Raw genomic sequence first — 144,179 nt, 5'->3', positions numbered from 1 at the left:
TGTCGGCGCGTTTCGTCTGGCACGGCCTTCGACGAAACATCCGCGACTGGGCCAACGCCTGCACGGCCTGCCAGCGAGCCAAGGTCCACCGCCACACCCAGGCCCCGCTGGCACCTTTCGCCGTGCCTGAACGGCGTTTCGACCACGTCCACGTGGACCTGGTGGGTCCCCTGCCCCCCTCGCGGGGGTTCACCCACCTGCTCACCATGGTGGACAGGACCACCAGGTGGCCGGAGGCCGTGCCCCTCACCTCCACCACCACCGCCGACATGGCGCAGGCGTTCATCGCCACCTGGGTCGCGCGCTTCGGCGCACCAGCGGACATCTCGTCCGACCGCGGCCCACAGTTCACGTCTGAGCTTTGGGGCGCGGTCGCCCGTTCGTTGGGGGTCACGCTGCACCGCACCACGGCCTACCACCCCCAAGCCAATGGGTTGTGCGAGCGGTTTCACCGCTCCATGAAGGCCGCACTCATGGCCGGCCTTCAGGACGACGGTTGGGCCGACCGGCTGCCGTGGGTCCTTTTGGGCCTTCGCACGGCCCCCAAGGAAGACCTCCAGGCGTCCGCCGCCGAGCTCGTCTACGGCCAGCCACTCCGTGTCCCGGGCGAATTCGTGCCTGACGCTACCAGTCCCTGGTCCGCCGCTCGCCAGCGCTCGGACCTCCAGGAGGCCGCCCGACGATTTGCCCCCGTGCCGACGTCCCGCCACGGTGGCCCCCAGTCCTACGTCCCCCCGGCGCTTCGCACAGCGGAGTACGTCTTTGTGCGTCATGACGCGCACCGGGGGCCACTCCGGCCGCCGTACGACGGGCCCTTCCGGGTCCTGCAACGGGGCGACAAGTCTTTCATCATCGACTTCGGCGGCCGGCCGGACCGGATTTCTGTGGACCGCCTCAAACCGGCGCACATGGACGTCGACCGACCACCACGGTTGGCCCTTCCTCCGCGGCGAGGCCGCCCCCCGTCCACAGTTCCCCCCGCTCGACCACCCACCACCACGTCAGACCCCTCCCCACGACCCTCCAGGGGTCGCTTCGGCCGGGTCATCCGGACCCCCCTTAAATTGACCCTGCCGGTGCAGGTCGATTCTGGAGGGGCGTGTGTAGCGGTTACCGCTGGATGTACATAATCGCCTTGCACCGGCCAGAACACGGCCAGACGTGCCTCTCCCGGGCATGCCCGGACTCACTGTTCCCGGGCACGCCCGAACCTCCCGGGCATGCCCGGTCTCGTCTTTCCCGGGCATGCCCGCTCTCGCCTTTCCAGGGCTCGCCCAGAGCGTCCGGGCATGCCCGCTATCGCCTTTCCAGGGCTCGCCCAGAGCGTCCGGGCATGCCCGCTATCGCCTTTCCAGGGCACGCCCAGAGCGTCCGGGCATGCCCGCTATCGCCTTTCCAGGGCTCGCCCAGAGCGTCCGGGCATGCCCGCTATCGCCTTTCCAGTGCTCGCCCAGAGCGCCCGGGCACGCCCAGCCTCGACTTGCCAGGCCGCAGCCAAACACGCCCGGGCAGGTCCAGACTCGCCTTTCCAAGGCTCGCCCTTGATACCCGGGCATGCCCGGTATAGCTTTTGCCGGGCAAACTTCCCGACATAAATGTGTATATATATTGTTGCCCGAAAAACGGGCTTGTCAGAATACCTGAGCTGTTTGGTTTCAATAAAGCAACTCGGACGAATTCCGTCTTTGGTCGCGTCAATTCTTTCGACTCGCGTTGGAGCGCAGTTCTTTCAATAGGTCGGTCGGACAGACAGTCGGTTGGAAAGTTTATTGGTCGGTCTGTCGGACTGTCAATCGGTTGGACATTCGATCGGTTGGACGGTCGATCGGTTGGACGGTCGATCGGTTGGACGGTCGATCGTTTGGACATTCGATCGGTTGGACGGTCGATCGGTTGGACGGTCGATCGGTTGGACGGTCGATCGTTTGGACGGTCGATCGTTTGGACGGTCGATCGGTTGGACGGTCGATCGGTTGGACGGTCGATCGGTTGGACGGTCGATCGGTTGGACGGTCGATGGGTTGGACGGTCGATGGGTTGGACGGTCGATGGGTTGGACGGTCGATGGGTTGGACGGTCGATGGGTTGGACGGTCGATGGGTTGGACGGTCGATGGGTTGGACGGTCGATGGGTTGGACGGTCGATGGGTTGGACGGTCGATGGGTTGGACGGTCGATGGGTTGGACGGTCGATGGGTTGGACGGTCGATGGGTTGGACGGTCGATGGGTTGGACGGTCGATGGGTTGGACGGTCGATGGGTTGGACGGTCGATGGGTTGGACGGTCGATGGGTTGGACGGTCGATGGGTTGGACGGTCGATGGGTTGGACGGTCGATGGGTTGGACGGTCGATCGGTTGGACTTTGAACGGTCGATCGGCCAGACTATCGATTGATTGGACGGTCAGTTGTTCAGACGGTTGGATGATCGATTGTCCAACCACACGTGTCCCTAAACTTTAAAATGGTGTATCTTCCCTGAAAATGTCTGCTGCTCTTCTTCTGCTCCAATCGGCTCATCTGATCATGTGCTTGTAAAAGTGGACATCTCTCTGACCATTCTCAGAGAGCCTCCTCAGCATCGACGAGTCTGGCATTTCACTCAGGCCAACTGGCACGGTCTTCAAGCAGCCATCAATCATCTGGACTGGTCTCCCATCTCTACCACCTCTGACAACAACTCATCCTGGGAATTCTTTCAAAGTAAATTGCTCTCTCTCATGCACAGATTTATCCCATCTCGTCTTCAGTTGTCATACCCTTCCTCCCGTCCATGGTACACAGAATCTTGTGGTGAGGCTGTTGCCCTGAAACAACTTGCTTTCGTCTCCTGGAAAGCAAATCCAACGGAAGGAAATCTCATTTCCTTTCACAAAGCCCGAAACAAGTGTGTGTCCACCCTCAGGAGAGCCAGGAAAGAATATCTCACCGTTCTCAAGACCGAACTCTCTTATCTGTCTCCCTCTTCCAAATCCTGGTGGCGTCTGGTCAAATCTGTTTCTGGTGTTTGTTCCCCCTCCATCCCCTCCCTCACCTCAAACGGCTTAACGGCTGACTCCGCACGTGAAAAAGCTGAATGCCTCAACTCTGTGTTTGCCTCTAGATCTTGTGTCCCAAACCCATCCCTCTCTGTACCCACCGTACCCAGTCGTACCCAGCTGCTCCTGGACTCTGTGTCCTTTCCTCCTGACAAGGTGGAAAAGTTTCTGTCAACCCTCGACTCTGATTCTGCAACTGGTCCTGACGGCATCAGCCCACGGGTCCTAAAATCATGTTCTTCCGCTCTTTCACTCCCTCTTTCTGTTCTCTTCACCCTCTCTTTTGCTCAAGGTCATCTGCCATCTGCTTGGAAATCAGCCAACATCACCACTTTGCACAAAAAAGGTGCAAAAACAGATCCCAGCAACTACAGACCAATCAGCCTTCTCCCAATTATCAGCAAAGTCATGGAATCCATCATTGCTTCAGATATGAAATCTTTCCTCTTCTCCAATGGCTTGATCTCTGATCATCAATTTGGTTTCAGACCTGGTCACTCTACTCTGGACATGCTGCTTCTGCTTTCTCAACAATGGATGGAGGTCCTCAATGCCAAACAGGAAATTAGAGCTGTCTCCCTTGACATTTCACATGCCTTCGATACGGTCTGGCACCCCGCTCTGCTCACCAAACTCTCCTCCTTTGGTATCCATGGAAATCTCCACGCATGGCTGGCGGACTTCCTCTCTGGTCGTATTCAACGTGTGGCCCTGAATGGGTTTCTCTCATCTCCTCTTCCTGTTCAGGCTGGAATTCCCCAAGGTAGTGTTCTGGGCCCTGTGCTTTTTCTGGTCTTCATCAATGATCTCTCTGACTCTCTTGAAAATTCTCTCTATCTCTTTGCTGACGACTCTACTCTCTGTCGCTCCATTCCTCATCCCTCAGATCGGCAGTCTGCAGCCTCCTCACTCTCTGCAGACCTGGACAAAATCACAGACTGGGCAAACAAATGGAACATGTCTTTCGATCCTGATAAATCTCTCACTCTTACGATGTCTCTCCGAAAAGACCGACTGGAAAACCCTCCCATCCACTTTCTGAATAATCCTCTCCAAGAAGTTCTGTCACTCAAGCTTTTGGGTCTCACTATTTGCCATGATCTTTCCTGGGAAAACCACATTTCAAATCTGGCCTCCAAAGCCAGTCGCCGACTGGGCATCCTCCGTCGTGCAAAGTCCTTCCTTGGCACAGCTGAGCTCCTCACCACATACAAGGCTTTCATCCGCAGCTCTATGGAATACTGCTCTCCCCTCTGGGCTGGTGCTCCTGCCTCACACCTAGCTAGTCTTCACGCTGTTGAAACCAAAGCGTTCAGAATCATTGGAATCTCCCACGATGAAGCTAACTCCAAGGGCCTTTCACTCACTCACCGCAGGCAGGTTGGTGGTCTTTCCGTCTTCTACCGACTCCTCTCTGGCCTTGCCCCCCCAGCTCTCTCTGGGCTCTGTCCCCCAAATATTCCTACAGGTCGCACAAGATCTGCCTGCTTAATAGGCTGGGCCAAATCGGAGGTGATTTTCCTAATTCAATGTAATTTACCTAAAAGTTGAGTGAGTATCAGGAACAAAATCATGAAAAAAAAATTCAAAAATATTGACGTTTTACGGTCAGACAGCCCGTTACCATAGCAACAGTTACAGACGACTCAAAAAATGCCTAAATTGACGATTTCTCAAGCTGTGTTTGACCCCCAGAGTTGATTCTGGTACCAAAAGATGCAGAATTGAAAGCCAAGGATGATTGGATAGCTTAACAATGTCTGTGACACAATTCAATACCACTTTTATCCAAAAAAACTGATTTTTGTCTGAAATTTCAAGCATATTTATGGAAAAAAATTGAAAATTTTGCTTTTTAATCATAGTGTAGGGGAAGTATTGGGGGAGACTCAAGATTCCAATGACCGGACACAGGTTTTACAAAAGGTCTGGTTTATTAACTGGTTATTCACTTCATTCCAATTACCAAATAATACCGCTTAATTCAATGGACCAGGTTAACTCTTTTCGCATGGTCCTTCTCGTTCGGCCGATGTTCCTCCGCCACTCCCGTCGGGCAGAGGGTCTGATGATGAGGAGTGCTCGTCCGTTCCGTCGGTCAGAGCTCCTGGTGACAAGTTCTCTCGACTCAACGTTTGCTCTCGTTTATATGGACAAACTGGACTTAATCCCCTGTCCGCTGAACGTTAATCCTTTCTCCGCTAATGCCCCGAGGTCATGCATGCACCAAGTCCTGGCATCAGCTCGCTCCCCTCCTGCTGTGAGTTCCATTTACCAAACGATAGGGGGGTGCTCCAGCCAGGGGCTGTGACCAGGTGGACAAGAGATTATCATGTTCGGGCACATTCCTGACACTCATTTACGAACTCGTCTTTCACAGAGTTTGCAGGTAAAATGTATCTGCTTCGTTACCAGTGTTAATTAATAAGTTACCAGTGCCAAGAGATAAGTTACACTGAGTTACACTTCCACAATTCCCTCATCTTTTTGTTTTTGTTTATATTAACCATTAATCTAAACATCAATATAAGTAAACAATCAATCACTACAAGTAAACATCATTACAAGTATAAGTAAATAATCAATCACTTTGGTAATCAAATTCCCTTGGGCATACACCGTCATCCTGCAAGAATCACAAAACATTTCGTTGGTCATTGACTCCTTCCATATCGTTCAATCTATTGCATTTGCATCACAAATATATTTTCAAAACAACACTTCACCATCACCAAGATACAACAATTTCACTTCATTTTCAAGTTTTGTAAAGCATCTACACCATCTGGCAAAAACGTTTGCCTCCACACAAATGTTGACTTTGTTTGAAAGGAAGGGCTGGTTCACTTGTGTTTGAATCCTGGTATGAAACATTTTCTCCTAATGTCTTCATAGCTCCTGCACTACTTCGTGTAGGATTTCGCTGTTGTGGTAACATTGCGGAGTCATAGACTGACCCTGCTCTCCTTGTAGCATTCTTGCCACTTTTTGCTGTAAACCATAGTAATTCCTGAACAAGGCCTTCACCCAGTTGTAGTCGACTTGCCTCCTCCCTCATTGTGAGTGGGCAGCAAGTATTGGTGTGACGTTGATTGGCCAGCAAGATGTGGAACAGGGATGCCGGATGCATCCACAATGATGTTGGGACCATGGTGTTCAGGTCATTCATGGTCCTTACCAGGAGCAACCAGCAGAATCGTGCACAGCTGTTGTGACAAGGGCACAGCCGTTTTTTGCAGCTCCATGCTGGTTCCCCGGACGTTGGTGAAGTAATAACATATGTCCCCGCATTTCACAGAGGTTGCAGGTAAAATGTCGTTATCCTGCAACTTCTGATGTGGTGAATGTTCGAAGCCTTCGAACAAGAGTAAGTGATCGCCTTTCTTTCATATGTTGCAGTGTGATCCAGGCAAATGGTCACATAAATTTCCTTGGTGAAGGTAAGCATTCATCTCCAAGTTACACGGGAGAATGTCTTCATCATTCTTTGAGAAAGAGGGTGTATGCCATGATTAACTTCATTTTTTAGCCACAATTTTCTTTCTCGAACTTCTTCCCAATTCCGTTAGCAATCCCTCCAAAATGTGATCTCGTCTTATCCTTATGCTCAGTCACATCTGAATCTGCTTTCCACACACACTGAATCAGATAGGGTACATCTTACCATGAAATCAGCATAATCATGTATATCTTCCGACAGTTTCACATTCAACAATTTGTTGTTTTTCCTTAACACAAAAGTTATATTCATTTATATGCGTCACACAAATAATATTCAATCAGGTATGTATTTTATTACTAAACTAAGAATAGCATTGTATATGATTACAATCACAAACGGGAATACCTAATTCCCAACAACAATTTTCCCAAACCAACAAATTAAACATAATGTATTATTACCATAATTCCTCTCCACTTTTTCTTTTCCCTCTTTTTTTTCCTAACAGTGTGTCACTCGTGGTGATATGAGTTCACTGATATTGTAATTGACACAACTCATAACATTGTCGTTATGCCATTATCTTAATTCTACTGTATTCACTATTCATTTGCAACATCACTTGATTCATTCTTTTAATCTCAGTATTATTCATATCATCATAACAATCTTTCTATTTTAGGTCCATATTTGTTTCTATTCTTATCAACCTCCTGCGGTTTATCAATTTGTTCCAAAACACTGCAACCAAAGGTTTTAACCAAAGCTCTACCAAACTATTTCCAATTTGAACTCAAAATGCTAATTAAACAACAATTCAAAGAATTAACTTCAATGGGTCAACAAACTCATTTTATAAACAGGTCTAATTTTCCCATCCAATAATTTTCCTTGCCAAATGTCATATTGCAACACTTTAATAAACCTTCGAAAAATGTCTCCCAAATCAATAAATTCCCTTTTTACTTCCCAAATACTCATCTGTAAATTACATATTCAATTACAGTTTTTTCCTATTTGTTCGGCCTAAATGGCCACCGAAGTGGCTGCCAACATGCAGTACCGTTTTTATCTACCAAGCAAGTATTCGTCCACATAAGATCTCTACCAAAATGTTGTTTGTAAAAAACAAATCTGGGATTTCTGATTACATGGATGCACACTCTCAGGACATTTCAGGCTGCTTGTTAACAATCCACTACGATAAATTAATTCCTTTACCCACAATCAAATAATTAGTACAAATTGAGGATATTATCCCTATCACATTCATTTATAGATTCATTATGTTGGATCTAAATTTTCTCCCACTGCTGCAAGGAAGAACAATAGCTCTAATAAGTCTTTGTAATATCTCACTTCATTTACCCAGCATCGAAGAATTTATTTACTATCCATTCCCATCTGTTAACCAGTGACTTTGTTTGAACTCCAAAACTTAATTTGATGAATCCCATGTGTACAGCTACCACTTATTGAAACCCATACTTTTGTAGAAAATATCCAAGTAAGTGTTTTTATTTTAAACCCCCTTAACTGTTGCTCATCCATTTCTATGCACCCAGTGAGTACTACTGACACCAGTATGCCAATATAGGTGTGCGAGTTTAACAAATATGTTGCAGGTACACGTGACATCGCGTTCTGAGTATAAATAACGTAACAGCGCGTTCATGTCTGCCCCTTGGTTTAAGATTCACAATGCATTCCGTTTTAAAACTCACAATAGTTCCAACCAGCAAGATATTCTTTACTATTTTCCCATATCATCTATGCCTAATACACAACCATACATGCAGCACAATTTATATGCTGATAAAATTCAAGTTTATATATATATATATATATATATATATATATATATATATATATATATATATATATATATATATATATATATATATATATATAAATCCGTGAGCAGAGTATTCTGGGAAGTCAGTGTAAGACCTCTCCCAAATTTGGCTAATTTTGTACTCCCTCATTTCTTTTTATGAAGCTCATATCCATAAATAGCTGTTATTCTCATATAAATTCTATCAAAAATGGAATCCCCAAATTACTCACAATTTTACTATTAATTAATGGCTGCTCATAACCCAGCACATCAAATCTTTATATTCCATCTCCCTTGACAAAAGAGATAATGTTCATAATCAAATTATATTTCTATTTTATTTTACGGATTCTCTGCATATTCAATCCCATCCACATAAAACTATCCATTTCCAGACAGGCACACTGTCGGTGTCAACAATCTTGTAAGATTGATACACAAAACAATAAAAAACATTAACATTGACACACAAAAATACACACACACATGCATTATGCATATTTGTTTGCGTTGGAACTATTATTTACAGATCAAGATGGGTGTCAATTTTATTTCAATTTCATAAAATTTGTCCTTCAATTTTAGAAATGCTAATACACAAATGGACCAAAAAGTTTATTCTTAGAAAACCCCTATGATGTCACATTGAAATTACCCTTTCAGTTCCCACAATAATTTATCCAAATTTGACTACACACCCATTTATATGTCAGTCGACCACTGACCTATCAATCATGCGAAACAATAGTCCGAAATTCCCACCTGATCATCATGTGACCCTTGTCCCTTGGTTTAAAATTTGCAAAGCAATTGTTCCAACTTTGTAAATTTAAAATTGTGTACCCAACATAAAAGATCCAATTTCGGCATGTGATCAATTAATTACTAATTTGCTTACAAGCAAAAGAAAAAATGAATAATTCTTGCTCCGAAAACTTTTCAGACCCAAGAATCATCGACAGTTATTCATGTTTGTCCAGTAATCTAATTTGTTGAGGCCAATCGTTATTTGGGATTTGTCGCAATGAAGGCCTAATCATTGTCTGAGGTATCGGTCAGCACTGGTACCCTTGATCTTGGTTTACCCTATTAACTTGTCTTCCTTTTGGTATACGGACATCCTCTTTTCCAATGTCCCATCCGTCCACACTTGAAACACCGGTTTCTGTCATTGCCTGGTCTGTGCACCTGTGCACTTGTATTGCTGGGCTGCATCTCTACATCCCTGAGTTGCCACTGCAATCTCTCGTTATCTCCCGAAACACGAAAAAATTCTCTGTACCGTCCTTTTTGGGGAGACAACTGGAAATCAGATGGGACAACTGTCACTTTCATTCCTAATTTCGAGGGCAGTTGTGCATTTGTCTCCTCCACTGTATCCTGTATCCTTTTTATTTTAAGTTCTAGATCCGTTATCCGTTCTTGCTGTTCCCGTTGTCTGGATTCACCATCCCAAAGATGGAATGCAAGCCAGTCTACCGTTAGATTCTGTCTCTTCCTGGCTTTCAATCTTTGTTCCAATCTTTCCAATCGACTTCGCTCAAATGTACCATCTCTTGGAAACTCCTCATCATGTCCCTTTGTCCACAAATACCAATTCTCGACCTGCCTTATAGCTTCGGCACCATAACGGTCGTACATATGATGTGTACAAGTACCTTTTTGTGGAATCTCTGGTTGTCCTTGTGTATTCTTGCAGGCTCCATTTCCCATTCTGCCTTTTATCAAAGTAGCGTTGGATGTGTTGTAGCTTGTTCCAGGTTCCTCTAAAGCTTCACTCGTACCTCCAGGAAGGATCTCTCCACCTGTTCACACGGTGATTTCCAGAGAGTCTCCCTCAGTTGTGGCTTTTGCACAATCCAATCTGACAGATCAGTATTTGCAGATGAGCCGGAGGGTCAGTATGAAATGGGTGAATCCTCAGGTGTCCGCTCTGTTGACGGGGAAATCACACAATGGTAACCGCACATATATATCTGTAGATAAACTCACCACCTTGCTCAATTTTCCCAGGTTGTCTCCACATTGATAATATCTCGCAAAGATATCAAAGCTTCTTTCTTGAGACCGCATTTTCATCAATCAAACAATCAATATATTCAATTCAATTTATTCAGTTCAATTTATTCAGTTAAATTTATTCAATTAAATTCAATCAATTAGATTCAATCAATCAAGAATATCCAATCATATCATTCAACTTCTTCCATGATTGTCAAGAATATCCAATCATATCATTCAACTTCTTCCTGAGTGTGAAGAATATCCAATCATATCATTCAACCTCTTCCTGAGTGTGAAGAATATCCAATCATATCATTCAACTTGTTCCTGAGTGTGAAGAATATCCAATCATATCATTCAACTTCTTCCATAAGTGTGAAGAATATCCAATCATATCATTCAACCTCTTCGTGAGTGTGAAGAATATCCAATCATATCATTCAACTTCTTCCATAAGTGTGAAGAATATCCAATCATATCATTCAACTTCTTCCATAAGTGTGAAGAATATCCAATCATATCATTCAACTTCTTCCTGAGTGTGAAGAATATCCAATCATATCCTTCAACCTCTTCCATAAGTGTGAAGAATATCCAATCATATCATTCAACTTCTTCCTGAGTGTGAAGAATATCCAATCATATCATTCAACTTCTTCCATAAGTGTGAAGAATATCCAATCATATCATTCAACTTCTTCCTGAGTGTGAAGAATATCCAATCATATCATTCAACCTCTTCCTGAGTGTGAAGAATATCCAATCATATCATTCAACTTCTTCCTGAGTGTGAAGAATATCCAATCATATCATTCAACTTCTTCCTGAGTGTGAAGAATATCCAATCATATCATTCAACTTCTTCCTGAGTGTGAAGAATATCCAATCATATCATTCAACTTCTTCCTGAGTGTGAAGAATATCCAATCATATCATTCAACTTCTTCCTGAGTGTGAAGAATATCTAATCATATCATCTATGTACAGATCGCTAGAGAAAAAAAACACGAATAATAGATAAAACCGTGTGTAAGACCTCTCCCAAATTTTGTCCGCTCATTCACTTTTCCTGATTCGCATCAAGGATCTCCATCATCAGACAGCGTACTTAATTCCGCATTTTAATGAGAATTCAACAGGATTTTACGACTCAAAGGAAAAAGAACGAGCAGACCTTTTGCAGGACGATCGTTACAAAATCGTTACATATATTAAAGTATTTATAATGTCGACAAATCATATCTTAATTCTTACAAAATTTGGTTCTTTGAATAAATCACAGCACCGGGAGAACCAGCTCCAAAAATGGATCTTTGTGTTTATTCAGCACCCTAGTAATTGGTTCTTTGTGTACTAATTACACAGCACCCAGGCCCCGCTCATATGGATCTTTGTGCAGCGCTGCACAGCACCTGAGCAAAAGGGGTTTCATCTACATTTTCCTTATCCGGTGTACCATCCGTGATATTTGTTTGCTCATTCACTATTCCTGATTCGTCATCAAGGATCTCCATCATCACACAGCGTACTTAATTCCGCATTTTAATGAGAATTCAACAGGAATTTACGACTCAAAGGAAAAGAACGAGCAGACATTTTGCAGGACGATAACTGGAATTAGTCGTGAAAATATATCCCAAATACACAAGAATACACACCCACACAAATAAACAACATTTATTCCGTTTAACAGAACAAACATTTCCTCTATCATGACATGCATGTCTTCAAAATTATATGACCAAGAGAAAAAGTAAAATTAATTAAAAACTGCGGGCAGTGATGATCCGGGGACCATACCGCTCCATCCTGATTGGACGAGTGCGTGCTAGAGTCGTTAATAACGACAGTCCAGATCCGATTGTTCAAAATTTCAACTCAATCGATCGAAAAATGAATGCAGGGATGCATTTTAAAGGTGCAGTGGCACTAACTGAGTTGCCACGAATATGGCCACGAAATTGCCAATATGGCCAATATGACAGCCACAAAATATTTTCCTTAATCAATTGGCTCATAGCATAACCAATCTGCAAGTATTTCATCCGAAGATGTATCTCTGAGGACTTTTAATTAAATAAGTCATTTATAAATCAACGAGTTAATTTATTAAATGAGTAATCAATAAATCAAAATTTTCCTTGACAGCCACATCACTTGGTCAGTGTCATGTCCAAATATCAGCTTCCTTACTCAAAAGGTGCCTGAGTTAATGTAATGTAATTACTGTAATAAGATTACTGCAATTACTGTAATGATTACTGTAATTACTGTAATTACCGGAACTGTAATTACTGTAATTACCTCAGGTAATAACTGTAATGTAATTACTGTAATTTAATAAGAAATGTAATTAATTAAATAAGTACTTCATTAATCGTTAATAATGAAATAATTCCTGAATTTTCATTCGATTTACTTGACATTCGAATGGGATTTATATATCCGTCAACTAGTTCAATCAACACCTATTTTATTCAACATAGGCCAAAAGTCAACAACAATTTGAAAAATCCTTAATTTTCATTCGATTCACTTGACATTCGAATGGGATTTATATATCCCTCAACTAGTTCAATCAACAACTATTTTATTCAACATAGGCCAAAAGTCAACAACAATTTGAAAAATCCTTAATTTTCATTCGATTCACTTGACATTCGAATGGGATTTATATATCCGTCAACTAGTTCAATCAACAACTATTTTATTCAACATAGGCCAAAAGTCAACAACAATTTGAAAAATCCTTAATTTTCATTCGATTCACTTGACATTCGAATGGGATTTATATATCCGTCAACTAGTTCAATCAACAACTATTTTATTCAACATAGGCCAAAAGTCCACAACAATTTGAAAAATCCTTAATTTTCATTCGATTCACTTGACATTCGAATGGGATTTATATATCCGTCAACTAGTTCAATCAACAACTATTTTATTTAACATAGGCCAAAAGTCCACAACAATTTGAAAAATCCTTAATTTTCATTCGATTCACTTGACATTCGAATGGGATTTATATATCCGTCAACTAGTTCAATCAACAACTATTTTATTCAACATAGGCCAAAAGTCAACAACAATTTGAAAAATCCTTAATTTTCATTCGATTCACTTGACATTCGAATGGGATTTATATATCCGTCAACTAGTTCAATCAACAACTATTTTATTCAACATAGGCCAAAAGTCCACAACAATTTGAAAAATCCTTAATTTTCATTCGATTCACTTGACATTCGAATGGGATTTATATATCCGTCAACTAGTTCAATCAACAACTATTTTATTCAACATAGGCCAAAAGTCCACAACAATTTGAAAAATCCTTAATTTTCATTCGATTCACTTGACATTCGAATGGGATTTATATATCCGTCAACTAGTTCAATCAACAACTATTTTATTCAACATAGGCCAAAAGTCAACAACAATTTGAAAAATCCTTAATTTTCATTCGATTCACTTGACATTCGAATGGGATTTATATATCCGTCAACTAGTTCAATCAACAACTATTTTATTCAACATAGGCCAAAAGTCAACAACAATTTGAAAAATCCTTAATTTTCATTCGATTCACTTGACATTCGAATGGGATTTATATATCCGTCAACTAGTTCAATCAACAACTATTTTATTCAACATAGGCCAAAAGTCCACAACAATTTGAAAAATCCTTAATTTTCATTCGATTCACTTGACATTCGAATGGGATTTATATATCCGTCAACTAGTTCAATCAACAACTATTTTATTCAACATAGGCCAAAAGTCAACAACAATTTGAAAAATCCTTAATTTTCATTCGATTCACTTGACATTCGAATGGGATTTATATATCCGTCAACTAGTTCAATCAACAACTATTTTATTCAACATAGGCCAAAAGTCCACAACAATTTGAAAAATCCTTAATTTTCATTCGATTCACTTGACATTCGAATGGGATTTATATATCCGTCAACTAGTTCAATCAACAACTATTTTATTCAACATAGGCCAAAAGTCCACAACAATTTGAAAAATCCTTAATTTTCATTCGATTCACTTGACATTCGAATGGGATTTATATATCCGTCAACTAGTTCAATCAACAACTATTTTATTCAACATAGGCCAAAAGTCAACAACAATTTGAAAAATCCTTAATTTTCATTCGATTCACTTGACATTCGAATGGGATTTATATATCCGTCAACTAGTTCAATCAACAACTATTTTATTCAACATAGGCCAAAAGTCCACAACAATTTAAAAAATCCTTAATTTTCATTCGATTCACTTGACATTCGAATGGGATTTATATATCCGTCAACTAATTCAATCAACAACTATTTTATTCAACATAGGCCAAAAGTCAACAACAATTTGAAAAATCCTTAATTTTCATTCGATTCACTTGACATTCGAATGGGATTTATATATCCGTCAACTAGTTCAATCAACAACTATTTTATTCAACATAGGCCAAAAGTCCACAACAATTTGAAAAATCCTTAATTTTCATTCGATTCACTTGACATTCGAATGGGATTTATATATCCGTCAACTAGTTCAATCAACAACTATTTTATTCAACATAGGCCAAAAGTCCACAACAATTTGAAAAATCCTTAATTTTCATTCGATTCACTTGACATTCGAATGGGATTTATATATCCGTCAACTAGTTCAATCAACAACTATTTTATTCAACATAGGCCAAAAGTCAACAACAATTTGAAAAATCCTTAATTTTCATTCGATTCACTTGACATTCGAATGGGATTTATATATCCGTCAACTAGTTCAATCAACAACTATTTTATTCAACATAGGCCAAAAGTCCACAACAATTTGAAAAATCCTTAATTTTCATTCGATTCACTTGACATTCGAATGGGATTTATATATCCGTAGTAGGACTAAAATTACCAGGACCATTATCAAACATTTATCAAAATATTAGGACCATCATCACACCAATGAATGACTCAATCCTTTAATGACTACATCCAAACCCAGACATTTTGAGTTCCGTAACTTTAATACTTCAAATTTTCCATTCCTTCCCTTCCTGATCCTTCGATGTAGGGATGGGTTCTTTTTAGGATCATGTTGCATCGAGCATTATTTTCCAAAACAGTGTGAACATTAAACCACACCAAAACCTCTGACATCCCACCATTAACACCTATTGTAAGCGTGCCGAATCAGTAAGCATCACCCCTCCTATGAGCCTCGACCAGAGGGTGGTTGTTACTCACAAACACTCGTCGCTAGCTGTTCCATTGTCTGCCGATTCCCACTCTGCTGCCGATTTCCACTAGCTGTTTTATTTCTCTGAGCTCATGAAAGTGGTGACAATGGGTGGTCTGCCATTGCTCTTCCACAAAAGAGTCGTTCCAAAGATATAAGCCGTTTTGTCGCAATACCATAAATTGGAATGAGGTAAAAATATATATATATAAATATAATTCCATTTCCCGGTTCCCTGTCGCACGCCGAGCAAGTCACGTGCTTTGAACAAGTGCAAAAAAAAAACTACTTTACACGTGTACGGGTGCGTAAACGAGTGTACCGGCCTTACACGTCTTGGAAGCAAATGGTCGCATGGTGCACGCATGCTCCGTTTGCTCCCAGGTCACAGTAAGGCCTTTAATGACCAGCGCCGACCTTGTGCATTTTATTTAGACAGCGCAAAAAATACGTATTTACAGAAATCATTTAGGAAAACACGAATAATAGCTACAGTCGTTTATCGAAGTACCATTCGTGATGGGTCACGCCACCTATCACGGCATCCGTGCGCACGGAACCCCCAGAACCACCTTCTCCCCCATGTATGTACAAAACTATTTCCAAGTTCGTAAATCATATTGGACAAAAACAAGCCACACTCACCTTTTAAAGACTTGTTTGTACAATTGATGTCAGCGGTGCCTCCAAATTGTAGGGGAAGTATTGGGGGAGACTCAAGACTCCAATGACCGGACACAGGTTTTACAAAAGGTCTGGTTTATTAACTGGTTATTCACTTCATTCCAATTACCAAATAATACCGCTTAATTCAATGGACCAGGTTAACTCTTTTTGCATGGTCCTTCTCGTTCGGCCGATGTTCCTCCGCCACTCCCGTCGGGCAGAGGGTCTGATGATGAGGAGTGCTCGTCCGTTCCGTCGGTCAGAGCTCCTGGTGACAAGTTCTCTCGACTCAACGTTTGCTCTCGTTTATATGGACAAACTGGACTTAATCCCCTGTCCGCTGAACGTTAATCCTTTCTCCGCTAATGCCCCGAGGTCATGCATGCACCAAGTCCTGGCATCAGCTCGCTCCCCTCCTGCTGTGAGTTCCATTTACCAAACGATAGGGGGGTGCTCCAGCCAGGGGCTGTGACCAGGTGGACAAGAGATTATCATGTTCGGGCACATTCCTGACACTCATTTACGAACTCGGCTTTCACAGAGTTTGCAGGTAAAATGTATCTGCTTCGTTACCAGTGTTAATTAATAAGTTACCAGTGCCAAGAGATAAGTTACACTGAGTTACACTTCCACAATAGGATAACCATTAATCAAATTAAATTTACTTTAAATTGTCTTTTACAACCTTGTATTGTCCAGTTTTTATAACTGTTATAACGTTGTTTAAATTTGGCCATCTTAATTTCAATAAAAAAAAGTTAACAAAAGCAGCTTACAATCATTAATTTTAATGCCTTCTTTCGGTTGTTACTGTAACCATTCATCAGGCAAGTATGCTGTTTTTGTTTACTTTTCTCATTCAAACATTATATGAATAATTGTTTTTTTATTGCAGTGCATCACAGGCAATTAGGCATGGATACAAAAGCCAAGACCGTGTTGTGGCTCTTCGAAAAGTGTCCCCCCATCTTCAATCTACCAGGAAACCAGGGATTCACTGGCCCTTATCCACCAACAGGGGAACTGGTTGTTCTCCAGTACCATGGGTATCACAGACATCTGCAGGAAACCAGCCACCTTCAGTCTAGCAAAAAGGATGCAGTCAAGCTTGTAGTGAAGGACTTGCAGGACCGTCGGCAGCTGGGAGATATCTACACACCCGAAGAGCTGGAAGACATAACCAGTCTCGCTGCATTCATGTCAGTCTTCTACACTAAAGCGTGGTTGACATGTACCAGTGCTGTAGATGCACCATCTAACGACCTGTACCTGATGAAGAACCTCCTCAAGGCTGAGGCCAGTATCGCAAAGAATCCAACAAAGTGGCCTGCCAAATTTCTGTCCTTTGTGACTGTGGCCCGAGAGAAGCTACAAAACCATTTGTGGTACCTCTCAGAGAGATTGGTCTCTTTGGCACTCTTCTCGGACAGAACGTCATCTGACAAGCAGACTATGAGAAGGGCTATGCTCAGGTACCATGGGACTGCACATAACATGATACAGGAGATGCCAGCCTCACAGCAATTGGGGAGTAAAGCCCTCAAAGACTTTATTGGTTACGACTCTTGGAGCATGTTTGAACTCTTGGGTATTGACTCCAGTTTTGTCAAGCTCCCCGTTGCACAGTGGCCCACCGCAGACAGCTATCGTCATGGCAAGGAAGTTGTGGCCAAACTCCCAGTTGTCAATGACGCAGCAGAGCGGACACTTGGACTCGCCACAGATTTGAACACTAACAAGGCCCCCAAATCTGAGGCGCAGCTCCAGGCTCTATACAGGGTTGTGAAGGGCGTCAGGGAGAAGCTGCATGGACTGGCAACATCCATTGAGGTTGTGACTAAGAAGTCATTGGCCTCCATTGATTACAATTGGGACTAGGTTTTTTATTTTGTTATCAATGTTCAATGTCAGACCTTAAATTTGAGACAAAAAAGCTTAATCAATGACAAAAGTTAATTTAAAGTACATTTAATTTGACTATAGCTCTGATTAATGATTATCCTATGATTAAAAAGCAAAATTTTCTTTTTTTTTTCAAACAAATGCCTTAAATTTGAGATGAAAATGAGTTTTTGGGATAAAGGTTGTATTGAATTGTGTCACAGACATTGTTAAGCTATCCAATCATCCTTGGCTTTCAATTCTGAATCTTTTGGTACCAGAATCAACTCTGGGGGTCACACACAGCCTGAGAAATCATCGATTTTAAGAATTTTTTGAGTCGTCTGTAACGGTTGCTATGGTAACGGGCTGTTTTACCGTAAGACGTCAATATTTTTGAAAAAACATTTCATGGTTTTGTTTCTGTTACCAGCCACAACTTTTAGGTAAATTACAACCTTGTAGTATGAAAAATTGAGAATCACCCCTGATTTGGCCCAGCCTAGCCTGCAACCCTCTTGTGGTTAAACTGCCAAAATCAAGACTTTCTGCTCACCTTCACTCCTTCATTCCTCTTTTCTCCCGCCTCTGGAACAAACTCCCTCACTCTCTTCAATCCCACTCCACCCTCCAGGTCTTTAAAACAGCTGTTCACCACCATCTCTTATCCTCCCCCATCCAAAACCTTGATCTTTTCTACCCCCGCTAATTTCGGTCCCCTTGTGTTTTATACCTTTCCCCCCCCCCTTCCCACGCCTCCTGCCCCCAAGCCCTCTCCGTCCCACACTTCTCCCTGCTCTCAAATGTTGTGGTTGTGTGCTTCCCCTTCTCTCCCCATCTTGTCTTCCGCTCCCTCTTTTTGTATATTTTGTTTGTCTGGTTGATTTGTTTGTGAAATAAATGTTAGCTCTTTCACGAGCCTTGATTCAGTATCCAAAAAAAAAAAAAAAATCTCCGATATTTTCCTCCAATTTTAGATTACCTTATGTTTGTACATTGGCAGACATTGTAGCTAATTCTGGATTTGAGCTTTTGTCGTTTCCATAATTTTCCTTATTATAGAAACGATATTTGTTGATAAGAAAAACTTGTATTTGTCATCATGCATACTCTTGAATTTCAATTGATTTTTTAAGAATACAATAGAGCTGACATATTCATACTGGGAGAACAACTAAATGTCGAAGCAAATTCTGGTGGGATATTATTTTTGTGTAATGTCAGTACCTGTGATATGGGACATACAGTATGTGTCCCCTTGTGGTATGAGACCCTTATATTAGAAGGGGCTATCCGACATGTTACAACCACTACCTGCTCAATCACATCCGATGTTTATTTGAAAGTTTGTAAAAATAAAACTTTGGTGTTTAATCGTAAACTTTGAACCTGCTTTGAACTGCCTGTACTTTCAACCTTATATGGAGATCGGAAGGTGGCATGACATCTTTTAGCTGGCCCGCAGCATCCATCTTCTATTTGTTAGGCTTCATTTTTAAGCACCATGTTGTGATATTTTTGAGCTTAAGCAGATGAGCTTTTTCATGTGTTTGAAATTTCATTTTTTTCACTTTTTTCTTTCTTTTTGTTTCATTTTTTTTTCATTTTTTTTTTTTCAATTTTTTTCATTTTTTTTCATTTTCATTTTCATTTTCATTTTCATTTCATCATTTTCATTTCATTCATTTTCATTCATTTTTCATTTCATTTTTCATTCATTTTCATTTCATTTTTCTTTTCACTTTTCACTTCATTTCTCACTTTTCAAATTTCAAATTTCACTCCTCTTTTATAAGGATTCTTGCTAAACCACAAACAGATTCATGCATGTGGTTTGTTGTTATATACCGTTGTTACATCTGCCACCAAAGGTAGTCAGAGGTTGTGTTTGCACCCCTCTTTGTCTGTCTCTGAGCAAGATATCTCAAAGTTACGAACTGATTCAAACAAAACCTGGTGGACATGTTGAGCGTGTGACAAGGGTGAATTGATTTGCTTTTGGAGAAGATATGGATCTGGATCCGGATGCTATAATTTTTGAAGTGATTCTTAATCAATGAGCGATAGGACCAAAAACGATGCATAGTATGATATCTCAAAACGTTATGGACGAGTTATGGCAAAACTAGGTGGATGAGTTGGTCAGGGGACAAGAACAAGCCGATTAAATTTTGGTTATGTCAGTAGATACAAGATATTGAGTACCAGTTCACTGGTAATTCCCTGTTTGTCGTTAAAGGCGGCAAAAAGGGTTGGCGTCAGGAAGGGCATCCGGCCGTAAAACATTGCTTCAAAAAGGGGACCAAAAAACAACAACAACCACGGTTCCCGAAAAAGGCCAACCCCTGCTTGCAGGGAAAAATGGCCTCTAAAGGTGGTTATTTTTTTTATTATAGTAGATACAAAACGTAGACTATTTCGTCTGACAGAGGTATGCGCCCTACCGAGTGCTGTTCTAGTTTACTGTATGATGTAGGACTACAAAGGACGCAAGCAAAAAAACATGCTTCACACACCAGGGATATTGACAGAGACAAACAATGCAAGTGTAGAAGAAATCAGGTTGATAACAAACAACAAATCAAGAGGAAATTTTAAAAAATATTTGTAAGAGACTACCTGGAGTACCCGGGACTGCCTGGGAAAAAAAGCACCCAGTACTTGAAGGTATTTATTTTAAGGTGAGGATTTCAGGACCTGTTGGTTGTGAACATTGAAAAACCATGGAGTTTTTGGCCTTATGGTGGTTACCTTTTTGCCTGTGGGCTGGCACCAGCACTACCAGACCTACATCCCGATATGCACTTTATAGCGGCCTTCAAGGCCAACGTGCGGTAGCTTAAACCCTTCCCCAGATTCTGAACACCAACACCCAAAATGTGGGACCTGTATGTGCTGCGGTTCACCTGTGAAAGGGTAACAAACAAAGGCACAAACATACAAACACTTGAAAATATTTACATGATTTCAACGTTTTCAATGCACGACATGTGCCCGAACCCTTACGTAGTTTTTCCCCATGCAGCGCCTGGTGCCCTACCCAAGCTGGGTCACCCAATCATGATTGGGTCATTTGGACTTTAGGAAACAATGAAGAAGATTGATGTTCAAAGCTGTAGCAAAAATAACCCAAGGGTGCACAACGCCAACGATTGGCCAATCGGCTTCATTTCCTTGTTTTAGGTCATTTTCTTGAGTTTCCAATGTACAAACATGCATACATAGAGACAATTGCCTTGCGGAGGTGTGGGGGGTTGTGCCCATGACCTGACCCTGGGCACATGCAGCATGTATGCAATATTTCGTGGAGATTGGCACAGCGATTTTTTAAAATGATCTTCAGACCTACACAAATATACATCTTACTATAATTCAGCAAATGTCCGTCCGTCTGTTCGAAGGTACCGTAAAAACTGCTGAACCGATCGCAAAGATATTTTCGGTGGGTAATCCTGGGACCCCTGTGAGTAAAATAGGCTATTTAGTTTTCCCAATTTCAGCTTTGGCCTCCAGCATTCTCAGGTTTGGACTCCCGCATAACATTCGCGTTCGCATAACGTCCATTGTTCTCATTGTGACGACGCACAAACGGCTGCACCCGGGAAAGCAAGATGTCTCCATCGATCGCTAACAGATCGCTGTCTTCATCGATCTTGCCAAGGCCGTAACACCTATCGGCTCAAAATCCTTTTAACTGTTGATTTGGTACGGTTACACGTATTGGTAATTTGGTACACGTATCGGGAGTACATACGGCATAGCGATTGTGAACACGATTATCGATCACGATTATCGATCACGATTCACGATCACGATCATCATGATCATAGTGTATCAATCACGATTTGAAACACGATGGAATAATATTTACCGATATGAACAGTGATGTGGCTTTTATTGAAATTCTAAAGATACTGTTTAGATTTTGATGATTTGCGTGTGATATGATTCAACGGATGTTTATATGAATCGTTTAAAATAAAAAAAGCCTTCAATTTCTGATATTTTCCCATCGCCATATGCAGATTCGACACGGACCCACGATCGATGTTTCTGTACGTGAACGTACCCGTTTGTTTGTGAACGGGTACGTTTTTCATGGAAGTCCTTCACGAACTTGCTCTCCATGTCTGACGTGCGACTGAAGGTGCTACAGGAATGTGGAATTTATTGGTTTCATACATTAGTATTCACCGTATCTGCATTGCCTGTTTGCTTCTGGCCTCCCACCCATGCGTAGCACGGGTATTTCTCTAGTACAGATAATTTCCTTATGGGTGAATGGGGGTTTATGGGGGATGGGTATCTTAAAATCATGACCAGATTCTGAAGTAACTTACTTACCCCCCAAAATGGGCCCTCTTCAAGTGATATGGTTCAGCCATGAAAGATTAACGTACAAATGTACGATTCCGTATCCAAATGACTGAGTTTGACACACTGAACATGAAGGGGCTTTTTATAAAGGGTCATTGCTCATGGAAGAGCAAAGTTTTGTCACATTTTCATTCCAGACAGCTACGGAAGACATTAACCTTCTAAAGACGTTTTATGACCCAAGAATAAGTCTGCCTGCTGCACCATGGCAGCATTATTCAGGTTTATATTTGATGGGAATCTGGGAGGACGGGAGAAGGGCGATGAAAGGGAAGATAAGGAGGTGTTGAAAGGAAGGAGGGAGAAAAAGAAAAATCTAACAATACAATAATATATTTAAACTAGAACAATGCGACTGTGTCGTCAATATGCCTCCGCAGTCCGCATAGTCCCACAACGGGTAGATGCCATCACTCTGCATTTGTATGGGTAGGGGATCACGTTTGCCAAGTTTTGTGTTGATCGGATGAGGTCCGTTTTTCTATCCAAGATGGCTGACAAAAACCACGTGACCGATGACATCATCATTTTCAAACTATATGCAACGGTGCTGTTAGATGATATTTGTAAAATTATTTGTAAAACACTTGAATCTTCTTCTCCGAAACCATTGATGGGATTGCGATCAAATTTGGCACAAATGTTGTTTGTTGTGTTGTGACGAAAGTTTGTTGACGGCATTAAAAAGATCTGGGTCTGTGGGGGTTTACGGGGGGGTCAAGGTGGATCCAGGTTTGACCCCCCAAAATTAGATATTTGCTTTCTTCTCTGAAACTCCACGCACTATTCCGAAGAAACTTCACCACACCCTTCATCACCCGTGATGTACCAAAGTTTGTTCACGGCAGTAAAAAAAATCTGCCCCTTTAGGGATATACGGGGGGGTTTCCCCCCCAAAATCGGTGTTTAATTTCTTCTCAGAATCTACGTATACAATTCTGATGAAACTTAACCACTTAGAGGTCAATTTGCACTGATGCAGGTTTAACAACCTTCATCATCCGTGATGTACCAACGTTTGTTCCTGGCATTTAAAAAATCGGGGTCTAAGGTGGTCTATGCCCCCCCCCCCCAAATAGGTATTTTTAGTTTTTTCTCGGAACCTACACACACAATTTTGATGAAACTTCACCACAACCTTCATCATCCATGATGTACCAAAGTTTGTTCCTGGCATTTAAAAAATCGAGGTCTAAGGTGGTCTATGGGGGGGGGGGGGGGGGCTTGCCCCCCAAAACAGGTATTTTTACTTTTTTCTCAGAACCTACACACACAACTTTGATGAAACTTCACCACAAGCTTCATCACCCGTGATGTACAAATGTTTGATCAAGGTATTGGAAAAATTAGGGTCTGAGGAGGTGCACGGGGTGGGAGTGGGAGGGTGGGGGGAGTGCCCCCAAAATATGTATTTTCTTTGTTTGTTTATTTGAAGTCTTATGATTATGTTAGTATGATTCTACATGCTGCCCTGTCTTCTAGAAACCATTGAAATTGGTTTAAAATACCTTTCGTCAGTGGAGTTTACTGTTTAGTCTACCAGGTGAGTGCCAGGGGTATTACTCCTATGTTTAATTATTATATTATTATTTTTATTTTTATTCATTTTTACATACAATTATGTATTTCTAAAAAAGAAATTTCACTTTGACATTGTGGGTTATTCTGTGTAGATCAGTGACAAGATCAATGCGAGATCGATCGGCCTTCTCCGTGCCACGGCCTTTTCAAGAGAACTGTCAGGGGTGAAACAACAACAACAACAACAACAACAGAAACTGTCGTACTTTGGACACATGATGTGTACCGAAAGCCAAAGTCTGGGGTAATCAACCATGCTGGGTATGGTTTAGGGCAGGGGAGGGAAAGGTAAACCATGTATGTGTCGAATTGATGGGGCAAAGGCTCCGATCAAGAAGTCTCTGCCAGAGGTTTGGAAAGCAATGCAGGACAAGGATGTTTGGAGAAATCTCATCATAAATGTCACCAGAAGTCGGAGACAACTTGATGGAACGATGCTACACCTGGCCTCTCCTACATCTAAGCTGGAGAGAAATACGCAGCCAGCACATGTGACTAAAATGTTAACGATGAATCTTTCGCAAATGTTATTGCAGTGCAGTGTTTTAAATATAAAATACCTGTGTAGTTCATTCAGACATGCTCACCTTTACGAACACAAAGCAACCTTGTGATGCCAACCATAGAATGCCATGATTGCTTGCATGAATTATTGATTAAATAGATTGACAGCTCTCAAAACAGGGTCCAGCACATCAACAATAGGTGTTATAAACACCGCACTGATATCCACAGCAAGTCCTTCATGACCCGATGGCCTATTAACATCCCAAAATGGATTATTCACTCTGCTTATGTGCTCATCAGCCTGTCTCAGACTCATAATCAAACTGTCCTTGAAAAAAAATCCGCACCATTTTGCTTGATAAACACGTCTGTATCTCACTGTTAGGATTTTCTCAGTATCGGTTTTAATGTGTTAACGAATGATCTTTAATAGTAGAGCCAAGGTGATGGTGCGCCATCGCAAAACCGAACGCTTTCCCACCTTAAGCAGAATTGAAAGATGGCAAAAAGTCGATTCAGAAATGACCCGATATCAATTTTTCTTTTGACTTACAAATTTCCTCCCGTTTTGACCCCTGTGACCTGAGGTCCCCACCCCCTGGGCCATGAATTTGGGTCAAATAGAAAAAATTGTTACATATTTCATGCGTATTTTACGTTGCATGTGTGTCTATATATATATATATATATATGTATACTGTATAGTGTTACATTTATGTGAAGGGGAGAGGGTTAGAGATTACCTTAGAAGAGATAGAGCTGTATAGAGTAGTATGGTCCATGTGTGAGTAGGACGCCAATGTCGATGTAAAAAGTAGGGACACGTCAGCTTAAGGATTGTCTGTTTGAATGTGCACCGTATGGAGGGTGGTGCTTTGTAATAAATAGCTCGGGATTAAGTTGATAAAATGTGTGTTCCTCCAAACTTCCCTGTAAACCTCTGCCGGGTCACAGCTTCGTGGAGCAGAGAACGGAGCAGATAGCAATGGGACTCTGCCAGGCAATGAGGTGGGTGCAGCTGTGATAGTCTCCTGGAGTGGGTGGAGCCCAACGCCTGGAGGGGAGGAGGCTTGTCGAGGGAGGAGCCAGTAGCTCAGTTCTGTGTGCTGAGAGAAGCGGGAACAGTTCTCAGAAGATTGTGAGAGTTCTGAGGAGAAGGAGGACGAGCCTGGATCAGGCAGGTTGAGAGCACTGAAGAACATGCTGTTTGTGAGGAAAACTGGGAGAGGTCTGAGGAGTATTGAAAGTGAGTAAAGCTAAAAGGAGGTCATTCTGCCTGTCTGCATAGGCCCTGTGCCTGTGTTCGTCTGCCTGCTGCCTGTTCATCGTCTTGCTCATCTCCTCATCACTTCTTCGTCATCCTGCTGTCACCTCACCACCCTGCCCATCATCTCCTCATCGCCTGCTCTGCGCCCAACCTCCCCCCCCCCCCCCCCCACTACCACCAGGGATAAGTTACCAGGTTTTGTCCCTCTCCCCATCTGTGTTTGTGACCGGAGTGAGGCTCCTTAGTTGTATAGGATTTATTTTACCATTGTTTACCTCATTGCAAATAGTTATTATTGAATTAATCTTCTCCAGTTTTGTTGTTCAGAAATAAACCTGTTTGGGTTTATAAAATCTATAAAGTTCTCGTGATTCTCCTCAGTCCTGTGCACGAGCATAATATCGCTATTAATTGAACAAACCCTCTGAGGGAGTTGGCCTGTTCGGCCCATCTGTTCGGAGGCAGTGTTAACCGGCCCGTGAACACGACAATATGTATGTATAAATAAAGGTGAGCACTGGAGTTCAAAATTTGCACTGGAAGCAAAATATGGTTACAGTATGTCCCAAAATTATTTTCAGGTTCAAAGTGAGTTCCAGAAGAAAGTATCACTTTGTGGAAATACCATCGGTTTAAATTGTCCACCCGAGATGGGCTGAGATGGGCACGCCTGCCGGAGTACCTGAAGAAGTTAGACCCTGTAAACCTTATGGTGGTTATAAGAAGTTAGAATGTGCATTAGAATCACTGATGTTGAAACAGAAATGGACTCCCGGTGCACCCCCGGAAGGCGGGAGTGTCAATGCTGGTGAAAGCAATGTTGATGTGGTGATGCAACACGGTCACCGTGGATCAAATGACCTCATGTAGGTAAATCTTCTCCCAAACCACTGAATTGATCGACTCAAAACTTTACATGTGTCATTGACAAGGCATGGCGATTAAAAGTTGATCACGAAAACATAATCGGTCACATGGTGTGGCAGCCATATTGGATTGAGGGAAAATATTAAATAATTATATCTCTAAAAACGCTTACCCTATTGATGCGCAATTTTACAAATGTCATCTAACACCATTGTTGCATATAGTTTGAAAATGATGATGTGATAGGTCACGTGGTTTGGCAGCCATCTTGTATAGAAAAACGAACCTTATCAGATCAACAAGAAACTTCACAAACCTGATCCCCGACCCATACATATGTAGAGTCTACATTTTGATGTCATATATCACGTGGTTTGGCAGCCATATTAGCTTGAAAGCCAATATTTTAAAAAAACTCCTTCTCCGAAACCACTTCACCGATCAATGTGAATCCTGTCATGTCTGGTAAAAATGTGATACTTGAGAACAGCTGAAGGGATTTAAATCAAACTTGTTTATTTTTATGATGGTCAATAAGGGCATCCACTCATCTTCATGGGCAGGGACTATGCGGAGTCATATTGGCGACACAGTCACATTGCTCTTGTTATTTCTACCTTATTGTTCAATATTTTAATTGTCCCCCGACGCACCACGGAGCGAAAGGGGGACTATGGTTTTCCCCTCCGTCCGTGTGTGCGTCCGTCCATCCGTGCGTGCGTGCGTCCGCTCGTCCGTGCGTGCGGGCGTACGTGCATGCATGCGTAAGCGAAGGACCGAATTTTAATTTGGTGTGTGGGTGCAACCCATGTGAAAATCCAAGATGGCCGCCGCCATGTATGTCTGAGTCTTGTGAGCGGAATATCTTGAAAAATAAGCGAAGTACCAACTTCTAATCTGGCGTGTGGGTGTATCTCGGCATAAGGAAGAACACTATTGAAAATTTGGTCGCCACGTCAAAATCCAAGATGGCCGCCTTGCATCTTCCACTTTGTCAACTCACATCACTTCACCGACGGGGGACCTAGGCGTAACGCTTGTTATATTAGACTAGTACCCGACTGCAAAGCCGCAATGAGCCGGCGAAGCCAAAGCCTCTTGCCACTATTTTACCCATCACTATGGCATCAGCAGTTTAGGTAGTTGGTAGTAGGTAGGTGTAGTAGGTACCGTACCTCGTTCAAAATGACACCATTTGCATTCTGGATGAGATTAAAATTTATAAAATTTCCTTGATTAATTCGGTGAATTCCGTCTCAACTTCGGATATTTCCGGCCGTGAAAAACTATCCCATATGGCCGCGAGATTTCTAAAAAATAATTCTTCGTCAATTTTAGAATATTTGACGCCGTTTTCAGCCTCCGAAATGTGGTAAAAAGCTTTTTAGAAATATTTTTTCAAATGATCGAATCTCATTGGTTCCGGTAATTGGTGACGATTTTCGTTGAAGATAACCAGGGCCCGTGTGGGCCCGGGGAACGAGGTTGGTCTTAAAGTATTTTAATTACAAATTAGAGGTGCATAAGATCGTGAATCAAACAAAGACGAGTGAAACAAACTCCTATTGAACTTTTTCGCAATTTTTTAATGCAAACTTCCACATCCGGAAGATGGCGGCCTCCATTGAGTGATTTGGTTTTTGAAATATTTTTTCAAATGCTCGAATCTCATTGGTTCCGGTGTTTGGCGACTATTTTCACTGAAGATAACCAGGCCCGTGCGGCCCGAGGTTGGTCTTAAAGTATTTTAATTACAATTTAGAGGTGCATAAGATTGTGAATCAAAACAAGATGGGTGAAACAAACTCCTATTGAACTTTTTTCAATTTGTTATGCATACTTCCGCATCCGCAAGATGGCGGCCTCCATTGAGCGATTTGGTGCGTCAAAGCTTCGAAATTCTCAAGGGATCCAGCAAAATCTGGCTTTTCAACATAATACGTACGCGTTCATTCACGACACCGGCTTCGCCGGCTATAAATGGCTACATTGACGTTGTGTGGATAAAGCAACAGGCACGATGGGCCAAATGCCCCCCTCCTGTGTCCAAATTCCTTGTAGCTATTCCCCTGTATCCTAACATAAAACCCATATAAGTAAACACCCCATAGCACTGAAATTCAATGCAAAGTGAGTTGATAAAATAAAGCTTTACTGGAAAACAAGCAAACAAGTTCAAAAGCAATCTGTGCGAGTCATCCATGTACAAGCAAAGAAGAATACTTTTGGATTCAGATGCAGGAAAGTAATCATAATAATCAATACACAGTATTTTCATTTAAAATGTCAATGGTGACTTTCTTTAAAAAAAGAAACATCTTCATTTAATTTGTCATTCATTAATTCAATAATTCTCTGCATTGCGGTATCCGGTCAAATAAAGTAAAACGTAGACATGAAATGTTTAGCTTTTTGTCCTTACAATCATTTACCTGTGTCCATCTCATCAAACAAAAGTTGACTTTTTAAATCAAGCCTTTCGCTCCATGTCTGAATGATAAAGATTTTTTAAAAAGAATATAAATAACATCAATACATTCTTTCGTGCTCATTGGACAAATTGCAAGACATCAGGCCCCCATCTGTGGGTTCAACCTTTGCTTACACATGGTTGCTTTTTTTGGTTTGAGTTCTGCAGCAAAAGGTCAAGATACACGTGTCCTACGTATGTCTAGATACCTGTCTTCGCAGAAGCTGTGCATGGCCACATACGTTGCAGACATCAATCATGTCCCCCAAAAGCCCGCCCGTCTCATTGCTTGGAGACCTCATCGTTTTCCAAGTATGGACCCAACTTCCCTATGACGTGTAATTTGTGTTACCTCGCGCGCAAAGCAAAAAGCGGAGTTAAGTAATTCGTTCACTTCGTCTATCTGTGTACAGACATCAATCAGTCTATCATCGACGAACTACTTAATTTAAATTGAATTTTCAATCTTAAACACTGCAGAACATGATTCGGAACACGAATCTGCAGTTCAGCAGTACTTTGGCTCTGAATTTGGCAAATTGTGTGGAATCTTGTCCCGAGCGAGCACGCGCAGAGAGGAGTAAGGTAATTGTTTCAGTATCCCTGTCTGGCAATCAAATAAAATTGAAAACAATTCCAAATGGGAAACTTACTGTTTTTAACGAGATCAAAAAGACACAAACAACACATAAATTAATAACTAATGTAACATGTTAAATAAGGCGTATAAGACGCTGCATCAACGGCGTTAAACCACTGAATTTTTTTTTCTACAACCTTCAAAATCTTGATTTTATTTCAATTGATTTATATATTTGAACACTGGAGAACAAATCACCAGGTTATCATTTCCAAAAACATTCAATTTAGCAGTTCTTGGCCAAAATATTACGCCATTTTACGCCATCTCGACCAATCAAATGTGCCGCTCGTGCTCTCAATATCGGAGAATATCGATATTCAGATAAAACGGCAGCTCATGGGAAATGTAGATAGTGCTCGGCAATGCAAAGCAAGAGTTTAAAAGACCCATCCCATGTCCTTTCTCTCCGGGTTGAGTGGGGTAAGGTGTTCTATGAACTCTCACCTTTTACATCATCATTTGGTGTTTAACGTAGCCATGGTAGATGACGGTTTACCACTCCAAATTGCTGAGTTATGTTCCGTGCAGTCCATACAACTGGCATGTATAGAAGTTTTGTTACAAAAGGCCTTTGCATCTCGCGTTTGGCCTGTGCTATCAAGCATCCAAAATACCTTGATTCGTCCTTCGTTTCCTATACCATGTTCAACCTTTATGATGTAAACTGATAAACCTATAACCCAATGCTTCGCCATCAATGAAACAAAGTGTTTTCAGTGATCTACGTTTCACAATTATCAGTGCAAAATATATTCAAAAAAGCCGATAACAAACATAAAATGAGGGAAGAAGAATACAATCATTGCACCATCATCATAACAAGAATGGCCGCACTGTGGTCACAACCTGCGACATTAAATATAGATGTTTTTGCCTCCTTTGTCCTCTCAATTCCCTCATCCTTGCTGTTGAAGGTTTTATACAATTAATCCCCAAGGGTTTTCACGGTTTGGTTCAATATAAATTAAGAGCCTGACTGAGAGCGCGGTCTGGTTTCAGGCAACTAGTGCACCAGCTCCGAACAGGGGCGGCAGGAAGGGTTATGTCATTATCCTCTGTGGGGTATATAGATTACAGTAGATCTAGGCTCGTGCCTCAAGAACGTCAGAGGTGTATTCAGTTACCAGGTTTCCGCCCTCCCGCTTTATCTGTGGTCATAAACCTTTTGGTCATAAAAAACCTGAACGTGGTCATTCGAGGTACGGTGCGGGACTTTACCATTAAGCACCACCGAATTGGCTTTAAAAATCTGGTTACAGTCGACTGGGAAGCACGCATTTAACAAGCATATGGAGCCATTCAAAATTATGTAATGCTAGTTTTTCTTCGGGAGGCATGTTGTTAGGGTTAGGGTTAGGGGTAGGGTTAGGGTTCGCTTGATTAAACCTTATTAATAATTTAACCCTCGACCCTAACAAAGCCAATGGAAATCTTACTCAACAAATCTGGACTGTGTATAGTCAGCAGAGGCCTATACAGGCCTAATGGTTGGCCCACCAGGAAACAAGATGGCGGCCATATCAATTTGTCTCGGCATTACGGTGGGTGGAGTCAAGCGCCAGATGTGGGTGTGGTCCGACAGCTGTCCGACCAATGGGTGCACAGTTCAGAAGAACCCCAACGTCGTCCCACAACAACCCCAACAACAACAACGGCAACATCAAGGCTAAGCTCTTTTAGACCAAAAACATATATCATTAGTAAAAATGTCATGCTTGCAGATGTCGACGAAGATACATATTTTGCATAAAAAATTGCATGTTTTTTAATAAACAAAGATATTATCATCAGTTTTTTTTGGAGATTTCAAATAAAGCACTTGTTTATGAATAATACGTAATTGCAATAAGCTCAGTGTACGTCTTATTAGGAATTGGAAATTAATCTGATTTACTTTATCCAAAAGTGGGGAGAAAAAGCACCTCCAAGGAAACAATCGTCCATGGTAAGGCAGAGTGTATTCAGAATGTCCTATACAGGTACCACACAGGTACAGTGTTTACTTCCTTTAAAAAATCTTTACCTGCTGAACATTACTGTCTTTGTTGCTCTCACACCTGTTTCACCAAAATGAAGGATTGCTCATGTGAAACAATCAGCAAACATTGAGATATAAAACCATGGTCTTGATAGGTAAGCGTGGTGTTGGCTAAGCGGTTAGGGTGCGGCTTGGGATCCTAGGATCCTGAGTTCGCATCCCGGTCGATTGCTGAATTAACGCCAGGGGGGTTGACTCAGCCTGTCATCCTTCCGAGGTCGGCAAATTGAGTACCAGTTCACTGGTAATTCCCTGTGTGTGGCAAGAGGCGACTAACAAAATTGGCGGTTGGAAGGGCATCCGGCCATAAATCATTGCTTCAAAAAGAGGACCAAGGTGCCCAAAAATAGACCAACCCCTGCTTTGCAGGAAAAAATGTGCTCTAAAGGTGGTTCATCGTCTTGATAGGTCATGACAAGTGAATAAACGTTTCAAGAACTGATACTAGATGGGTCGCCACTCCATCCGTCGCAGGATACTCAACTGAAGATTATTTGGACAGGAATTTGTAATTGTTCAGGGTGCCAGAAATAACTAGATTTCTTTTTGTGTATTATTTTGTGGGGAAGACAACATTGTATGCTGTAAGTCCAGCAATGACCAGTGCTGGCAGATAGGTCTTGCGGCCTGCTGTCCGTCCGACATCGATGCTTCGGTCTGCATGCGAAACTCCATGGTAGCAATTTATAGCTGGGTCAAGATTCGATATCCAGGATGAACAGCTCAAAACCAAAACAAACCTAAAGTAAATCTTCTTTTTTCATCATATCTGCAACTTGACTCACCATTTGAGTTCCACGTAAATGAGGATGATAAATTTGCAGTTCAGAATTTTGTCATCTATGTTATCCAATAACATGAAACGGTGTGTATGAACCATTTAACGGGAAATGAAATAGCACAACAAGGCCTTTGGACCAAACTAAATAAAATTTACAAATCTAGTCTTTACAAAAATTATCTGGCTCGCCTATTTAAAAATAAGGTTGTATCATAAATAGTTTTTTTGTTTTTGTTTTTTTTTGTATACTGAATCGAGGCTCGTGAAAGAGCTAAAAACACTGCATTTTTGCTAAATTTTCACATTAAGAAACTAGAATGGCGTGAATGGTGGAGCGCATACCTCCGCCATGCTGAACAGTTTATGGTTTCGATCCCACTGATAGTTCAAATCTGGATTCGGACCTGAACCAAAATCTTACAGACTTGGTCTTGTCACCTAACCAACTAATTCCCAAAATTTAGTCATAACTCGTCCACAACCTTTTAAAATATCATGTTATATATCGCTTTTCACCCGATCTCTCAATGGTGAAGAACCACTGGAAAAATTAAATAAATCTCATATCCGAATCCATATTCAGATCTTCACCAAAATCGAATCGATTTGTCCTTGTCACACACACAACATGTCCACCAAGTTTAGTCATTACTTTTCCATAACTTTTTTTAATATCATGTTATATATCGTTTTTCGCCCGATCTCTCAATGGTGGAGAATCACTTAAAAAATAAATAAATCTCATATCCGAATCCATATTCAGATCTTCACCAAAATCGAAATGATTAGTCCGTTTCACACACACAACCTCTGCACCAAGTTTTGTCCAAATCTGTCCACAACTTTTTGAGATATCCTGCTATGTATCGTTTTTGGCCCTATCTCCCAATGGTGAAAAATCATTTAAAATGTTCTACTAGCCGGATCCGAATCCGGATCTTCACCAAAATCTAATCTTTTCTTCCTTGTCACAAATGCTACCTCACTGGCAAATTTGGTCCGAATCCGTCCACAACGTTTTGAAATATCTTGTTCACAGACAGACAGACAGACAAACAAACAGACACAGACAGACAGTGGTGAAAACATTCGGTGGCGGAGGTAATAAACACTGTTCATTGCAAAATGTTAGTGAAATACCAAATACTGTGGTGGGAAAATTAGCATAAACATTAATACACATATCGATTAAAAAACCAAGAATGTTTTGGGTTCAGTGAGCTCGGATCTGAATAATCTGCAATTCCTCAAGATTAAACATCCGTTTCCGCCTGTCGGTCGACAAAGTTGTTGTTGCTGGGCTCACAGTTGTTGCTGCATGACTTCTGCAGGGACAGAGACCTACTACTCCTGGTGTCATCAAACTTCTCTTGGTTGGAAAGGTTCTGCAACTGGCTTTGCTCCCCAGTCTGGCTGGTACAGCTCGGGATGTGCAGGTACTGGGCCTGCTCATCGGCATCTGCTTCACGGTGGTAGAAGTAATTGAAGTTAGACACGATGACCGGAACCGGAAGTGCGATGGTAAGAACTCCGGAAATTGCGCACAGCGAGCCAACGATCTTTCCCCCGACGGTGATTGGCCACATGTCACCATAGCCCACCGTCGTCATTGTGACCACGGCCCACCAGAAAGCATCGGGGATGCTTTTGAACATGGATTTGGGCTCATCGGCCTCGGCAAAGTATACAGCGCTGGAGAAGAGAATGATTCCAATGAAAAGGAAGAAGATCAGGAGGCCCAACTCCCGCAAGCTGGCCTTGAGTGTCTGCCCGAGTATCTGCAAACCCTTGGAATGGCGGGAGAGCTTGAAGATGCGGAATACCCGGACGAGGCGGATGACTCGGAGGATAGCAAGCGACATTGTCTGTTGCCCACTACCTTGCTGTTTGGCTAGCTCAGTGCCAAGTGTCACAAAGTAAGGCAAGATTGCTACAAAATCAATGATGTTCATGATGTTGTAAAAAAATCCCATTTTGCTCGGGCACGAATGGAATCTCATGAGGAGCTCGAATGAGAACCAGACGATGCACACGGTCTCGATGATAAAGAACGGGTCTGAGAATGAATTTGACAAAGGCAGTTTTGTTCCGTTGAGTTGCTCAATCCAGGGTGCATTTTCCATTCGGAACTCCGGCAAAGTCTCCAGGCAGAAAATGATGATAGACACGAGAATGACCAACACCGAAACAATGGCAATGGCTCTTGCAGGACTCGAGCTTTCAGGGTATTCAAACAAGAGCCAAATCTGCCTTTGGAATTCACGTTCAGGCAATGGCTTCTCCTCTTCCTGGATGAAGCCCTCATCTTCCAGTAACCTTGCCAAAGCAGCATTGCCAAGGTCATAGAACTTAATTTCCTCACTGAAAACATCAGTGGAGACATTGACTGGCCTTCTCAAGCGTCCACCTGACTGGTAATAGTACAAGATTGCATCAAAGCTTAGCCGGTTACGGTCAAAGAAATATTCATTTCTGAGGGCATCAAAGTAGTGCACGCGGCGTAGTGGATTTCCAAGAAGGGTGTTTGGAAACTGGGCAAGGGTCTTGAGCTGAGTTTCAAAGTGCAAACCCGAAACATTGATGATGACGCGGTCCTGAGAATCAGACATAACCACGTCTCTTTCGGTCTCTTCTGATAAAAGAGCTGCTTCGTCCATGATGTCTAGTGGCAATAACCTGTGGTAGGTCTTTTGGTCCACTCCGACGTGGCCCGGTTGTTCGGCGTCAAACCAGCCTCTTGTATGGGTCCGACATCATGCATCCCTTGATGAAACGCTCCGGCACAGCCTCCCGGGGGAATAGGATGATACACACGACAATAAAACTCCCCTGATAAAACAAAGACGCACAAACGTTAGACAGCATAGCGTGTGGTCTTTTAAATATCTTGTATATAAACAACCAAATGAAAATAGAAAACTTGATTGACATGAAAAAATTAAGTCCTATTAATGTGTTCCTTGAGGGTGTGTAAAGCATTATCTAAAAACTATAACGGCACTCAGTAGAGAGAGCCTGGTTGGCCATATCTCCCAATGGTGAAGATTCACTTTTAAAATTCTACTCGCTGGATCCGGATCTTCACCAAAATTGAATCGATTCTTCCTTGTCACAAACACAACCTGTACAACAAGTTTTGTCGAAATCCATCCGTAAGTTTTTGAGATATCCCGCTATGTATCGTTTTTGGCCCGATCTCCCAATGGTGAAGAATCACTTAATAATTAAATAATTGTCATATCCGAATCCATATTCGGATCTTCACCAAAATCGAATCGATTCTACCTTGTCAGACACCCAACCGGTCCACCAAGTTTCGCCCAATCCGTCCACAAATTTTTGAGATATCCTGCTATGTATTGTTTTTGGCCCTATCTCCCAATGGTGAAGAACCACTTAAAAAATTATAGTAGCCGGATCTGAGTCCGGATCTTCACCAAAATCTAATAATTTTGTCCTTGTCACATATACTACATCTCTGCCAAATTTCGTCCCAATCCGTGCACTACGTTTTGAGATATTTTGTTCACAGACAAACGGATAGACAGACAAACAGATATGGGTGAAAACATAACCTCCATACAACTTTGGTGGTGGAGGTAATGAAATGAGTAACCTTGAATTGTAATATATCAAAAGTGTGTTAAACAGGTGGAATCTATAGAAAGTCACCTAAAAACAAATTTTAAAACGTTGTCAATGTGGATTACACAATGAATGAAAACTTTCAGTGGGTTATGGAATAACCATTTTAAAGTAATGCTCCAATGAGTAGTAATATGGAAACTTGGACATTTGAATCCCAATAAATCTATGCCTATAATAAAATATAATTTACACGGAGTTGAGAGTGATCTTTGTTTGATTTCATGATATTTCACTTTGGGTACAGGGAATGATGTGTATGAGCATTAACTGTTGATTAATAATGCATTGACAGACATAGTTCCCCAAGGTAACGGAATGTTGAAATTAGGAAAATCCTTACAGGTCCAAATTACACCAATGTACCGACCACACAGGTACTTATTTAAGTGATGGCAAATCAATGAAGGAAATAAAAAGAAATCAAATAGCATGTTCAAGGCAAATGGAATTAACCAGATTCAGTGGCGTTGCGGTTAGAGCATATATCGAGTCTGAGAGGTCGGCGGTGTGATACTGACCTTGGCCTAGTCACACCAAAGGCTTCAGAAATGGCAACTGCTGCTTCATTGCATGACACTCATCATAGAAGAAGGGTGACCACACTGTAGTTACAACCTGCGACAAAATCTAGTAACGCAGGTTCTCATCCGCAGCTCAATGGAATACTGCTCTCCCCTGTGGGATGGTGCACCTGCCTCGCACCGAGCTCAGCATCACGCGGTTGGAAACAAAGCTTTCAGAATCATTGGAATCTCCTGCGATGAAGCTGATTCTGAGGGCGTTTCTCTCTTTCACCGAAGGCAGGTTGGTGGACTTTCTGTCTTCGACTGACTCCTCTCCGGCCTTGCTCACCCTGCTCTGCCTGTGCTCTGTTCCCCAAATATTCCTTCAGGACACACAACATCTGCCTGCAGCCCTCTTCTGGTGAAACTGCCAAAATCAAGACTCTCTGTTCACCTTCCATCTTTTTTCCCACCTCTGGAACAAACTCCCACACTCTCTTCAATCCCTCTCCCCCCTCCAGGTCTTTAAAACAGCTGTTCACCACCAACCCTTATCTTCCACCATCCAAAACCTTGATCTTTTCTACCCCCATTAAAACACCCCAAATCCGCCTCTTTCAAGCCCCAACTTCTTTCCTGAAATTCCTCGTCGCCTAGCCCACAGTCCTCCCCCTTCCACAGATCGACCGGCGTCCTTGTTCTCTTCTGTTGTTGTGCTTGTGTGTTTCCCTCTCTCTCCCTCTTGTCTCCCGCTCACTTAATTGCATGTTTTGTGTGTCTGTGCATGTTTTCGTATTCAGTGTTAGCTCTTACACGAGCCTCGATTCTGTATACACACAAAAAAAAAAAAAATGGGCTGATTGGGAAACGTTCATTTAAAGCACGTAAAAGATGAACATCACGATTGGGAAACAGTTAATGTGCTATTAATAAATTAACTTGACACCTCATTGTGTGCTAGTTCTGATGTACCGTGAGTTATGATGGGCTTTATTAAACCTTACGACATATGATTAGATTAATTCAACATATGATTAGATTAATTCGACATATGATTAGATTAATTCGACAAATGATTAGATCAATTCGACAACTGATTAGATCAATTCGACATATGATTAGATCAATTCGACAAATGATTAGATCAATTCGACAACTGATTAGATTAATTCGACATATGATTAGATTAATTCGACATATGATTAGATTAATTCGACATATGATTAGATTAATTCGACATATGATTAGATTAATTCGACATATGATTAGATCAATTCGACAACTGATTAGATCAATTCGACAAATGATTAGATCAATTCGACATATGATTAGATTAACTCGACATATGATGAGATTAATTCGACATATGATTAGATTAATTCGACATATGATTAGACTAATTCAACAACTGATTAGATCAATTCGACATATGATTAGATTAATTCGACATTTCATTAGATGAATTCGACATATGATTAGATTAATTCGACATATGATTAGATTAACTCGACATATGATTAGATTAATTCGACATATGATTAGATTAATTCGACAAATGATTAGATCAATTCGACATATGATTAGATCAATTCGACATATGATTAGATTAACTCGACATATGATGAGATTAATTCGACATATGATTAGATTAATTCGACATTTGATTAGATTAATTCGACATATGATTAGATTAACTCGACATATGATTAGATTAATTCGACATATGATTAGATTCATTCGACATATGATTAGATTAATTCGACAAATGATTAGATTAATTCGACATATGATTAGATTAATTCGACACATGATTAGATTAACTTGACACATGATAACATTAATTCGACATATGATTAGATTAACTCGACATATGATTAGATTAATTCGACAAATGATTAGATTAATTCGAGATATGATTAGATTAATTCGACATATGATTAGATTAATTCGACATATGATTAGATTAATTCGACATATGATTAGATTAATTCGACATATGATTAGATTAATTCGACATATGATTAGATTAATTCGACATATGATTAGATTAACTCGACATATGATGAGATTAACTCGACATATGATGAGATTAATTCGACATATGATTAGATTAATTCGACAACTGATTACATCAATTCGACATATGAATCGATCAAATCGACATATGATTAGATTAATTCGACATTTCATTAGATTAATTCGACATATGATTAGATTAATTCGACATATGATTAGATCAAATCGACATATGATTAGATTAATTCGACATTTCATTAGATTAATTCGACATATGATTAGATTAATTCGACATATGATTAGATTAACTCGACATATGATTAGATTAATTCGACATATGATTAGATTAATTCGACAAATGATTAGATCAATTCGACATATGATTAGATCAATTCGACATATGATTAGATTAACTCGACATATGATGAGATTAATTCGACATATGATTAGATTAATTCGACATTTGATTAGATTAATTCGACATATGATTAGATTAACTCGACATATGATTAGATTAATTCGACATATGATTAGATTAATTCGACATATGATTAGATTAATTCGACAAATGATTAGATTAATTCGACATATGATTAGATTAATTCGACACATGATTAGATTAACTCGACACATGATTACATTAATTCGACATATGATTAGATTAACTCGACATATGATTAGATTAATTCGACAAATGATTAGATTAATTCGAGATATGATTAGATTAATTCGACATATGATTCGATTAATTTGACATATGATTAGATTAATTCGACATATGATTAGATTAATTCGACATATGATTAGATTAATTCGACATATGATTAGATTAATTCGACATATGATGAGATTAACTCGACATATGATTAGATTAACTCGACATATGATGAGATTAATTCCACATATGATTAGATTAATTCGACATATGATTAGATTAACTCGACATATGATTAGATTAACTCGACATATGATGAGATTAATTCGACATATGATTAGATTAATTCGACAACTGATTAGATCAATTCGACATATGATGAGATCAATTCGACATATGATTAGATTTATTCGACATATGATTAGATTAATTCGACATATGATTAGATTAACTCGACATATGATTAGATTAACTCGACATATGAGGAGATTGATTCGACATATGATTAGATTAATTTGACAACTGATTAGATCAATTCGACATATGATTAGATCAATTCGACATATGATTAGATTAATTCGACATATGATTAGATTAATTCGACATATGATTAGATTAACTCGACATATGATTAGATTAATTCGACATATGATTAGATTAATTTGACATATGATTAGATTAATTCGACATATGATTAGATTAATTCGACATATGATTAGATTAATTCGACATATGATTAGATTAATTCGACATATGATTAGATTAATTCGACATATGATTAGATTAATTCGACATATGATTAGATTAATTCGACATATGATTAGATTAATTCGACATATGATTAGATTAATTCGACATATGATTAGATTAATTCGAGATATGATTGGATTAATTCGACATATGATTAGATTAATTCGACATATGATTAGATTAATTTGACATATGATTAGATTAATTCGACATATGATTAGATTAATTCGACATATGATTAGATTAATTCGACATATGATTGGATTAATTCGACATATGATTAGATTAACTCGACATATGATTAGATTAATTCAACATATGATTAGATTAATTCGACATATGATTAGATTAATTCGACATATGATTAGATTAATTCGACATATGATTAGATTAATTCGACATATGATTAGATTAATTCGACATATGATTAGATTAATTCGACATATGATTAGATTAATTCGACATATGATTAGATTAATTCGACATATGATTAGATTAATTCGACATATGATTGGATTAACTCGACATATGATTGGATTAATTCGACATATGATTAGATTAATTCGACATATGATTAGATTAATTCGACATATGATTAGATTAATTCGACATATGATTAGATTAATTCGACATATGATTAGATTAATTCGACATATGATTAGATTAATTCGACATATGATTAGATTAATTCGACATATGATTAGATTAATTCGACATATGATTAGATTAATTTGACATATGATTAGATTAATTCGACATATGATTAGATTAATTCGACATATGATTAGATTAATTCGACATATGATTAGATTAATTCGACATATGATTAGATTAATTCGACATATGATTAGATTAATTCGACATATGATTAGCTTAATTCGACATATGATTAGATTAATTCGACATATGATTAGATTAATTCGACATATGATTAGATTAATTCGACATATGATTAGATTAATTCCACATATGATTAGATTAATTCGACATATGATTAGATTAATTCGACATATGATAAGATTAATTCGACATATGATTAGATTAATTTGACATATGATTAGATTAATTCGACATATGATTAGATTAATTCGACATATGATTAGATTAATTCGACATATGATTAGATTAATTTGACATATGATTAGATTAATTCGACATATGATTAGATTAATTCGACATATGATTAGATTAATTCGACATATGATTAGATTAATTCGACATATGATTCGATTAATTCGACAAATGATTAGATTAATTCGACATATGATTAGATTAATTCGACATATGATTAGATTAATTCGACATATGATTAGATTAATTCGACATATGATTAGATTAATTCGACATATGATTAGATTAATTCGAGATATGATTGGATTAATTCGACATATGATTAGATTAATTCGACATATGATTAGATTAATTCGACATATGATTAGATTAATTCGACATATGATTGGATTAATTCGACATATGATTAGATTAATTCGACATATGATTAGATTAATTCAACATATGATTAGATTAATTCGACATATGATTAGATTAATTCGACATATGATTAGATTAATTCGACATATGATTAGATTAATTCGACATCTGATTAGATTAATTCGACATATGATTAGATTAATTCGACATATGATTAGATTAATTCGACATATGATTAGATTAATTCGACATATGATTGGATTAATTCGACATATGATTGGATTAATTCGACATATGATTGGATTAATTCGACATATGATTAGATTAATTCGACATATGATTAGATTAATTCGACATATGATTAGATTAATTCGACATATGATTAGATTAATTCGACATATGATTAGATTAATTCGACATATGATTAGATTAATTCGACATATGATTAGATTAATTCGACATATGATTAGATTAATTCGACATATGATTAGATTAATTCGACATATGATTAGATTAATTCGACATATGATTAGATTAATTTGACATATGATTAGATTAATTCGACATATGATTAGATTAATTCGACATATGATTAGATTAATTCGACATATGATTAGATTAATTCGACATATGATTAGATTAATTCGACATATCATTAGATTAATTCGACATATGATTAGCTTAATTCGACATATGATTAGATTAATTCGACATATGATTAGATTAATTCGACATATGATTAGATTAATTCGACATATGATTAGATTAATTCGACATATGATTAGATTAATTCGACATATGATAAGATTAATTCGACATATGATTAGATTAATTCGACATATGATTAGATTAATTCGACATATGATTAGATTAATTCGACATATGATTAGATTAATTGTGTTTGCCTCTAAATCTTGTGTCCCAAACCCATCCCTCTCTGTACCCACCATACCCAGTCGTACCCTGCTGCTCCTGGACTCCGTGTCCTTTCCTCCTGACAAGGTGGAAAAGTTTCTGTCAACCCTCGACTCTGATTCTGCAACTGGACCCGACGGCATCAGCCCACGGGTCCTAAAATCCTGCTCTGCTGCTCTATCTCACCCTCTCTCTGTTCTCTTCACCCTCTCTTTTGCTCAAGGTCAACTGCCATCTGCTTGGAAATCAGCCAACATCACCGCTTTGCACAAAAAAGGTGCAAAAACAGATCCTAGCAACTACAGACCAATCAGCCTTCTCCCAATTATCAGCAAAGTCATGGAATCCATCATTGCTTCTGATATGAAATCTTTCCTCTTCTCCAATGGCTTGATCTCTGATCATCAATTTGGTTTCAGACCAGGTCACTCTACTCTGGACATGCTGCTTCTGCTGTCTCAACAATGGATGGAGGTCCTCAATGCCAAACAGGAAATTAGAGCTGTCTCCCTCGACATATCACGTGCCTTCGACACGGTCTGGCACCCCGCTCTGCTCACCAAACTCTCCTCCTTTGGTATCCATGGAAATCTCCACGCATGGCTGGCGGACTTCCTCTCTAGTCGTCGTCAACGTGTGGCCCTGAATGGGTTTCTCTCATCTCCTCTTCCTGTTCAGGCTGGAGTTCCCCAAGGCAGTGTTCTGGGCCCCGTGCTTTTTCTGGTCTTCATCAATGATCTCTCTGACTCTCTCGAAAATCCTCTCTATCTCTTTGCTGATGACTCCACTCTCTGCCGCTCCATTCCTCTTCCCTCAGATCGGCAGTCTGCTGCCTCCTCACTCTCTGAAGACCTGGACAAAATCACAGACTGGTCAAACAAGTGGAACATGTCTTTCAATCCTGACAAATCTCACACTCTTACTATGTCTCTCCGAAAAGATCGACTGGACAACCCTCCCATCTACTTTCTCAACAATCCTCTCCAAGAAGTTCTGTCACTCAAGATTTTGGGTCTCACTATCTGCCATGATCTTTCTTGGGAAAACCACATTTCCAAGCTGGCCTCCAAAGCCAGTCGCCGACTGGGCATCCTCCGTCGTGCGAAGTCCTTCCTCGGCACACCTGAGCTCCTCACCACATACAAGGCTTTCATCCGCAGCTCAATGGAATACTGTTCTCCCCTATGGGCCGGTGCTCCTGCCTCACACCTAGCTCGGCTTCACGCTGTTGAAACCAAAGCTTTCAGAATTATTGGAATCTCCCGCGATGAAGCTATCTCTGAGGGCCTTTCACTCACTCACCGCAGGCAGGTAGGTGGTCTTTCTGTCTTCTACCGACTCCTCTCCGGCCTTGCACCCCCAGCTCTCTCTGTGCTCTGTCCCCCAAATATTCCTACAGGTCGCACAAGATCTGCCAGCAACCCTCTGATGGTTAAACTGCCGAAATCTCGGCTCTCCGCTCACCTTCACTCTTTCATTCCTCTTTTCTCCCGCCTCTGGAACAAACTCCCTCACTCCCTTCAATCCCACTCCTCCCTCCAGGTCTTTAAAACAGCTGTTCACCACCATCTCCTTTCTTCCCCCATCCAAAACCTTGATCTTTTCTACCCCCGCTAATTCACCCCAGATCCACCTTGTTTGAAATTCCAACTTCTTTCCTGGAAGTCCTGGCAGTGTCCATATGTTTTATACCTCTCCCACTGCCCCCTTCCCACGCCCCCCCCCCAAAGCCCTCGCCCTCTCTCAGATCTCTCGATGTCTCCATGTCTCTCGGTCCCTGCTCTCAAATGTTGTGTTTGTGTCCTTCCCCCTCTCTCCCCATCTTGTCTACCGCTCCCTATGTTATATGTTTTATGTGTCGGTTTGTCTTTCTGTGTGATTAATGTTCGCTCTTTCACGAGCCTCGATCTTGTATACAAAACAAAAAAAAAAAAAAAAAAAAAAATTCGACATATGATTAGATTAATTCGACATATGATTGAATTAATTTGACATATGATTAGATTAATTCGACATTTGATTCGATTAATTCAACATATGATGAGATTAATTCGACATATTCGACATATGATTAGATTAATTCGACATATGATTAGATTAATTCGACATATGATTCGATTAATTTGACATATGATTAGATTAATTCGACATATGATTAGATTAATTCGACATATGATTAGATTAATTCGACATATGATTAGATTAATTCGACATATAATTATTTTAACTCGACATATGATTAGATTAACTCGACATATGATTAGATTAATTTGACATATGATGAGACAAACTCGACAAATGATTAGATTAATTCGACAAATGATGAGATCAATTCGACATATGATTAGATTCATTCAACATATGATTAGATTAATTCGACATATGATTGGATTAATTCGACAAATGATGAGATGAATTCGACATATGATTAGATTAATTTGACATATGATTAGATGATTTTGACAAATGATTAGATTAATTCGACATATGATTAGATTAATTCGACAAATGATTAAATTAATTCCACATATGATTAGATTAATTCGACAAATGTTTAGATCAATTCCACATATGATTAGATCAATTCCACATATGATTAGATCAATTCGACATATGATTAGATCAATTCGACATAAGATTAGATCAATTCGACATATGATAAGATTAATTCGACAAATGATAAGATTAATTCGACATATGATTACATTAATTCGACATATGATTAGATTAAGTCGACAAATGATTAGATTAATTCGACATATGATTAGATTAATTCGACATATGATTAGATTAATTCGACTTATGATTATATTAATTTGACAAATGATTAAATTAATTCCACATATGATTAGATCAATTCCACATATGATTAGATCAATTCGACAAATGATTAGATCAATTCGACATAAGATTAGATCAATTTGACATATGATTAGATCAATTCGACATAAGATTAGATCAATTTGACATATGATTAGATCAATTCGTCATATGATAAGATTAATTCGACAAATGATGAGATTAATTCGACATATGATTCGATTAATTCGACATATGATTACATTAATTCGACATATGATTACATTAATTCGACATATGATTAGATTAAGTCGACAAATGATTAGATTAATTTGACATATGATTAGATTAATTCGACATATGATTAGATTAATTCGACATATGATTAGATTAATTCGACATATGATTCGATTAATTCGACATATGATTAGATTAATTCGACATATGATTAGATTAACTTGACATATGATGAGATTAACTCGACAGATGATGAGATTAATTCGACATATGATTAGATTAATTCGACATATGATTAGATTAACTCGACATATGATTAGATTAACTCGACATATGATGAGATTAATTCGACATATGATTAGATTAATTCGACAACTGATTAGATCAATTCGACATATGATTAGATCAATTCGACATATGATTAGATTAATTCGACATATGATGAGATTAATTCGACATATGATTAGATTAACTCGACATATGATAAGAATAACTCGACATATGATGAGATTAATTCGACATATGATTAGATTAATTCGACAACTGATTACATCAATTCGACATATGATTAGATCAATTCGACATATGATTAGATTAATTCGACATTTCATTAGATTAATTCGACATATGATTAGATTAATTCGACATATGATTAGATTAACTCGACATATGATTAGATTAATTCGACATATGATTAGATTAATTCGACAAATGATTAGATCAATTCGACATATGATTAGATCAATTCGACATATGATTAGATTAACTCGACATATGATGAGATTAATTCGACATATGATTAGATTAATTCGACATTTGATTAGATTAATTCGACATATGATTAGATTAACTCGACATATGATTAGATTAATTCGCCATATGATTAGATTAATTCGACATATGATTAGATTAATTCGACAAATGATTAGATTAATTCGACATATGATTAGATTAATTAGACACATGATGAGATTAACTCGACACATGATTACTTTAATTCGACATATGATTAGATTAACTCGACATATGATTAGATTAATTCGACAAATGATTAGATTAATTCGAGATATGATTAGATTAATTCGACATATGATTAGATTAATTCGACATATGATTAGATTAATTCGACATATGATTAGATTAATTCGACATATGATTAGATTAATTCGACATATGATTAGATTAATTCGACATATGATGAGATTAACTCGACATATGATTAGATTAACTCGACATATGATGAGATTAATTCGACATATGATTAGATTAATTCGACATATGATTAGATTAACTTGACATATGATTAGATTAACTCGACATATGATGAGATTAATTCGACATATGATTAGATTAATTCGACAACTGATTAGATCAATTCGACATATGATTAGATCAATTCGACATATGATTAGATTAATTCGACATATGATTAGATTAATTCGACATATGATTAGATTAACTCGACATATGATTAGATTAACTCGACATATGATGAGATTAATTCGACATATGATTAGATTAATTTGACAACTGATTAGATCAATTCGACATATGATTAGATCAATTCGACATATGATTAGATTAATTCGACATTTCATTAGATAAATTCGACATATGATTAGATTAATTCGACATATGATTAGATTAACTCGACATATGATTAGATTAATTCGACATATGATTAGATTAATTCGACAAATGATTAGATCAATTCGACATATGATTAGATCAATTCGACATATGATTAGATTAACTCGACATATGATGAGATTAATTCGACATATGATTAGATTAATTCGACATATGATTAGATTAATTTCACATATGATTAGATTAATTCGACATATGATTAGATTAATTCGACATATGATTAGATTAATTCGACATATGATTGGATTAATTCGACATATGATTAGATTAACTCGACATATGATTAGATTAATTCAACATATGATTAGATTAATTCGACATATGATTAGATTAATTCGACATATGATTAGATTAATTCGACATATGATTAGATTAATTCGACATATGATTAGATTAATTCGACATATGATTAGATTAATTCGACATATGATTAGATTAATTCGATATATGATTAGATTAATTCGACATATGATAAGATTAATTCGACATATTATTCGATTAATTCGACATATGATTAGATTAATTCGACATATGAATAGATTAATTCGACATATGATTAGATTAATTCGACATATGATTAGATTAATTCGACATATGATTAGATTAATTCGACATATGATTGAATTAATTTGACATATGATTAGATTAATTCGACATATGATTAGATTAATTCAACATATGATGAGATTAATTCGACATATTCGACATATGATTAGATTAATTCGACATATGATTAGATTAATTCGACATATGATTAGATTAATTTGACATATGACTAGATTAATTCAACATATGATTAGATTAATTTGACATATGATTAGATTAATTCGACATATGATTAGATTAATTCGACATATGATTATTTTAACTCGACATATGATTAGATTAACTCGACATATGATTAGATTAATTTGACATATGATGAGACTAACTCCACAAATGATGAGATTAATTCGACAAATGATTAGATCAATTCGACATATGATTAGATTCATTCAACATATGATTAGATTAATTCGACATATGATTGGATTAATTCGACAAATGATGAGATGAATTCGACATATGATTAGATTAATTTGACATATGATTAGATGATTTTGACAAATGATTAGATTAATTCGACATATGATTAGATTAATTCGACAAATGATTAAATTAATTCCACATATGATTAGATCAATTCGACAAATGATTAGATCAATTCCACATATGATTAGATCAATTCCACATATGATTAGATCAATTCGACATATGATTAGATCAATTCGACATAAGATTAGATCAATTCGACAAATGATAAGATTAATTCGACAAATGATAAGATTAATTCGACATATGATTACATTAATTCGACATATGATTATATTAAGTCGACAAATGATTAGATTAATTCGACATATGATTAGATTAATTCGACATATGATTAGATTAATTCGACTTATGATTATATTAATTTGACAAATGATTAAATTAATTCCACATATGATTAGATCAATTCCACATATGATTAGATCAATTCGACAAATGATTAGATCAATTCGACATAAGATTAGATCAATTTGACATATGATTAGATCAATTCGACATAAGATTAGATCAATTTGACATATGATTAGATCAATTCGACATATGATAAGATTAATTCGACAAATGATGAGATTAATTCGACATATGATTCGATTAATTCGACATATGATTACATTAATTCGACATATGATGAGATTAATTCGACATATGATTAGATTAAGTCGACAAATGATTAGATTAATTTGACATATGATTAGATTAATTCGACATATGATTAGATTAATTCGACATATGATTAGATTAATTCGACATATGATTAGATTAATTCGACATATGATTAGATTAATTCGACATATGATTAGATTAATTCGACATATGATTAGATTAATTCGACATATGATTAGATTAATTCGACATATGATTAGATTAATTCGACATATGATTAGATTAATTCGACATATGATTAGATTAATTCGACATATGATTAGATTAATTCGACATATGATTAGATTAACTTGACATATGATGAGATTAACTCGACATATGATGAGATTAATTCGACATATGATTAGATTAATTCGACATATGATTAGATTAACTCGACATATGATTAGATTAACTCGACATATGATGAGATTAATTCGACATATGATTAGATTAATTCGACAACTGATTAGATCAATTCAACATATGATTAGATCAATTCGACATATGATTAGATTAATTCGACATATGATTAGATTAATTCGACATATGATTAGATTAACTCGACATATGATAAGAATAACTCGACATATGATGAGATTAATTCGACATATGATTAGATTAATTCGACAACTGATTACATCAATTCGACATATGATTAGATCAATTCGACATATGATTAGATTAATTCGACATTTCATTAGATTAATTCGACATATGATTAGATTAATTCGACATATGATTAGATTAACTCGACATATGATTAGATTAATTCGACATATGATTAGATTAATTCGACAAATGATTAGATCAATTCGACATATGATTAGATCAATTCGACATATGATTAGATTAACTCGACATATGATGAGATTAATTCGACATATGATTAGATTAATTCGACATTTGATTAGATTAATTCGACATATGATTAGATTAACTCGACATATGATTAGATTAATTCGCCATATGATTAGATTAATTCGACATATGATTAGATTAATTCGACAAATGATTAGATTAATTCGACATATGATTAGATTAATTAGACACATGATTAGATTAACTCGACACATGATTACTTTAATTCGACATATGATTAGATTAACTCGACATATGATTAGATTAATTCGACAAATGATTAGATTAATTCGAGATATGATTAGATTAATTCGACATATGATTAGATTAATTCGACATATGATGAGATTAATTCGACATATGATTAGATTAATTCGACATATGATTAGATTAATTCGACATATGATTAGATTAATTCGACATATGATGAGATTAACTCGACATATGATTAGATTAACTCGACATATGATGAGATTAATTCGACATATGATTAGATTAATTCGACATATGATTAGATTAACTTGACATATGATTAGATTAACTCGACATATGATGAAATTAATTCGACATATGATTAGATTAATTCGACAACTGATTAGATCAATTCGACATATGATTAGATCAATTCGACATATGATTAGATTAATTCGACATATGATTAGATTAATTCGACATATGATTAGATTAACTCGACATATGATTAGATTAACTCGACATATGATGAGATTAATTCGACATATGATTAGATTAATTTGACAACTGATTAGATCAATTCGACATATGATTAGATCAATTCGACATATGATTAGATTAATTCGACATTTCATTAGGTAAATTCGACATATGATTAGATTAATTCGACATATGATTAGATTAACTCGACATATGATTAGATTAATTCGACATATGATTAGATAAATTCGACAAATGATTAGATCAATTCGACATATGATTATATCAATTTGACATATGATTAGATTAACTCGACATATGATGAGATTAATTCGACATATGATTAGATTAATTCGACATTTGATTAGATTAATTCGACATATGATTAGATTAACTCGACATATGATTAGATTAATTCGACATATGATTAGATTAATTCGACATATGATTCGATTAATTCGACAAATGATTAGATTAATTCGACATATGATTAGATTAATTCGACACATGATTAGATTAACTCGACACATGATTACATTAATTCGAGATATGTTTAGATTAACTCGACATATGATTAGATTAATTTGACATATGATTAGATTAATTCGACATATGATTAGATTAATTCGACATATGATTAGATTAATTCGACATATGATTAGATTAATTCAACATATGATTAAATTAATTCGACATATGATTAGATTAATTCGACATATGATTAGATTAATTCGACATATGATTAGATTAATTCGACATATGATTAGATTAATTCGACATATGATTAGATTAATTCGAGATATGATTGGATTAATTTGACATATGATTAGATTAATTCGACATATGATTAGATTAATTTGACATATGATTAGATTAATTCGACATATGATTAGATTAATTCGACATATGATTAGATTAATTTGACATATGATTGGATTAATTCGACATATGATTAGATTAACTCGACATATGATTAGATTAATTCAACATATGATTAGATTAATTCGACATATGGATAGATTAATTCGACATATGATTAGATTAATTCGACATATGATTAGATTAATTCGACATATGATTAGATTAATTCGACATATGATTAGATTAATTCGACATATGATTAGATTAATTCGACATATGATTAGATTAATTCGACATATGATAAGATTAATTCGACATATGATTCGATTAATTCGACATATGATTAGATTAATTCGACATATGATTAGATTAATTCGACATATGATTAGATTAATTCGACATATGATTAGATTAATTCGACATATGATTAGATTAATTCGACATATGATTGAATTAATTTGACATATGATTAGATTAATTCGACATATGATTAGATTAATTCAACATATGATGAGATTAATTCGACATATTCGACATATGATTAGATTAATTCGACATATGATTAGATTAATTCGACATATGATTAGATTAATTTGACATATGACTAGATTAATTCAACATATGATTAGATTAATTTGACATATGATTAGATTAATTCGACATATGATTAGATTAATTCGACATATGATTATTTTAACTCGACATATGATTAGATTAACTCGACATATGATTAGATTAATTTGACATATGATGAGACTAACTCGACAAATGATGAGATTAATTCGACAAATGATTAGATCAATTCGACATATGATTAGATTCATTCAACATATGATTAGATTAATTCGACATATGATTGGATTAATTCGACAAATGATGAGATGAATTCGACATATGATTAGATTAATTTGACATATGATTAGATGATTTTGACAAATGATTAGATTAATTCGACATATGATTAGTTAATTCGACAAATGATTAAATTAATTCCACATATGATTAGATCAATTCGACAAATGATTAGATCAATTCCACATATGATTTGATCAATTCCACATATGATTAGATCAATTCGACATATGATTAGATCAATTCGACATAAGATTAGATCAATTCGACATATGATAAGATTAATTCGACAAATGATAAGATTAATTCGACATATGATTACATTAATTCGACATATGATTAGATTAAGTCGACAAATGATTAGATTAATTCGACATATGATTAGATTAATTCGACATATGATTAGATTAATTCGACTTATGATTATATTAATTTGACAAATGATTAAATTAATTCCACATATGATTAGATCAATTCCACATATGATTAGATCAATTCGACAAATGATTAGATCAATTCGACATAAGATTAGATCAATTTGACATATGATTAGATCAATTCGACATAAGATTAGATCAATTTGACATATGATTAGATCAATTCGACATATGATAAGATTAATTCGACAAATGATGAGATTAATTCGACATATGATTCGATTAATTCGACATATGATTACATTAATTCGACATATGATTACATTAATTCGACATATGATTAGATTAAGTCGACAAATGATTAGATTAATTTGACATATGATTAGATTAATTCGACATATGATTAGATTAATTCGACATATGATTAGATTAATTTGACATATGATTAGATTAATTCGACATATGATTAGATTAATTCGACATATGATTAGATTAATTCGACATATGATTAGATTAATTTGACATATGATTAGATTAATTCGACATATGATTAGATTAATTCGACATATGATTAGATTAATTTGACATATGATTGGATTAATTCGACATATGATTAGATTAACTCGACATATGATTAGATTAATTCAACATATGATTAGATTAATTCGACATATGGATAGATTAATTCGACATATGATTAGATTAATTCGACATATGATTAGATTAATTCGACATATGATTAGATTAATTCGACATATGATTAGATTAATTCGACATATGATTAGATTAATTCGACATATGATTAGATTAATTCGACATATGATAAGATTAATTCGACATATGATTCGATTAATTCGACATATGATTAGATTAATTCGACATATGATTAGATTAATTCGACATATGATTAGATTAATTCGACATATGATTAGATTAATTCGACATATGATTAGATTAATTCGACATATGATTTAATTAATTTGACATATGATTAGATTAATTCGACATATGATTAGATTAATTCAACATATGATGAGATTAATTCGACATATTCGACATATGATTAGATTAATTCGACATATGATTAGATTAATTCGACATATGATTAGATTAATTTGACATATGACTAGATTAATTCAACATATGATTAGATTAATTTGACATATGATTAGATTAATTCGACATATGATTAGATTAATTCGACATATGATTATTTTAACTCGACATATGATTAGATTAACTCGACATATGATTAGATTAATTTGACATATGATGAGACTAACTCGACAAATGATGAGATTAATTCGACAAATGATTAGATCAATTCGACATATGATTAGATTCATTCAACATATGATTAGATTAATTCGACATATGATTGGATTAATTCGACAAATGATGAGATGAATTCGACATATGATTAGATTAATTTGACATATGATTAGATGATTTTGACAAATGATTAGATTAATTCGACATATGATTAGTTAATTCGACAAATGATTAAATTAATTCCACATATGATTAGATCAATTCGACAAATGATTAGATCAATTCCACATATGATTTGATCAATTCCACATATGATTAGATCAATTCGACATATGATTAGATCAATTCGACATAAGATTAGATCAATTCGACATATGATAAGATTAATTCGACAAATGATAAGATTAATTCGACATATGATTACATTAATTCGACATATGATTAGATTAAGTCGACAAATGATTAGATTAATTCGACATATGATTAGATTAATTCGACATATGATTAGATTAATTCGACTTATGATTATATTAATTTGACAAATGATTAAATTAATTCCACATATGATTAGATCAATTCCACATATGATTAGATCAATTCGACAAATGATTAGATCAATTCGACATAAGATTAGATCAATTTGACATATGATTAGATCAATTCGACATAAGATTAGATCAATTTGACATATGATTAGATCAATTCGACATATGATAAGATTAATTCGACAAATGATGAGATTAATTCGACATATGATTCGATTAATTCGACATATGATTACATTAATTCGACATATGATTACATTAATTCGACATATGATTAGATTAAGTCGACAAATGATTAGATTAATTTGACATATGATTAGATTAATTCGACATATGATTAGATTAATTCGACATATGATTAGATTAATTTGACATATGATTAGATTAATTCGACATATGATTAGATTAATTCGACATATGATTAGATTAATTCGACATATGATTAGATTAATTCGACATATGATTAGATTAATTCGACATATGATTAGATTAATTCGACATATGATTAGATTAATTCGACATATGATTAGATTAATTCGACATATGATTAGATTAATTCGACATATGATTGGATTAATTCGACATATGATTGGATTAATTCGACATATGATTAGATTAATTCGACATATGATTGAATTAATTCGACATATGATTAGATTAATTCGACATATGATTGGATTAATTCGACATATGATTAGATTAATTCGACATATGATTAGATTAATTCAACATATGATGAGATTAATTCGACATATTCGACATATGATTAGATTAATTCGACATATGATTAGATTAATTCGACATATGATTAGATTAATTCGACATATGATTAGATTAATTCGACATATGATTAGATTAATTCGACATATGATTAGATTAATTCGACATATGATTAGATTAATTCGACATATGATTAGATTAATTCGACATATGATTAGATTAATTCGACATATGATTAGATTAATTCGACATATGATTAGATTAATTCGACATATGATTAGATTAATTCGACATATGATTAGATTAATTCGACATATGATTAGATTAATTCGACATATGATTAGATTAATTCGACATATGATTAGATTAATTCGACATATGATTAGATTAATTCGACATATGATTAGATTAATTCGACATATGATTAGATTAATTCGACATATGATTAGATTAATTCGACATATGATTAGATGAATTCGACATATGATTAGATTAATTCGACATATGATTAGATGAATTCGACATATGATTCGATTAATTCGACATATGATTAGATGAATTCGACATATGATTAGATTAATTCGACATATGATTAGATGAATTCGACATATGATTAGATTAATTCGACATATGATTAGATTAATTCGACATATGATTGGATTAATTCGACATATGATTAGATTAATTCGACATATGATAAGATTAATTCGACATATGATTAGATTAATTCGACATATGATTACATTAATTCGACATATGATTACATTAATTTGACATATGATTAGATTAAGTCGACAAATGATTAGATTAATTCGACATATGATTACATTAATTCGACATATGATTAGATTAATTCGACTTATGATTATATTAATTCGACATATGATTAGATTAATTCGACAAATGATTAGATTAATTCGACATATGATTGGATTCATTCGACATATGATTCGATTAATTCGACATATGATTCGATTCCTTCGACAATGATTAGTGTCGTGAAATTGTGCCTAAGTTTGAACCCAGGTGTTATGCGGCTTCTGTCCACTGCGCGGCAGTTATAAGAACTCAGACAGACAGCGCTGCGATCATTCCTGTGACATTTATAGTGTGTAATGTTGTGCATACTTAGATGGTGTGTATCATTCCTGTTCCAGCCTTGCTTGTGCTAGTTGCAAATCCATTACTGATACCTATGAATGCTGAATATTGATATGTTGCTTGTTTGTTTTCTTACAGGTATTGCTAGAGATCGATTCAGAATTAAACTCACAATCTGAGACAATGTTGTAACTTTGGTTTTTACAACAATTCATTCTGAAGCCTCTCTTGTCTTGAACGGGAACGCCATGACGCATAAGCTGATACAAGTCCCAATCTTGGGAGCGGATCCACATGCACCTGATGCGTCTGCCCAGGTCCAGCATTGGCTAAGTCTGCTAACAAGCTACCTGGGAGCCCAGGAGGGTCTCACGGATGCAACCAGGCTTGCAGTGCTGAACTCCCACGTGTCTCATATAGTTTTCACGTACATATCCCAGTGCGGCACATATGCCGCCGCTGAGGCAGAATTACGACGGATCTACATCAAGACTCAGAGCGTGGTCTATACTCGATACCTGCTCGCGTCTCGGCGACAAGACCCATCGGAGACCATCGACCACTTCGTCCAGGAACTACGCCGATTAGTGAAGGACTGTATGACAGAAGCACGGACACACGGACAAGTATGTGACGTTTTGATGAGGGACGCATTTGTTTCGGGGCTTCACTCTCCTATAATACGACAGAGATTGCTTGAAGAAATGGATCTGACGCTGGAAAAAGCTCATAAATTATCGCTCATGTCCCAAGAAGCACAGGCACAATTGGAAGCGTAAGGTCGCCCGTACGTCACTTCGGGTTTAACCGGCACGACACGACCGGAGAGAGCTACTATCACGGAGCAAATAGATGCTGCAGCTCCGCCGGAATCGGGGACAATGGACACTCTCGAGGATCCCGGCCGGAGTGTGACAGCCGCCGCCGCTGCCACTCCATCAGCCGGAAGTAACGCTAAGTACTTTTTCTGTGGGAACCGGAATCATTTAAGGTCAGTTTGTCCGGCCAGAGAAGCAACGTGTCACTCCTGCTCTCGGAAAGGACATTTTGCAAAGGTTTGCCAATCGTCACGGGGCCGGCGAACACGCTCGAATTTGCCTCTGATTCTCCCTCCGCCCGACAGACAATCAATGCACTGCGCCGGCTCCACACAGCTCACGCGACCTTGACTAGGATCAACTCGCCGACCAGACAATCGGTGCCTCACTCAGCTCGAACGCCCATGACTGGGATCATCTCACCGCGCAAGCTTCACGCGTCTCGAACGCCCTTGACTGGGATCCTTTAATCGCCTGGGGCATGTTTGGCTTCACGATCGACGCTGGCTGGCGTTGGGTCCACGCGCGTGGCTCGTGCGCCCCCTCACGATGACTCGACGACTACAGGGCCACCTGGACTGTCCAACGCTGTTATTCCAATTATGATTGAGGGGCAGAATGCAAACGCCTTAAGCGGCACGGGTTCTACTGATAGCTATGTCGATTTACAACTCGTTCAGAAGCATAGCTGGCCGATTCTCGGGTCAACACGCCAAATTTTTATGGCTTCCCAAGGGCTATGGCTACGCACTCGAGGGGATGCTGGCTGAAGCTTGTGATTAATGGCCGAATGTTTCCGGATGTGCACTTAATGGTCTTACCAGCGTTATGTGCAGAAGTGTTGCTAGGACACGATTTTCTTTGGAAATGGAATTCCATTTGGAAATGGAATTTGGTGGTGATGATACTCTTTCTGTGTGTGCTCTGGCAGAGATGGAAATTGAACCACTGTCGCTGTTTCCCAATGTGAATCCTCACTGTACACCGGTTGCCGTTAAATCGTGACGCTATTCACGGGCTGACACGCAATTCATTGCTGAGGAGACTGGGCGGCTATTAAAGGAGGGCATAATCAAACCTAGTCGATCATCTTGGAGAGCCCAAGTTTTGGTGGTTCAGACCGAAACTCACCTCAAACGCATGGTAATCGAATATTCGCAGACAATTAATCGGTTTATGCAATTGGATACCTACCCACTCCCGGCATTGGATTCTCTGGTTTGCCAGGTGGCACAGTACTCGGTATATAGTACTTTAGATCTCCGCAGCGCGTATCATCAGATTCCAATCTCTGAGGCACATCGCATCTACACCAGGTTTGAATCCAGACAGAGGTTGTACCAGTTCACCTGTCTGCCTTTTGGGGTCACAAATGGGGTACCTGCTTCCAAAGGGCCATGGATGACATCATTGCTAAGGAGAGCTTAACCGATTACTTTGTTTACCTGGATAATCTCATGGTTTGTGGGTACGATCAAGCTCATCATGATGCTAATCTGAAGCACATCCTCGAGGTTGCGCACAAGTACCGCCTGACTATGAATGAGGCTAAATGTCGCTATTCCACTCAAACGATAGATCTCCTGGGGTACACCATGACCCATGGCACTATCACCCCAGACAAGGAGCAACTGCGACCCTTGCTCGACATGACCCTGCCACATGACCGTGCTTCTTTGAAGCATGCTCTCGGGCTTTTTGCTCATTATTCATAGAGGGTTCAAATTTTTTCTGAGAAGCTTCGTCCACTTGTGGATTGCAAAGAGTTCCCCATGAGTCACGCTGCTAAGGCCGCTTTCCATGGCCTGAAGTCAGACATAGCTGGTGCCGCTGTGTCGTCTATTGATGAAAACAAGTCCTTTGTTTTGGAAAGTGATGCGTCGGACCACGCGATAGCTGCCACACTCTCTTAAGGGGGGCGTTTCTCCTCTGCGGAAAAACGACACTCGTCTGTTGATAAGGAGGCATATGCCATTGTTGAGTCTATCAGGCGCTGGCGGCCATATTTGCTTGGCAAATGTTTTGAGATCATTACTGATCAACAAAGTGTCGCTTTTATGTACGACACGTGCCATGCTCATTGTGCCATCCCGGCGTGACGCGTTTAGCTCATTATGTGGGCAGTCACAATTTGCCCTACTCCATTGAGGATATTCGTCAGCTATGTCGCACTTATTCCGTTTGTGCTGAACTCAAACCTCGCCTCTACAACCCTTGGATGGGTATGCTGGTCCAGGCTACCCAGCCGTGGGAGAGATTGGCAATGGACTTCAAAGGGCCCCTGCCGACTTTGTATCTACAGCCTTGTCCGGGTATACTGGCTTCGGGTAGTTCTCGTTATCTTCTCACGATAGTTGACTAGTTCTCCAGATTCCCTTTTGCTTTCCCGTGCGGCGATATGTCCGCTGCATCGGTTATCCGGTGTCTGTCGTACTTGTTTTCTATGTTTGGGAATCCGGCCTACATGCACACCAATCGAGGAGCGGTGTTTTTGTCCCAGGATGTGAGAACCTTCTTCCTCCAGCGTAATATCGCTTCTAGCTATACTACTCCATATAGGCCACAGGCAAATGGACAGGTGGAACGATTTAATGCCATTATATGGAAAGCCATTACTCTGGGCCTTAAATCCAGCGGACTAGGACTGGAACGATGGGCCTGGGTGGAACCCGGGGCGCTAAGCTCGATCAGGACTTTATTGTGCACTGCGACTAATCAAACTCCCCACAACCGTATGTTTCGTTACTCACGTCGTTCTGGCGGTATCCGTCCTTTTCTGGGCTGGCTTGCTGAGCCTGGACCGGCTTTCCTCAAATGCGTGGTTTCTTCAAGTAAATATGACCCGCTCGTTGACAAGGTTCATATCCTCCAAGCCAACCATGAGAACACTCGAGTGCTGCTGCCAAATGGACCTGAGTCTACAGTCTCGGTGCGTCATCTTGCCCCATGCGGCAGGGATGCTGTTGGGCCGGACTTCGGCCCAGTTAGTCCGTCGATGGTGAATCCACCGTCAATCCCACCACCACACGCGCCCGATCCGGATGGCCTTGTGGAGCCACCGCCGTCACCCGAGTTAGGCGGTTATTCCGACATGGGGGAATTCGGCCTCATGGTTGAAGCTCCTGACGCCTATCGGATGCGCGCTGGAAGAGAAATTTGCCGCCCCGATCGCTATGGATGGGACTGACATGGATTGCTGCTAATTGATGTTTCTATGCTGCTATGGCTTGCTAGCTTGGTTTCCACCACTAGGGGTAGTGTAGTTTTAACGCCGGGGAGAATGTAGTGAAATTGTGCCTAAGTTTGAACCCAGGGTGTTATGCGGCTTCTGTCCAATGCGCGGCGGTTATAAGAACTCAGACAGACAGCGCTACGATCATTCCTGTGACATTTATCTTGTGTAATGTTGTGCATACTTAGATGGTGCGTATCATTCCTTTGTTCCAGGCTTGCTTGTGCTAGTTGCAAATCCATTACTGATTCCTATGAATGCTGAATATTGATATGTTGCTTGTTGGTTTTCTTGCAGGTATTGCTAGAGATCGATTCAGAATTAAACTCACAATCTGAGACAATGTTGTAACTCTGCTTTTTACAACAATTAGATTAATTCGACATATGATTAGATTAATTGGACAAATGATTAGATGAATTCGACAAATGATTAGATTAATTCGACACATGATTAGATTAATTCGACATATGATTAGATTAATATGACATATGATTAGATTAATTCGACATTTGATTAGATTAATTCGACATATGATTAGATTAATTCGACATATGATTAGATTAATTCGACATATTATTAGATTAATTCGACATATGATTAGATTAATTCGACATATGATTAGATTAATTCGACATATGATTAGATTAATTCGACATATGATTAGATTAATTCGACATATGATTAGATTAATTCGACATATGATTAGATTAATTCGACATACGATTCGATTTTCAGGATCCTGTCACAGCATCATTTTGCATGTCATGTTATAATATGTAAATATGCTTAAGCTCAGGTTGATCGAGGGTATTCTGGAACCGCTCACAACTGGAAGTGAGACGAGTGGGTTTAGGTTGTTGCAGTTGGAATAAAGGATTGACTTGGTTTCGGAACGCCTCGGTCATCTTTTCCTTCCGCGCTAAATTCCCTCATCTTTAATAACACTCAGCCCAAACCAAGCCAATGGAAATCTGAGGCAACAACCTGGGCAGTGCATAATCAGCAATGGCCTATAGGCCTAATGTGTTAGGCCCACCAGGAAACAAGATGGCGGCCAAATAATTTTGTTTTGGTACTATGGTGGGTGGAGTCAAGTGACAGATATGGGCGTGGTCCGGCAGCTGTCTGACCAATGGGTGCACTTTTCAAACAAACCTAACCCTGGCCCACCAATAATAACAATAGCAACACGAAGCTGTTGTAGACCTGTGACATGTCGCAAGTAAAAAGAATAGAGCTTGGACAAACAACCACAGATTGACAACCATTGTGTAGGATTGATGGGCTGAATGGCCTCCTCCTGCACCGAAATTCCTTACGAGGAAACTCAAAATTTAAGGATATAAACTAGTAGAGCACATGTGTCCACCAGGCTGAACAGTTTGGGTCAAATTTACAAAAGACGTTTCGCGAGCATCTTGCTAACACACACCAAATCCTTAAATGCTGACAAAAACATTGTTGTATGTGCACAGCTAATCACCCATCTAAATAGCAATTTACAAAGGGAGATAAACAGCATCTAAACATCTGATTAGCCTGTGAAACACCAAACATATATCCAATATTCAATTGAAATTATGCACTTTTATGGAATTGCAGCACCAGGGACAATTGTTGGAGGGGATTCAGCGCATTGCTCCTCATCGTAGGTTGATCCAGATCATTCCAGACTAGATTCAGCAGCAACAAAATGAGTCTGTAATGCCGGAAAATTTGATATTGCCATACTTATCCAGAGGATTGCATCTATTCTCGAAAATTCTCAATGTACATCGGCGAGCTGCCCTATTGTTCCTCTTCTACATCCTCTTGACCTAATTGAAGCACTCCAAACACATCCATATTCACCGTCCCATGTAAATTACCAATTATAAGGCATCCAATTATTATACAGTATTTCCATTTACTATCGTAATTCTCTGCAAACTACTGCAATTAGGACTCTAATCACTTCAGTTACCGGCAATCCTTACTGCAGTAAAAAAAAAAACCCACAACCTATAGTGATTCTAATGTTAACTTAAACTGCCAGGAAGTATATGAGAGTACAACTGCAGTTATAACTATAATGTTTTCCCTAATCCTTGCATCAAGGCCTTAAACACACTCGTAAACATGCCCTGGCTGAGTGTATATGTGTCTTTGTTATTTAAACGACTGTGATTAGGTTTTAATCCGCTTTAGATAATCGTAGTTCCGCGATTGGCACTAATTTTGAATGGGTGATCATCACATAATTAGTAATTACATAAATACAGTGCTCTCCTTAACTGTTGGAACAGTGAAGTCAAGTTTGTTATTATTGCTATATACTCAATAAATTTAGATTTTATTGAGTAAAACATTGAGTAAAATGAGTAAAACAATTTTTTTATTGAGTAAAACAATAAAAACATTGCCTCAAACAGGGAACCATGATTGTCATGGGGCCCGCAAGGCTAACCCCCACTCTAGCGGGGAAAATGGCCTTAAAACGATCATTCATTCATTCATTCACTCAATAAATTTAGATATGACATCAAAAGATGATAATGAGGCAAGAGCACTCAAGGTCAACTTTTATTTCTTTGTATTCATATGCATATTTTTTTTACCATGGTCGAACATTATCACTTTTTATGTGCAGTCCCTCCATTTTAGAAACAGAGCCTTCAGAAAGTATTCACACCCCTTGACTTTTTTCACATTATGTTGTTACAGCCTGAATTTAAAATGGATTAAATTTATTTTTTTTGTCACTGATCTACACATAATACCCCATAATGTCAAAGTGGAAATTTATATATTTTTACAAAATAAAAAATATGAAAACCTGAAATGTCAAGTCAATAAGTATTCAACCTCGTTCCTATACCATTCCAAAGCGACCTCAGATGCATCCAATTTCCATTAATCATCTTTGAGATGTCTCTACAACTTGATTGGAGTCCACCTGTGCCAAATTCAATTGACTGGACATGATTTAGAAAGCAACACACCTTTCTATATAAGGTCCCACAGTTGATCATGCATGTCCGAGCATAAACTCTACCATTAAGTCCAAGGAGCTCTCTCCATAGAACTCCGAGATATAATTGTGAGGAGGCATAGACCTGGGGAAGGGTATAAAACAATTTATAGAGTGTTTGAAGTTCCCAAGAGTACAATGATTCCATCATTAGCAAATGAAAAGAATATGGAACTACCTATCCCCTCCCTCGAGCTGCCAGTCCGACCAAACTGAGCAACCGGGCAAGAAGGACCTTGGTCAGGGAGGTGACTAAGAACCCAATGACCACTCTGACAGAACTACAGAGTTCCTTGGCTGACATGGGAGAATCTGCCAGAAGGACAACAGTCTCTGCAGCACTTCACAAATCTAGGCTTTATGGGAGAGTTGCCAGATGGAAGCCACTCTTGAGAAAAAGGCACATGACAGCACACCTGGGGTTTGTAAAAAGGCAAGTGAAAGACTCAGAGTATGAGGCAAAATATTCTGTGGTCTGATGAGATGAAAATTGAACTATTTGGCCTGAATGCAAAGCGCTACGTCTGGCAGAAACCAAGCACAGCTCGTCATCCATCTAACACCATCCCCACCGTGAAGCATGGTGGTGGCAGCATCATGCTATGGGGATGCTTTTCAGCAGCAGGGACTGGGAGAATTGTAAGGATGGAGGAAACAATGAATGGAGACAAATACAGGTAAACCCTTGAGGAGAACCTGCTTCAGAGTGGAAAAGACCTTGGACTGCGATGATGAAGATTTACGTTCCAACAAGACAATGACCCCAAATGGCTCACCTCTGTACTTCTTGGAAAATTCTAATCTGGCCTTTCTATTTTTGGTGCTGATTAGAGGTTTGCATCTTGCAGTGTAGCCTTTGTAATTCTGTTGTCGATGTCTTCTGCGAACGGTACATTGTGATACTTTCACCCCTTAACTGTGGAGATTGGTAGTGATGTTGATTACAGTTGTTTTAGGGTTTTTCTTCAAAGCTCTGATGATTTTTCTGTGATCAACTGCAGTTGTTTTCCTTGTCCAACCTGGCCATTGTCCATTGCTAAGTACACGAGTAGTTTCTTCCTTTTTCAACATATTCCAAATTGTTGTACTTGCCCTGCCCAATTTTTGTGCTCTGGTTATAATTGAATTATTCTGTTTTTCAGCTTCCAAATTGCTTGATTTTATTTTCGACACAATTCTCTGTTGTTCATGTTGGTTTATGCTTACTGACTTCAAAAGTAGACTCTCATGGGAAAATAACAAGCGAAGATCAAGACTAGAGATTCACAGCTTTTTTTATGAGTGAATAATCAATGCACCAAGAAACACCTGTCAGTCATCTGTTCAACTACTTTTGTTCCCCTAAAATGGGGGACTGAACATATAAGATGCATTTGTTCTCCAAATTGTAAAACATAAACATGTATGTATAGAAATACCAAGAAATAAACGCAGAGCTTCTGTACTTTTGCGTCGTATTAATATTTTGATCTCAAATACAAATTTCTTCTATAGAAATAATAGTATATATTATTATGGCAATAGTAACTAATTTTACATCACCATCACTGTTCCAATACTTATGGATGACATGGTATGTGTGTGTGTGTGTGTGTGTGTGTGTGTCTTTGAGACCTGTGACATACATACATACATATATATATATAAATATATATATATATATATATATATATATATATATATATATATATATATATATATTCACCGATATATGCACATTTATTTTGTACATTTATCCCATACGTCCATCCTTTTGACCTAAAGAAAAGTTAAATGTTGACATTTTTCGATGCTGACATTTGTTTGCTGAAATGTTGACATTTTAATAATTTTTGCCCTCTAAGTTTGAACAATAAATCTTGCATGAATCGCTGCATAATAAATATCCAAAGTCAAATCTGTTTTGATCGGTTGTATTTGACATTCAAATATACACAGCTGTTTCAAAACACCAAAAAAACAGATAAAATATGAGCGTCAGGAAACGATTTCAAGGAAAATAAAACATATATATATATATGGCTACTCAAGGATATTGAACCTTCATACACGGTCAACTTCATACACGGTAATACATCAACCATTATTGGTGGTATGATTTTTCCCTACAGAGGTCAAGCCTCATGGAAGAACAAAATGGTAGAGGGTAGTGGGTTAACAGACTGACAGAAGGAATTAGGGGAACAAGCAGAGTAAAAGTCACAAACGCACTACAGTATGAGAAGGAGAGTACCAGGAAGGAAAAGGAGGTTGCGGATCAGTGAGAGTAAGTGCTATGTCCCAGTTGGTGGTATGAGCAATACCATGAGGTGATATTGGGCAGCATCCTCGAAGGAGGGGAGAAAGAGTGATATCCAACAAAGACTTCCTATAATGATAACAAAGTGAGATGAAGGCATGCAAGTGAATTAACAGGCTGGACGTGGGAAGTGTAACAAAGAAAGCGTTTCTGGAAGAATACATGTGACCTGTGCTCTGTTCATCACCCAAGGAATAAGCTTCGAGAAGAGCGGTGGGTGAAATGAAACCGGAAGTGATGTAGCAGAGAACTTAAAGTCTACCAACATGTTATTGAAGGAACTGCGCTCCAACGCGAGTCGAAAGAATTGACGCGACCAAAGACGGAATTCGTCCGAGTTGCTTTATTGAAACAAAACAGATCAGGTATTCTGACAAGCCCGTTTATCGGGCAGCAATATATATACACATTTATGTCGGGAAGTTTGCCCGGCAAAAGCTATACCGGGCATGCCCGGGTGTCAAGGACGAGCCTTGGAAAGGCGAGTCTGGACCTGCCGGGGCGTGTTTGGCTGCGGCCTGGCAAGTCGAGGCTGGGCGTGCCCGGGCGCTCTGGGCGAGCCCTGGAAAGGCGATAGCGGGCATGCCCGGACGCTCTGGGCGAGCCCTGGAAAGGCGATAGCGGGCATGCCCGGACGCTCTGGGCGAGCCCTGAAAAGGCGATAGCGGGCATGCCCGGATGCTCTGGGCGAGCCCTGGAAAGGCGAGAGCGGGCATGCCCGGGAAAGACGAGACCGGGCGTGCCCGGGAGGTTCGGGCGTGCCCGGGAACAGTGAGTCCGGGCATGCCCGGGAGAGGCGCGTCTGGCCGTGTTCTGGCCGGTGCAAGGCGATTGTGTGCATCCAGCGGTAACCGCTACACACGCCCCTCCAGAATCGACCTGCACCGGCAGGGTCAATTTAAGGGGGGTCCGGATGACCGGCCGAAGCGACCCCTGGAGGGTCGTGGGGAGGGGTCCGACGTGGTGGTGGGTGGTCGAGCGGGGGGAACTGTGGACGGGGGGCGGCCTCGCCGCGGAGGAAGGGTCAACCGTGGTGGTCGGTCGACGTCCATGTGCGCCGGTTTGAGGCGGTCCACAGAAATCCGGTCCGGCCGGCCGCCGAAGTCGACGATGAAAGACTTGTCGCCCCGTTGCAGGACCCGGAAGGGCCCGTCGTACGGCGGCCGGAGTGGCCCCCGGTGCGCGTCATGACGCACAAAGACGTACTCCGCTGTGCGAAGCGCCGGGGGGACGTAGGACTGGGGGCCACCGTGGCGGGACGTCGGCACGGGGGCAAATCGTCGGGCGGCCTCCTGGAGGTCCGAGCGCTGGCGAGCGGCGGACCAGGAACTGGTAGCGTCGGGCACGAATTCGCCCGGGACGCGGAGCGGCTGGCCGTAGACGAGCTCGGCGGCGGACGCCTGGAGGTCTTCCTTGGGGGCCGTGCGAAGGCCCAAAAGGACCCACGGCAGCCGGTCGGCCCAACCGTCGTCCTGAAGGCCGGCCATGAGTGCGGCCTTCATGGAGCGGTGAAACCGCTCGCACAACCCGTTGGCTTGGGGGTGGTAGGCCGTGGTGCGGTGCAGCGTGACCCCCAAAGAACGGGCGACCGCGCCCCAAAGCTCAGACGTGAACTGTGGGCCGCGGTCGGACGAGATGTCCGCTGGTGCGCCGAAGCGCGTGACCCAGGTGGCGATGAACGCCTGCGCCACGTCGGCGGTGGTGGTGGAGGCGAGGGGCACGGCCTCCGGCCACCTGGTGGTCCTGTCCACCATGGTGAGCAGGTGGGTGAACCCCCGCGAGGGGGGCAGGGGACCCACCAGGTGTACGTGGACGTGGTCGAAACGCCGTTCAGGCACGGCGAAAGGTGCCAGCGGGGCCTGGGTGTGGCGGTGGACCTTGACCCGTTGGCAGGCCGTGCAGGCGTTGGCCCAGTCGCGGATGTTTCGTCGAAGGCCGTGCCAGACGAAACGCGCCGACACCAGCTTCTGAGAAGCTTTCCGGCCCGGGTGAGAAAGGCCGTGGATGGAGGCGAAGATGCGGCGCTGCCAGGAAACGGGCACGATGGGGCGAGGCTGGCCCTGGGAGACATCGCAGAGCAGGATGGTGCCCGCGAAGGGAATGTCGGCCAGGCGGAGGCCCGTGTCCGCCGCACGGAGTGCCTGCACCGAGGCGTCGGTGGTCTGGTCGGCCGCCATGAGCGCGAAGTCCACGCCGAGGTGGACCGCGTTCGCGCTGGCCCGAGAAAGACAGTCGGCCATGGCGTTGTCTTTGCCGGCGACGTGCCGGATGTCCGTGGTGAACTCCGACACGGCGGAGAGGTGGCGCTGCTGGCGGGCCGACCACGGCTCCGTGACCTTAGCCATTGCGTAGACCAACGGCTTGTGGTCGACGAAAGCCGTGAACGGGCGGCCCTCCAGGAGGTGTCGGAAATGGCGAACGGCCAGGAATAGCCCGAGCAGCTCGCGGTCGAACGTGCTGTAGTTTAACTCGTTCAGCCGGAGTTGCCGGCTGAAAAAAGCGAGTGGCTGCCAAACCCCGTCCACCCATTGCTCATGGACGGCGCCCACCGCGTAGTTGGAGGCGTCCGTAGTGAGGGCAATGGGCGCGTTGAGCACTGGGTGAGCCAGCAGCGTTGCGTCGACGAGGGCCCGTTTGGCGCTGGCGAAGGCCGCGTCCATGGCCGCGGACCAAACAATGTCATGCTTGGCCGGCTTGCCCCGGAGGGCCTCGTAAAGGGGCCGCATGAGCTGAGCAGCGCGGGGCACGAATCGGTGATACAAATTCACCATGCCGAGGAACTCTTGGAGGGCCTTGATGGAACGGGGACGCGGGAACGTGGTGATGGCCTCGACCTTGGTCGGCAGCGGCACGGCCCCGGTCTTGGTGATGCGGTTGCCCAAAAAGTCAACGGTCGTCGCGCCGAAGTGGCATTTGACCGGGTTGACAATTAAGCCGTGCTCGCTGAGGCGACCGAACAGTGTTCGGAGGTGGAGGAGGTGCTCGGCGCGGGACGTGCTGGCGACGAGGATATCGTCCAGATAGACGAAAAGAAACGGCAGGTCGCGCAGCACGCCGTCCATCAAGCACTGGAATGCCTGGGCCGCGTTCTTGAGGCCAAACGGCATCCGCAAAAATTCGAACAGGCCGAACGGCGTGATGACGGCCGTCTTCGGGACGTCGGCTGCCCGGACAGGTACCTGGTGGTAGCCCCGTATCAGGTCAATTTTCGAAAAGATGACCCCTCCCACCAAACGGGCGGAAAAGTCCTGAATATGCGGGATCGGGTACCTGTCGGGGGTGGTAGCGTCGTTGAGACGGCGGTAGTCGCCACACGGGCGCCATCCACCCCCCGGCTTTGGCACGATGTGCAGTGGCGAGGCCCATGCGCTATCGGAGCGCCGCACGATGCTGAGGTGCTCCAACGCGTCGAACTCGGCCTTCGCCACAGCGAGCTTGGCCGGGTCGAGGCGGCGGGCCCTGGCGTAGACCGGCGGGCCCGTAGTGGGTATGTGGTGCTCAATCCCGTGCCGCACCGCGACGGCCGAAAACGTCGGCCGCGTGAGGGCCGGGAATTCCGCGAGCAGGCGAGCGAACTCGTTCGCTGCCGGGAGGGCGCATGCCAGTTCGGTCGGCGCGGAGCTGCTCATCGTGCATGCCAGGGAGCTGAAGGTCTCGGCGTTGACAAGGCGACGACGTTTGACGTCGACCAGCAGCCCGTGCGCGCAGAGGAAGTCGGCGCCCAGCAAAGCCATGGGGACGCAGGCGGTCACAAAAGTCCATTGAAAACGCTGGCTGCCGAAGCAGAGGGTGACGACGCGTGGGCTGAAAGTGCGTATGGCCGAGCCATTAGCAACGACCAAAGAGGGGCCGCAAACGGCGTCCCGCCTGTCCTGCTCGGAGGCGGGTATGACGCTCAGTTGGGCGCCGGTGTCACACAGGAAACGCCGCCCAGACGCTTTGTCCCGAATAAACAGCAAGTTGCCCGAGTGGCCGGCGCTCATGGCTGGGAATGAACGCCGGCCCGGCCGTTTCCCGACCTGCCGAAAGTGCACGGGGGCCGGCACGTCCGAGCCTTGTGTCCGAACCTGGCATGGTAATAACACCACGCCTGGTCAGGTGGAGGCCCCGGCCGTCGTGTCGGAAGCGGGCGGTGCGGCGTGGCGGCCGCCAGTTGCACCGGCAGTTCGGCCTCCAACCACGCAGGGCGCTCGGGCGTCGTGGGCGTCGCCTCGGACGGCGGCGGGCTCCAGGTAACCGCGCCGATGTGCTGGCCCGCCGAGGAGATCTTATCGGCTTCCCTGGCGAGGGCGCGGGAATCCGTGATCAACGTGCCAGCCAGGGCGAGGCGTACCGGGTGAGGCAGCTGGCGGAGGAATAGCTCGCGGAACAGAAAATCCGGAGAGTGCTCACCGAGCAACGAGAGCATATAGTCCATGCGCTCTGACGGGCGCGTGTCGCCGAGCTCGGGCAGGGCGAGCAGGCGCCGTGCGCGTGCTGCCGGTGAGAGGGCGAAAGCGTCGAGGAGGAGTGTCTTCAGCACGTCGTATTTGTCAGCAGCCGGCGGGTGCTCGAGGAGGCTCAAGGCGCGGGCCGCGGTGGCGGAACCGAGCGCCGCCACATCATGGTGGAAGCGGGTGTCGTCCGCGGTGATGCCTCGCAGGGCGAACTGAGAGTCCGCCTGAGCGAACCAAACAGCCACGTGAGCCTCCCAGAAGGTAGGCAGTTTAAGCGTCACTGCCGTATCCATGTCGGTAGGTCACCAATGAAGGAACTGCGCTCCAACGCGAGTCGAAAGAATTGACGCGACCAAAGACGGAATTCGTCCGAGTTGCTTTATTGAAACAAAACAGCTCAGGTATTCTGACAAGCCCGTTTATCGGGCAGCAATATATATACACATTTATGTCGGGAAGTTTGCCCGGCAAAAGCTATACCGGGCATGCCCGGGTGTCAAGGGCGAGCCTTGGAAAGGCGAGTCTGGACCTGCCCGGGCGTGTTTGGCTGCGGCCTGGCAAGTCGAGGCTGGGCGTGCCCGGGCGCTCTGGGCGAGCCCTGGAAAGGCGATAGCGGGCATGCCCGGACGCTCTGGGCGAGCCCTGGAAAGGCGATAGCGGGCGTGCCCGGGAGGTTCGGGCGTGCCCGGGAACAGTGAGTCCGGGCATGCCCGGGAGAGGCGCGTCTGGCCGTGTTCTGGCCGGTGCAAGGCGATTGTGTGCATCCAGCGGTAACCGCTACATTATTGCCTTTGTTGTTACTTATCCCAGTTGTCATTGGCCTCTGCCATGGACCAATTAGTCTGTAGATAGAGGTGATGGGTGCCAGAACCCCAACTGTGGTTTGTTGAGCAAGTAATGGCAGTAATTTTTTTATTTCACAAAGGTGCTGGAAACACTCGCCTCCTGTTTGTGAAAGATATCAAGGGATCTTTTATGCCAATCAGCAGTGAATGCCAGCAGACTGGTGGCCCCAAGCTTAACATCCCACCTGAAGGTGCACTACCTGATGCAATATCCTACCTGCAAAGCATCACTTCGACAGTGTCGAGTCAGGTCAACCTAGACTCAAAGCTAGACTCCGAAGCTAGACTCCCAAACTAGCTAGACTAGCTAGAAGGAAGCCAAGCTAGACTCAAAGCTAGACTCCCAAGCTAGACGCCCAAGCTAAACTCCCAACCTAGACTCAAAGCTAGACTCCCAAGCTAGACTCCCAAACTAGCTCGACTAGCTAGAAGGAAGCCAAGCTAGACTCAAAGCTAAACTCAAAGCTAGACTCAAAGCTAGACTCAAAGCTAGACTCAAAGCTAGACTCCCAAACTAGCTAGACTAGCTAGAAGGAACCCAAGCTAAACTCAAAGCTAAACTCAAAGCTAGACTCAAAGCTAGACTCAAAGCTAGACTCCCAAACTAGACTCCCAAGCTAGCTGGACTAGCTAGAAGGAACCCAAGCTAAACTCAAAGCTAAACTCAAAGCTAGACTCAAAGCTAGACTCAAAGCTAGACTCAAAGCTAGACTCCCAAACTAGACTCCCAAGCTAGCTGGACTAGCTAGAAGGAACCCAAGCTAAACTCAAAGCTAAATTCAAAGCTAGACTCAAAGCTAGACTCACAAACTAGACTCAAAGCTAGACTCCCAAGCTAGACTCAAAGCTAGACTCAAAGCTAGACTCCCAAGCTGGACTCCCAAGCTAGCTGGACTAGCTAGAAGGAACCCAAGCTAAACTCAAAGCTAGACTCAAAGCTAGACTCAAAGCTAGATTCCCAAACTAGACTCAAAGCTAGACTCAAAGCTAGACTCAAAGCTAGACTCCCAAGCTAGACTCCCAAGCTAGCTGGACTAGCTAGAAGGAACCCAAGCTAAACTCAAAGCTAGACTCAAAGCTAGACTCAAAGCTAGACTCCCAAACTAGACTCAAAGCTAGACTCAAAGCTAGACTCCCAAGCTATACTCAAAGCTAGACTCAAAGCTAGACTCAAAGCCATACTTCCAATCTAGACGCCCAAGCTCGACTCAAAGCTAAACTCCCAAGCTGGACTCAAAGCTAGACTCACAAGCTAGACTCAAAGCTAGACTCCCAAGCTAGACTCAAAGCTAGACTCAAAGCTAGACTCCCAAGCTATACTTCCAAGCTAGCTCGACTAGCTAGAAGGAAGCCAAGCTAGACTCAAAGCTAGACTCAAAGCTAGACTCAAAGCCATACTTCCAATCTAGACGCCCAAGCTCGACTCAAAGCTAAACTCCCAAGCTGGTCTCAAAGCTAGACTCACAAGCTAGACTCAAAGCTAGACTCCCAAGCTAGACTCAAAGCTAGACTCAAAGCTAGACTCCCAAGCTATACTTCCAAGCTAGCTCGACTAGCTAGAAGGAAGCCAAGCTCGACTCAAAGCTAAACTCCCAAGCTGGACTCAAAGCTAGACTCCCAAGCTAGACTCAAAGCTAGACTCCCAAGCCAGCTCGACAAGCTAGAAGGAACCCAACCTAGACTCAAAGCTAGACTCCCAAGCTAGACTCAAAGCTAGACTCCCAAGCCAGCTCGACTAGCTAGAAGGAACCCAACCTAGACTCAAAGCTAGACTCCCAAGCTAGCTAGACCAGCTAGAAGGAACCCAACCTAGACTCAAAGCTAGACTCCCAAGCTAGCTAGACCAGCTAGAAGGAACCCAACCTAGACTCAAAGCTAGACTCAAAGCTAGACTCAAAGCCATACTTCCAATCTAGATGCCCAAGCTCGACTCAAAGCTAAACTCCCAAGCTGGACTCAAAGCTAGACTCCCAAGCTACCTGGACTAGCTAGAAGGAACCCAAGCTAGACTCAAAGCTAGACTCAAAGCTAGACTCAAAGCTAGACTCCCAAGCTAGCTCGACTAGCTTGAAGGAAGCCAAGCTAGACTCAAAGCCATACTTCCAATCGAGACTCCCAAGCTCGACTCAAAGCTAAACTCCCAAGCTGGACTCAAAGCTAGACTCCCAAGCTACCTGGACTAGCTAGAAGGAACCCAAGCTAAACTCAAAGCTAGACTCCCAAGCTAGCTCGACTAGCTAGAAGGAAACCAAGCTAGACTCAAAGCTAGACTCCCAAGCTAGACTCAAAGATAAACTCAAAGCTAGACTCCCAAGCTAGCTCGACTTGCTAGAAGGAAGCCAAGCTAGACTCAAAGCTAGACTCCCAAGCTAGCTCGACTAGCTAGAAGGAAGCCAAGCTAGACTCAAAGCTAGACTCCCAATCTAGCTCGACTAGCTAGAAGGAAGCCAAGCTAGACTCAAAGCTAGACTCAAAGCTAGACTCAAAGCTAGACTCCCAAGCTAGCTCGACTAGCTAGAAGGAAGCCAAGCTAGACTCAAAGCTAGACTCAAAGCTAGACTCAAAGCCATACTTCCAATCGAGACTCCCAAGCTCGACTCAAAGCTAAACTCCCAAGCTGAACTCAAAGCTAGACTCCCAAGCTAGACTCAAAGCTAGACTCCCAAGCCAGCTCGACTAGCTAGAAGGAACCCAAGCTAAACTCAAAGCTAGACTCAAAGCTAGACTCCCAAACTAGACTCCCAAGCGAGACTCCCAAGCTAGACTCAAAGCTAGACTCAAAGCCATACTTCCAATCTAGACTCCCAAGCTCGACTCAAAGCTAAACTCCCAAGCTGGACTCAAAGCTAGACTCCCAAGCTAGACTCAAAGCTAGACTCCCAAGCCAGCTCGATTAGCTAGAAGGAACCAAAGCTAAACTCATAGCTAGACTCAAAGCTAGACTCCCAAACTAGACTCCCAAGCGAGACTCCCAAGCTAGACTCCCAAGCGAGACTCCCAAGCTAGACTCCCAAGTGAGACTCCCAAGCTAGACTCAAAGCTAAACTCAAAGCTAGACTCAAAGCTAGACTCCCAAGCTAGACTCCCAAGCTAGACTCCCAAGTGAGATTCCCAAGCTAGACTCCCAAGCGAGACTCCCAAGCTAGACTCAAAGCTAGACTCAAAGCTAGACTCCCAAACTAGCCTCCCAAGCGAGACTCCCAAGCTAGACTCAAAGCTAGACTCCCAAGCTAGACTCCCAAGTTAGACTCCCAAGCTAGACTCCCAAGCTAGCTGGACTAGCTAGAAGGAACCCAAGCTAAACTCAAAGCTAAACTCAAAGCTAGACTAAAAGCTAGACTCAAAGCTAGACTCCCAAACTAGACTCCCAAGCTAGACTCCCAAGCTAGCTGGACTAGCTAGAAGGAACCCAAGCTAAACTCAAAGCTAGACTCAAAGCTAGACTCAAAGCTAGACTCCCAAGCTAGACTCCCAAGCTAGACTCCCAAGCTAGCTGGACTAGCTAGAAGGAACCCAAGCTAAACTCAAAGCTAAACTCAAAGCTAGACTAAAAGCTAGACTCAAAGCTAGACTCCCAAACTAGACTCCCAAGCTAGACTCCCAAGCTAGCTGGACTAGCTAGAAGGAACCCAAGCTAAACTCAAAGCTAGACTCAAAGCTAGACTCAAAGCTAGACTCCCAAGCTAGACTCCCAAGCTAGACTCAAAGCTAGACTCAAAGCTAGACTCCCAAGCTAGACTCCCAAGCTAGACTCCCAAGCTAGCTGGACTAGCTAGAAGGAACCAAAGCTAAACTCAAAGCTAAACTCAAAGCTAGACTGAAAGCTAGACTCCCAAGCTAGACTCCCAAACTAGACTCCCAAGCTGGCTGGACTAGCTAGAAGGAACCCAAGCTAAACTCAAAGCTAAACTCAAAGCTAGACTGAAAGCTAGACTCTCAAGCTAGACTCCCAAGCTAGACTCCCAAGCTAGCTGGACTAGCTAGAAGGAACCCAAGCTAAACTCAAAGCTAAACTCAAAGCTAGACTGAAAGCTAGACTCAAAGCTAGACTCCCAAACTAGACTCCCAAGCTAGACTCTCAAGCTAGCTGGACTAGCTAGAAGGAACCCAAGCTAAACTCAAAGCTAGACTCAAAGCTAGACTCAAAGCTAGACTCCCAAGCTAGACTCCCAAGCTAGCTGGACTAGCTAGAAGGAACTCAAGCTAGACTCCCAAGCTAACTAGACTATCGAGAAGGAACCCAAGCTAGACTCAAAGCAAGACTCCCAAGCTACACTCAAAGCTCGACTCAAAGCTAGACTCCCAAGCTAGGATCAAAGCTAGACTCCCAAGCTAGACTCAAAGCTAGACTCCCAAGCTGGACTCCCAAGCTAACTAGACTATTGAGAAGGAACCCAAGCTAGACTAAAAGCTAGACTCAAAGCTAGACTCCCAAGCTAGACTCCCAAGCTAGCTAGACTAGCTAGAAGGAACCCAAGCTAGACTCCCAAGCTAACTAGACTATCGAGAAGGAACCCAAGCTAGACTCAAAGCTAGACTCCCAAGCTAGACTCAAAGCTAGACTCCCAAGCTAGACTCAAAGCTAGACTCCCAAGCTACACTCAAAGCTCGACTCAAAGCTAGACTCCCAAGCTAACTAGACTATCGAGAAGGAACCCAAGCTAGACTCAAAGCTAGACTCCCAAGCTAGACTCAAAGCTAGACTCCCAAGCTACACTCAAAGCTCGACTCAAAGCTAGACTCCCAAGCTCGACTCAAAGCTAGACTCCCAAGCTAGACTCAAAGCGAGACTCCCAAGCTGGACTCCCAAGCTAACTAGACTATCGAGAAGGAACCCAAGCTAGACTAAAAGCTAGACTCAAAGCTAGACTCCCAAGCTAGACTCCCAAGCTAACTAGACTATCGAGAAGGAACCCAAGCTAGACTCAAAGCTAGACTCCCAAGCTAGACTCAAAGCTAGACTCCCAAGCTACACTCAAAGCTAGACTCAAAGCTAGACTCCCAAGCTAGACTCAAAGCTAGACTCCCAAGCTAGACTCAAAGCTAGACTCCCAAGCTGGACTCCCTAAGCTAGCTAGACTAGCTAGAAGGAACCCAAGCTAGACTCAAAGCTAGACTCCCAAGCTAGCTAGACTAGCTAGAAGGAACCCAAGCTAGACTCAAAGCTAGACTCCCAAGCTAGCTAGACTACCTAGAAGGAACCCAAGCTAGACTGAAAGCTAGACTCCCAAGCTAGACTCAAAGCTAGACTCCCAAGCTAGCTAGACTAGCTAGAAGGAACCCAAGCTAGACTCAAAGCTAGACTCCCAAGCTAGACTCAAAGCTAGACTCCCAAGCCAGCTAGACTAGCTAGAAGGAACCCAAGCTAGACTCAAAGCTGGACTCAAAGCTAGACTCAAAGCTAGACTCCCAAACTAGACTCCCAAGCTAGCTGGACTAGCTAGAAGGAACCCAAGCTAAACTCAAAGCTAGACTCAAAGCTAGACTCAAAGCTAGACTCCCAAGCTAGACTCCCAAGCTAGCTGGACTAGCTAGAAGGAACCCAAGCTAGACTCCCAAGCTAACTAGACTATCGAGAAGGAACCCAAGCTAGACTCAAAGCTAGACTCCCAAGCTAGACTCAAAGCTAGACTCCCAAGCTACACTCAAAGCTCGACTCAAAGCTAGACTCCCAAGCTAGACTCAAAGCTAGACTCCCAAACTAGACTCAAAGCTAGACTCCCAAGCTGGACTCCCAAGCTAACTAGACTATCGAGAAGGAAGCCAAGCTAGACTAAAAGCTAGACTCAAAGCTAGACTCCCAAGCTAGACTCCCAAGCTAGCTAGACTAGCTAGAAGGAACCCAAGCTAGACTCCCAAGCTAACTAGACTATCGAGAAGGAACCCAAGCTAGACTCAAAGCTAGACTCCCAAGCTAGACTCAAAGCTACACTCAAAGCTAGACTCAAAGCTAGACTCCCAAGCTAGACTCAAAGCTAGACTCCCAAGCTAGACTCAAAGCTAGACTCCCAAGCTGGACTCCCAAGCTAACTAGACTATCGAGAAGGAACCCAAGCTAGACTAAAAGCTAGACTCAAAGCTAGACTCCCAAGCTAGACTCCCAAGCTAGCTAGACTAGCTAGAAGGAACCCAAGCTAGACTCCCAAGCTAACTAGACTATCGAGAAGGAACCCAAGCTAGACTCAAAGCTAGACTCCCAAGCTTGACTCAAAGCTAGACTCCCAAGCTAGACTCAAAGCTAGACTCCCAAGCTACACTCAAAGCTCGACTCAAAGCTAGACTCCCAAGCTAACTAGACTATCGAGAAGGAACCCAAGCTAGACTCAAAGCTAGACTCCCAAACTAGACTCAAAGCTAGACTCCCAAGCTACACTCAAAGCTCGACTCAAAGCTAGACTCCCAAGCTCGACTCAAAGCTAGACTCCCAAGCTAGACTCAAAGCGAGACTCCCAAGCTGGACTCCCAAGCTAACTAGACTATCGAGAAGGAACCCAAGCTAGACTAAAAGCTAGACTCAAAGCTAGACTCCCAAGCTAGACTCCCAAGCTAGCTAGACTAGCTAGAAGGAACCCAAGCTAGACTCCCAAGCTAACTAGACTATCGAGAAGGAACCCAAGCTAGACTCAAAGCTAGACTCCCAAGCTAGACTCAAAGCTAGACTCCCAAGCTACACTCAAAGCTAGACTCAAAGCTAGACTCCCAAGCTAGACTCAAAGCTAGACTCCCAAGCTAGACTCAAAGCTAGACTCCCAAGCTGGACTCCCTAAGCTAGCTAGACTAGCTAGAAGGAACCCAAGCTAGACTCAAAGCTAGACTCCCAAGCTAGCTAGACTAGCTAGAAGGAACCCAAGCTAGACTCAAAGCTAGACTCCCAAGCTAGCTAGACTAGCTAGAAGGAACCCAAGCTAGACTCAAAGCTAGACTCCCAAGCTAGCTAGACTAGCTAGAAGGAACCCAAGCTAGACTCAAAGCTAGACTCCCAAGCTAGACTCAAAGCTAGACTCCCAAGCTAGCTAGACTAGCTAGAAGGAACCCAAGCTAGACTCCAAGCTAGACTCCCAAGCTAGACTCAAAGCTAGACTCCCAAGCCAGCTAGACTAGCTAGAAGGAACCCAAGCTAGACTCAAAGCTGGACTCAAAGCTAGACTCAAAGCTAGACTCCCAAACTAGACTCCCAAGCTAGCTGGACTAGCTAGAAGGAACCCAAGCTAAACTCAAAGCTAGACTCAAAGCTAGACTCAAAGCTAGACTCCCAAGCTAGACTCCCAAGCTAGCTGGACTAGCTAGAAGGAACCCAAGCTAGACTCCCAAGCTAACTAGACTATCGAGAAGGAACCCAAGCTAGACTCAAAGCTAGACTCCCAAGCTAGACTCAAAGCTAGCCTCCCAAGCTACACTCAAAGCTCGACTCAAAGCTAGACTCCTAAGCTAGACTCAAAGCTAGACTCCCAAGCTAGACTCAAAGCTAGACTCCCAAGCTGGACTCCCAAGCTAACTAGACTATCGAGAAGGAAGCCAAGCTGGACTAAAAGCTAGACTCAAAGCTAGACTCCCAAGCTAGACTCCCAAGCTAGCTAGACTAGCTAGAAGGAACCCAAGCTAGACTCCCAAGCTAACTAGACTATCGAGAAGGAACCCAAGCTAGACTCAAAGCTAGACTCCCAAGCTAGACTCAAAGCTACACTCAAAGCTAGACTCAAAGCTAGACTCCCAAGCTAGACTCAAAGCTAGACTCCCAAGCTAGACTCAAAGCTAGACTCCCAAGCTAGCTGGACTAGCTAGAAGGAACCCAAGCTAAACTCAAAGCTAGACTCAAAGCTAGACTCAAAGCTAGACTCCCAAGCTAGACTCCCAAGCTAGCTGGACTAGCTAGAAGGAACCCAAGCTAGACTCCCAAGCTAACTAGACTATCGAGAAGGAACCCAAGCTAGACTCAAAGCTAGACTCCCAAGCTAGACTCAAAGCTAGACTCCCAAGCTACACTCAAAGCTCGACTCAAAGCTAGACTCCCAAGCTAGACTCAAAGCTAGACTCCCAAACTAGACTCAAAGCTAGACTCCCAAGCTGGACTCCCAAGCTAACTAGACTATCGAGAAGGAAGCCAAGCTAGACTAAAAGCTAGACTCAAAGCTAGACTCCCAAGCTAGACTCCCAAGCTAGCTAGACTAGCTAGAAGGAACCCAAGCTAGACTCCCAAGCTAACTAGACTATCGAGAAGGAACCCAAGCTAGACTCAAAGCTAGACTCCCAAGCTAGACTCAAAGCTACACTCAAAGCTAGACTCAAAGCTAGACTCCCAAGCTAGACTCAAAGCTAGACTCCCAAGCTAGACTCAAAGCTAGACTCCCAAGCTGGACTCCCAAGCTAACTAGACTATCGAGAAGGAACCCAAGCTAGACTAAAAGCTAGACTCAAAGCTAGACTCCCAAGCTAGACTCCCAAGCTAGCTAGACTAGCTAGAAGGAACCCAAGCTAGACTCCCAAGCTAACTAGACTATCGAGAAGGAACCCAAGCTAGACTCAAAGCTAGACTCCCAAGCTTGACTCAAAGCTAGACTCCCAAGCTAGACTCAAAGCTAGACTCCCAAGCTACACTCAAAGCTCGACTCAAAGCTAGACTCCCAAGCTAACTAGACTATCGAGAAGGAACCCAAGCTAGACTCAAAGCTAGACTCCCAAACTAGACTCAAAGCTAGACTCCCAAGCTACACTCAAAGCTCGACTCAAAGCTAGACTCCCAAGCTCGACTCAAAGCTAGACTCCCAAGCTAGACTCAAAGCGAGACTCCCAAGCTGGACTCCCAAGCTAACTAGACTATCGAGAAGGAACCCAAGCTAGACTAAAAGCTAGACTCAAAGCTAGACTCCCAAGCTAGACTCCCAAGCTAGCTAGACTAGCTAGAAGGAACCCAAGCTAGACTCCCAAGCTAACTAGACTATCGAGAAGGAACCCAAGCTAGACTCAAAGCTAGACTCCCAAGCTAGACTCAAAGCTAGACTCCCAAGCTACACTCAAAGCTAGACTCAAAGCTAGACTCCCAAGCTAGACTCAAAGCTAGACTCCCAAGCTAGACTCAAAGCTAGACTCCCAAGCTGGACTCCCTAAGCTAGCTAGACTAGCTAGAAGGAACCCAAGCTAGACTCAAAGCTAGACTCCCAAGCTAGCTAGACTAGCTAGAAGGAACCCAAGCTAGACTCAAAGCTAGACTCCCAAGCTAGCTAGACTAGCTAGAAGGAACCCAAGCTAGACTCAAAGCTAGACTCCCAAGCTAGCTAGACTAGCTAGAAGGAACCCAAGCTAGACTCAAAGCTAGACTCCCAAGCTAGACTCAAAGCTAGACTCCCAAGCTAGCTAGACTAGCTAGAAGGAACCCAAGCTAGACTCCAAGCTAGACTCCCAAGCTAGACTCAAAGCTAGACTCCCAAGCCAGCTAGACTAGCTAGAAGGAACCCAAGCTAGACTCAAAGCTGGACTCAAAGCTAGACTCAAAGCTAGACTCCCAAACTAGACTCCCAAGCTAGCTGGACTAGCTAGAAGGAACCCAAGCTAAACTCAAAGCTAGACTCAAAGCTAGACTCAAAGCTAGACTCCCAAGCTAGACTCCCAAGCTAGCTGGACTAGCTAGAAGGAACCCAAGCTAGACTCCCAAGCTAACTAGACTATCGAGAAGGAACCCAAGCTAGACTCAAAGCTAGACTCCCAAGCTAGACTCAAAGCTAGCCTCCCAAGCTACACTCAAAGCTCGACTCAAAGCTAGACTCCTAAGCTAGACTCAAAGCTAGACTCCCAAGCTAGACTCAAAGCTAGACTCCCAAGCTGGACTCCCAAGCTAACTAGACTATCGAGAAGGAAGCCAAGCTGGACTAAAAGCTAGACTCAAAGCTAGACTCCCAAGCTAGACTCCCAAGCTAGCTAGACTAGCTAGAAGGAACCCAAGCTAGACTCCCAAGCTAACTAGACTATCGAGAAGGAACCCAAGCTAGACTCAAAGCTAGACTCCCAAGCTAGACTCAAAGCTACACTCAAAGCTAGACTCAAAGCTAGACTCCCAAGCTAGACTCAAAGCTAGACTCCCAAGCTAGACTCAAAGCTAGACTCCCAAGCTGGACTCCCAAGCTAGCTAGACTAGCTAGAAGGAACCCAAGCTAGACTCAAAGCTAGACTCCCAAGCTAGCTAGACTAGCTAGAAGGAACCCAAGCTAGACTCAAAGCTAGACTCCCAAGCTAGACTCAAAGCTAGACTCCCAAGCCAGCTAGACTAGCTGGAAGGAACCCAAGCTAGACTCAAAGCTAGACTCCCAAGCTAGACTCAAAGGCAAGTAATAAGTGTGTTACTTGCTTAAAGGTAAGTGCGTTACCTGTGCTCCATCCTCTTGGACATTCCACCGACTTGCCTGGAGTGGGCGAGAAATGGACAAAAAGGACAGATATATATAGAGATGGACAAGAGAGGGGGGTGCAGACGTCAGGGAGGTGTGGGAGTGGAGAGGGGGAGCAAGAGGCAAAAGAGAGAAGAGGAGAGAAGAGAAGAAAGGGAACAGAGAAAGAAAGGAGAGTGAGAGAGCGATCTGAAGAATTCCTTCAAGCGGTCAACTTAACACATACATCTCATAAGCCATATAATCTAACATCACACTTACAATAACACCCTCATCTAATATATAACATTGTAAGTAATTAACTGAACTAGTAACCGACTGACCAATTTACAGGATATGCAGATGTTAGCTGGGCTCTTATAATCACTAAGATTGTAACCCTTTATACCTCGAACCTCTCCATACGGTGGGTCCACAACCTCAGTTATAGTCAAATAGTCACATGGGCATTGAGGAAGTTAGGAGTGGAGGAATGGTTGATCCGAGTAGTGATGGCAATGCACAAAAGAGCGTGCACAGCTGTAAGGACGAAGGACGGGAACAGTGGTGAGTTTGAGGTGAAGGTGGGAGTGCATCAGGGGTCCGTACTAAGTCCACTACTATTTGTAGCTGTGATGGAGGTGCTGGCTCAGAACGTAAAGGAGGGTTTACCGTGGGAGTTGTTGTATGCAGATTGGTGTTGGTGTTGATTGCGGAAAGTATGGATGGACTGAAGGAAAAGATGAACAAGTGGAAGGAATGTATGGAGACAAAAGGTCTGAAGGTGAATATCGGAAAGACGAAGGTGATGGCAAGTGGTAAAGCATGTGGTGAGGTGGAAAGAACTGGGAAGTGGCCGTGTGCTGTGTGCAGGAAGGGTGTCGGAGTGAACTCCATTCAATGTACAATGTGTGCTGAGTGGGTTCATCAAAAATGTCGTGGTCTGAGAGTGTCATTTACCAGTGTGGCAGCTACATTCAAATGTAAGGTGTGCACAGAGGGAGCTGCAGATGGAGGAAATGTTGAGTTGGATCTTGGAGACGGCATGAAGCTGGAAGGTGTGAAAACATTTTGCTACCTCAGAGACATGCTGAATGGAGGAGGTGGATCGGACTCGGCAACGGTTGCTCGAGTGAGATGTGCATGGAAGAAGTTTCGGGACCTGAGTGGCGTGCTGATGAGGAGGGGAGTGTCGTTGAAGCTGAAGGGAAAGGTGTATGCTGCATGTGTGAGAAGTGTTATGATTTATGGGGGCGAGACATGGGTAATGAACGTAGAGCAGCAACGAAGGCTGGAAAGGGTGGAAATGCGAATGGTTCGACGGATGTGCGGAGTATCGTTGAGAGAGAGGAAGACAAATGATGAATTGCGAAAGATGATGGGAATATTGCCTGTGATTGATGCTGTGAAGAGGAACAGGTTGAGATGGTTTGGTCATGTGTTGAGGAAGGATGAAAGAGACTGGTTGAGAAGAGTGATGGAAATTAATGTAGAAGGAAGTAGAGGACGGGGAAGACCGAGAAAGACTTGGCTAAAGATGGTGGAAGAAGAAATGCGGGCAAGGCTAACAAGGAGAGATGCAGAAAATAGGGCAAAATGGAGAAGATTGTCATGGGGACCACAAGGCTAACCCCAGCTCTAGCAGGGAAAATGGCCTTAAAATGCATGTTGTTGTTGTTGTTGGTCAACTTAACACATACAAATCATAAGCCATTTAATCTAACATCACACTTACAATAACACCCCTATCTAATATATAACATTGTAAGTAATTAACTGAACTAGTAACCGACTGACCAATTTACAGGATATGCAGATGGTCAGCTGGGCTCTTATAATCACGAAGATTGCAACCCTTTATACCTCGAACCTCTCCATACGGTGGGTCCACAACCTCAGTTATAGTCAAATATCCACAATCAGGATGTGCGATCTATCTTTACCATAATTTTATGAATGTGGCTCAAACATTTATTAAAATATTTAGAGCTTGTTTTACATTCGTGGACATTCATTCCCATTGCTAAACATTACCACAATTAACAATCTTTCAAAACAATACAAAACATTGGATGTTTTTGCCTCCTCCACCGAAGGTTGGAGGTTATGTTTTCACCCCTGTCTTTAGTCTGTTTGTCTGTTTGTTACTTGCGAAAATCTAAGATTTTTCAAGTATATTGGTTGGTATTGTGCGCTATTACTTGGCAAATATATATATTTTTTGCAAGTATGTGGCTCACTCTGGTTTGTGTGTGTGTGTGTGTGTGTGTGTGTGTGTGTGTGTGTGTGTGTGTGTGTGTGTGTGTGTGTGTGTGTGTGTGTGTGTGTGTGTTTGTCTGTCCGCTAACTTATACTTGCTACCACGTCACAATTACAAACCGATCTTCACGAAACTTCACCAAATGGTAGAGTTTGTGGTCTGACAAAGTCCTATATATTTTTGAGGTCAAAAGGTCAACATAGGCCAAAGGTCAACCACTTTTTTCAAATTTCTAAAATCCTCAATTTTCATCCAATTGACTCGAAATTTGAATAGGATTTTCATATCAGTTAACTGAATTCAACCACAAACTATTTTTGAGATAAGCATAGGCCAAAAGGTCAACATAGGCCAAAGGTCAACAAAAAATTCTAAAATCCTCAATTTTCATCCGATTGACTTGAAATTTGAAAAGGATTTTCATATCAGTTAACTAAGTTCAACCACAAACTATTTTTGAGGTCAATATCGGTCAAAAGGTCAACATAGGTCAAATTTCTAAAATTGTCAGTTTTCATCCGATTAACTTAAACTTTGAAGACGATTTGCATATCAGCTTACTGAATTCAACCACTAATTATTTTTGAGGTCAAAAGGATGCTCTACCGAGTGCCATGCTACTTTGTTCTGTGTTGCCAAGTGTCACTCTATGATTGGTTTTTCATTGTCTGTTTGTCTGTTTGTCTGTCTGCATGTCAGTCGCCTACAGGTCACAATTTTCAACCGATCTTCACGAAACTTCACCAAATGGTAGGGTTGGTCATAAGCAAGAAGCCTATTCTTATTGGGGTCAAAAGGTCGACAGGTCAACATAGGCCAAGGGTCACTAACTTTGTCAAATTTCTAAAAACCTCAATTTTCATCCGATTGACTTAAAATCAAAAGAGGATTTGCATATCTGCTCACTGAATTCAACCACCCATTATTTTTGAGGTCATCATAGGCCAACAACTTATTTTAGGGATTTCACAAGTATCGTGCTGTGCAGGTGATATTTCTTGTTTGTTTGTCTGTTTGTGAACAAGATATACCAAAATGTTGTGGACAGATTCGGACGAAATTTGGCAGAGATGTAGTGTATGTGACAAGGACGAAATGATTAGATTTAGGTTAAGATCCGGATTTGGATCCGGCTACTAAAAAATTTAAGTGATACTTCACTATTGGGAGATAGGGCCAAAAACGATATATAGCAGGATATCTCAAAAAGTTGTGGATGGATTTGAACAAAACTTGGTGGCCAAGTTATGTCTGCGACAACGACTGATTTCTTCGATTTTCGTGAAGATCTGAATATGGATTCGGATAAGAGAATTATTTAATTTTTTAAGTGATTCTTCACTTATCATTGGGAGATAGGACCAAACACGATATCTCAAAAAGGTGTGGACAGATTTGGACGAAACTTGGTGGAGAGGTTATGTGTAGGACAAGGGCTAATCAATTCGATTTTGGTGAAGATCTGAATATGTATTCGTATACGAGAATTATTTAATTTTTAAGTGATTCTTTACCATTGAAAGGTTGGGCGAAGCGCGATATATGACGTATTTAAAAAAAGTTATGGACGAGTTATGTCTAAACTTGGTGGACGAGTTTATGTCTAAACTTGATGTTTTCATCAAAACAGACGGTAACTCCAGTATATCATTTGTTATTCTATCAAGTATTGCTCGTGCTCTTTTCGGCCTCCGAGCAAACACTGCACTTTAAAGGAATTGTATTTACTAGGGCGTGCCCGTACTATATATATATCTAAAATTATATCCCCCCCCTCTATTTACATGAAATGGTTTGGTCCATTCGCAAAGCCAAAGCGAACGGCTTGCGAGTACGGTGACAATCCCCCCCCCCTCTATTTACATGAAATGGTTTGGTCCAAAGCGAACGGCTTGCGAGTACGGTGACAATCCCCCCCCCCCTCTATTTACATGAAATGGTTTGGTCCAAAGCGAACGGCTTGCGAGTACGGTGACAACCCCCCCCCCCCCCCCTCTATTTACATGAAATGGTTTGGTCCAAAGCGAACGGCTTGCGGAGTTTGGTAAAGAAATCGCCATAGCGTGCACAAACGCGCAGGAAAGCGAAAGAATCGCAAATTAGTTTTAATTAGTTTTAAAACATAGTTTAACGCCAACATAGCGGCAACATAGTTTGCCAACGTGAAATAAATGAATACGCTCTCAAATGTGCCGTCCGAGGCAGAGTCTGTTCGCCACGTTCGGCACACGTGATAACTCGCTGCTCTCTGATTGGTTGAATCGTTTTTTGGACATAGCTCGGTAACTACTTGTCCGATTAATATGAAACCTTGAAAAGGCACATCCTCGGGTCCCCAGCAATATACCTGGCAAGTTTCAAGTATATCGGACCCGTGGTTGTCGAGAAACAGCGGTCACAGACATACATACAGACATACATACAGAGATTACTGGAATTATAGATAGATGAAGAATACAAAAGTAGATAATAATACAACTTGAGCTGTCTTAACACTCAGGTTTTGAGTGGATCTAACAGTGTTGAATGATAAATCCACGTAAATATATGAGCCAAAGATAAATGTAACAACTCGTGAAATGCGCGCGCACACACACACACACACACACACACACACACACACACACACACACACACACACAGACACACACACAAACACACACATAAACACACACATAAACACACACATAAACACACACACACACAAACAAACACACACATAAACACACACATAAACACACACATAAACACACAAACAAACACACACACACACAAACACACACATAAACACACACACACAGACACACACACACAAACACACACATAAACACATACATAAACACACACACACATACAAACACACACACACACATACACAAACACATTCACACACATACACAAACACAGACACACACACACATTCACAAACACATACAAAAACACACACACACACAAACAAACACACACAAACAAACACACACACATAAACACACACACACACACACACACACATAAACACACACACAAACATAAACACACACACACACACACAAACACACACACACACAGACACACACACAAACACACACATAAACACACACATAAACACACACATAAACACACACACACACACACACACACAAACAAACACACACATAAACACACACATAAACACACAAACAAACACACACACACACACAAACACACACATAAACACACACACACAGACACACACACACACAAACACACACATAAACACATACATAAACACACACACACATACAAACACACACACACACATACACAAACACATTCACACACATACACAAACACAGACACACACACACATTCACACACATACACAAACACATACAAAAACACACACACACACAAACAAACACACACAAACAAACACACACACATAAACACACACACACACACACACACACACACACACACACATAAACACACACACAAACATAAACACACACACACACACAAACACAAACACACACACACACACACACAAACACAAACACACACACACACACACACACACACACACACAAACACACTCACGAAAGTAATTTTACAGTATTGGTTGTGCCTAAACTAATATAATTGAAAGGATTGCTGTAAATGATGTTAATTATAAAACATCGTGTATTCGACTTTATTAAAATTGTAAACCTCAAAATAAAGATCCATTACCGCAATTACCGGTTCATTAGCAGTTCTGAATTCTTTAATCCAGAAAAGTGTGTGATTGTTTTATCTTCGAACGCATCCTTTTCTTGGCCATTTCTGCTGATCTTCTGTCCAACCTGGACCAGCAGAACCAACCCGGTGCCAACCTGATTGGCTTCTTCTTTTTTTTTACTTTAACACCTCAAAAAATTATTAGTATTTAGAACAAATATGATCACATCCCAAAATGTTTTTATGATTCTGTGGCCCTTTAATGTGTCTTCTGTCCACGTCTTTCATGCCAGCAGGCACTTGGGACCGCAAGGACAAGATGCAGGATTTTGTCCACTGGACAGTACGTGTCCTGGAGAGAGTAGTCGTGGACTGTTTGCTGAGGTGCCCTGTATATTTGTTCAGGTGAGGAGAGGATGTTTCGCAGGCCCAAAGAGGCATAAAGTATTTTAGATTTTGGCGAGAAAATGAGAGGAGTGGGAGATGTGTGGCCTCGTGCTGGCGGGTACCTTGAGTCCGACGGTGAAGGTAATACAAAGCTCACTTCCTGTCTTATTTTTGCAATCAAACCCTGCAGTGAATGCATCATTGTCTAATGTCTTCATGATTACTCCCGCCAGGGAGCAATGCATTCGATCGTGTCTGTGTGTGTGAGTGCGTGTGTGTGTTCGTGTGTTTGTGAACAAGATATCTGGAAAAGTTCTGAACGGATTTGGAGGAAAGTTGGTGGGATGATTGCCCTTGGGATAAGGAAGAATTGATTAGTTTTTGGTGAAGCTCAGGATATTATTCCGGATCCAGGAAGTTTTTTTGGCAATTTTTGGGGAATTTTCTTTCTGTTTTCCTTTAAAAACCATTTTCTCTGTAAAAATTGGACCATGTGAGAGCAAATTTTTACCATAGGAGGGACTCGGTCTGCAGAATATTTTAAAGGTAATTATGACGTCACAAGTCACGTGGTTCGGCCACCATATTGTTTTGAATGAAAAACACTAAAATCCAATTTTCTCCAAAACGCCTGAACAGATCGAGGCCAAACTTTGCAGGCAGAATCGCATACCCATGACGAACAAAAAGATCAGTGAGCATGACGTTATGCATCACATGATTTCAGAGATATGAAGTTTTTAAGCACAAACATTTAAAACCTAGATCCTCCCTCATTTGTGATCCAATCGAGGGGAAACTTCACAAATCTGTTCAGCATATCAGTCTACTAAAATTCCCTTTTGGAATTTGCGATAGGTCACGTGGTTTGGCAGATATCGTTAATTAAACGCAAATAATAAAAACATTTATATCTCTTGAACCACTTCATTGATCGACGTGAAGCTTCAGACTGTAGTGGAAGTCATGAAGAGTAACAAGTGTAGAAAATTTGAGAATGATTGGATGTACGGTCTGGAAGCTGGAAGTTGTTATTGCGTGAAGAAGAAGAGTCTTCACTGTCGACGATTAACTATTTATCACATGTACAGACTTGCAGGCATCGTTTGACACAATCTCCTGGGTTAATTTGAACCTCAAATAAAACTAGAACGCCACTCAGTAGAGCGCATACTCCCACCGTGGGTCAAGTTGGAATAGTACGATTTCACAAAAGTTTGAGGAAGTAGTTCAGTGACAACACAAGACAAGACAACACAAGACAGACACTGCACAGATATACAACAACAACAACAACAACATGCATTTTAAGGCCATTTTCCCTGCTAGAGCGGGGGTTAGCCTTGCGGTCCCCATGACAATCTTCTCCATTTTGCCCTATTTTCTGCATCTCTCCTTGTTAACCCCCTTGCCCGCATTTCTTCTTCCACCATCTTTAGCCAAGTCTTTCTCGGTCTTCCCTGTCCTCTACTACCTTCTACATTCATTTCCATCACTCTTCTCAACCAGTCCATTTCATCCTTCCTCAACACATGACCAAACCATCTCAACCTGTTCCTCTTTACAGCATCAATCACAGGCTCTATTCCCATCATCTTTCGCAATTCATCATTTGTCTTCCTCTCTCTCAACGATACTCCACACATCCACCGAACCATTCACATTTCCACCCTTTCCAGCCTTCGTTGCTGCTCTACGTTCATTACCCATGTCTCGCTCCCATAAATCATAACACTTCTCACACATGCAGCATACACCTTTCCCTTCAGCTTCAACGACACTCCCCTCCTCATCAGCACGCCACTCAGTTTACTAAACTTCTTCCATGTACATCTCACTCTAGCAACCGTTGTCGAGTCTGATCCACCTTCTCCATTCAGCATGTCTCCGAGGTAGCAAAATGTTTTCACACCTTCCAGCTTCACGCCGTCTCCAAGATCCAACTCAACATTTCCTCCATCTGCAGCTCCCTCTGTGCACACCTTACATTTGAATGTAGCTGCCACACTGGTTAATGACCCTCTCAGACCACTCCATTTTTGATGAACCCACTCCGCGCACATTGTACATTGAATGGAGTTCACTCCGACACCCTTCCTGCACACAGTACATGGCCACTTCCCAGTTCTTTCCACCTCACCACATGCTTAACCACGTGCCATCACCTACGTCTTTCCTATATTCACCTTCAGACCTTTTGGCTCCAACTCCATACATTCTTTCCACTTGTTCATCTTTTCCTTCAGTCCATCCATACGTTCCGCAATCAACACCAGATCATCTGCATACAACAACTCCCACCGTAAACCCTCCTTTACGTTCTGAGCCAGCACCTCCATCACAGCTACAAATAGTAGTGGACTTAGTACCGACCCCTGATGCACTCCCACCTTCACCTCAAACTCACCACTGTTCCCATCCTTCGTCCTTACAGCTGTGCATGCTCTTTTGTACATTGCCATCACTACTCTGATCAACCATTCCTCCATTCCTAACTTCCTCAATGCCCACGTCAATACTTCGCGTGGAACCCTATCGAATGCTTTCTCTAGATGAACAAACCCAAGAAACAACTTCTTCCTCTTCTCCATGTACTTCTCCTGCAACTGCCTCACAATAAAGAGCACGTCTATCGTTCCTCTTCCTGGCATAAATCCAAACTGCATTTCGTCGATCTTCACCTTCTTCCTTATCCTCCTCTCCAACACCCTTTCCAATACCTTCATTCCATGCTCCAATAACTTTATCGCTCGGTACGAGCCACACTCCAGAGGGTCACCTTTCCCCTTGTATAGAGGGACGAGGGTACTCAGTTCCCAATCCACTGGAATGCGGCCTTCTTTCACCACCAGATTACAGATCTCTGTCATTCTCTTCACACCCCAACTTCCTGCTGCCTTCAACATATCTCCCACAACTCCCGTCGGCCCTCCTGCTTTTCTACTCTTCATTGCTTTTATCGCTTCCTCAACTTCCTTCTCAGTTATCTTCTCTGCCGGTCCTAAAACTGGGTTACTCTCTATGTTGCCATCCCATTCATTCTCTGCATTCAACAGCATTTCCATATATCTTTTCCATCTTCCTTTAATTCCATCTGGGTTTGCAACACTGTACAGATATATATATATTTAGATTATATAGAAGATAATGTTAAAAAAACAAAACAAGGCAATTTAACTTACATTTTCGGATTCAGCGTTCAATTCTTTGTAAGTGAGTGTATTTTGAGGCATGTGCGACTTCAAATAAAATTGTAAGCCAGAAAAACGTTCGTTTCATTCCTTAGGGATACAACATGTAAAAGTGGCCCAAACGTCAAAACAAACTCGCTCGTTTTAAGTCGTACAAGCTAATGCGACCACTCATTCTTCTGGGAAGAATCCCGTGCACATGCTGGTCACACTTATAACTCACCTGAGTCTTTATAAGTTCATCAAATACTGACACCGCGATTGACATTCGCTGAGGTAAATGTTGATATCTCTTCTGAGGTTAAAAAAAAAAAAAAAAAAAAAAGTTTTAAAGCATTATACGTATCAAACGATACATTTTATGAAACGGGGAAACCTAATACACACTTTGGTGGTTTTAAAATGACAGAATATGTCCGACCCTAACCCGAACCCGAACCCCAACAAATATGAAAACTATTTTCATATCACAATGTTAATTAAAAACACCTCACCACCACGTCATTTTACACCTCACCACCACGTGATTCAAAACCACCACCACGTTATTAAAAACACTTCACAACCACGGAAACAAAAGTTTTAGGGAGTAGTTCAGTGACAACAGACACTGCCCAGATATGTAGATATAGAGCTAAATAAACCTGAAAATCGCAGAGCCAGAATTAATTTTTGGTCTGGGAAGCCCAGGCGAGGTTTCTTCTTCTTCAGCCTCTCACAACCCTGGGTGAATATACGATCTTTTAAAAAAAAAGTTCGAATTTTGCCAAATCTGTTTTATTCGTTTGTTAATATACCTGAGCCATTGACAAATCTGGAATTATAATTTTATTTGAGGTTCAAATTAACCCGGGACATTGTGTCAAACGATGCCTGCATGTCTGTACATGTAATAAATAAATTAATCGTCCACGGTCGAAGACTTCTTCTTCACGCAATAACAACTTCCAGCTTCCAGACCGTACATCCAAACATCTTCAAATTTTGCAAACTTGTTAATCTTCATGACTTCTACTACAGTATGAAGTTTCACGTCGATCAATGAAGTGGTTCAAGAGATATAAATGTTTTTATTATTTGCGTTTAATTAACGATATCTGCAAAACCACGTGACCTATCGCAAATTCCAAAAGGGCATTTTAGTAGACTGATATGCTGAATAGATTTGTGAAGTTTCCCCTCGATTGGATCACAAATGAGGGAGGAGCTAGGTTTTAAATGTTTGTGCTTAAAAACATCATAACTCTGAAACCATGTGATGCATGACGCTACAAGTCAACGCTACAAGTCCATCTCCAGAGAGCTTGATGTTCCTGGGTATACCGTGCGCAATGCTATTGGGAAGTTTAAGGCCCATGGCGTGTATAACCCGAGAGAATTATTTTGCCAACCTCCCAGGATGTGGCCGCAAGAGAAAACGTGATCAAATATATGCAACGTAGGATTGTTCGAATGGTGGAGAAAGCACCTCAATCAACTTCCAAACAGATTCAAGCTGACCTTCAGGTACAAGGTACAACAGTTTCAAATCGCACATTCTGTCGCCAACTCAATGAAAGGGGATTCTATGGTAGGAGACCCAGGAGGACACCACTGCTGAGACAGACATAAGAAAGCCCGACTGGAATTTGCCAAAACACACCCGAACAAGCTAAAATCCGTCTGTGGACAGATGAGACCAAATTAGAACTTTTTGGAAAAGCACATCATCTCTATGTTTACATTAAACAAAATTAAGTCTTCAAAGAAAAGACTTCTATAGGGTTGGTTTTCTAAGGCTTATATCAAAATATTAACTTATATCAAATAAGTCTTTTAAGGTGAAAGCGCGATGACGTCACCACGTCACGCGGCACGAATGCAGACGAATGACCGCTTTATTTGGCGAAAATCGGACTGGTATTGACCGAGTTATTCAAAATATTAACGTATATAAAATTTCCGTTTAAGCCTGTAAACGCAGTGACGTCACCACGTTCCGCGGCATGACTTTGGATTCTGAAGAGATTTTGTTTCATTGTGCACACCTTCGTTTTATTTCCAAATTAGAATCTGTTTTCACTTCTGCCGCAAAAACGACATCAGTGCATTGAGTGGGGTATTTTATTTGGTAAAAATCCATCGATTTGAAGTACGTGAAAATAAAATGTGATCGTGGAAAATCGTAGCGAGGGGCCATTTTGAATCGGTTTTCGATTATTGCACCGGGTTATTGCAAAGATTGGGCAAAAATTGACCGACTAATTCAAAATATTAACTTATATCAAATAGGTCTTTTAAGGTGAAAACGCGATGACGTCACCACGTCACGCGGCACGAATGCGCACCTGTGTCGTTGGAGGTATTGACTTATATAGGGTTGGTTTTCTAAGGCTTATATCAAAATATTAACTTATATCAAATAAGTCTTTTAAGGTGAAAGCGCGATGACGTCACCACGTCACGCGGCACGAATGCGCACCTGTGTCGTTGGAGGTATTGACTTATATAGGGTTGGTTTTCTAAGGCTTATATCAAAATATTAACTTATATCAAATAAGTCTTTTAAGGTGAAAGCGCGATGACGCCACCACGTCACGCGGCACGAATGCGCGCCTGTGTCGTTGGAGGTATTGACTTCTTTAGGGTTGGTTTTCTAAGGCTTATATCAAAATATTAACTTATATCAAATAAGTCTTTCAAGGTGAAAGCGCGATGACGTCACCACGTCACGCGGCACGAATGCGCGCCTGTGTCGTTGGAGGTATTGACTTATATAGGGTTGGTTTTCTAAGGCTTATATCAAAATATTAACTTATATCAAATAAGTCTTTTAAGGTGAAAGCGCGATGACGTCACGCGGCCTTGCCTAGATGTAGGCCGCACCTCATTTTGTCGAATAAAGTGGTATTCGGGTGGTTCCGGTATTTGGGACCACAGGGATGGAAAGTGCAGGTACGGGGTGCCAGTCACTCCCCAGCCGGCCCGCTCTGAAGGTTCGGATCGGGACACCGGGATTCATTCCGGTCGCCCGGTCGGCCCGGAGGTGGGGGTGCGGGGCCTGTCACGGAACGTCAAAACAAACGGCCTGCCGGGGCCGCCCAAAAGTCGGGCGTGAGGGGCGCGTCCACTAATGGAACGCTTCTCGCTTCCCAGATCGAGGGCCACGTGGTCAGGAGAACCTCGTCCCTTCTGGTTGCCTTGCCGTCCCACCGTGAGCGCTGGTCAGGGTGTACTTCAAGCTAAGCTTAAGTGTTAAGTGTTAAGTTCCTCCTTGCCCTCGCAAGGGAAAGGCTAGGGTCAAGCTCTCCCAAATTTCCAAACACTAGAAATTGGACGTCTCAAATTAATTAATTAATTTGTTAATACATCTCAGTCGCCCGCGACATCTCTAGCGCGGGTGTCGAACCAGTTCATTTCCGGTGCGACCGGGCCGAGTATCGGCCCGGCCGTGGCCGAAGCCGTTGATTCCGCCGTAGCATGCTAACGCGTAGGCTCGCGCGTCCCTGGTCCGCCGGGGCTCCGCGGGTGTCCTACCGTGCCTGGCGCCGCTATTCTCTCAACTTCCGGGAGTAGGTGTCGGTGCCCGGGGACGGATCTCGCTGTCTAAACATGGTAGCGCTAGGCCAGTGGGACCGCCGGGACCCACGTGCACTCACAAGTTGTTCTGCGCGTGGGCGGCAGTATCAGACCGGGGCGCCCAAACGCTCCCCGGCTAAAGTTCATCCTGATGCGCCCACATTGTGCGGACAAACCCCACCAAGTCGAGGGCCAGGATACAGGTCTAGGAGGATACAGGGGTATCTGTGGATAACGGGAACCTTTGTTTGGCGAAAATCGGACTGGTATTGACCGAGTTATTCAAAATATTAACTTATATGGAATTGCCGTTTAAGCCTGTAAACGCAGTGACGTCACCACTATGACTTGGCATAGTTCCTTGGCATATGAAACAAGAATTCTTCAGAATCGACCCTCGTGCCGGGGACGCGACGACGCCACTGCGCCCCAGCCTTAGAAAACCAACCCTATATAAGTCAATACCTCCTTTGTGTGGGACTGTGGGCGGGAGGAAATTTGAGGCGAGGACGTGTTTGCTGATGGTCGACCCTCGCTTCGCCGTCTCTTCAACCTCGGTTACCTGTGCGAGGGTGAGTATGAGTGAGTATACCAAGACAAGAACAAGAACTAGAAGGAGGTATGTACGGTGCGAGTCATATAATATATTGTTTAGTTATCGTCGAATAAGGAATTTGGGGTCGGGATGCGTGGTCGGCCTTGATGACTTGGTCTCGACTAGATGCTAGGCCGCGCTACATTTGGTCGAATAAACTGGTCTTAAAATATTTTTTGATGGTTCTTATGCTTATCATTAGATGCATAACGTTCGTAGCGAGGTGTGGATATATGGATTGACATCGGATGGTTTGGGATTCGGGATTTAGGAGCTTCGAAGTTTTTTCATTAGGAATATATGTGATTTGTTTTGGGGGGCCCTTAGAACTAACGGAGGCTCGGATTTTAATTCTGATTCCGGATTTCGCAGTCGCTAGTACGTCTTAACACTCGACAGAAACTGGCCCCGCGAAATTTCCAGGATTTTCGGTAAAATTACTTCAGGGTAAATTTACATAGGAAAACCCCATGCTAAATTTTCGTCGCCGAAGGACTTTATTTTTTGCGAAATTCATCCTGACTTCGCCTCTAGGAGGATACAGGGGTATCTGTGGATAACGGGAACCTTTATTTGGCGAAAATCGGACTGGTATTGACCGAGTTATTCAAAATATTAACTTATATAAAATGGGTCGTTTAGGGGTGAAGCGCGATGACGTCACCACGTTCCGCGGCACGAATTGCGAGTCCGAGGAGATATTGTTCTGTTCCATTGTGCACGTCTTCGTTGTATTTCCAAATTAAAATCTGTTTTCACTTTTGCCGTAAAAATGACATCAGTGCATCGAGTGTGGTATCTTATTTGGTGAAATTCGGTCGATTTGAAGTGGTGAAAATAAAATGTGATCGTGGAAAATCGTAGCGAGGGGCCATTTTGAATCGGTTTTCGATTATTGCACCGGGTTATTGCAAAGATTGGGCAAAAATTGACCGACGAATTCAAAATATTAACTTATATCAAATAGGTCTTTTAAGGTGAAAACGCGATGACGTCACCACGATGCTTCTATGCCAAGTTTCCCCTTCCACACATCTCACTGCTCTCAAATGTTGTGTTTGTGTGCTTCCCCTTCTCTCCCCATCTTGTCTTCCGCTCCCTCTTTTTATATATTTTGTTTGTCTGGTTGATTTGTTTGTGAAGTAAATGTTAGCTCTTTCACGAGCCTCGATTCAGTATACAAAAAAAAACAAAAAAACAAAAAAAAACAACCCTTCTCTACAGTCAAACATGGAGGAGGTTCAGTGATATTTTGGGGTTGCTGTGCTGCATCTGGCACTGGGTACCTTGGATGTGCGCATGGCATCATCAAATCAGGAGATTACCGAGGCATTTTGGATCACAATGTTCAACCCAGTGTCAGAAAGCTGGGTCTCCGTCAAAGGTTATGGTCTTACAGCAGGACAATGACCACAAACACACTTCAAACATCACCCAGGAATGGTTCAAGACAAAACGCTGGACTGTTCTGAAGTGGCCAGCAATGAGTTCAGATCTAAATCCCATTGAACACCTGTGGGGAGATCTGGAAACAGCAATTGGGAGAAGGCACCCTTCAAATCTGGGAGAACTGGAGCAGTTTGCATCAGAAGAGTGGCCAAACTACCCGTAGAGAGGTGTTGGAAGCTCATTCATGGCTATATGAAGTGCTTGACTGCAGTTATTTTATCCAAAGACTGTGCTACCAAATATTAAGTCTAGGGTGTCAATAATTTGGTCGATGTCATTCCTTTTATTTTCTGATTTAAAAGGATATATTAAGTTCTGAATAAAAAACAAAGGTTCTGTAATATGAACAGTGAAATATAGAATTGTGGAGATCAAATACTTTTGTCAATTTCAACTTATTTTTAGAGAAAAATTGAGTTATTTGAAAAAAATGCAAGGGTGCCAATATTTTTGGCCATGACTGAAGCAGGATACCTCAAAAAATTATGGTCGGATTTGGACCAAACTTGGTGGAGAGGTTGGGTGTGTGACAATAACTAATCGTTTTGATTTTAGTGAAGATGTGAATATGGATTCGGATACGAGAATTATTTAATTTTTAAGTGATTCTTCACCATTGAGTGATCGGGCTAGAACAACGTACAAAAGTGGTGCGCTTATAATAACCGATTTCATCGATAATATGTAAATCAGCTAAAAAAAAACATTGCCGGGGATGTTGGGAAATTACTTTATGTACTTTGTAATAAATGTATATTTTTTAATCGTGGAATTACTTTGACTTATAAACTGTATCCAAACATTGTGGAGTAGAAAACTCGACATAATTGTGGAGGCGAGTGCCATCCTGCATAAATGGACAGGTAAAACAATGGAGGTTTTATGTGATGACAAAGGGTTCACACCTGAAAGGTTAACGCACAGGGGTTCGCATACCTGATCTAAATTCTGTTGATTCCATCCAATGTATGCATCCATAGTATGGTTCAATGTTATCCATTAGAATTAGTGATCCAACTGCACCAAAGGGTAACCCGCTTGACTTTTTCATATTGCAACATGACAGGTCAAATTAGGAACTGAGTAAACAACACGTGATCATCAAGAACGTCACCTGGATGTGTGGTTCCCTTTTTTCCCCCTGTGATTCACAATATTTCCCATAATCCTATATCCCACCAACCTTATTTCCTTTCTTCCCTTGTACACTTCTCATTTTAGCGTTTACTCATTTTGCCAACCTCAGAAGGATGAAGCAGGTTGAGTTAACCCCACCCAGTGTTAATTCAATAGGATTCGAACTCAGGACCTTAGGGTCCCAAGCCCACCACCCTAAACATTAGGTCGACACCAGGTACATTTCTCGACATACTGGGAAGTGGGAATTCATGTACACAGTTATTTCATTTCTAAAATTCCTCCGTGGATTGTTGTTGTTGTTGTTATATGTTCTCCCATATTTTAAAATCCCACACCATCGAGTCACCCTTCCACCCATCACCCATTCTTGATGGATCCATTCGGCAATTTCCAAAGTAATGCAGCAATTGGCATGCGGAAGCACGTTTTGCGCTGCTCATGTATAATAATAACCCTATGAGCAATTTTTTGGGGTTTGATCTTTTTCAATCGACCATTAAGCCACAACAACATAAGGTTCAGTTCACAATATTCCATCCATGTTTTTCCTTGCAAATTTAACGATAATGCAGATAATTTCTGCATATGGGAATTCTATCGATGAAATACTGTACTACGTAATATGTTTATTCCCCTTCTCCTTCCCAACTTACCCCCAACTGTTCATGTTCTCCTTCCCTCTTCTTGTATTCCCTATTTTCCATCCTTCTTTCCTGTTTGTCATTTCTGTTTTCACCACACAATCCTTTCTAATCCCAACACCCACTATAGCGCCAATGAGAAACAGTAAAACTAATATTAGGCTTTTCCATTGGCATTAAATTTAATGTACATCACCTGATTTACAAAAGACTGGTGTTGGTCTAATGGTTAGGGTGTTGGGCTTGGGATCCTAAGGTCCTGATTTCACAATCCCGTTCAGCTGTTGAATTAATACCAGGTGGGGTTGACTCAGCGTGTCATCCTCCCGAGGTCGAGGTCGATATTAGCAGGTAAATATTAAATGTACTGCACACCACCTGATTTACAAAAGACTGGTGTTGGTTAACGGTTAAGGTGGCTGGTTTAATATGTTAGTTTTTATTTTTTTGGATACTCTGACACATAGAAAACATATAATAAAGGGAGCATGAGACAAGAGGAGGAGCGGGAGACAAGAGGGGGAGAGGTAGAGGGAAGCACAATAACATTAGAGAACAGGGTCATCAAGAGATCTGTGTAAGGGAGAGGACTGTGGCAGGGTACAGTGATAAACAAAATGGACACCACTAGGACTTTCAGGAAAGAAAACAGGGAAATGATGGAGGTGGATTTGTGTTGGATTAATGGGGTAAGAAAAGGTTACTGGATGGGGGAAGATATGAGATGGTGGTGAACAGCTGTTTTGAAGACCTGGAGGGAAGATTGGGATTGAAGAGAGCCTGGGAGTTTGTTCCAGAGGAGGAAGAAAAGAGGAATGAAGGAGGGAAGGTGAGCAGAGAGTCTTTATTTTGGCAGTTTAACCATAAGAGGGTTGCTGACAGATATTGTGCGTCCTGAAGGAATATTTGGGGGACAAAGCACAGACAGAGCTAGGGGAGCAAGGCCGGAGAGGAGTCGGTAGAAGACAGAAAATCCACCAACGTGCCTGCCGTGAGAGAGAGAAAGGCCCACAGAATCAGCTTCATCACGGGAGATACCAATGATCCTAAAAGCGTTGTTTTCTATAGCGTGAAGCCAAGCCAGGTGTGAGGCAGGAGCACAGGCCTGAGGAGAGAGCAGTGCTCCATTGAGCTGCGGATGAAAGCTTTGTTTGAGGTGAGGAGCTCAGAGGTGCCAAGGAAGGACTTCGCATGATGGAGGATGCTAAGTCAGCGACTGGCTTTGGAGGCCAGCTTGGAAATGTGGTTTTCCCAGGAAAGATCATGGCAGATAGTGAGACACAAAAGCTTGAGTGACAGAACTTCTTGGAGAGGATTATTGAGAAAGTAGATGGGAGGGTTTTCCAGATGGTCTTTACAGAGAGACAAAGTTAGATTGTGGGATTTGTCAGGATTGAAGACATGTTCCACATGTTTGACCAGTTTGTGATTTCTTACAGGTCGGCAGAGAGTGAAGAGGCTGCAGACTGCCGATCTGAGGGTTGAGATATGGAGCGGCAGAGAGTGGAGTCATCAGCAAAGAGATAGAGAGGATTTTCCAAGAGTCAGGAAGATCATTGATAAAGATTAGTAAAAGCACAGGGCTCAAAACACAGCCTTGATAAACCCCAGCCTTGACAGGAAGAGGAGATGAGAAGTGTTCGTCCTCCACGTATATATTGTTACATTTATAGGGGGTAGGCCGTGATTACCTTCGTCCAGGTAGAATTTTATAGGTAGTGTGCTCCAACTGTCGTGAAGCAGAAGAAACCCCATGTAATAAGTAGGAAATTCGTTTAGACCGTATGTCATGTAAGTGTATCTTCGTCCCCATGAGATGGGTGGGGTTTGTTAATTAGCTAGGGATTATAGGTAAATTAATCCCCTGCATGTAACGGCCTCTGTTATTTTTTCCTCTGTTCCTTATGACACCAGCAGCATACACACATAGTAAAAAAAAAATCGGCCATTAACCACACTAAATATAAACCAACTGGAAACAGGACATCGAGCACAACCATGGATAACATCGACCTGGTGAGCACACAGGCACAAAAGGTCCGTGAAGCCACGCCCCAAAGAGCAGTGATTGGTCTGGGATTTGATTGGCACAAGGATTGGTAAGAAGGAACTTGCTGACAGGAGCGGACACGGAGACATCGTGGGATGGCGTCAGAGCCTCACGTACAAAACAATTACAATGGAGGACATTTTCTCTCTCAGGTTCTGGATCTGGTGGTGAACGGTCTCTTCTTTGTTTCTCGAGTTCTCACTTTTGACAACGAACGGTCGAGGCTCTGCACTTCCTTGCATCGTCTGGCCGTGGTGTTGGTGTACAAGATTGTGAGGATATGTGCTGTTGGAAGAGCAAGCTGCGCGCTAAGGCCTGCTGAGCGCCAACGACCGCGTTTTCGCGCGCAAGGACGTAGAGGCCTCAGATTATCTTTAAAGATTCCTGACGGGGTTCAAGAGCAACTCGGAGCTAAGTCCCTACAATAAATAGCACACCTTTATTTTTCGTTTTTTATATTTCCCTTTGTCCGTATTCGAGTCTGCATGTTTGGGACGTCCCGTTAAGAAATCATAGTTTTATCGTGCATTATTTTGTGACTGGCATTTTCTTTAATAAAGCCAGTATTTTTGTACATTTTAATTCCGTGTTGGGTTTGAGTTGATTATTGCAGGGTCAAAGACGTCGGGTGGACCCGGGTATGTATACAGTGCATTCAGAAAGTATTCAGATCCCTTCATTTTTTCACATATTGTTATGTTACAGCCTTATGCTGAAATCGTTTAAATTCATTTTTTCCTTCATCAATCTACACTCAATATCCCATAATGACAAAGAGAAAACAGGATTTTAGAAAATTTTGCAAATTTATTAAAAGAGTAAACACTGAAATATCACATCGACATAAGTATTCATACCCTTTGCTCTGAGACATGAAATTTAGCTCAGGTGCCTCCCATTTCTCTTGATCATTTTTGAGATGTTTCGACACCTTGATTGTAGTCCACCTGTGGTAAATTCAATTGATTGGACATGATTTGGAAAGGCACTCACCTGTCTATATAAGGTCTCACAACTGACAATGCATATCAGAGCAAAAACCAAGCCATGAGGTCGAAGGAACTGCCTGCAGAGCTCAGAGACAGGATTGTGTCGAGGCACAGATCTGGGGAAGCCTACAAAATAAATTCTGCTGCATTGCAGGTTCCCAAGAGCACAGCGGCCTCCATGATTCTTAAATGGAAGAAGTTTGGAACAACCAGGACTCTTCCTAGAGCTGGCCGCCCGGCCAAACTGAGCAATCGGGGGATGAGGGCCTTGGTAAAAGAGGTGATCAAGAACCGGATGGTCACTCTGGCTGAGCTCCAGAGATCCTGTGTGGAGATGGGAGAAACTTCCAGAAGAACAACCATCACTGCAACACCCCCACCGATCTGGGCTTTATGGCAGAGTGGCCAGACGGAAGCCAAACAGTTCAATCTTGGATTCATTAGACCACAGAATCTTGTTTCTCACAGTCTGAGAGTCCTTTAGGTGCTTTTCTGCAAACTCCAAGCGGGTTTTTCATGCGTCTTTCACTGGGGAGAGACTTCTGTCTGCCCACTCTGCCATAAAGCCCAGATCGGTGGAGTGTTGCAGTAATGGTTGTCCTTCTGGAAGTTTCTCCCATCTCCACACAGGATATCTGGAGCTCAGCCAGAGTGACCATCGGGTTCTTAGTCACCTCTCTTACCAAGGCCCTTCTCCCCCGATTGCTCAGTTTGGCCGGGCAGCCAGCTCTAGGAAGAGTCCTGGTTGTTCCAAACTTCTTCCATTTAAGAATTATGGAGGCCACTGTGCTCTTGGGAACCTGCAATGCAGCAGAAATTTTTTTGTAGGCTTCCCCAGATCTGTGCCTCGACAAAATCCTGTCTCTGAGCTCTGCAGGCATTTCCTTCGACCTCATGGCTTGGTTTTTGCTCTGATATGCATTGTCAGTTGTGAGACCTTATATAGACAGGTGTGTGCCTTTCCAAATCATGTCCAATCAATTGAATTTACCACAGGTGGACTCCAATCAGGTGTCGAAACATCTCAAAGATGATCAAGAGAAATGGGAGACACCTGAGCTAAATTTCAAGTGTCAGAGAAAAGGGTCTGAATACTTATGTAAATGTGATATTTCAGTTTTTTCTTTTTAATAAATTTGCAAAATTTTCTAAAATCCTGTTTTCTCTTTGTCATTATGGGGTATTGAGTGTAGATTGATGAGAGAAAAAATGAATTTAAACGATTTCAACATAAGGCTGCAACATAACAAAATGTGAAAAAGTGAAGGGGTCTGAATACTTTCTGAATGCACTGTATATATATATATATACAGTCACGTGAAAAAGTAAGTACACCCCATGTAAAATTTTGACTTTTTCAACACATTTCAACATACAGCTATTTGATCTTCATTTCAACAATATTGATAGATAAAGGTGATATAATGTAACAAATATCATGAAACATTTACAATTTGTAGTCCATTGTATAATTTAAATAAACATGAATGCAAATTTCACATGTGGAAAAAGTAAGTACACCCTTGGCTCTAATAGGTGGTATTGCCCCCTTTGGCAGAAACAACCTCAAGTAGTCGTTTCTTATAACTGTCTACCAGTCTCTGACATCGACTGGGAGAAATTTCTGCCCACTCCTCCTTGCAGAATTCTTTCAGCTGTGCGATGCTTGAGGGGTTTCTTGCATGCACAGCTCGTTTCAAATCCCCCACAACATCTCGATGGGATTTAGATCCGGGCTTTGACTTGACCATTCCAGAACCCTCCATTTCTTTCTTTTCAGCCATTCCTTGGTGGATTTACTGGTATGTTTAGGGTCATTGTCATGTCGCAAGGTCCACCTTCGGTTGAGCTTCAACTCTCCCACAGATGGCCCCACATTATCCTCAAGCGCCCTCTGGTACAATGAAGAATTCATAGTGGATTATATGATGGTGAGCTGCCCAAGCCCTGATGCAGCAAAGCTGCCCCAAACCATAATATTTCCACCACCATGTTTTACAGTTGGTATCAGGTTCTTGTGGTTCATGTTGTGCTGTCTTTGGTTTTTGCCAAACATGTCTTCTGGTACTGTGGCCAAATAGCTCTACCTTTGACTCATCTGTCCAGAGCACATTGTTCCAGAAGTGCTGGTCCTTGCCTCGGTGTTCATTGGCAAACTTTAGTCTTGCCCTGATGTTCTTTCTGGACAGAAAAGGTTTCCTCCTGGCACACCTCCCATGTAGATCAAATTTGTGCAGCCTCTTTCTAATGGTAGACTCGTGCACTTTGACATCAACAGTGGCAAGAGCTACCTGTAGGTCCCGTGATGACATTCTGGGGTTCTTAGAGACTTCTTTCAGCATCTTGCGGTCTGCTCTCGGGCTGAACTTGCTGGGGCGGCCTGGCCTGAACAAGTTGGCAGTTGTTTGGAATCTTCTCCACTTGTACATGATCTTCCGGACAGTCGAAAGATTGATTTCAAATTGTTTGGAGATCTTTTTAAATCCCTTTCCAGACTCGTCGGCATCTATAACCTTCTTTCTGAAGGCCTCAGAGAGCTCTTTTGATCCAGGCATGGTGATGCCGCACACTTCAACAACAAAGAGCAAACCAAACTAAATGTCTGAAGTTTAAATAAGACAGGTTCCTCCAAGATCCTCTCTGACGATGTTCTAATCATTTGCACCTGAGCTGGTGCACCTGATTCTAATTTTAGGTATTTGAAGTAGTGATAAATGTCGGGGTGTACTTACTTTTTCCACATGCGAAATTTACATTTATGTTTATTTAAATTATACAATGGACTACAAAATGTAAATGTTTCATGATATTTGTTATATTACATCACCTTTATCTATCAATATTGTCGAAATGAAGATCAAATAGCTGTATGTTGAAATATGTTGAAAAAGTAAAAAAATTCATGGGGTGTACTTACTTTTTCACGTGACTGTATTTGTGTGTGTGTGTGGAGTCCTCCACCAATTTTGACTTTTTCACTGAATAATCATCATAATATTTTTTTTTTCTCCTTCTGCATTAGTCCACGGACTTACTGATTTGTGCATTTGCTTTCTAGCTTCTGAATCAAATGTGAACTTGTAAATTTGCCATACGATTGAGATTCGGAGTGTAAAGTGGACCTGTTCAAAGTTTTCCACCTCTTTAAAAACGGGAAAACGAATGGAAGAATTAACAGATTCTGATTCATCAACATTTATGGCAAGAACAATGGAATTAGTCACCAGTGGAAACAGGAGGAAGTCGTTAATAATTTGAACATTCTTACCCACTTACGGATGACCTGCAGGAGAGTCGGGTTTGGATCAGACATTGGAATGGTGGGATTAGTGGAAAGTTCAAAAAACAATGTTTCAACAGTCAGTTGTGTCCCAAGGGCGATGATCATTTCCACCTTTCAAATGCATCAGCTGCGGACTAGATGTGTAAAATGCTGTTGCAGCACCAGTACAGTAATAGCAATATCATTTTGTGATGGAGTGTGGATGCGAACGGTGACTGTTCCATCATGAAAAGGACTAATGAGTGCAGAACAGGTATCCAAGGTGTTTACAAACACAAAATACACAAATGCAATGGTAGCTCCACCGGCAGCAGTGGAATCCTTTCCACCGCTGCCATAATGTATTCCAAGTGAGGATGTCATCGCTGCTTCATTTCATAGTTAAATGGAAGATTCCAAATTAAGAAGCTCTGCCCTCTCCCCACTCCTCTTTCCCACATGCTCGCCAGCTCAGACTGCACAAAAGAATGGCGGGTGTTTGCTGGCAGACACGTGTGTCATCTTGCTAACACTGGCTGTACCCAGACGGCATCTCAACCTTTACATTCGGAATCCCAAACACATCCTCAAATGCTACGAAAATTACACTGGCTCTGAGCAACTTGACAAGAAGCTTGCTGTGTTGAAGCGACGCATGGTTAAAGCATCCATTCATGATGTTCATGGGACAACCCCACTGTTTACCTGGCAGACATAAATAACGCTTTACTTTGGCACCAACTATTTCCAACTATGAATATGTTGCACAAACTGGTTACCTGGCACACTGAGTGAATTCACATTGAGTGAATGTTTTGTGTCGTTTTCTTACTCCTGGACAAGGAAGGCGAAATGTGTCGGTCTGTGGGCTCAATTCCCAAAGGAATTATATTTGACCACAGACTCATCATCCTGTTGCTATGCAAGGCAGGGTGCAGGCTTGAAGACAACACGATCCTTTACAAGGGGAAATAAGCCGGCTAACTCGTCTGTAATCTTGTGGACTAAAATAACATGAGTCGGTTGTGTCACATACCCACTGGAAGAGGTGATGTGATCTTACCCCATGGTGGGACTAACTTATGTCACATACCCACTGGAAGAGATGTGATCTTACCCCATGGTGGATTCTCCTGCAAAAGATTCAGGCAAACTCCCCATTCTGAAATTATTTCCTGAAATATTAAGGTAATTGTTTGAGTTTATTACCTCCGCCACAAAGGTGGATGAAGGTTATGTTTTCACCCCCCTGTCTGTCTGTCCGTTTGTCTGTCTGTCCGTTTGTGAACAAAATATCTCAAAAAGTTGTGGACGGATTCGGGCGAAGTTTGGCAGAGATGTAGTGGATGTGACAAGGACGAAATGATTAGATTTTGGTGAAGATCCGGATTCGGATCCGGCTACTAGAATTTTTAAAGTGTTTCTTCACCATTGGGAGATCGGGCCAAAAACTATACATAGCAGGATATCTCAAAAAGTTATGGACAAATTTGGACGAAACCTGGTGGACCGGTTGGGTGTCTGACAAGGAAGAATCGATTCAATTTTGGTGAAGATCTGAATATGGATTCGGATATGAGAATTATTTAATTTTTAAGTGATTCTTCACCATTGGGAGATAGGGCCAAAAACGATACATAGCAGGATATCTCAAAAAGTTATGGATGAATTTGGACGAAACTTGTTGGACAGGTTGTGTGTGTGACAAGGAAGAATCGATTCGATTTTGGTGAAGATCCGGATCCGGATCCAGCTAGTAGAATGACTTCACCAGTCATTGAGTAATATGGCCAACCAGGCGGAGGTATGCTCTCTACTGAGTGCCGTTCTAGTTTTGGTCATGTGATGATACCAAAATATTTTTATTTCAACAATTTTCAAGAAGAAATGGTGCATTATTTGAAAAAAGTGCAAGGGGCCAATATTTCTGGCCAGGACTGCACACACACACACACACACACACACACACACACACACACACACACACACACACACACACACACACACACACACACGTTGTTGGAGTTATGGAAAAGACCCCGGAGAGTTACATGCAACACATAAAATAGGAACCCTGTGATTTAGTTTTTCCATAGTTATTGTCTGGTTAGGAAACCCATCCCCTCAACTCAGGGGATAGGGGTATTTCATTACGATTGTAGAAGCAGATCAAAAGATGCACTTCCTGAAGTGCTAACCCCCCCCCCTCCCACCTCCCTCTCCACCCCCGCCCCTCCTCCCCCCCCCCCCCCCGTAGCCTCCCAATCCCGTCCCTGTCCTCCAACACTCCCGAAACCAATCACAGCAGTCAAGTGGGTCGGTTGCCAAAAGTGGACGTGATAGGAGACACTGTGCCAGGGTCAATAAAACCTGGGACAAAGTGGTTGGAGGGGAGTTGAGGTGCAGATCTGGCACAGTCCATGTTCAGGGAAGAGCGAGTCCTACTCTTAAAGTATTCACGCGCAAACAGTTCATGTGCAAAGACTTTGTGTGTGGACCTGGCGCAGTCCAGACTAGGTGAGTGGACCTGGCATTTGGGGGAGGAGGGGGAGGGGAGGGGAGAGCTGTGAACACCAGAGGTGCTACCGAGCAGAATAAGAGGGTGCTTCACAATGCTACTAAGCGAAATGTGGAGAAGCTAGGTGAACTCCACCAAGCGGAATGTGAGGGCACAAAACATGGAGCCTTCCAACGCAACAAGTAGAAAAGGATGCTCCTCACTTCCTGGTAAAAGAAAAGGCACCATGTGCGGCACTTCCCAAACTACAAAGCGGAATGAGCTCCAACCAAATCCCAGTACAACTAACTCCTTGCACGTCTGTTACACACATACCAAATAACCATGCACCTTTCAGCGCATGCTCCTCAGGGCTCACCTGTTGTGGAGCATTAACGAACAAAACGAGACCCCCTATAGTTATTTTCAAAGCTAAGCACCACACAATACTGCACAGCAGCACAACTCCCACCTGCATCTCTCATTCACCTGCATCGACACCTCGTTGAGACCCACAGGGGGAAAGCCTGCTCATGTATGGGTGAGGAAGGGGTCGCCAACATACTCAGCCTACTTCTTTCTTTTTGTCCCCTTGTCTGTCTAATTTCCCTGGATGAAAATGGTGCCTGGCTCAATGTCACTGTCAAGTGGTATCTATCAAAGACGGTTGTACAAGGGGTTATTTGAGTGCTAGGGGTAAGACTGTTCTTGTGTGACAATGCATTTCTGTAAATAGTTGATTCTTTGTAAATAAGTGCCTTTTGTAAAAATCATTACAAGACTTGTTAATTCCAAACCTGCTCGGTGTCTATTTTCCTCCGTTGGTTAGATACAGTGTCATAAGTAGATGGGAGGTTGACCCCAAATGATTTGCTGTGCTAGTCTGACCGGTATCCCACCTTCGGTTTCACTCAGCCATACATCACATCAGCTCACATCAGGAATCTTGGCATCATCTTTGACCAAACCCTCTCCTTCGACAAATACTCTAAACAGATCACAAAGACAGCCTTCTTTCACCTGAAAAACATCGCCCGTCTCCGTCCATCCCTCTCCTCAACGGCTGCAGAAACTCTCATCCATGCCTTCATCACCTCCCGTCTGGACTACTGCAACAGCCTCCTCTATGGTTCACCCTCAATAATCACCAATAAACTCCAATACATTCAGAACTCCGCTGCCCGTCTACTCACCCATTCCCGGACCCGTGACCACATCACCCCCGTCCTTTACAAGCTTCACTGGCTCCCCATCCCCCAGAGAATCCAGTACAAAATCCTCCTCTTGACCTACAAAACTCTCCATAACCTGGCCCCATCCTACCTGACTGACCTCTCCAGACACACTCCCACCCGCAACCTCCGCTCTGCTGGTACCGACCTCCTGACCCCCCCCCCCCCCCCCATCCAGACCAAATTCAGATCCTGGGGGGACAGGGCCTTGTCCATCGCTGCTCCCACCCTCTGGAACTCAATCCCTCACACCTTCAGAGACTCCTCCTCACTCACCACATTCAAAACATCACAAGACCCACCTGTTCAACACTGCATTCAACATTTAACCCACAGCATTTAACCACTGACTATCTCTTCTCCTTCTCCTTCCTTTTGCTTTGATTATAATTTACCTATTGATTTTTGTCTTTTTGCACTTGTTTTCTGTACTCTGTCAAAGCGCCTTTGGGCTTCTTGAAAAGCGCTATATAAAATAAATGTATTATTATTATTATTATTATACACAATAAATAGATAAAGGTGGGGAGCTGAGAGCATGGTCCCTTTCTGAGGTAACTAGGTCACTGGGAAGGTAACGTGAGAGGTTGGTGCGGGGACCCTGCTAGATTTAGTCAGTCACCTTAGAGGGCAGGGTGTCTGTGGTTGATTAGCAGCCTGTAGTGTCTAAGGGCTTGGAGTTATCTGGCTCGTCGGCTTCAGGGTCAAATGTCAGGATGCAATCCGACAGATGCCACTTGTGACCGGGCGATGTACCGTCACAATATACAGATATATATATATATATATATATATATATATATATACACACACTACCTGACAAAAAGTATGCGTACATCCTTTCTAATTAGTCGATTCGGCTGTGTTAGCCACCCCATTGCTGACAGGTATATATAATCAAGCACACAGCCATGCAATCTCCATAGACAAACATTGGCAGTAGAATTGGTTGTACTGAAGAGCTCGGAGACTTTCAACGTGGCACCGTCATAGGATGCCACATTTCCAACAAGTCAGTTCTTCAAATTTCTGCCTGGCTAGAGCTGCCCGGGTCACCTGTAAGTGCTGTTATTGTGAAGTGGAAACGTCTAGAAGCAACAACAGCTCAGCCGTGAAGTAGTTGGCCACACAAGCTCACAGAACGGGACCACCGAGTGCTGAAGGTGAATCGTCTGTCTGCGTAAAATTGTCTGTCCTTGGTTGCAACACTCTCTACCAAGTTCCAAGCTGCCTCTGGAAGCAACGTCAGCACAACAACTGTTCGTCGGGAGCTTCATGAAATGGGCTTCCATGGCCTAGCAGCCGCACACAAGCCGAATATCACCATGCACAATGCCAAGCGGCTGGAGTGGTGTATAGCTCGCCGCCATTGGACTCTGGAGCAGTGGAAACGCGTTCTCTGGAATGATGAATCACGCTTCACCATCTGACAGTCCGGCGGACGAATCTGGGTTTGGCGGTTGCCAGTAGAACGCTACTTGCCCGAATGCATAGTGCCAACTGTAAAGTTTTGTGGATGAGGAATAATGGTCTGGGGCTGTTTTTCATGGTTCGGGCTCGGCCCCTTAGTTCCAGTGAAGGGAAATATTAATGCGACAGCATACAATGACATTCTCGACGATTATGTGCTTCCAATTCTGTGGCAACAGTTTGGGGAAGGCCCTTTCCCGTTTCAGCCTGATAATGGCCCGGTGCACAAAGCGAGGTCCATGCAGAAATAGTTTGTCGAGATCGGTGTGGAAGAACTTGACTGGCCTGCACAGAGCCCCGACGTCATCCCAATTGAACACCTTTGGGATGAATTGGAATGCCGACTGTGAGCCAGGCCTAATCGCCCAACATCAGTGCTCAACCTCACTAATGCTCTTGTGGCTGAATGGAAGCAAATCACCACAGCAATGTTCCAACATCTAGTGGAAAGCCTTCCAGAAGAGTGGAGGCTGCTATAGCAGCAAAGGGGCGGGGGGGGGGGGGGGGGGGACCAATTCCATATTCATGCCCATTATTTTGGAATGAGATGTTCGATGTTCAGGCATGTAGTCATGCAGTGTGTGTGTATACATATATATGATGGTGCTGGCCCATCTAGCCCATCAGAGCAGTAAGCTTCATAGAACGGTACTGTATGTAGGCGGTGAGCTCAGGCAAGAGCGCTGGTATAATGGCAGTAAGCTCATTAAAGAGCGGCTGTATCAAAATGGTACGCTCACGATGGAGGTGCTGTACAACAATGGCAAGCATATTCGGATGGTGAAGGAGGAACACGAGCAGGTAGAGGAGCACGAACATGAGCAGAACACCTATTGGCAGGTATCAAGGCAGGTAGCTGCTGCCCTCAATAAGTCTAATTGTTGGGCAAGCACACCTGTCCCACTGTCAAGGAAAGGAATTAACATGAGGGCAATTCCCCTCCCGATGACCCAGATTTGTTGGGAGAACAAGAATGGCATAAGCAGGTATTCCCTCGGAGATAACACCCTTAGTGGGGCTTCCTGCTTAGAGATAAAGACCACGAGAGGAGCAGTCTTTTGGGACGAGAAGGAAGTATGCCTGGTATTGAAAGAGGGGAGGATGCCAACCAAAACCCAACAGGAGCAAATGCCAGGGTCATACATCTGGTGAGACAAGAGGAAGGACCTGTTTGTTTAGAGAACCTGGGATATAAAAACTATTCACGCCACATTATGGGAAACTCAACATGCCAGAGAACCCTGAGTAGGGTAAATCGCTGCTGGGAGGTAATCACATTACTGAATGATGGACCCATTGCAAAATTGAGTATCAAATTGGGGTGGGATGGACATTGCATAGTAAAGCTCTAGGGTTGGACCCCATGGGACAATGTTCGTATGTGGGGATAAGGCCTACCCCTACCTGCCATGAGGTTGGATAGGGACTTGCTATTTAGCATACGTAGTCCCTCAGATACACTTCAAGGAAGAAGGATATGTAATGAAGGCCAGACAGACTAGACGAAAGAGGGCCTCATGGGATGCGGACAGCGAGGACTAGGGCCTCATGGGAAACGACATTGCACAGGTCAGGATGGGAGAAGGCACTAAGCTTTTTCTTTCCGGGAGCAGGTACGGTGATGAACAGTTATCGACTACATAAACTGGCATCTGTGTTAGAGAAGGTGGCCAATGAGTCAATAGCGTCAGACCATGCATTCTTAGATGCTGTGATGGAGATAGAAACAATGATAATGCAAAACAGAGTGGCACTTGACTTACTTTTAGCGGAAAAGGGGGGCATTTGCAGAATTGTTTAAGGTAGATGTTGTGCGTAGATTCCAGACCTGCCGCAGGGAGTGCAGGCAGGCATCAAGAAGGTGAGGGAGATAAGTACCAATTTGAAGGATGAAAGATTGGACAGAGATAAGTGGAGAATAGGTGCCTGGTTGGAAAGAATCTTCAGAGGATGGGGAGCAAAGATAGTTCACTGGCTGATGATTGCCGTGGGACTCCAAATAACGATCATCGTTGTGATTGGGTGCTTGAAGGTATTGATCCGTGTGTGTATTTGTAAGTTTTGCGAGGCAGGTACAGGTAAACAACAAATGGTGGCCCGGGAATCGGAGGAAGATGGGCAAGGCATCCCCGTACGAGAACTGCTACTCCATTCACCCCTGTACGAGAACGGTGCGAGGGGTTCAACATCTGCCACCTTCCTCTTTCCACTCCGCCTTGCCCTCAACCCTTGACCCTGATTTAGCTAAATCTTGCACAGCCGGCACAATAGACTATATCCAAGAGTTAACTACACAGACCATGCGGGAGGTGGAAGCAGTTCTGGAGCGAGCCTGCGGTCCGGACGTGAAACGAGTGTGAGTGGCGAAAATTGTGCGACGTCCTGCTTGAATTATAAAGGGGAAAGCCTCAAGAAAGGAGGGCTGGTGTTTTCAATAAAGGCGTTGCTGGTCGCCACCGTATTTCAAAGTATTACCATGCCTTTTACAACCAAAAAGCTTCAGTAACACTTCGCTTCAACTGAGAAATAAAGGCAGAGGCCTGCTACTAATCTGAGACTTGATTTTACACTTGTAGTGTAATTTTAAAAGACCCTGCCTATTTAATGGGGGCTTTGGTTGTTTTTGCTTTTGTGTATGGGAGACTGTTCGACCCACATGCTTTGACATGAATTCGCTTTCAAACTTTGCAATCTTTTATGCTATGGAATAATCATTTATATATATTTGGTATAACCACTTTGTTTTTAAATTGTTGCCCGATATTGGAAATTCTCTCTTCTCTTTCTCTCTATAGTGTAGCAGCATAGCAAACCTGTTGTGCATTTTGTGATACAAGCACCAAATTTGGCACAAATGTACATTAATATGTTGCGAACATTTTCAGATATTGGGCCACTTGAAATTCCGTAATTTTTTTTTTCAAATTTTTTCAAATTTCGTAATTTCAAATTTTTCGGGTGACACCGTCACAATTTCGGTCTTCGAGGCCGGCCGATATAGTGGGGCGGCTTAGCCCAAATATTCAAAAGAATTGTGCATTTTGTGATACAAGCACCAAATTTGGCACAAATGTACATTAATATGTTGCGAACATTGTGTGGTCAGAAATGAAGACGAGAGTCTGAATTACATGTATGCAAAAGACCTTGTGAACCAGTGAAGCAAATACACGGGTAAGCATGAATTAAATCTAGGGCATGATATAATTTCCATGATGTTTACCTCTACACTCAATGGTGGAAGGAGGTAATGTTTTGATCCCAGCTTGTCTGTATGTCTGTTTGTCTGTTAGTCCACAAAATTCCAGACAAAGCTTGTAGTAGTGGTAGTTGTAGTGGTAGTGGTGATAACAGAAATTGTTATATAGAACTGAACTTATATTATTATTATATGCAGAAAATAACTTCATTTCTATATGCCCTGCAGTGGACAGGTTAATTGGTTTATGCACTGAAGGGGTCACCCTGGTGTGCACTGCTGTGTTCTGCCTCACTGAGTTGTTCAGGTATGATGTACTCAGCACAAGCTTCCGGTCGGCCCGGAGGTGGGGGTGCGGGGCCTGTCACGGAACGTCAAAACAAACGGCCTGCCGGGGCCGCCCAAAAGTCGGGCGTGAGGGGCGCGTCCACTAATGGAACGCCTCTCGCTTCCCAGATCGAGGGCCACGTGGTCAGGAGAACCTCGTCCCTTCCGGTCACACTTTGCCTATCGGCCGGCCTCGAAGACCGAAATTGTGACGGTGTCACCCGAAAAATTTGAAATTACGAAATTTGAAAAAATTTGAAAAAAAAAATTACGGAATTTCAAGTGGCCCAATATCTGAAAATGTTCGCAACATATTAATGTACATTTGTGCCAAATTTGGTGCTTGTATCACAAAATGCACAATTCTTTTGAATATTTGGGCTAAGCCGCCCCACTACTAGGTTTACAAAGCCTTTAAGGGGAAGGGGACCATAGAGGTATTTGCCTATCGTTTGTGATCCACGGACCCAGCTTCTTAGAGGAGGGGCTTGGAGCACCAAATTACACGAGTGAGTTCTCTTGACGGAAGAGGGGTTCATCACTTACTCTATGGGGTATTTTATTTTTTTATTTTTTGTATACAACATCGAGGCTCGTGCAAGAGCTAACATGAATGCCAAAAAAAAAAAAACGGACATAAAAAAACATATAATAAAGGGAGCGGGAGACAAGATGCGTAGAGAGAGGGAAGCACACAAGTACAACAGTAGAGAACAGGGACATCGGGAGATATGTGGGAGGGAAAGGGCTTGGGGGGGGGGGAGGCATGGAAAGGAGGGGGGGGTGGAGTGGGAGAGGTATAAAACATATGGACACAACAAGGACTTCAAGGAAAGAAGTCGGTATTTCAAAAAAGTGGATCTGGGGTGAAATTAACAGTGGTAGAAAAGATCAAGGTTTTGGATAGGGGAAGATAAGAGAAGGTGGTGAATGGACACCTTGGCCGGACACCTTGGAGTGAACAAGACGTGTCAAAGCATTCTGGCACATTTTTTTCTGGCCAGGATTGCCACGTGATGGGGTGGAATTCTGTAAATCGTGTCATTCTTGTCAGCTGGTGGGCAAACCTAATCAGAGAACCTGAGGATCAAGTGGAGTACAAGGTGGATAAATACATAACAGGTACAAGGTGGATCGCAAATAATGGACAAATACTTTTATGAAATCCCGAGTAGTACACGGGTGATAATAAATTTCTTCATTTAAGATGTTTATAAGAGATAAATTTATTCACTTCCGCCTCCGGTTTTGCCGGTGAGGTCGTGTGTTTTTCCAAGCTCTCAACGCTACCAAAGTTAAGAATTTTTGCCATTTGTATTTTTGTCAAAATTGTATTTTTATTTTACAGTGTGAGTGCCGACTGTGTGTTTCTAGTTAGATATCAGTGCAAATCGTGCATACCTGTGTATAATCGCCGGTTGGTTCCTGCCGCGTTTTTCAGGCCTGGTTTTCCAGGCCTCAAGGCTTTGTTGTCTCCTCTCGGCGGTCGTTTTTGGTCCATTAACTTTCTTTCTCTCACTGTGTTTTCCAGTCATTTTTTCACCACATACTTCCCCGAACATCTTACCCTTTGATTAAAGTCTTAATAAAAATATAAAAAATTCCTTCTCTCCCGGTGTTCGTTCGTTCTTCCACCACATGTTTCGCCCCACCCATTTCTTTTTCTCTCCTTCCTTCATACTCAATCCTCTCCAGCCGACACCTTCCCAATTATATTTTTCACCATACTTCTTCAACTTTATCCATCTTCCTCTGATCCACTTTCACCTAACCTTAAAAAAAACATTAACGAAGAATTTTAAAAGTCGGCCTCTCCTCCCGTACTAACACATTTGCTTATACAACTCCCTGTTCCTTCGCTGTCTGCTCTCCTGGCTGTCAATCTCCTATTCTTCTGTTCCTGCTTCTGAACCTGTGCTAGAATCCTTAATCCCCATTAGGAATCCTTCATTCCCTCATTTAGGGAATTTCCCCAGAAAGTTTTCAAGGTTTAGTTTAAAAATGTTTAAACTTTCCCCTCAAGTGTTGTATTATATTGTATATTATAACAGACTTTTATTTTTCTTCTTTAAAAAGTTGTTTTCGTTTTGCTCACCAAATCTCTTCATTTCAAATAAAAATTAAAATCTCTTACAGTTCTTCCTTCCTACATTCCCGAAATTCACCTGCATTCCACCCCTCCTCCAACGTTTTCAAATGGATCTCTGACTTGAAAATCACAAGAAACTCATTTTGCAACAAATTTTCGTTTTCCATTAATCTTCCAACACTTTCTAAAATCCAAACTCATCCTTCCCCTCCTAAACTCCCCCGTCACCCATCCCTTTCAAATCTCCCCCCTTGCCCCTACCCTCCTAAACTCCCCCCTCACCCCTCCCCTCCTAAACTCCCCCCTCGCCCCTCCCCTCCTAAACTCCCCCTCCCCTCCCAAACTCCCCCACACCCCCCCCTCCATAAATTCCCCCCGAACTTCTCCATTTCAAAACTCCCCTTTCCACCCTCCCCTTCAAATCTCCTCACCATCCTTTTTTCTCCAATTCTCCCCTCTCACCCATCCTCCTCAAAGCGTCCTGCCCGCTTCCTCTCCCTTCCAACTCTTACCTCCATCTCCTCCAACCTTCTTCCTCACTCTGCCCCCCTCAAACAACACCTCACTGTGCCTCAGCCAATCACCATCAAACCTTTTGTCCTCATCCTTCCCTTTCTCCTAGCTGTTCTGAAATCTTTGACACACTATCAACAGCTCTCCCTACCTCCTCCTCCTCTTACCCTACCCCTCCCCTCCCCTGTCCCGTCCTGTCCTGTATCCGATGCTCCCCCTTCCTCTTCCTTAACGGTATGGACCTCAAACATCCGAGGCCTTCGCTCAAACCTGATTGACCTCTCCATACAGTTTGCTTCTGACAAACCAGACTTGATCTGCTTAACAGAAACTTTCCTCCTTCGAAATGTCTCTGATTCCTTAATATCTCTCCCTGGTTACTCCCTCCAACAGTATGATAGACCTGATCCTCATCTTGGAGGTGGGGTTGCTATATTTATCAAAAACTCTCTTCCACACTCGCCCTGCACTGCCCTCTCTCCACCTCACCCCCAGGAATACCTCTGGCTACGGCTTCCCCTTCGCTCCCACCTTTTGTTCATATGTGTGTTGTACCGTCCGCCAAACAGTGATGACTCCATCTACATCTCGCTGTCTGATAATATGGACCAACTTCTATCTACCCATCCCAACTCTCTCTTCCTCATATGTGGTCATTTCAATTGTCACCATGCCAGTTGGCTGGGTGTGGGTACCTCTCTCACCAGCCATGGCTCTTCAGCAAAGGACTTCTGCGACTCACTGGGACTGACACAATCTGTCAATTTCCCGACCCGGATCTCAGTCAACGGAGCATCTTCTCTTCTGAACTTGGTTATGACAAACTACCCTGCAAATGTATGCTGCTCTTCTTCTCCAATTGGTTCATCTGATCATATGCTTGTTAAAGTGGACATCTCCCTGGCCATTCTCAGATAGCTTTCTCAGCACCGACGAGTCTGTAATTTCACTCAGGCGAACTGGCACGGTCTTCAAGCAGCCATCAATCATCTGGACTGGTCTCCCATCTCCACTGCCTCTGACATCAACTCATCCTGGGAATTCTTCCAAAGTAAATTGCTCTCTCTCATGCACAGATTTATCCCATCTCGTCTTCAGTTGTCATCCCCTTCCTCCCGTCCACGGTACACGGAATCTTGTGGTGAGGCTATTGCCCTGAATTAAATTGCCTTCGCCTCCTGTAAGGCAAATCCAAAGGAAGGCAATCTCATTTCCTTTCACATAGCTCAGAACAAGTGTGTGTCTACCCTCAGGAGAGCCAGGAAACAATATGTCTCTACTCTCAAGAGTTAAGTACTACTCAAGTATCTACTACTCAAGAGCTAAGTGCATGATAAAACACACAACGTTTATTTTTCATATATCCTCCCCATCTGTATGTGTGTCTGTCATAGGAGCGCTCCAGTTAGAGGGATTAGACCGGCGCGTTTTATTTTGTATTATCGGTAATAAACCTGTTTATTTTTGTACATAATTCCGTTTTCGTTGAGTTCTTTGAGCTCACAAGAATGCGTCACCAAAAATATCAGCTCCATCAAAGCAAGCTTACGGCACTGAATGCAACATGGACACCAGCATTGCGGTTTTGTTCAAAATACGTTGGGTGCTGGTTTCTCTTGGGAAGCTTATGTCATCCGAAAGAGCAGAGATAAGTCGCCATTTTGTGTCCCTCGCCCCGTCTGTGCTTGTGAATTGACGCCTTAGTTTTTATCGGATTATTTTACTTCATTGCATATAGTTATTATTGATTTCATTCTCCGTTTATTTGTTCGGGATTAAACCCGTTTGGTTTTATTCAAAGCTTTATCCCGGTGTATTCCCTGGTTAGAATAGGTACACCATATCCCTCCGTGTCGTAAGAGGCGACAAAGAGGGTTATGGTCCGGAAGGGCATCCGGCCATAAAAACATTGCCTCAAAAAGAGAACCATGACAATTACAACTACATATGGGCAGGGTACAGCCCGAAGTGGAGATCGGTTTCTGAGGTTTGGGACATGGAATGTAGGGACAATGACAGGGAGATCAGGAGAAGTGGTGGAAGTATTGGTCAGAAGAAGAGTGGACATATGTTGTGTGCAAGAGACGAGATGGAAGGGAAGTGGTGTGAGAATGGTGAAGGGTAGGCAGGGACAGAAATACACGTTTGTGTGGCATGGGTGCCCAGAGGGCGTGAATGGTGTTGGTGTCCTGTTTTCTGAGGAGTTTGTAGACAGTGTGGTGAGTGTGACTAGAATGAGTGATAGGTTGATGATGGTGAAAATGATGATTGGAAACCTCTTGGTGAACGTCATCTCGGGATATGCTCCGCAGGTTGGTCGGAGCGATGAAGAGAAGGACAAGTTCTGGTGTGCGATAGAGAAGCTGATGGAAAACATGAAAGATGTGGAAGTTGTTGTGGTAGGAGGAGACCTAAATGGACATGTGGGAAGGAGTATGGACGGTTTTGAGGGAGTTCATGGGGCTTATGGATATGGTGTGAGAAATGGAGAAGGTGAAAGGATTTTGGAGTTTGCTGATGGAGCTGATTTGTTGATTTGCAATACTCAGTTCCAGAAAGGGGATAATAAGCTTGTTACATACACGTCAGGTGGATCGAAGACAACCGTTGACTACCTGATGGTGCGTAGGCGAGATAGTGGGCACCTCCGGGACACAAAGGTGCTCCAGGGGGAGGAGGCTGTTTCACAGCACCACTTGGTTGACTGCGACATAAGGGTGAAAGGTGCGAGGAGAGCTCGGAGGGTGAAGTACCAACCGAGAATGAAGGTGTGGAGGTTGAAAGAGGTCACAGTAATGGAGGCATTAAAAGAGAGGCTGAGTAGGGTAGAGGATCCTGTGGTTGAGCTTGAACGTGGTTGGATGTCAATGAAAGATAGTCTGTTGGGAGCCATTGGTGAGGTATGTGGATGGACAAAAGGACCACCAAGGCACTCGGAAACATGGTGGTGGGATGATGAAGTTGGAAAGAGGATTGACGAGAAGAGGAAGAAGTTCAAGGAGTGGCAAAAGGCGAAGGGTACGGGAGCAGAAAAAGCAGAGCATGAAAGTTATAAGGCAGCCAAGAAGGCTGCAAAGAAAGATGTAGCAAAGGCGCAGGAGGCATGCAGGAAAATGTTCGGAGAACGCTTGGATTCGGAAGAGGATCAGAGAGCAGTATTCAGGATTGCAAAGCAGATAGCGAAAGAGAGGTGTGATGTAATGGGGGTGAGTAGCTTGAAGGATGAAGTGGGACAAATCGTTGTGGACCCAGATGGAATTAAAGGAAGATGGAAAAGATATATGGAAATGCTGTTGAATACAGAGAATGAATGGGAGGGCAACATAGAGAGTAACCCAGTTTTAGGACCGGCAGAGAAGATAACTGAGAAGGAAGTTGAGGAAGCGATAAAAGCAATAAAATAAAAAAAACCACCTTCAGAGGCCATTTTTCCCCGCAAAGCGGGGGTTGGCCTTTTTCGGGGACCGTGGTTGTTGTTGTTTTTCGGTCGCCATTTTGAAGCAATGTTTTACGGCCGGATGCCCTTCCTGACGCCAACCCTTTTTGCCGCCTTTAACGACAAGCAGGGAATTACCAGTGTACTGGTACTCAATTTGCCGACCTCGGAAGGATGACAGGCTGAGTCAACCCCCCTGGCGTTAATTCAGCGATCGACCGGGATTCGAACCCAGGATCCTAGGATCCTAAGCCGGCACCCTAACCGCTAGCCCAACACCAGGGTTATTCCCGCAGTAAGCTATTCCCGCAGTAAGTAAGCAGTAAGTGGGTTATTCCAGCAGTATTCCCAACACCAACGCTAGCCCAACACCAACACCAGGCCCAACACAAGCGATAAAAGCAATGAAGAGTAGAAAAGCAGGAGGGCGGACGGGAGTTGTGGGAGATATGTTGAAGGCAGCAGGAAGTTGGGGTGTGAAGAGAATGACAGAGATCTGTAATCTGGTGGTGAAAGAACGCCGCATTCCAGTGGATTGGGAACTGAGTACCCTCGTCCCTCTATACAAGGAGAAAGGTGACCCTCTGGAGTGTGGCTCGTACTGAGCGATAAGGTTATTGGAGCATGGAATGAAGGTATTGGAAAGGGTGTTGGAGAGGAGGATAAGGAAGAAGGTGAAGATCGACGAAATGCAGTTTGGATTTATGCCAGGACGAGGAACGACAGATGCGCTCTTTATTGTGAGGCAGTTGCAGGAGAAGTACATGGAGAAGAGGAAGAAGTTGTTTCTTGGGTTTGTTGATCTGGAGAAAGCATTCGATAGGGTTCCACACGAAGTATTGACATGGGCATTGAGGAAGTTAGAAGTGGAGGAATGGTTGATCAGAGTAGTGATGGCAATGTACAAAAGAGTGCGCACAGCTGTAAGGACGAAGGATGGGAACAGTGGTGAGTTTGAGGTGAAGGTGGGAGTGCATCAGGGGTCGGTACTAAGTCCACTACTATTTGTAGCTGTGATGGAGGTGCTGGCTCAGAACGTAAAGGAGGGTGTACCGTGGGAGTTGTTGTATGCAGATGATCTGGTGTTTATTGCGGAAAGAATGGATGGACTGAAGGAAAAGATGAACAAGTGGAAGGAATGTATGGAGACAAAAGGTCTGAAGGTGAATATAGGAAAGACGAAGGTGATGGCGAGTGGTAAAGCATGTGGTGAGGTGGAAAGAACTGGGAAGTGGCCATGTGCTGTGTGCAGGAAGGGTGTCGGAGTGAACTCCATTCAATGTACAATGTGCGCTGAGTGGGTTCATCAAAAATGTAGCGGTCTGAGAGGGTCATTAACCAGTGTGGCAGCTACATTCAAATGTAAGGTGTGCACAGAGGGAGCTGCAGATGGAGGAAATGTTGAGTTGGATCTAGGAGACAGCGTGAAGCTGGAAGGTGTGAAAACATTTTGCTACCTCGGAGACATGCTGAATGGAGAAGGTGGATCAGACCCGGCAACAGTTCCTCGAGTGAGATGTGCATGGAAGAAGTTTCGGGAACTGAGTGGCATGCTGATGAGGAGGGGAGTGTCGTTGAAGCTGAAGGGAAAGGTGTATGCTGCATGTGTGAGCAGTGTTATGATTCATGGGAGCGAGACATGGGTCATGAATGTAGAGCAGCAACGAAGGCTGGAAAGGGTGGAAATGTGAATGGTTCGGTGGATGTGCGGAGTATCGTTGAGAGAGAGGAAGACAAATGATGAATTGCGAAAGATGATGGGAATAGAGCCTGTGATTGATGCTGTGAAGAGGAACAGGTTGAGATGGTTTTGGTCATGTGTTGAGGAAGGATGAAAGTGACTGGTTGAGAAGAGTGATGGAAATGAATTTAGAAGGAAGTAGAGGACGGGGAAGACCGAGAAAGACTTGGCTAAAGATGGTGGAAGAAGAAATGCGGGCAAGGGGGTTAACAAGGAGAGATGCAGAAAATAGGGCAAAATGGAGAAGATTGTCATGGGGACCGCAAGGCTAACCCCCGCTCTAGCAGGGAAAATGGCCTTAAAATGCATGTTGTTGTTGTTTGTTGTGTCAAGAGTGAACTCTCAAACCTGTCTCCCTCTTCCAAATCCGGGTGGCATCTTGTCAAATCTGTTTCTGGTGTTTGTTCCCCCTCCATCCCCTCCCTTACCTCAAATGGCTACACAGCTGACTCCGCACGTGAAAACGCTGAATGCCTAAACTCTGAGTTTGCCTCAAAATATTGTGTCTCTCTGTACCCACCGTACCCAGTCGTACCCAGCTGCTCCTGGCCTCTGTGTCCTTCTCTCCTGGCAAGGTGGAGAAGTTTGTCAATCCTCGACTCTGATTCTGCAACTGGACAAGACGGCATCAGCCCACGGGTCCTAAAATCCTGCTCTGCCGCTCTTTCACACCCTCTCTCTGTTCTCTTCACCCTCTCTTTTGCTCAAGGTCATCTGCCATCAGCTTGGAAATCAGCCAACATTACCGCTTTACAAAAAAAATAAGGTGCAAAAACAGATTCTTACAACTACAAACCAATCAGCCTGCTCACAGTTAGCAGCAAAGTCATGGAATCCATCATTGCTTCGGATATCAAATCCTTCCTCTTCTCCAATGGCTTGATCTCTGATCATCAATTTGGATTCAGACCAGGTCACTCTACTCTGGACATGCTGCTTCTGCTGTCTCAACAATGGATGGAGGTCCTCAATGTCAAACAAGCAATTAGAGCTGTGTCCTTTGACATATCACGTGCCTTTGATACAGACTGGCACCCCGCTCTGCTCACCAAACTCTCCTCCTATGGTATCCATGGAAATCTCCACGCATGGCTTGCGGACTTCCTCTCTGATCGTAGTCAACATGTGGCCCTGAATGGATTTCTCTCATCTCCCCTTCCTGTCCAGGCTGGAGTTCCCCAAGGCAGTGTTCTGGGCCCTGTGCTGTTTCTGGTCCTCACCAATGAAATCTCCGACTGTCTGGAAAATCCTCTCTATCTCTTTGCTGATGACTCCATTCTATGTCGCTCCATACCTCATCCCTCAGATCGGCAATCTGCAGCCTCCTCACTCTCTGCAGACCTGGACAAAATCACAGACTGGTCAAACAAGTGTAAGATGTCTTTCAATCCTGACAAATCTCACACTCAGTATGTCTCTCCGAAAAGACCATCTGGACAACCCTCCCATCTTCTTCCTCAACAATCCTCTCCAAGAAGTTCTGTCACTCAAGCTCTTGGGTCTCACAGTCTGCCATGATCTTTCCTGGGAAAACCACATTTCCAAGCTGGCCTCCAAAGCCAGTCGCCGACTGGGCATCCTCCGTTGTGCGAAGTCCTTCTTTGGCACACCTGAGCTCCTCACCACATACAAGGCTTTCATCCGCAGCTCAATGGAATACTGTCCTTCCCTTTGCGCTGGTGCTCCTGCCTCACACCTAGCTCGGCTTCATTCTGTTAAACCAAAGCTTTCAGAATCATTCAAATCTCCCGTGGTGAAGCTAACTCTGAGGGCCTTTTACTCACTCACCGCAGTCAGGTTTGCGGTCTTTCTGTCTTCTACCGACTCCTCTCTGGCCTAGCCACTCCCCCCTGCCCCAATCCTGTCTGTGCTCCGTCCCCCAAATACTCCTGCAGGTCGCACAATATCTGCAAGTAACCCTCTTTTGGTGAAATTGCCAAAATCAAGACTCTCTGCTCACCTTCACTGTTTCATTCCTCTTTCCTCCCGCCTCTGGAACAAACTCCCTCACTCTTTTCAGTCCCACTCCTCCCTCCAGGTCTTTAAAACAGCTGTTCACCACCATCTCTTATCTTCCCCCATCAAAAAACCTTGATCATTTCTACCCCCGTTATTTCACCCCAGATCCACTTTTCTGAAATACCATCTTCTTTCCTGGAAGTCCTTGGTGTCCTTGTGTTTTATACCTCTCCCGCCTCCCGCCAAGCCCTCCCCCTCCCACACATCTCTCGATGTCCCTGCTCTCAAATGTTGTGTTTGTGTGCTTCCCCTTCTCTCCCCATCTTGTCTACCGCTCCCTCTTTTTATATATTTTGTTTGTCTGTTTGATTTTTTTTTGTGATAAATGTTGGCTTTCAAGAGCCTCAATTCTGTATACAAAAAAAAAAAAATCCCACAGACTCTCTTGGACTCGATCAACCGCTTCCTCGGTGACACTGTCCAAGGCCTCCAGCCGCTGTGTCAAATCATTCACATTATTCCCATTCAATTGTGGCCCCAACAGGTCTTTATCTATCACCATCTGATCCGGTTCCATTACTCGGACCTCTAATAATCGTACCCATTGTTGCTCCGCACAACCGCCCTGGTGCTGCACAATTTCCAATTCCTCTCCCTGTTGTTGCATCGTGACCTCCACACCAGCCCGACAACCTTCCAGGTCTTTTTCAGTCAAACATTCCCCATTTAAATTTGAGTTTCCCCTATTTACATCTCGACATGCCATATTTAAATTTTCCCCCTCCTGCACCCCAAGTCTATCAGCTTGGGTCTCACACTCTTCCATTCCCAATGCTAACTACTCCCGTTTCAAATCAAATTCTGCTGCCCATGGCTTCTCCTGTGTCCCAATTTTATTATTTTGTTCTTCCTTTAATTCACTCGTCACGCCATCAATTTTGTCATTCACTCCTCCCATCTGTTCCCCATTTTTATTAAAATCGCCTTTCATTTCCTTCATTTCGTCACTCATTCCCTTCAGATCTCCCTTCAATTCATTCCCTTGGGTATCCATTTTGTTTTCCAACCGCTCCTCCATTCCCCTCATATCTCCCCTCATTTCCGCTTTAAATCCATCAATTTTATTTTCCAATCGTTCACTCTGGGCATCCCTTTTATTATTCATTCCCCTCATTTCACACATTAATTTTGCAAACATGGCCTGGAAAGCGCTCGGGTCCATTCCCATTGTCTCCTGCTCCCTGGTAGGGGAGGGGGTGGACTAATGATTGGGACGGGGGAAGTTACAATCCTTTTCTCATCAAATTCTACCCCCGGCCTGTTTCCATACTCTTCGGGATCTCCAACCCGCTCGGCCATCTCACTCGCTTCCGCCATCTGCGGTGAGAAAGTAGTTCTCCCGCGTGCGTATTTTAACCTCAGAAAAAAAATCAATTGAAATAGTTCGAAAACGCGATGCTGCGCTTCGCTCACCAATAAACGACAAAATTTGACACCCTGGTACTATGATTACATCCCCCTCTACGAGGGAAAGACAATCGTTCAAAGTTAGGATTTCAAAAGTTGAGCGCAATTTCGCCCTCAACGGTTGTCGAACTCGCAACCCTCGAACACAAAATGTCAGTCGAATCCGAATCCCAAACTCCTGACACCAAATGTCATGTGACTACCCTGTGTGGTGAACACCGCAGGGAGACACAGATGACCAAATGAGCTTAACACTCCAAGGGGTTCAGTCAAAATATAGCGGAGAATATGCTTGGGGGTGGTGGGGGAGAGACCTAAGAGCGCTTACCTTCACGGATCCCACCAGCAGTCCACAAACCTGCAATAATTAATTCAACCGACAGGTTTAAAATGTACAAGAAAATGCCGGCTTCATTAAGAAATTGCCAGTCACAAAAACATGCACGACCAATAAACTATATTCCTAAATGGAGTGCTCCCACACAGACCTGAATACAGACAAAGGGAAATATAAGTGAAAATAACTATGTGTTTATTTAGTGGGCACTTAGCTCAAATCGGCTGGTGTATCTCGTCAGGAATCGTCAAAGATCGTCTGAGGCCCTGGCAGGAACCAAACGCTTTGCCGTGCAGCGCGTGGGCAGGAAAAACCAGGCCTCCATGCACAGTTCGCTCTTCCAGCTACGTTTATTTCGTCATCCTCGAGCGGGAAACTGCAGCCCTCGGTCCGCGGCTCTTCCTCCTCACGACCACTAGAAAGATCTCGGAACATGGCCGTTCACGATGAAGTTCCCTTGCGCAAGTGCAATAGCGACCGTTCACCAACAAAGTCCGGACCCAAGAGATAAGAGAAAAATGTTGGCACAGGACCGCTCACCACCAGCTCCAAAACGAGAAGGGCAAGAGGACGTCGACGCTGAGAGAGCCAAAATGTGACCGTTGACTAACAAAGTCCAGAACGAGAAGAAAAATGTCTGCCGTTCCAAGTGTTTTGTCCGTGCGGCTCTTTAGTCATCCGTGCCTGCTTCACCAATCCCATAGTCCCATCTTACCAGTCCTTGTGTCAATCAAATCCCTGTCCAATCACTGACTCTTCTAGGGGAGGCCTCACAGACCTGCCCGTCCTCTGCGCTCACCAAGTCGATGTTGTCAGTAATAGTGCTTCATGCCTGGTTTCCGGTTGGTTTTTAATTAGTGTGGTTCATGACCGATTTCTTACTCGGTGTCTAGTGGCGGTGTCATAAGGACCTATCAGGCAATTACAAACAGGGAATTAAATGGCCATAATCCCTCCATAATTAATAAGCCCCACTCCTCTGATTCGGACGAAGATACAAGCTTACCCGACATCCGGTCTACACAAATTCCCTACTTATGATACATCGAGGTTTCTTCTTCTTCACGAAAGTCGGAGCACACAAATCTATACACTCCACCTGAACTAAGGTATCCCTACCCCCATAAACATAACAGTATGTTTGTATGTGTATGTGCATGTATGTTTATGTGTGTATATGTGTGTGTGTGTGTGTGTGTGTGTGTGTGTGTGTGTGTGTGTGTGTGTGTGTGTGTGTGTGTGTGTTTGGCAGTGTTTGTGTGTGTGTGTGTGTCGGTGTGTGTGGCAGTGTTTGTGTGTGTGTGTGTGTGTGTGTGTGTGTTGGTGCTTGAGTGTGTGTGTGTGGCAGTGTGTGTGTGTGTGTGTGTGTGGCAGTTTGTGTGTGTGTGTGTGTTTGGCAGTGTTTGTGTGTGTGTGTTGTGTATATGTATGTGTGTGCGTGCGTGTGTCGGTGTTTGTGTGTGTGTGTGTGTGTCAGTGTTTGTTTGTGTGTGTGTGTGTGTGTGGTTGTGTGTCGGTGTGTGCGCAATGGAGCTGTTTTTATATCTATCCTTACAATAATTACATTTTAACAAGGATTAAAAGCGAGTTCTAGTGAAGAGAGCACAAACCTCATACTAATTATACCGATATGCATGGCTCGAATCGATTTATATCAATATTAACATACTGTAGCGGCTGCCGCTGGGGTTACACAATCGCCTTGCACCTATCAAGGACGCGGAGCGATCACCAGGCCGGGCTCGTCCAGGACGCCCGGGCAGGCCCGCGCTCGACTTGCCAGGCCTCGGTCGGGACGCCCGGGCAGGCTCGCCCTCGGCTTGCCAGGCCGCAGCCGGCCCGCGGGGCCACGCCCCCTGGCGCCAGGCCTGGGCAAACCCCCTGGCGGAATAGATATATATTGCCGACCGTAAAACGTTTTTCCCAGAGTGCCTGAGTGTTTGATTCTAATAAAGCAGCTCAGATGAATTCAAGCTTTTTGTCGCGTCCATTCTTTCGATCGACGTGGGAGCCACAGCTCCTTCATTGGTGACCTATCGACATGGACACGGCAGTCGCCCTTAAACTGCCTACCTTCTGGGAGGCTCACGCGGCGGTTTGGTTCGCACAAGCGGAGTCCCTGTTCGCCCTGCGAGGCATCACGGCGGACGACACCCGCTTCCACCACGTGGTCGCTGCGCTCGGTTCAGCCACCGCAGCCCGCGCCCTGAGCCTCCTCGAGAGACCGCCAGCCGCGGACAAATACGGCGCGATTAAGAAGCTTCTCCTCGATGCTTTCGCCCTCCCAGCGGCGGAACGCGCACGGCGCCTGCTCGATTTGCCGGAGCTCGGCGACACGCGCCCTTCCGAGCGAATGGACTACATGCTTTCGCTGCTCGGCGAGCACTCTCCGGCATTCCTGTTCCGGGAGCTGTTCCTCCGTCAGCTGCCTAACCCGGTACGCCTCGCCCTGGCAAGCACGACGATCACAGATCCCCGGGCCCTTGCCAGAGAAGCCGACAAAATCTCCGCCGCGGGACAGCGCATCGCAGCGGCGACATGGGACCCGCCGCCGCCTGATGCACCATCCATGGCGCCCGAGCACCCGGCGCGTTCGACGGCCGAACTGCCGACGCAATTGGCGGCCGCTATACCGAGCCGACCACGTTCAGCACGACGTCCGAAGCCTCCACCCGACCAAGCGTGGTGTTCCTATCATGCCAGGTTCGGACAGAAGGCCCGGACATGCCGACCCCCGTGCACCTTCGGCGGGTCGGGAAACGGCCAGGCCGGCGTTCATTACCTGCCATGAACGCCGGCCACAGTCACACGGGCAACTTACTGTTCATCACGGATAAAGCGTCCGGACGGCGCTTCCTGTGCGACACCGGCGCCCAAGTGAGCGTCATGCCCGCCTCTGACCAGGACAGGCAATCCGCGGTTTGCGGCCCCTCCTTGGTTGCGGCCAACGGATCGACTATCCGCACCTTCGGCCCGCGCAACGTCACCCTCTGCTTCGGCGGCCAACGCTTCGCTTGGACGTTTGTAACCGCCAACGTGCCCATGGCTCTGCTCGGCGCCGACTTCCTCTGCGCACACGGACTGCTGGTGGACGTCCAACGGCGTCGTTTAATCAACGCTGAAACCTTCAGCTCCCTGGTATGCACATTGAGCAGCTCCGCGCCGACCGAGCTGGCATGCACCGTCCCGGCGGCGAACGAGTTTGCTCGCCTGCTCGCGGAGTTCCCGGCCCTCACGCGGCCGACGTTTTCGGCCGTCGCAGTACGGCATGGGATCGAGCACCACATACCAACCACGGGCCCGCCGGTCTACGCCAGGGCCCGCCGCCTCGACCCAGCCAAGCTTGCCGTTGCGAAGGCCGAATTCGACGCGTTGGAGCACCTCGGCATCGTGCGGCGCTCCGATAGCGCGTGGGCCTCGCCACTGCACATCGTGCCAAAGCCGGGGGGTGGATGGCGCCCGTGTGGCGACTACCGCCGTCTTAATGACGCTACAACACCCGACAGGTACCCGATCCCGCATATCCAAGACTTCTCCGCCCGTCTGGCGGGACGGGTCATTTTTTCAAAAATTGATCTCATACGGGGATATCACCAGGTACCTGTCAGGGCGGCCGACGTCCCTAAAACGGCAGTCATCACGCCGTTCGGCTTATTCGAGTTCTTGCGGATGCCGTTTGGTCTCAAGAACGCGGCTCAGGCGTTCCAGCGCTTGATGGACGGCGTGCTGCGTGACCTGCCGTTCCTTTTCGTTTACCTGGACGACATCCTCGTCGCCAGCACGTCCCGGGCCGAGCACCTCCTCCACCTCCGAACACTGTTCGGGCGCCTCAGCGAGCACGGCCTCATCGTCAACCCGGCCAAATGCCACTTCGGCACGACGGCCGTTGATTTTTTGGGCCACCACATCACCAAGAACGGGGCTGTGCCGCTGCCAACCAAGGTCGAGGCCATCACCACTTTCCCGCGTCCCCGCACCATAAAGGCCCTGCAGGAATTCCTGGGAATGGTGAATTTTTATCACCGCTTCGTGCCCCGCGCTGCTCAACTCATGCGGCCCCTCTACGAAGCCCTCCGGGGCAAGCCGGCCAAGCACGACATCGCCTGGTCCGCAGCAATGGATGCGGCCTTCCAAAGCTCAAAGCGGGCCCTCGCCGACGCAACACTGCTCGCTCACCCGGTGCTCAACGCTCCCATCGCCCTCACCACGGATGCCTCCGACTACGCGGTGGGCGCCGTACATGAGCAATGGGTGAACGGGGTTTGGCAGCCACTCGCTTTTTTCAGCCGGCAGCTCCGGCCGAACGAGCTCAAATACAGCACGTTTGACCGGGAGCTCCTCGGTCTACACCTGGCCGTCCGCCATTTCCGCCACCTCCTGGAGGGCCGACCTTTCACGGCGTTCGTCGACCACAAGCCGTTGGTTTACGCCATGGCCAAGGTCACGGAGCCATGGTCGGCCCGCCAACAGCGCCACCTCTCCGCCGTGTCGGAGTTTACCACGGACATCCGGCACGTCGCCGGCAAAAACAACGCCGTGGCCGACTGTCTTTCCCGGGCCAGCGCGAACGCGGTCCACCTGGGCGTGGATTTTGCGCTCATGGCGGCGGACCAAACCACCGACACCACGGTGCAAGCCCTCCGGGCGGCGGACACGGGCCTCCGCCTGGCCGACATCCCCTGCGCGGACACTGTCCTGCTCTGCGACGTCTCCCAAGGCCGGCCTCGCCCCATCGTGCCCGTCACCTGGCAACGCCGCATCTTCGCCTCCCTCCACGGCCTTTCCCACCCGGGCCGGAAAGCTTCCCAGAAGCTGGTGTCGGCGCGTTTCGTCTGGCACGGCCTTCGTCGGGACGTCCGCGATTGGACCAGCGCCTGCACCGCCTGCCAACGGGCCAAGGTCCACCGACACACCCAGGCCCCGCTGGCACCTTTCACCGTGCCCGAACGACGTTTCGACCACGTCAACGTGGATCTGGTGGGCCCCCTTCCCCCATCACGAGGGTTCACACACCTGCTCACCATGGTGGACAGGACCACCAGGTGGCCGGAGGCCGTTCCCCTCGTCTCCACCACCACCGCCGACGTGGCGCAGGCCTTCATCGCCACCTGGGTCGCCCGCTTCGGCGCACCGGCGGACATCTCGTCAGACCGCGGACCACAGTTCACCTCCGAGCTGTGGGGCGCGGTCGCCCGCAACCTGGGGGTCAAGCTCCACCGTACTACGGCCTACCACCCCCAAGCAAACGGGTTGTGCGAGCGATTCCACCGCTCCATGAAGGCCGCGCTCATGGCCGGCCTTCAAGACGGCGGTTGGGCCGACCGGCTGCCGTGGGTCCTTTTGGGCCTTCGCACGGCCCCCAAGGAGGACCTCCAGGCATCCACCGCCGAGCTGGTCTATGGCCAGGTGCTACGCGTCCCGGGCGAATTCGTGCCCGACGCTACCAGCCCCTGGTCCGCAGCTCGCCAGCGCTCGGACCTCCAGGAGGCCGCCCGACGGTTTGCCCCCGTGCCGACATCCCACCACGGTGACCCCCAGTCCTACGTCCCCCCAGCACTCCGCACCGCGGAGTATGTTTTTGTGCGTCACGACGCACATCGGCGGCCACTCCAGCCGCCGTACGACGGGCCCTTCCGGGTGCTGCGACGGGACGACAAGTCGTTCGTCATCGACATCGGCGGCAGGTCGGACCGGATTGCAGTGGACCGCCTCAAGCCGGCGCACGTGGACGTCGACCACCCACCACGGGTGGCCCTCCCGCCGCGGCGAGGCCGCCCCCCGTCCACGGTGCCCCCCACTCGACCGCCCACCACCTCACCGGACCCCCTCCCACGACCCACCAGGGGTCGCTTCGGCCGGGTCATCAGGACCCCCCTCAAGTTGACCCTGTCGGTGCAAGTCGATTCTGGGGGGACGTGTGTAGCGGCTGCCGCTGGGGTTACACAATCGCCTTGCACCTATCAAGGACGCGGAGCGATCACCAGGCCGGGCTCGTCCAGGACGCCCGGGCAGGCCCGCGCTCGACTTGCCAGGCCTCGGTCGGGACGCCCGGGCAGGCTCGCCCTCGGCTTGCCAGGCCGCAGCCGGCCCGCGGGGCCACGCCCCCTGGCGCCAGGCCTGGGCAAACCCCCTGGCGGAATAGATATATATTGCCGACCGTAAAACGTTTTTCCCAGAGTGCCTGAGTGTTTGATTCTAATAAAGCAGCTCAGATGAATTCAAGCTTTTTGTCGCGTCCATTCTTTCGATCGACGTGGGAGCCACAGCTCCTTCAATACCAATATATCGATTTCACATGTTTATTATTACCATTCATATGGAGCTCACATGGAGGACCTTGTACTAAATCAAATTACATGCAGGACAAAGACATTAGGAGACCTGAGTACACTTTTACATCAATCTACAAGCACCTGGCAAAGGGATATGGGATTTGAACCTTGGATCCCAGGATCCTGAGCCGGGGGTTCAGGTGGGATAGCAACAGGCCAATGCAGGTTAATACAAAGTGGTGCCAGGTTCGCGATGCCGACGGACGGCTATGCTGAGGCTTAACATAACCGGATTCTCAGCCTTTTGATCCCTCAACCATATTAACTAATCCCGGACTCGTCACCCCTCACCGTGCTCATTTCCCGCTCTCCCTCCCCTTCTCTCCATCCCTGGTTTTCCCGCTCCATGGGCTCTGATAACCGCTAATTGCTGGACCTTACCTGGAGACTTCGTGTCCAGCGGTCCGATTAACGTTATAAAGAGGGTGATCGACTAATAGATGAGTGGGTAGTGGGTGGAGGTGGGGAGAGGATGAGTGACGAAGCGAGCGCAAACAAAGAGCGAGTCGAGGTGAGGAGAGTGCGCTGAGGAGCATTCCGAGGATGGGGGCGGGGCCAGGGGGCGGGGCGGAGACCGTGGATCCGGTGGTCTCTGTTTCATTGGGACACGCCCAGGGAAACACTAAAAACAACGGGAGGAGGTGTTCCTCCTCACCTCACCTCGCACCTCCTCCATCGCGCATTCATGGTTGCGTACCTGGCCGTGCGAATGCGTCTCCACCAAATCCTATGCACGAGCATCCCGAGCGCGCCCACAGCCTCGTGCGTCCAGCCTGGTTGACGCACGCAACGTACATGAGACCGACACACTTCAATAGACCTATTGAAGTTCAAAAGCGCAGGCTCTCCTTTACTGCACGGAGGAGCGAGGGCAGGCACGAGAGAGGGCAGGTACGAGCGAGGGCAGGTACGAGCGAGGACAGGCACGAGAGAGGGCAGGCAAGAGCGAGGGCACATACGAGCGAGGGCAGGTACGAGCGAGGGCAGGCAAGAGCGAGGGCACGCACGAGCGAGGGCAGGTACGAGCGAGGGCAGGCACAAGAGGGCACGATATTGCTTGAGGATTCTCCGCGCACTTGTTAACGCATGCTGAGCACGAACTCCTTCCATCGCCGTCACGCAACAGGTGCAGCCCACGTTACAGGTGCTCCACAGGGACCACCTTTTCCTCTTTCGAGGAAAACGCGGCAACCGGACCACGTGGCGCGAAGTGCAGGGATGCGATGGCATTTTCACGCTCACAAAACGATCCATGATATTTGTATTTTTTTGTTTATTAATCACGACTTGATGAACGCACTTGAAGGGTTAAAGATTGTCGAAGAATCACTTGGCGGGAATTTAGTGATTCTGGAGCATCGTCACGAAACACCTGTAACACGAAAAACAGTCGGGGTGAACCTAAACGGGTTTCTTTGATTCCCGAATGATTTATCCGAACAGCGTGAATCGTCAATCATGACGTCATACGCTTGTGACGTCACGAGCTGCGCGTCTGTGACTCAGTTGGAGCGGGACGAGGTGACCGGGAGAAGCACAGAGTAGAGTGTATTGAGAATCCACTTTGGGTTTTTGCTGTCTGCACTTCCATTGTGCGCGGAGTAAGAACGGACCATAAACTTCCGCTCTGGTGCGGCGCCAGCTCAGGGTGCGTTTGTGTTACGTGTTTTGTCTGAACCGACCTAATTCTGGACAGAAATAGGAAAGTGTCAGTCATTCTATCTTTCCTTACTCCCACGCAGGGCATCAGGTCACCCACTAGTTCCTCGTACTCCATAACAGCATTTATTAGAGCTCCGCGGCAAACACCCGTTATTAGGATAAATCGTTCGCATTCAGATACACCCATGAAACCTGGCAGGGACGTTTATATATAGATACTCATTAAACGCAGTCGATTAGCCAACTCGAAAATAATTTAATATGGGGGCCACTGCTTTTTAAAAATGGCCACCAAAATTGTTAAGTGTCAAACATTTATAATTTACCTAATTAAGGTAAACGGAACATTTTAACGAACTTTTATAGATAATATGTAGTTCTGTGATTTTGTATTGATACTCGTACGTCCTAAATTCAATATTTAAAAGTTTATGGCACTTTTCTAGCAATTTTGGCGGCCATTTTGAAAAAGTTGGCCGCCATTTTGAATTTTCGAGTTGGCAAATCGACTGGATTTAGAGTATGTAATATAAGAACATAACTGCCAGGTTACATGTTTGTTTCACAATGTGAACGGTTTTTTTTGTTGGCGGCCTACAACTACCAGCACCAGCACACAGTGGCCTCGGCATTTCGAAATTAGGCACCGTAGCCCGTCGGGTCTTCAACTGGGAGCACACAGGACACCGCCAGGTAAGGGAGTGTGGAATGCAGGGAGGTATATACAATTGTGGGGCTGACACGATGGCCGAGATGTACGCACACTCGCTCTATGCTGTCTGGCCTGGGTTTCAATCCCCAACCAGCTATAAACTGTCATCTTGATGCTTCACGTGCAGGGTGATTCATCAGTGTGTGCCGTGCCTCGGATGGATGTTAAGCTGGGCGGTACGTCTGCCGGAATTCGTTGGTGGACGTTAAAGATCCCACGGTGTCCTTTGCGAAGTCGGTGAGCCATCTCTGGCACCATGGCCACATTCCAAATTCCTGTCCTAACTACTGCTGGGAGAGGGATGGCAAACTGGAAACCGCCCAGCATGAAAAAAAAAACCCCTTCTTCGGCCGCACCAACGCTCCGTAACAGAGTATCTGACTTGAATATCAGAGTATCTGGTACATCAAAATCCATGTGAAAGGCCATTCCATTCCATCTCATTTTTTCCAGATCTGCTGACCGACAGACAGGCTGCAACGACTTCTAGGGAAGGAAAACCCATTTTTCCTCTGACATCATCACGCAGTGGGGTGATGATGTCAGAGGAAAAAAGGGTTTTCCTTTCCGAGTCCCAAAAATAATTTTAAAATTGCCGATGACATCATCTTATCTATTTTGGTGAAGTAAGCGTTTCAAAGTGTCCCAAATAACATCAATCATATCCAGGAAGTGATATCCAGGATCCTCCACTCAACTGGCTGGGGTTCTTTTTTCCACGAATCCCACTAACATATTCTTATGGATAGCATGACCTGTTCACTCTTCCTTTTGAGAGCAGCATCCCACAGCACAGACATCTTGGTCCGTACCTTCATATTCGTGACGCACAAAATGACCCTCATTCTCTGGAATTGGCCTCTCCGTCATTTTGCCAATGACCTCACCTTGTGTTGGACTCTTTCTTGCCCACTTTGAGACCCTTACCTACAAAAAAAGAAAAAAAATTACATCATTAAATTTGATCAATAAATATTATGGTTTGTACCTGTTCACTTTGTCACAGTTTGTAAGTCGTATCAGGCAGGTATTTACAGTGTTACCTGCTCCCGCTTCCTTCCAAAGTTTTAATTCGTGATTCCTTCTTGAGAGATTAAAACGAGGGGACCAGGTAAACAACATACTCCCTCTAGTGACCGAAACAGGTATTGGCGTGCTTCAGTTTGGGGAGGTGGAAAAAAGGAAATTTGGAGGAGGAATTGGAGAATTGGGGGGGTCACCTGTTTCACTGTACTACCTGAGGCATCGTTGAACAGGAATGTTGATGTCGTTTTTATTTTTGGACAAAATTAATTCAACAATTTCATGCATCTGGAAGTTTCGCATTCATCTCTAAGCTGTCGAGCCTGGGTTTGAATCCCGACCCAGCTATAAACTCTCATCCCGGTGTTTCACAGGTAGGTTCATTCATCAGTGTGCGTGTCGTTCCTCCGATGGGCGTTAAACCGGGCATCCCGTCTGCCGACATTATTTGGTGAACATTCGAGATCCCATGGTGTCCTTCGCAAAGATCTGGCACTATGGCCAAATTCCAAATTCCTGCCCCAACCTCAGTCGAACTTTACGTCATGAACCAGCTGGTCAAGGTCACGAACCGGCTGATCAAGCCTAGCCAGCCTGTTAGTGAAGGACTTGGGCCAAGTTTGCCCTGACCAGCCAAACACCAACCTGGGAATAATTGTGGTCTTTAGGGAAGAAGAAGAGAAATCTGGAAGTTTGTAACTGGTTGTGGATCTTCTGTTTTTCGGGTTCTTTATTCCTAGTGATGGTGTTTTGAAGTAATCGTAGATATATGGTTTTCCGCAAGTTCCACATTTTGCCTTGCAAGAAAATATACCTTGAAGAGGTTTAGTGTCTGCCTCCCCACAAAACACAACTACAGCATTTCTGTATCCAGCCATTTTTGGTGATTTATTTTATGTACAAGGTCAAGGCTCTTGGAAGAGATCAAACACAGAACGGATCAGGAGCAACAGAAAGAGGGTGGAAACACCAACAACAGGTCCGAAGGACCAAATAAAGGGAGACTTTGACAAATAGGCCTTGGTTTCCATGGCATCAAGCTGAGCAAGGTGTGAGGCAGGGGAGCCAACCCAGAGAGGAGAGCAGTACTCTATAAAGCTGTGGATGAAAGCCTTGTATGTGGATAGGAGTTCAGGTGTGCCAAGGAAGAACTTTGTACGATGGAGGATGCCCAGTTAGCAGCTGGCTTTGGAGGACAACTTTGAAATGTGTTTTGCCAAAGAAAGATCATAGATCATGGCTGATAGTGAGACCCAGGATTTTGAGTGACTGAATCTCTTCGAGAGGGTTGTTAAGAAAATAGCTTGGAGGGTTTGTGGAACGGTCCTTTTGGAGGAGAGAGAGAGAGAGAGAGAGAGAGAGAGAGAGAGAGAGAGAGAGAGAGAAAGAGAGAAAGAGAGAGAGAGAGAGAGAGAGAATGAATATGAGAGAATGAATGATTGATCGTTGTAAGGCCATTTTCCCCGCTATAGTGAGGGTTAGCCTTGCGGGCCCCATGACAATCATGGTTCCCTGTTTGAGGCAATGTTTTTATGGCCGGATGCCCTTCCTGACGCCAACCCTTGGTCGCCTCTTTCGATGCGCAGGGATACAGTGTACCTATTCTAAATCGGGGTACACACCGTGATCATTCATCCCAGAAAGCTGGTACTCAATTTGCCGACCTCGGAAGGATGACAGGCTGAGTCAACCCCCCTGGTGTTAAATTATCGATCGACCGGGATTCGGACCCAGGATCCTAGGATCCCAAGCCGGCACCCCAACCGCTAAGCCACCACCAGGCTAATGGGGAGGGAGAGACAGAAAGAGAGAGGGAGAGAGAGGGAGAGAGGGAGAGAGACTTGTGTATCTATTTATTATAAAAAAATAGAAAAGAAAACCCCCAAATAGGGGTCACATTCTCATTTCAAGGAGAAAAACAGACAGAAGAAATGAATACAGTAAAAATTATGCACAAAACATTTTACAAAACAATAAACGTTTCTCCAGGATTTTACAAATGACTTATTTCACACACCATTTGGCCTCAAACTGTGGCAGCCTTCCTGTTATGGAAGAAAAAGCAAAGTCCAACTTTACACGGCTCGTCACAAGATTTTTAAACAAGAACAAGGCATTTTCCTCATTAGCTCCAAGATCATCAACTTTTCTTTTTCTTGATTTATACACTGCCATTTTTGCCTGTGCAAGCAGGAAATTACCTAACACATCATTCAAATTCTTGTGTGAGATGTCTAAGACATAAATGAAAACACAAGTGTTGAAAACCAAACCAATCCTGACAAAACAATTCTTAAGGCAAACAAATATGGGAGCCAACCGTTGACATTCAACATAAATATGAAAGAGGTTTTCAGGCCTTTTACAAAAAGGACATTCATCTGCCAGGAGACTTGAGAAGCGGTGCAGCAAGTGGTTAGAAGGGAGGATCCAGTGTGCAAGTCTCCATTGGAGGTCGCCATGTCGTGGCGGCACAGGAGGATGATAGAATCCTTTCCAATTAGGAAAATATAGGGGGGAACAAGGTAAGAGGTCTCTCCATCGAACCCTCCGCTGTGTCATTTGCCCTTGTAAAAGAAAACTTACGCAACCCAAATAGAGGTCTTTTTGTTTAGGAAAACCATTGAATCCTATGCTGAAAGAGGTACAAGGAGGAGAGTTGGCAAGAGAAAACTTGCAAATAAGTTCAGGAAAGGTAGCAGGAGAAGCACCTTGTTCATTGTCTGCTTGGACTTGCTCCCAATTAGGTGCAAGCTGTGCATAGGTATGAAGCACACAGCGTAACATGCGTGCCACAACTCTGGAGGGTCGCACGCCAACCAGGCTTGCCAGTGCATCAGCTCCAATCCAACTGCCATTTGGGCTTCAAAGATCGGCGACCGATTTTATGTTCTTCGCGACAAAGCATTGAATGAGACACCTATCAGCAGGCATATCGTGGAAAATTGAATTGTAAAACAAAGGCTCCATCAGGAACATTTGCTTTGTGTACAAATGCGTGGCTCTTGTTGTCGTTAGGGCTCGCCATGCGTTTAGTACACTCTGAAAAAACCTAGAGAGGGGAGACATATCAAGATGCGAAAGATCCATCAAAAATAGAGCGTGGTCATAGCCTAGTCTCCCCACCTGCTGCAAAAGGCGACGAGCAATGTTAACCCAAGGTGGAGAGAGGTGCATGCACAGCAAGTGTAGAGCAACCGAAAGTCAAAAGGCCATTAACCGGCTCTTTATGTCAACCAGGCATTGGCCTCCATCCGTCAGTGGTAAACTGAGGACCTCGGGTCGCAACCAGTGCTTTCCATCCCAGAAGAAAGACACAAAGCACTTCTGGAGCTGTTGAAGCAACACTACCGGAGGGTGCAGCACAAAGAACCTGTGCCATAGGGTAGAGGCCACCAAACTGTTGATCACCAAGACCCTTCCACGATAAGACAGTTGTGTGATCAGATTTCTCCATTTTTGCAGTTTTCTTTCAACAAAATCCGACAGACCAGCCCAATTCTTTGCTACTGTGGCGTCATTACCCAAGAACACTCCAAGATATTTCACACCATCAGTGGCCCATGCAAGAGGAGCAGGAAGTCTTGGTGCCAAGTGACATGACGGACCAAGCCAAAAGGCGCTCATTTTGTCCCAATTCACTTTGGCTGAAGAAGCCTTTTCAAACACGGATAGACAATAACGGACAACGTTAATGTCATTGAGGTTCCGCACAAAGACACACACATCATCGGCATATGCCAGAACCTTAATGGGCCGTTCAAGATGAGAAAACCCAACCCCGGTTAGTCTAGCACGCAAATAAACCAGTAAGGGTTCGATGGAGAGAGCATAGAGCAAGCCAGAGAGGGGGCAACCTTGTCGAATTCCCCTGTTAACAGGCAAGGGTGTAACAAGTTCATTGATTATCTTAAGCATACTATAAATATTGTTGTACAGCATCTTAATATAAGAAATGAAGGTCGGACCAAGTCCAAACCGTTCAAGCACTTTGAAGAGGTACCGATGATCGACGCGGTCAAAGGCCCCTCCTGATCAAGGATAAGAAGTCCCAAATCGGTGGGGTTTTCTTTGCACAGTTCAATCATGTCTCTTACGAGGAAGATGTTGTCATAGATGGAGCGTTTGGGTACACAATAGCATTGGTCTTCTTTCAGCAATGAGGAGAGATGAGGAGTAAGTCGCGATGCCAAGGCTTTCGAGAATAACTTATAGTCTGTGCATAACAAAGAGATTGGGCGCCAGTTTTGAATATAGAGCAAGTCTCCTTTCTTTGGAATGAGGGTGAGAATAGCCCGTCGGCAACTCTGAGGGAGCTCTCCAAGCTGGCAGCTTGCGTTCAAGGTGTTGAGGAGTTCGGGACCCAATAGATGCCAGAATTTCTTATAAAATTCAATTGTAAGTCCGTCCAATCCAGGCGCTTTCCCAACCGCAAGGCTGTGCAGAGCGGCACCAAGTTAGTCCAAGGTAATGGGCCCCTCCAGGTGGGAGCGTCCACCCTCACACAACACTGGCAGGCTTACTGAGATAGAGGCGACACTGACAGGATTTATTTGCTCCATCGAATATATTTTAGAGAAATATTCCTTTGTGAAGAGTTTGATAACTGATTGGTTGAAAGTGATGGATGAGTCTGCCAAACACAGTTGAGAGAGCTGTTTGTTCGGAAGGCGTTTCTCTAAAGGAAAAAAATACTTAGTTGGTATGTCTGTCTCGATAAGGTGCTGCACCCTCATCCGAACTGAGGCACCACGTGCATTCCTCTCAGTTATTTCTTTCAATAAAGACTGTTTTTCGGTTAAGGCTCTTTGCACATTATTATTTTGTCCTGTGACCATCTGAAGATGTAAAATCTCCGATTGCAATAATTTCCTCGCTTCATAATCAGACCTTTTTGAGAAGCTCTGGTATTGTTGGCAGAAACCTTTGATTTGGGTTTTTACTAAATCCCACCACACCAGTGGGTTAACAGAACAGCTTAACTTCCGTTCAAAGAGATCTGTCCAGAAAGATTCAAAAGCCTGAATGAAATTGAGGTCTTCTATTAAACTATTGTTGAATTTCCAGTGAGAACTCCCTGGACACGGTTTAGAGAGTTGAACGAATGCTCGAGCTAGGGAGTGATCGGAGAAACCGGAAGGCACGATGTCAGATTTGCAAACTCCATGTAACAGGTGAGAATTTACATAAATGCGATCAAGCCTCGCAAGTGAGATGTGGTTGTTGGAACAACGACACCATGTATAGGATTGTTCAGAAGGGTGTTGTAAGCGCCAGACATCATGGAGATTATATTTTGCAATGATATTCGCAAAATGTTTTGCGGTACATTGTTGAGGTTCCGGCCCGTTTCGGTCGCATGAGGCATTAACAGTACAGTTAAAGTCGCCACCAATAATTAGACAAGTCTGCAGATCCAGTGTTTGGAGGAACTTTCTCAGTTCAGCAAAGAAGGAGATCCGCTCACCATTTTTGCTTGGGGCGTACACATTAAGGATTGTAAACTTGACCTGATTGAGATAGGTCACAGAGGCAAGATGGCCATCAATGATATTCGCAAATTGAAGCGAGGATGGTTGGAAATGTTTCCCGAAGACAAACATGATTCCTGCCTTAGACGAGGAGCTGTTACTAAAGAAACACTCCTTATCCATAATGAGTCGCCACTGGGCCTGAACAGATCTGACGGCATGGGTCTCCTGCAAGAAAGCTATGTCGAGACCGTTAGCGTCTATCAGCTGCTTGGTCTGGATCTGGCGGAGTGAACTTCCACCACCATTGACATTTACTGTTCCAATCTTGAAACTCACCATGAGCTAACTTAGAGTCTTTTTCGCCTTGGCGATCAATTTTCTTAAACGGTGACAATGTGTCTGACGAAAGTTGAATGAGTTAGGCCTGCGTATAATAGCATGAGCACACTCAAGGAAGGACGGTAAATCGGGAAAGTATTCTGTTAGGTTTATACTGCGTTTCCTGTATGTATTTTGCAAAAAAAGTCTTATTTGTTCAGGGGAAGTAGGACCTAGACTGGTATGCTTCTTCATTGCTTCCACCTGGCTGTTTGCTTCTGTTACATATTTATGTGAATGTATGTGAATTACCATTCAGGTCTTTGCTTATCCGTGTGTAGTATATTAAGTTGTTGTGGTTGTAGTTGTTGTGTAGTTGTTGTGGTTGGAGGGTCAGGAGCCCTTCTGAAAGAGTGGCCGGAAACGGAAGTGACCGGAAACGGAAGAGAAAAAGACACGAGGAAAAAGGACGGGTATTCTTCTTCCTCGCCCCGCTCCGACGAAAGGTGGGATTGATTGAGCCGTGTGGAAAAGCGGCGTTCCCAAGCCTGTCTGGCGAGAGGAGTTACCGGGACGGATACCTGCCCGGTGGACGTCAAACTGTCGTGTGGCCGTGCACCGAGCCAGCGTTTGGCGCCGTTCGCGACACCGTCTAAAAAGACGCGTACGGGTCGCCCGTTGGGGCCTAACACGCCTGGCAAGCGGCGTGGGGCGTTTGGCTTGCTTTCCCGTCCCCGCTTCGCGTGGCCACGAGGGGCTGTAGCCGGGGTGCCTGGTACGATACCTGCCCGGTGGAAACACGTCCACCCGGGGTTCGTTCAACCGCCCGAGTGCGGCGACGCCGACCATCATCTTGGTCAGGAGGGGCCCAGAGACATTGTGCGGGACCGAGACCAAAAGGGGGTCGTGAGTACTCACCGGGACACACGTATATAAGATGGCCATCTTAATCATAGGGAATTGATTGTGGGTTGGGAATTGTTGATGGTTGTGTATTGTTGATTGCTCGGGGAAAATCTCCGTGGTTGTGTCATTGAAATTGTATGGTATCATTACCATTGGAAATATATCCTTGAACATCAGTTGTCTCTTGGGTGAAATTCATATGGATTGCGTGGCGAAAGCGCATATATAATACAGCTTTCTGGCGAAGTTCCTCTCACGGTCCGGGGGTCACCGAGACCAGGTATTCACCGAGGGGACCACGTAACACTTCCTCCAGGTCAGATTCGTCAGAGTCAGTTCTAATTTCCGAATCACGCAAGCTTGTATAGTCCTGCATGTCAATACTGTCATCAATATTGGCACACGGACCTGCACTAGTTGTAACATCTGTGTGCTCTCCCACCATGGGAACATTGCTTTGTGGAATAACAGCAATAATAAATCTGTGGATTTGGTGAAACAGAAACAGCATCAGCAGATGCAGCGATGTTGCTTCCCCCGACTGCAACAACCTCTGATGGTGTGGCGGTATCTAGCAGAATAGGAGTCTCTTGCAAAACATTGGTTCCTGCGATTCCAGCTTCACCAGGTGATGAAGTGACAGCAGTAACTGGGACAGTTTCGCTATTTTCTGCTGACAGGAATTCAGCATCATCATGCTTAGGATTAACATTTCCCAAAATGACAGCAGGTTCATCACCGGTGGCCTCGGCAGGTTCATCACCGGTGGCCTCGGCAGGTTCATCACCGGTGGTCTCGGCAGGTTCATCACCGGTGGTCTCGGCAGGTTCATCACCGGTGGTCTCGGCAGGTTCATCACCGGTGGTCTCGGCAGGTTCATCACCGGTGGTCTCGGCAGGTTCATCACCGGTGGTCTCGGCAGGTTCATCACCGGTGGCCTCGGCAGGTTCATCACCGGTGGTCTCGGCAGGTTCATCACCGGTGGTCTCGGCAGGTTCATCACCGGTGGTCTCGGCAGGTTCATCACCGGTGGTCTCGGCAGGTTCATCACCGGTGGTCTCGGCAGGTTCATCACCGGTGGTCTCGGCAGGTTCATCACCGGTGGCCTCGGCAGGTTCATCACCAGTGGCCTCGGCAGGTTCATCACCAGTGGCCTCGGCAGGTTCATCACCAGTGACCTCGGCAGGTTCATCACCGGTGGTCCTCTGGACGACTACACACTCAACCTCACCACACCCAATGGATATTCCTACGTCAATAAACCACGCTCGGGGGGCCGAGGTGGTGGAATTGCCGTTATCCACCGTCAAGACATCAAGACCATCCTCATCCCCATCGCCTCATCCTCATCATTTGAACACCTGGCTTTTAAACTCTCTGGTCACACGCAGTCAGTCATGGCTGTCGTCTACCGCCCTCCCAAACCACACCCATCATTCCTGTCTGACTTCTCCTACTTTCTGACCCAGCTCTGTTCCCTCTCCCCCCCAATCCTCCTCCTTGGTGATTTCAATATCCACATGGACTCCACTGACTCCACAATAACCACTGACTTCACTGATTTACTCACCTGCTTTAACCTCACTCAACATGTCGACTTTCCTACCCATATCCGTGGTCACATTTTGGACCTTGTCTGCTCCACTGGATTAAATTTGCACCATCTCTCTGGCTCCGACCTCACCCTCTCTGACCCTCTCTGACCACTTAGCCATCACTCTGACCATCAACATCCCCGCCCCAACAACAAGGCATTATCGCATTATCAACTTCCCAACGCTCTTTCACCTACCTCATTCTCATCCACCCTCTCTGAAAAAATGTCCACTTCTCCCTTCATTGACCTCCACACCCCTTCCGACCTCACTGACTACTACAACCACACTCTCTCCTCCTGCCTTGACCAGCTTGCGCCTGTAAAAACCAAAACAGTTTCTTTCACCCACTCTGCTCCCTGGTTTACCCCTGAACTCCGCCTGATGAAAACTCGTGCTCGCCAACTTGAAACTCCCCGCAATAAAACGGGTCTCACAGTTCACTCCCAAGCCTACAAGGACCACCTACAACACTACAAAGATGCCCTCTCCCGCGCCCGCTCCGCCTACTACTCTCAAATTATCCACTCTGGCTCCGGAAACCCAAAAGCACTCTTCTCGACAATAAACAAACTCCTCCGCCCCCTGAACACCACCACCCAGTCATTCACAGTAGACAACTGCATCTCCTTCCTCTCTTTCTTCCAACGCAAAATTGACAACATCTACAACAGCTTGACCACCGCCGCACCCGCTCCCCCTCCAACCACCTGCCCCCCCCCCCCTTGTCCTGCCATCCCCTGTCTCGGTTCTCCCCAATCTCCCCAACTGACCTCTCTGAACTCCTCATAGGAATGAAAACTGCCACCTGCACTCTTGACCCCATCCCCTCCAGCTTTGTCAAGGCCTCCCTCCCTGCTCTCTCTCCACTTATCATTGCAACAATAAACTCCTCCCTGTCTACAGGCATCGTCCCCACCTTCCCTCAAAATTGCTGCTGTTACCCCCATTCTAAAAAAACCTGGTCTAAACCCTGACACCCTAAACAACTTCAGACCCATCTCCAACCTACCCTTTCTGTCAAAAGTTCTGGAACGCGCTGTAGCCACTCAACTCAAACATCATCTCTCTGCCAATAACCTGAATGAAACATTCCAATCCGGATTCTGCTCCAACCACAGTACTGAAACTGCTCTCCTCAAAATCACCAACGACCATCTCCTCTCCTCTGACGCTGGCAACCTCAACATTCTCGTCCTCCTCGACCTCAGTGCCACCTTTGACACCATCGATCACACCATCCTCCTCACCCGACTTGAATCCACCTTTAACGTTACCGGCACTGCCCTCCTTGGATTAAATCATACCTCTCTGACAGATGCCAGTTCATCTCCATCAATAACTGCAAATCCCCCACTGCTCCCCTCCCCCAAGGTGTCCCCCAAGGTTCAGTTCTTGGCCCCCTCCTCTTCATCCTTTACCT

General features: G+C 43.6%; 1 protein-coding gene across 2 annotated transcripts; it reads right to left on the bottom strand.

Moving 5' to 3' along the window:
• Nucleotides 1–32,254: 32,254 nt before the first annotated feature.
• On the bottom strand, nt 32,255–131,480 carry LOC137414353 (potassium voltage-gated channel subfamily A member 3-like). Of its 2 annotated transcripts, none has more exons than XM_078782881.1 (2): nt 131,448–131,480; nt 32,255–35,475 (listed from the first exon to the last, which is right to left on the bottom strand). In XM_078782881.1, the coding sequence occupies exon 2, from the start codon at nt 35,301–35,303 to the stop codon at nt 33,900–33,902; it is 1,404 nt and encodes a 467-aa protein (XP_078639007.1). In that variant the 5' UTR covers nt 35,304–35,475; nt 131,448–131,480; the 3' UTR covers nt 32,255–33,899. The 2 variants fall into 2 exon arrangements, 1 of the variants encoding a protein (XP_078639007.1); XR_013624243.1 differs by lacking the exon at nt 32,255–35,475 and adding an exon at nt 114,107–114,272 and having other exon boundaries at nt 131,448–131,461.
• Between the last annotated feature and the right edge of the window lie 12,699 nt (nt 131,481–144,179).

Source organism: Myxine glutinosa, chromosome 8, assembly GCF_964187855.1.
Source record: "Myxine glutinosa chromosome 8, kmMyxGlut1.1, whole genome shotgun sequence".
In the NCBI taxonomy this organism is placed as follows: Eukaryota; Metazoa; Chordata; class Myxini; order Myxiniformes; family Myxinidae; genus Myxine; species Myxine glutinosa.
This window is presented reverse-complemented; position numbering and strand designations above follow the sequence as displayed.

Excerpts from the sequence above, each read along its gene's own strand:
- LOC137414353 (XM_078782881.1), bottom strand. The coding sequence starts at position 35,303 with ATGGACGAAGCAGCTCTTTTATCAGAAGAGACCGAAAGAGACGTGGTT.